The 122,933-nt window shown below is 54.0% G+C and overlaps 42 protein-coding genes across 42 annotated transcripts; 21 read left to right on the top strand and 21 right to left on the bottom strand.

The window, feature by feature from the left end:
- Positions 1 to 1,076: 1,076 nt before the first annotated feature.
- On the top strand, positions 1,077 to 3,497 carry PG997_006605 (uncharacterized protein; the record flags this gene model as incomplete). The annotated part of the gene is made up of 1 exon (XM_066810920.1): positions 1,077 to 3,497. The coding sequence occupies one exon, from the start codon at positions 1,077 to 1,079 to the stop codon at positions 3,495 to 3,497; it is 2,421 nt and encodes an 806-aa protein (XP_066669843.1).
- A 1,234-nt stretch (positions 3,498 to 4,731) lies between these two features.
- On the bottom strand, positions 4,732 to 6,658 carry PG997_006606 (uncharacterized protein; the record flags this gene model as incomplete). The annotated part of the gene is given in 2 exon segments (XM_066810921.1): positions 4,732 to 5,079; positions 5,090 to 6,658. The coding sequence occupies 2 exon segments, from the start codon at positions 6,656 to 6,658 to the stop codon at positions 4,732 to 4,734; spliced, it is 1,917 nt and encodes a 638-aa protein (XP_066669844.1).
- Positions 6,659 to 7,077: 419 nt separating this feature from the next.
- Positions 7,078 to 8,058, top strand: PG997_006607 (uncharacterized protein; the record flags this gene model as incomplete). Its single annotated transcript, XM_066810922.1, has 8 exons — positions 7,078 to 7,116; positions 7,185 to 7,225; positions 7,293 to 7,308; positions 7,368 to 7,433; positions 7,505 to 7,619; positions 7,707 to 7,772; positions 7,839 to 7,917; positions 7,989 to 8,058. The coding sequence occupies 8 exons, from the start codon at positions 7,078 to 7,080 to the stop codon at positions 8,056 to 8,058; spliced, it is 492 nt and encodes a 163-aa protein (XP_066669845.1).
- Positions 8,059 to 8,410: 352 nt separating this feature from the next.
- Positions 8,411 to 12,862, top strand: PG997_006608 (uncharacterized protein; the record flags this gene model as incomplete). Its single annotated transcript, XM_066810923.1, has 4 exons — positions 8,411 to 9,634; positions 9,742 to 9,971; positions 10,526 to 11,462; positions 11,528 to 12,862. 4 exons carry the CDS (start codon positions 8,411 to 8,413, stop codon positions 12,860 to 12,862), a joined length of 3,726 nt encoding a protein of 1,241 aa, XP_066669846.1.
- Positions 12,863 to 13,120: 258 nt separating this feature from the next.
- On the bottom strand, positions 13,121 to 14,236 carry PG997_006609 (uncharacterized protein; the record flags this gene model as incomplete). Its single annotated transcript, XM_066810924.1, has 1 exon — positions 13,121 to 14,236. The coding sequence occupies one exon, from the start codon at positions 14,234 to 14,236 to the stop codon at positions 13,121 to 13,123; it is 1,116 nt and encodes a 371-aa protein (XP_066669847.1).
- Positions 14,237 to 18,107: 3,871 nt separating this feature from the next.
- Positions 18,108 to 19,216, bottom strand: PG997_006610 (uncharacterized protein; the record flags this gene model as incomplete). The annotated part of the gene is made up of 2 exons (XM_066810925.1): positions 18,108 to 18,446; positions 18,488 to 19,216. 2 exons carry the CDS (start codon positions 19,214 to 19,216, stop codon positions 18,108 to 18,110), a joined length of 1,068 nt encoding a protein of 355 aa, XP_066669848.1.
- Positions 19,217 to 22,827: 3,611 nt separating this feature from the next.
- On the top strand, positions 22,828 to 23,871 carry PG997_006611 (mitochondrial 2-oxoglutarate/malate carrier protein; the record flags this gene model as incomplete). Its single annotated transcript, XM_066810926.1, has 3 exons — positions 22,828 to 22,926; positions 22,992 to 23,758; positions 23,823 to 23,871. 3 exons carry the CDS (start codon positions 22,828 to 22,830, stop codon positions 23,869 to 23,871), a joined length of 915 nt encoding a protein of 304 aa, XP_066669849.1.
- A 288-nt stretch (positions 23,872 to 24,159) lies between these two features.
- On the bottom strand, positions 24,160 to 25,378 carry PG997_006612 (uncharacterized protein; the record flags this gene model as incomplete). Its single annotated transcript, XM_066810927.1, has 2 exons — positions 24,160 to 25,168; positions 25,326 to 25,378. The coding sequence occupies 2 exons, from the start codon at positions 25,376 to 25,378 to the stop codon at positions 24,160 to 24,162; spliced, it is 1,062 nt and encodes a 353-aa protein (XP_066669850.1).
- A 312-nt stretch (positions 25,379 to 25,690) lies between these two features.
- On the top strand, positions 25,691 to 27,584 carry PG997_006613 (Cytochrome P450 94C1; the record flags this gene model as incomplete). The annotated part of the gene is made up of 3 exons (XM_066810928.1): positions 25,691 to 25,772; positions 26,075 to 26,547; positions 26,616 to 27,584. 3 exons carry the CDS (start codon positions 25,691 to 25,693, stop codon positions 27,582 to 27,584), a joined length of 1,524 nt encoding a protein of 507 aa, XP_066669851.1.
- Positions 27,585 to 27,855: 271 nt separating this feature from the next.
- On the bottom strand, positions 27,856 to 29,010 carry PG997_006614 (uncharacterized protein; the record flags this gene model as incomplete). Its single annotated transcript, XM_066810929.1, has 1 exon — positions 27,856 to 29,010. The coding sequence occupies one exon, from the start codon at positions 29,008 to 29,010 to the stop codon at positions 27,856 to 27,858; it is 1,155 nt and encodes a 384-aa protein (XP_066669852.1).
- Positions 29,011 to 29,738: 728 nt separating this feature from the next.
- On the bottom strand, positions 29,739 to 31,022 carry PG997_006615 (uncharacterized protein; the record flags this gene model as incomplete). Its single annotated transcript, XM_066810930.1, has 2 exons — positions 29,739 to 30,859; positions 30,914 to 31,022. 2 exons carry the CDS (start codon positions 31,020 to 31,022, stop codon positions 29,739 to 29,741), a joined length of 1,230 nt encoding a protein of 409 aa, XP_066669853.1.
- A 1,373-nt stretch (positions 31,023 to 32,395) lies between these two features.
- PG997_006616 (uncharacterized protein) lies at positions 32,396 to 33,951 on the top strand (the record flags this gene model as incomplete). Its single annotated transcript, XM_066810931.1, has 3 exons — positions 32,396 to 32,560; positions 32,617 to 32,659; positions 32,732 to 33,951. The coding sequence occupies 3 exons, from the start codon at positions 32,396 to 32,398 to the stop codon at positions 33,949 to 33,951; spliced, it is 1,428 nt and encodes a 475-aa protein (XP_066669854.1).
- A 529-nt stretch (positions 33,952 to 34,480) lies between these two features.
- Positions 34,481 to 35,400, top strand: PG997_006617 (uncharacterized protein; the record flags this gene model as incomplete). The annotated part of the gene is made up of 2 exons (XM_066810932.1): positions 34,481 to 34,614; positions 34,638 to 35,400. The coding sequence occupies 2 exons, from the start codon at positions 34,481 to 34,483 to the stop codon at positions 35,398 to 35,400; spliced, it is 897 nt and encodes a 298-aa protein (XP_066669855.1).
- Positions 35,401 to 36,596: 1,196 nt separating this feature from the next.
- Positions 36,597 to 37,995, bottom strand: PG997_006618 (serine threonine phosphatase 2A activator 1; the record flags this gene model as incomplete). Its single annotated transcript, XM_066810933.1, has 2 exons — positions 36,597 to 36,950; positions 37,000 to 37,995. Coding segments are annotated over 2 exons (1,350 nt in total), but the record flags the coding sequence as incomplete, so codon positions are not given.
- Positions 37,996 to 38,597: 602 nt separating this feature from the next.
- PG997_006619 (uncharacterized protein) lies at positions 38,598 to 39,299 on the top strand (the record flags this gene model as incomplete). Its single annotated transcript, XM_066810934.1, has 1 exon — positions 38,598 to 39,299. The coding sequence occupies one exon, from the start codon at positions 38,598 to 38,600 to the stop codon at positions 39,297 to 39,299; it is 702 nt and encodes a 233-aa protein (XP_066669857.1).
- A 29-nt stretch (positions 39,300 to 39,328) lies between these two features.
- PG997_006620 (uncharacterized protein) lies at positions 39,329 to 41,076 on the top strand (the record flags this gene model as incomplete). The annotated part of the gene is made up of 2 exons (XM_066810935.1): positions 39,329 to 39,856; positions 39,913 to 41,076. 2 exons carry the CDS (start codon positions 39,329 to 39,331, stop codon positions 41,074 to 41,076), a joined length of 1,692 nt encoding a protein of 563 aa, XP_066669858.1.
- A 1,995-nt stretch (positions 41,077 to 43,071) lies between these two features.
- Positions 43,072 to 46,753, top strand: PG997_006621 (uncharacterized protein; the record flags this gene model as incomplete). The annotated part of the gene is made up of 2 exons (XM_066810936.1): positions 43,072 to 46,536; positions 46,595 to 46,753. 2 exons carry the CDS (start codon positions 43,072 to 43,074, stop codon positions 46,751 to 46,753), a joined length of 3,624 nt encoding a protein of 1,207 aa, XP_066669859.1.
- Positions 46,754 to 47,620: 867 nt separating this feature from the next.
- On the bottom strand, positions 47,621 to 49,516 carry PG997_006622 (cytochrome P450; the record flags this gene model as incomplete). Its single annotated transcript, XM_066810937.1, has 4 exons — positions 47,621 to 47,770; positions 47,840 to 48,694; positions 48,749 to 49,135; positions 49,178 to 49,516. The coding sequence occupies 4 exons, from the start codon at positions 49,514 to 49,516 to the stop codon at positions 47,621 to 47,623; spliced, it is 1,731 nt and encodes a 576-aa protein (XP_066669860.1).
- Positions 49,517 to 51,428: 1,912 nt separating this feature from the next.
- Positions 51,429 to 53,198, bottom strand: PG997_006623 (D-isomer specific 2-hydroxyacid dehydrogenase; the record flags this gene model as incomplete). Its single annotated transcript, XM_066810938.1, has 3 exons — positions 51,429 to 51,542; positions 51,571 to 52,611; positions 52,647 to 53,198. 3 exons carry the CDS (start codon positions 53,196 to 53,198, stop codon positions 51,429 to 51,431), a joined length of 1,707 nt encoding a protein of 568 aa, XP_066669861.1.
- Positions 53,199 to 54,097: 899 nt separating this feature from the next.
- PG997_006624 (uncharacterized protein) lies at positions 54,098 to 54,481 on the bottom strand (the record flags this gene model as incomplete). The annotated part of the gene is made up of 1 exon (XM_066810939.1): positions 54,098 to 54,481. One exon carries the CDS (start codon positions 54,479 to 54,481, stop codon positions 54,098 to 54,100), a length of 384 nt encoding a protein of 127 aa, XP_066669862.1.
- A 427-nt stretch (positions 54,482 to 54,908) lies between these two features.
- Positions 54,909 to 56,279, bottom strand: PG997_006625 (uncharacterized protein; the record flags this gene model as incomplete). The annotated part of the gene is made up of 1 exon (XM_066810940.1): positions 54,909 to 56,279. The coding sequence occupies one exon, from the start codon at positions 56,277 to 56,279 to the stop codon at positions 54,909 to 54,911; it is 1,371 nt and encodes a 456-aa protein (XP_066669863.1).
- A 416-nt stretch (positions 56,280 to 56,695) lies between these two features.
- Positions 56,696 to 57,046, top strand: PG997_006626 (uncharacterized protein; the record flags this gene model as incomplete). The annotated part of the gene is made up of 1 exon (XM_066810941.1): positions 56,696 to 57,046. One exon carries the CDS (start codon positions 56,696 to 56,698, stop codon positions 57,044 to 57,046), a length of 351 nt encoding a protein of 116 aa, XP_066669864.1.
- Positions 57,047 to 57,955: 909 nt separating this feature from the next.
- On the bottom strand, positions 57,956 to 62,773 carry PG997_006627 (ATPase; the record flags this gene model as incomplete). The annotated part of the gene is made up of 5 exons (XM_066810942.1): positions 57,956 to 58,202; positions 58,322 to 58,431; positions 58,501 to 58,575; positions 58,632 to 62,603; positions 62,672 to 62,773. The coding sequence occupies 5 exons, from the start codon at positions 62,771 to 62,773 to the stop codon at positions 57,956 to 57,958; spliced, it is 4,506 nt and encodes a 1,501-aa protein (XP_066669865.1).
- A 3,488-nt stretch (positions 62,774 to 66,261) lies between these two features.
- Positions 66,262 to 67,568, top strand: PG997_006628 (uncharacterized protein; the record flags this gene model as incomplete). Its single annotated transcript, XM_066810943.1, has 2 exons — positions 66,262 to 67,086; positions 67,200 to 67,568. 2 exons carry the CDS (start codon positions 66,262 to 66,264, stop codon positions 67,566 to 67,568), a joined length of 1,194 nt encoding a protein of 397 aa, XP_066669866.1.
- Positions 67,569 to 67,844: 276 nt separating this feature from the next.
- PG997_006629 (glycosyltransferase family 90 protein) lies at positions 67,845 to 70,494 on the bottom strand (the record flags this gene model as incomplete). The annotated part of the gene is made up of 3 exons (XM_066810944.1): positions 67,845 to 69,623; positions 69,685 to 70,122; positions 70,183 to 70,494. 3 exons carry the CDS (start codon positions 70,492 to 70,494, stop codon positions 67,845 to 67,847), a joined length of 2,529 nt encoding a protein of 842 aa, XP_066669867.1.
- A 982-nt stretch (positions 70,495 to 71,476) lies between these two features.
- On the top strand, positions 71,477 to 72,517 carry PG997_006630 (uncharacterized protein; the record flags this gene model as incomplete). The annotated part of the gene is made up of 1 exon (XM_066810945.1): positions 71,477 to 72,517. The coding sequence occupies one exon, from the start codon at positions 71,477 to 71,479 to the stop codon at positions 72,515 to 72,517; it is 1,041 nt and encodes a 346-aa protein (XP_066669868.1).
- An 826-nt stretch (positions 72,518 to 73,343) lies between these two features.
- On the top strand, positions 73,344 to 73,541 carry PG997_006631 (uncharacterized protein; the record flags this gene model as incomplete). Its single annotated transcript, XM_066810946.1, has 1 exon — positions 73,344 to 73,541. The coding sequence occupies one exon, from the start codon at positions 73,344 to 73,346 to the stop codon at positions 73,539 to 73,541; it is 198 nt and encodes a 65-aa protein (XP_066669869.1).
- Positions 73,542 to 73,904: 363 nt separating this feature from the next.
- Positions 73,905 to 74,516, top strand: PG997_006632 (uncharacterized protein; the record flags this gene model as incomplete). The annotated part of the gene is made up of 1 exon (XM_066810947.1): positions 73,905 to 74,516. One exon carries the CDS (start codon positions 73,905 to 73,907, stop codon positions 74,514 to 74,516), a length of 612 nt encoding a protein of 203 aa, XP_066669870.1.
- A 1,724-nt stretch (positions 74,517 to 76,240) lies between these two features.
- On the bottom strand, positions 76,241 to 79,848 carry PG997_006633 (uncharacterized protein; the record flags this gene model as incomplete). The annotated part of the gene is made up of 3 exons (XM_066810948.1): positions 76,241 to 77,522; positions 77,615 to 79,541; positions 79,599 to 79,848. The coding sequence occupies 3 exons, from the start codon at positions 79,846 to 79,848 to the stop codon at positions 76,241 to 76,243; spliced, it is 3,459 nt and encodes a 1,152-aa protein (XP_066669871.1).
- A 3,350-nt stretch (positions 79,849 to 83,198) lies between these two features.
- PG997_006634 (uncharacterized protein) lies at positions 83,199 to 84,271 on the top strand (the record flags this gene model as incomplete). The annotated part of the gene is made up of 3 exons (XM_066810949.1): positions 83,199 to 83,421; positions 83,474 to 83,550; positions 83,609 to 84,271. The coding sequence occupies 3 exons, from the start codon at positions 83,199 to 83,201 to the stop codon at positions 84,269 to 84,271; spliced, it is 963 nt and encodes a 320-aa protein (XP_066669872.1).
- A 1,663-nt stretch (positions 84,272 to 85,934) lies between these two features.
- On the bottom strand, positions 85,935 to 86,219 carry PG997_006635 (uncharacterized protein; the record flags this gene model as incomplete). Its single annotated transcript, XM_066810950.1, has 1 exon — positions 85,935 to 86,219. The coding sequence occupies one exon, from the start codon at positions 86,217 to 86,219 to the stop codon at positions 85,935 to 85,937; it is 285 nt and encodes a 94-aa protein (XP_066669873.1).
- A 263-nt stretch (positions 86,220 to 86,482) lies between these two features.
- Positions 86,483 to 87,316, bottom strand: PG997_006636 (uncharacterized protein; the record flags this gene model as incomplete). The annotated part of the gene is made up of 2 exons (XM_066810951.1): positions 86,483 to 86,851; positions 86,909 to 87,316. 2 exons carry the CDS (start codon positions 87,314 to 87,316, stop codon positions 86,483 to 86,485), a joined length of 777 nt encoding a protein of 258 aa, XP_066669874.1.
- Positions 87,317 to 87,788: 472 nt separating this feature from the next.
- PG997_006637 (uncharacterized protein) lies at positions 87,789 to 88,725 on the bottom strand (the record flags this gene model as incomplete). The annotated part of the gene is made up of 2 exons (XM_066810952.1): positions 87,789 to 88,014; positions 88,055 to 88,725. 2 exons carry the CDS (start codon positions 88,723 to 88,725, stop codon positions 87,789 to 87,791), a joined length of 897 nt encoding a protein of 298 aa, XP_066669875.1.
- Positions 88,726 to 90,119: 1,394 nt separating this feature from the next.
- PG997_006638 (uncharacterized protein) lies at positions 90,120 to 90,614 on the top strand (the record flags this gene model as incomplete). The annotated part of the gene is made up of 1 exon (XM_066810953.1): positions 90,120 to 90,614. One exon carries the CDS (start codon positions 90,120 to 90,122, stop codon positions 90,612 to 90,614), a length of 495 nt encoding a protein of 164 aa, XP_066669876.1.
- Positions 90,615 to 92,300: 1,686 nt separating this feature from the next.
- On the bottom strand, positions 92,301 to 95,500 carry PG997_006639 (uncharacterized protein; the record flags this gene model as incomplete). The annotated part of the gene is made up of 6 exons (XM_066810954.1): positions 92,301 to 93,016; positions 93,069 to 93,327; positions 93,380 to 94,272; positions 94,320 to 94,799; positions 94,847 to 95,376; positions 95,424 to 95,500. The coding sequence occupies 6 exons, from the start codon at positions 95,498 to 95,500 to the stop codon at positions 92,301 to 92,303; spliced, it is 2,955 nt and encodes a 984-aa protein (XP_066669877.1).
- Positions 95,501 to 96,589: 1,089 nt separating this feature from the next.
- Positions 96,590 to 99,473, bottom strand: PG997_006640 (beta-glucosidase precursor; the record flags this gene model as incomplete). The annotated part of the gene is made up of 10 exons (XM_066810955.1): positions 96,590 to 97,988; positions 98,041 to 98,207; positions 98,262 to 98,391; positions 98,440 to 98,552; positions 98,603 to 98,691; positions 98,753 to 98,886; positions 98,948 to 99,032; positions 99,083 to 99,161; positions 99,216 to 99,298; positions 99,356 to 99,473. 10 exons carry the CDS (start codon positions 99,471 to 99,473, stop codon positions 96,590 to 96,592), a joined length of 2,397 nt encoding a protein of 798 aa, XP_066669878.1.
- A 2,559-nt stretch (positions 99,474 to 102,032) lies between these two features.
- PG997_006641 (uncharacterized protein) lies at positions 102,033 to 102,825 on the bottom strand (the record flags this gene model as incomplete). Its single annotated transcript, XM_066810956.1, has 2 exons — positions 102,033 to 102,277; positions 102,720 to 102,825. The coding sequence occupies 2 exons, from the start codon at positions 102,823 to 102,825 to the stop codon at positions 102,033 to 102,035; spliced, it is 351 nt and encodes a 116-aa protein (XP_066669879.1).
- A 1,840-nt stretch (positions 102,826 to 104,665) lies between these two features.
- Positions 104,666 to 106,447, top strand: PG997_006642 (uncharacterized protein; the record flags this gene model as incomplete). Its single annotated transcript, XM_066810957.1, has 4 exons — positions 104,666 to 104,869; positions 104,950 to 105,507; positions 105,557 to 105,691; positions 105,770 to 106,447. The coding sequence occupies 4 exons, from the start codon at positions 104,666 to 104,668 to the stop codon at positions 106,445 to 106,447; spliced, it is 1,575 nt and encodes a 524-aa protein (XP_066669880.1).
- Positions 106,448 to 106,877: 430 nt separating this feature from the next.
- PG997_006643 (uncharacterized protein) lies at positions 106,878 to 108,733 on the bottom strand (the record flags this gene model as incomplete). The annotated part of the gene is made up of 3 exons (XM_066810958.1): positions 106,878 to 108,160; positions 108,202 to 108,436; positions 108,503 to 108,733. 3 exons carry the CDS (start codon positions 108,731 to 108,733, stop codon positions 106,878 to 106,880), a joined length of 1,749 nt encoding a protein of 582 aa, XP_066669881.1.
- A 585-nt stretch (positions 108,734 to 109,318) lies between these two features.
- PG997_006644 (uncharacterized protein) lies at positions 109,319 to 109,981 on the top strand (the record flags this gene model as incomplete). Its single annotated transcript, XM_066810959.1, has 1 exon — positions 109,319 to 109,981. One exon carries the CDS (start codon positions 109,319 to 109,321, stop codon positions 109,979 to 109,981), a length of 663 nt encoding a protein of 220 aa, XP_066669882.1.
- A 912-nt stretch (positions 109,982 to 110,893) lies between these two features.
- Positions 110,894 to 113,049, top strand: PG997_006645 (uncharacterized protein; the record flags this gene model as incomplete). Its single annotated transcript, XM_066810960.1, has 2 exons — positions 110,894 to 112,674; positions 112,782 to 113,049. 2 exons carry the CDS (start codon positions 110,894 to 110,896, stop codon positions 113,047 to 113,049), a joined length of 2,049 nt encoding a protein of 682 aa, XP_066669883.1.
- A 657-nt stretch (positions 113,050 to 113,706) lies between these two features.
- PG997_006646 (uncharacterized protein) lies at positions 113,707 to 114,232 on the top strand (the record flags this gene model as incomplete). Its single annotated transcript, XM_066810961.1, has 2 exons — positions 113,707 to 113,811; positions 113,882 to 114,232. The coding sequence occupies 2 exons, from the start codon at positions 113,707 to 113,709 to the stop codon at positions 114,230 to 114,232; spliced, it is 456 nt and encodes a 151-aa protein (XP_066669884.1).
- Between the last annotated feature and the right edge of the window lie 8,701 nt (positions 114,233 to 122,933).

Raw genomic sequence — 122,933 nt, forward strand, 5'->3', positions numbered from 1 at the left:
TCTCTAACCCTCATTCTCCCAACCACACTCTCCTTCTGACGTTATCCTCTGCCCCTTACGGGCATCCACTTTGCCTCTGCTCAATCTGTCTTCCTACTTGCATCTTCCCAATACGCCCCTTTCGAGCATCGATGACACCAACCAGCACCAAAACAAATAAATGTACCTCCCCTAATACACGTCTTCACCATCTCCTCACATCTTTCCTAACACGCCCCTTTCGGACATCGTCAACATTACCCAGCACCAGAAAGAAAAAATAAAGAAAGAATAATAAAAAGTCAATAATAAAATAATAAAGAAAAGTATCTTGTTGTGCAACTAGATCAATAAATGCATACCCTCACATTTCTCCCCGATACACATCTTCACGAATGTCGCACATCTTCCCAATCCGCCCTTTTCAGTTATCGACGACATCAAACAATACCAAAAACGGTCTTCCCAACTCGCCCTTTTCCGTCATCAACGACATTAGACAGCACCAACAAAAGGCATCTCCCCTCACATACATCTTCACAACTCTCTCACCTCCTTCCGAACACATCCTCCTTCATACGCATATCTCAACCTTCAATTGTTCAACGCCTCATATTTTGACAATTTCGGTGCATGAACTAATATTTGGTAGGTCCAGTGCAAAGTACGCCCTTTTCGGTCATCGTCGACATCCACCAATACCAAAAATAAAGGTGCTTCCCCAATACACATATCTTTACTTGCCTTTCCACAATCCGCCCTTTTCGATCATCGACGACATTAGCTACCCCCTCCCCCCACAAAGGCATCTCCCCCCACACACATCTTCACAATTTTCTCACCTTCCGAATACATCTTCCTTCTGTCCCATGAAACCACTTTCAACTGTTCAACATCTCATATTTTGACACTTTCGGTGCATGAACTGATATTTGGTAGGTTCAGTGCCAAGTGCAACCGGCATTTATTCCAACAATTCAACAATCAACATCAGTAACGGAATAACTGCTACTTGCCGCACACATTCCGCACCGCAACCTAACAAAGCCAGAACGGAACACTGTCAACCAAGCTACCCTTTCCACCAACCTGGTACAATGCCTACCGCTTACGCCGGCAAGATGAGATCCAACGAGAGACCTCTTGCCCCGTGCCCCCGTGATCCGTCACCTTCATCATCCGGCGCTACCATGGCCGCCCAATCGGCAGACTGGCCTTTGGCCAGTGAGAACAGTGACGCCACGCTCGGCCCGGCCGCTTTAGAACGACCCAAGACTCGCCGGAGCTACACCTCTCAGGCCGGACACCGCACTCCGGTGCTCCTTGCCGGTCAGGCGCTCAACTCGCACCCAATCCCGGAATTCCCGTTTCACCGTCCCGTTTCTGCCCAGGGCCAAGTCCGTGGTGGACCCATAATTCCCGGAGCCCACGATTCGGCCACGGCTCCTTTCCCGGGCCGTTCCCCGGCTCCTTCCCGCTCCACGGCTCCTTCCCGGGCCGCTTCCCCGGCCGCTTCCCCGGCCCGCCCACCTACTCGATTCGGAATGAAGCGATCCTTCAATTCCATGGGAAGTATCAGCTCCGAGTCTGCCAGCAATGATGCCCCCATTGGCCCGCCTGTCCGCCGCGAGACCAGCACCAACCGCATCATGAACGGCTTGGCCACCGGGTTCTCGCGTGGAGCCCAGGTCTTCAGCAGCGCCGGATCATTCTTCCCATTCATGTCCGAGTCGCCCTCCAAGACCAGAATTAGCGCCCCGTACGATTTCCGTCATGTCGCTAGCGCCGAGCACGGTGGAGGACCTATGGGTGGTGTCGACCCTGGTCCCGACGCTGACCCTGAGGCCACCCTGAGCCAAACACACCGCGTGCTCCTCGATGTTCGTACCGATAGTCGTATCCACAACCGCACTTCTCTTCCTGTCGCGATGCCGAACGTTACATCGCCTATTGATGAGTCGCAATTCGACGCTGGTTGTGGCCATGACTCCAACCGCAACAGCTTCAATCCCTTCCCGTCTCAGACAGTCACTCCAGCAACTGTTCAAGTCCATCGACCTGACCAATCCCCCGTGGCTCAGCGCCAGCATACCTGCAAGATGCCAAGTCTCGCTATCTGTCACACCATCAAAGCTCTTATCACCTCCTTGGGCATCGCCCTTTCGGTCTCTATTTTGGCAGTTTGTATCACATCCTTCTCAACTGTGTCTGCCATCACAAGCATGGTACTCCATAGTGATGAGAACAAGGTTGTCTCGCATCAGGAAGCTGTATGGCTGACCTTATCCGTGGGGCTCTGCTTTACCTCCATGGTCGCTGTCGCTATCACCTATGCTCGACGTCGCACCTCTCGTGTTGCGACAAGTCACCGTAACAGCCAGCGAGAGGAAGAAATGATCGAACTGCAGAACATCATTAGACACAGAATTTCTACGCCCACACGCATCCGCAACAGCGACCCCGCCATTGAACTTGACGACATGACCCAGCGCCGCACTTCAGAGGCTGTTGCTGTTGGTCAGAACGAGAGAGCTCTCCGTCTCTCGGGTAGTATCACGACCCCTGAGCCAGTTCACATCCGCCAGAGCAGCAGAATCGTCGCCCAGGGCCTCAACAATCTCGCCGCGCCTCCCAACTCGATCCAAAGCAAGCGTGCTAGTGGCATTTTCGACGCCGAGTCGGTCCGGACCGCGCTCTGCGCACAAAGCGTAGTTGAGGCTAGACGTGTTGCTGCTGCTCCCATCCGAACCAACGGTACCCCCATCGGCGTCGCTCGTAGTGACTCCCTCCTCCGTTCTATTGCCCGTCGCCGAGGAGTTGATACCCGACGTGATCAACAGCAAGAGGCTGCCCCGTCCGAGGATAAGGACCGAGCTGAGGATCGCAACCGTTCCCATAGCGCGGAGTCGGGTAACACCGTGCGAACTTACGAGTCAACGAACACCGAGACCCCTATGATCACCGTCGGTCTCTCCCGCGAGATTAAGTCCTCCCACTCGCCCCAGCAGTCTGAGCATTCCAAGGATGTAGAGTCACTGGCTTCGTCGTCGGACAACCTGGTTTCTGCTAGAATCCCTCACTCGGTCGCTGTTCCTGACTTGTCGTCTGAGACCAAACTCCCTGCTATCCCCGCCGTCGACACCAACTCGACTCTGGCCTCGCTGATCAGCTCCTACGCCGACAATGGCGAGAGAGCTCCGACCTCCCAAGATGCTGCCGGTGCCTCCTACACCACGACCTACAGCGCCCCTCGCCCTCAAGAGGCTCTGGGTTCCCACCCAGTCCCGCGCGCAGGACGCAGCAATAATCCCTTCAGACGCCTGATGGAGCTTCCCCGACCGCCGCAACAGATCGTCACTGAGTCAGGCACCCCGGACTCACAGAAAAGCACGGAGCGCTTCCCTGCTTACGTCGACCCTGGCGTCACCCAGGACAATGACAACACTTACACCGACACGTCCGGCCGTCGCCGACGTATGACCACGATCAAAGAGCGTGGCGAGCCTATGCTCGCTTGAGTCATTTGATCGCTCTCGTCATTCTCACCTACTCCCGTTTCTTGTACTTCAAAGAAGGCTTTCGTATTCTACGAAACGTATAGCTTCCATCTGATTTCCTTGCATACGACGAAGAGATACCCGCCCTTGGCATTTCATCTGCTTTTTCGATTGTCTTCCTTTTTCCCTTCATTTCAGGCGTTGGTTGTCTTTTTCTTCAGTTTGTCATTGCCTGCGAAACATGCGCAACGGGCAGCGTCGGGTGGCAACGTCGAGCAACAACCCGCAACATTCAGTACGAGCTATACGAGATATGGTTCCTACTTTACACACGACGAGTTCAACGTTGATTTGGTCCATGAGATCTTTATCTTTGCCCCCATCCTTGCACGTCGTCCCCTATTGCCTGGCCACGAAACGCATACTGGCCTCTTTACATTCTGTTTCTTTTCGTCCGCATACGATGGATGTTTCAAAGGACGAAACGAACATTTCAGTGATCCTTCCTACCAAGAGAAGATAGCCTGAAACACCCTCAGCAGTGAAGCATAGTAACTGCACGAACTCTCGACTCTACGATTGCAGAGCAGCTCGAGGAGTTTTCACGAAGATGACGACGAAGAACGATTCACCTTGCAAACATGCTTTTGCGCAAAGACGAAGCTTATGACCGCGGCGAGACGAATCTTAATGACATTGTACTACTACAAGAAACACACGAGCACTTTCGATATCTTTCGTTAAGGGGAAAAAAGCCCGCCAACGAGAGCAAAATGAGCAACCAACATTTTTCGCTTCACAATCCTCCTCCCATCCACAACTTCTTTCCTTCTTTAGGATCCATCTTCCGCCTTCGGGGCGGATCTCCGTTCTCACCCTCTGACGCTCTCCCTCGTTCTCCCACAGGCTGCACGGTTGGGACCTCGAGTCCATTACTTCTGCCCGAGACGAGGAGTTGGGTTGACAACGGATCCGGATTTGGGAGGAATGGCAGTCAGTGGTTATTCATTTGCGATTGAGTTCTTTCTTGATTTCTTCACAAGGCACACGACACGGGTTGGGCAGAAAGGCGGAGTAATATGGTGATGGTACGGGGGTCCGCGAAGCTCTTCACGATACGATAACGTTAATACATGACGTTTGTGCCTCATCTCCATGTCTTATGTGAAATTCCCCGGCCAGAAATGTGATATGTAATACTACACGTGACTGTAGGAAATGCCCCTTTTAAGCTCCAGATAGTTCCATCATTACATTAGATAGCCCGAGCAGCGCGAGCCCGGTTCTCACGGTTTCGCCTCTCCTTGAGCGCCGTCTTCCTCCGCTTCTTCCATTTGCGGTTCAGATCTCCTCGGTTCTCCCAGAAGAACTTCTGGAAGTCGGTAGCCGGTGTGGCCTTCGACGGGCCAGCACTTGTCGCAGCCCCAGCCATGGCCATATCTCCATCCGCATCTTCTGCATTCTCTCCATCGGCCTCGCCTTCGTCCTCATCTTCCTCAGCGAGGTCATCCTCTTGGGTAGACCAGGGAAGATAGGAGCGACTTGGATGGGCAGTATCAGGCGTCGGCGCCGCGCTCCGAACATTCCTGAACTCGAAGTCTTGCTTGCTGTACGGGGGTCATGGGCATTTGAGCGGGCGGGCCAGCCTCGGCCTCGTCCTCAATATCATCATCGTTGTTGAAGAAGCTGAAAGGTTGAGCATCGGCTGCCGCGCCGTTCTCGGTTTCTCCCTGATTACGCTTGTACAAAGCCTCGAGTGGATGCACAGTCTTGCCTGATGCCGGTGTGGTAGGCGGCGGGATCTTGATCGTGAGGCTGGTCATTGAACTGGATGACTTCGGGCGGGATGAATCGAGTTTGGTCCCCGAAGCGGGACTGCTATCACCCTGGGTCTCAATTCGAAGGTTTTTGGCAGGTGTCCGAACCTTGGAAGGACTTGCTTCCGTGTCAGATTCCGAGTCGGAGTCGGAATCTGAAGAACCACTGCTGCTAGTCTCATCCTCCTGGTCCTGTACGGGTACTTCTGATTTGGCCTCCTGTTTTTTGGCTACCTTCTGTGGCTTTGTTGGTTCCTCGACCTCGGAGTCCGAGGAGCCTTCACTGCTGCTTGTGTCATCCTCGTCGGTGGCAGCGGCGGGCGTTGTGCGCTTCGATCCTTTGGTTTTCGTTGGCTTCGGGGCCTCTTCCGCATCAGACTCCGAAGATGAGCCACTGCTGCTCGTCTCGTCGTCTTCTTCCGGGGCAGGCGTTGGCGCAGGCGGGGTCTTCGACTTCTTTGATTTAGGCGATTTAGGCAACCGAGACTTTGGCTTGGGCAACTCGGGAACTTTTGTGACCTTCAACGGTTCGACCACATTGCCGGTGCCGTCAACCCAACCCTTGCCCCCTCGAATGTGAGGGGTTCCGACTTTTTCGTCTCGTCTACTGTAGATCGCAAGAATGAAGGGTACTTGGTCGATCGCTCGAACTCGTGGACGACAACCTCGCGATCGCTTTTTCTCTTCTTCCGCCTGTGTGAGCTCTCCTCCTCCTCCTCCTCGCCCTCGGTAGGCTTTTTTGGCGCTGGGAAGCTCGGGCAGCTTTTGCTTGAAAAGACATTCGGAGCCGTCGCTGTACTTGGACTTGACGGCGGTTCGCTTCTCCTTCTTGTCTTTCTTTTCTTTCTTGTCCTTGGCGCTCTTATTCCTGTCCTTGTCCTTCCTCTTCTCTTTGATCATCTCGCCCTCCGAGACTGTCCAACCTCGCTTGATCTTGCGATCGCTCAGTGCGACGCCATCCACCACCTCAGGCTCGCCTCGCTTCCGCTTCTTCTCTTTCTTCTCCTTCTTGTGGCTCTTCTTTGGCTTGGCGTCATCATCGGCGACGACGCCCGTGGGCGGCGGAATGGACTCCGGCCTGGCTTGTTCGACGCGCATCTTGTGGCCTCTCAGGGTGGCGCCGTTGTACTTTTTCTTCAGCTTCTCCGCTTCGGCTAGGGGCACCTCGACGAAGCCGTAGCACCTTTCGGGGAAAGCCTCGAGGGTGTGGTAGGAGATGTTGCGGGTAAGCGGTCGAACGGCCGACGATATGACAAGGCGCGTCAGTTCGGGGTCCAGAGGTGCGATATGCAGGCGCGTGTAGCCGTCCTTGTCGGCGACGAACGGGGCGGACTTGGAGGTGGATTTCTCAGTGCCTATCGCCATTGGAATGGCAGGGCCAAGTCAGAGTCAGACAGCAACCGAGCCAGAGTATACGCGATGCACGCCTATCGTCTTCGTCTTCTTTTCCTGGCGGCTAAAATTGTTTGAGAGAGCAGCTGGGTGGGTTCCATTTTTATTTTTCTGCAGCTTCCCAAGTCAGCCCCGCTGTTTGTCTCGGTGAGAGGGCGGGAGCGCACGGATCTTCACCGACGGTTAGCCATTGAGCAGACTGGACACTGGACACTGGACAGCTGGATTCCTTCCTTATCTGATCGCCGTCATGGAATAGGATTGTGACTGCCCCTTCTCCTCCATGTTTCTTATCCCAACGAGTATCAACTGGACATAGACTATCATCTGAAAGATTCAAGGTTTCTGGGTCTTGTTGCCTCTTATTTTAAAGTTTCTTCCTATTGCTCACCATGGCGCCCAAACTCCCTCCCCTGCCTTTTGTCCGCACCGTATGTTCGCGATCCACCACATAGTCGTGCTCTGACAGCCGTTGATTTCCATGTCTAATCCCCCATAGGTTCTCAAGAGCTTCATGTCGGAATCGGGCCTCGAGCCAAGGTAATTGACAACGCAGCACCGCCTCGCTCGGCACCCCTCCGTACCCAAAGCTGATCAATCACTGCAGACTGTTTGGGCCTCACGTAAGATCCATAGCTCGCTCAGTAGAATACGAGGTATGGTCGGCGCTAATGGACGGTAGCTCCGAATCACCAATGCGGTACCCGGCAAAGTCGACTTTGAACTGGATATCACCAAGGACCACACGGTAGGTGTGCAAGTGCTAGACCGATGCGAGATGCCGTCCCCTGCTTGCGTACTGACTTTCCATAACTCAAGAACCGATTAAAGATCATCCATGGCGGCACCATCGCCAGCATGGTAGATCTTGGTGGCTCACTTGCTGTCGCTTCAATGGGCCTGTTTGCCACGGGTGTCTCGACGGACCTCAATGGTCAGTCAGTCCCTACTTCTTCTGTTCTTTACATCTGGTCTATAGCAAATACTCCGTAACGGCCCCGGTCGCTAAAAATAGGCGCAGTCACCTACTTGAGTGGTGGAGGTAAAGTCGGCGATAAGATCCAGGCGACCGCTTCATGCGACAAAAGTACGACAACCCTTACCTAGCCCCAATTGATTGGAGATGTTCATGCTCATGCTCATATGGACGCAGTGGGAAAGACGCTCGCGTACACCTCCGTCATTTTCAAAAACGCCAAAGGAGAGCTTGCTGCGCGCGGCAGCCACACAAAGTATGTTCACCCTTAGTCATGTGCAGTTCTGGCCGGGCTTGCTTGTACTAAGACGCGGTGGCCGCTGCTAGGTACGTGACCCAGGCCTGGAAGAGTCAGACGGGCGAACCGTTTACTACACCGGACGGCAGCGAAGCTTGAGGGGAAAAAGCAAGGTGACATTGATTGATTGATTGATTGGCACCAGTCCTCAATAAAGCGGAAAAACAAGCAGCTGCACCTATCGACTGACCTTACGTCAACGTATTGTAAGATTACGGGTCCAGCGGCCGTAAATTAAAGATATCCGCTTGACAATTGAGCCTCCTTTGACGGGAGCCAAATAAGGGTCCGTCCAGCCTAGCAGAAAGCGCCCCTGAATCCCAAAGGTCCCGCCGAGCGTCACGTGACTCAACAAACATACATCACGGACACCTTTTCCTTTGTTGCCAAGTTGCAAGACCGGTTTCAGGAATCTCTTTCCCACGTCTTCGCACACCATCCCACTCCCATAATGGCACCTCGCACCACGGGATTCTGCGTCCCTGGGCCCGTTGTGCGGGATGTCTACCTCATCCAGCTTCTCGCCTCCTGGGCCATCCGCAGCTCCGAATTCAGTCTGGTGCTCTTCCTCGCCGGCACCTTCCCGGGCACCCTGCTGTATGTCTCCATCCACGGCATCGGCCGGTCGCTGGCGGCCGTCCTCCTCGGGCCCTGGGTCGGCGCCTTTGTCGATAGGCAGGACCGCCTCCGCGCCATGCACCGGGCCGTCTTCTGCCAGCGCGCCTCTGTCGTGCTGTCCTGCGCCCTGATGCTCATGGTCCGCCGCATGCAGCACTCCTTAACGGAGGCCCATGGCTTGACACTGCACGTCTGTCTGTGCCTGTTCTTCGCCCTGGCCTGTGTCGAGAAGGTCGCGGCCATGGCCAACTTCGTGGCTTGGGAAAGGGATTGGGTCGTCGTAGTGGCCGAAGCGCACGGGCTCCGGCGGCAGAATTTCAACGCCTCGCTCCGTCGGGTCGACCTCGGCTGCAAGCTGTTCGCGCCCTCGCTCGTCGGCTTCTTGGATACGTACTGGTCCCAGTTGGCCATGTGTGTGGTCCTGATCTGGAACGTGTGCTCCATCGCCGTCGAGTTCTGGGCCACGAGACGGGTATACAACAGGACGCCGCAGTTGGCCCACAAATCATCATCGTCTACGTCGTCGTCGTCGTCGTCGACATCGTCCACGACAGAGAAGCTGGAGGACGAGAAGGAACTGTTGGCTTTCTCGCAGTCTCTTTTGGCTGAACCGAGCGCATCTGCCCCCACGCCGGCGGCGCCCGTGCTTTTCTCGTTAGCACCGTGGCGAGAGTATGTCAGGTCGCCGGTCTTTCTCGCTTCCTTTTCAGGTTGTATTCTCTATTTCACTGTTCTTTACTTCGGCGGTCAGATTATCAGCTATCTCTTTAGCCTCGGCTTTACCTCGATGGAGGTCACGATGCTGCGAATGGCGTCGGTCCTGTCCGAGCTCGGTGGGACCTGGATGGCGCCGATTATGATGGACAAGGTCGGCCCGGCGCGAGCGGGTTTGTTCTTCCTCTTCTGGCAGGTGGTCTGCTTGGCTATCTTCGCCGGGCCTGTCATCACCCACGGCATCACCACGAAATTCGTTGGGCTGGCGCTCGCCCTCGGCATCACCTTCAAGCGGTTGGGGCTCTGGGGTACAGACCTCTCCATACAGTACATGGTACAAGCCGTATGTCCCCCCTTTCGCATTCCGACAATCCATCATCTTGGGGGACACCTCACAACTCTAGGTGACTTGTTTTGATATGCGCTTATTGGCTAACTGCAAGTTTCTAGACTACGCCGCCTCAATCGCGCGCCGTGCTCTCGACCACCGAGGTAGCCTGCCAGCAGCTCTTCGAACTGTTCGCCTGTGTTACTACCACCATATTCTCCCGTCCTGACCAGTTCCTTTACCCTGTATTGATCAGCTACTCGATGATCATAGTAGCCACCGCCTGCTATTCTCTTTTTGTGTGGAAGATGAAGTACAACCGACATCACGCGATGATACCCAACGACAACTCGTAAATGTTTCTCTCATATTTATTTGCAGTATAGACTATAGACTTTCCATGTTTCCACAAGCGCCCGATAATGCCAACTCCATGAAGAAAGGCCATTGTCTTCGTCCACCTAGTGCGCATGTAGCTCATCGTCAGAACACAATGGCTTGTGTGCATCCGAGCTCAAAGGATCCGAGGGCTATTGTGCAGAGCAGCATGCCCTTTTCCCCGAAAAGCCTCTTGTGGACTGTCTCTTTGTGTCGCCGTCGTATCCAAGCCCATCTAGGAACCGCTCATAGCTGGCTGTAAATCTATAAGAGTCCTCGGTCGGCTCATCCAGATCGAAAGTTACACATCTTGGCATCACAGTCGTCACAGCCAAGACCATCAACACTTTACTACTAGAAACAACTACCTGAAGAATAGGCCAATATTTCGCCACTTTCTATACAATGGCAAAACAAACCGGTATCCCTCCACCAGACCTAGTCCAACCTCCACCAGGCTTCGCGACAAACCAAACCGCTCTAGGCCACAGGGTATTCCAACCTTACCTATACCATAACTTTGCTCAGCCCGCTGGGGGAGATCCGTATGGTACTTTGGCCTTGGTCGAGGGGGATTTGGGCGTGGAGTTCCCAATACGGATTCGAGGTGCTCAGGGACAGCCAGTGGCATTATGTCGACGAAGAAGTCAGAGAGGTCAGGTCCCGGCCTGCCCGCGGCAGATGGATCGAGTGGAGCCCGGAAGGACGATACTGGGTCGAAGAAGGCACAGGCGCATTCCACCGAGGCGTGTCGGGCCCTGGGAACTTTGTGGATGTCAATGGCCAGCGGCTTCCCGTTGGCCATATCCGCGTCGACGAATATGGGCGTCGTATGTGTCTGAACCCGGATAAGAGCTGGTCGTTGGTTGGCGGGGCTGGCGGGTTTCTGCAAGTGCTGGACAACCCGGACGGCACCTTTACTATGGCCGACGGAACAGACCCCGATGCGCCCCTCCCCAACGCCCCTGAACAGCAACTGCCTGTCCGATTGGCGCCCATTGACTACACCGATCCTATCATGCTGTGGCAGGGGCTGCAGACGACCATGGGGCCGAACCCACCGCAGCCGGAGCACATCGAGGGCGGCGTCGCCAACCCGCTCGATCCCAACGGCGGCTACGGGGCCGCCATTCCCGGAGACCCGAGCTCGCTTCCCGGAGATCCGCGAATGACTAACCCAGCGTGGACACGGGTCGATAACTGGCTCGCGCAGGCGTTCCCGCTGAACCGCTACCCGGCCGCCGGAACCCTGGACCAGAGGCTGAGGCACCTCGAGGCCTTCATGGAGCGGCTGCCGCCGCCCGAGCTCAAGTTCGCGCACACGGAGGACGAGAAGAGCTTGTGGGTTTCCGCGCAGATCGACATCTTGGTTCCTTGCGCCTGGCTCTGGTCGGGTTCGCAGTCGGCACAAACCACCTGGGCGAATGGTAAACAGCCATACGGTATCGTCCCTGATGGGATGTTAGTGGAAAATTTGAGTTTGTCCCCCCGGAGGACCTCGCGAGAACCACGCTGCTGGGGATCATCCAGGAGCGTATGGGTGAAGTCGGATTGGCTCAGCTCCAAAATGGGGAGAGAAGACCATACTTTGCGTGGTCCTGGAACACTGCGTCGCAGGAGGACAAGGACGCCAACCCGAGCGTAGACCTCACCGACGACCAAGAGCGGTGGTACTGGAACGTGGAGCCGCAGGGCTACTATACGCCGACTGAGCCGCCATTCGAGATGAACCGAGACGTTGGGTTGTACAAATTCACCATCACCTCCCCGGCCTACTCGAAGACTCAGACGGATGACTGGTATGCGGAGCCGATTCTCATGTTCACCACGCTGCAGGACCGGCTTCAGTGGTGTCCCGCCTCGAAATACTTCAACACGCGCGTCGAGGTGGGACCGATGAAAGGCACGCACTTCTCCACGCAGCAGCTGCGCAACATGGCGAGCTTCTGGTACGCGTGCGAGCCGTACCTCTCCTCGCTCTTCGCCAACACCGCCACGGCCGAGCCGACCCACGGCCGCTGCCGCGTCGCCTGGGGCGAGCCCCCAGACCGGACCAACTGGCTCTGCCGCCTCGCCGAGAACGGGTCCAAGTTCCCGGCCTACCCCATGCTGGAGTCCCTGCGGTGCCCGGAGCCTACACAGTCAGAAGATGACCTAGCTAACAACGGGCCGGACGAGCCCGGCATCTACGACGAGGCGGAGGTCCGTCGCGTCGCCCGCGGCACGACCGTTGTGCACAACGGCGTCGCGCCCGCCAACACCTTCTTCAGCCGCCAACCGACAGACTGGGACGGCAACGTGACGGGCCAGAGCGCGAACCTGTGGCGCCTGCGGCGGCACGAAGTCATCGACCGGATCCAGCGCGCGGCGTCGTCGCCGGCCGTCGCGCTCATGATGTCGGTGGGCGCGCACCCGCGCGCGCCGACGCACGGGTACCTGGACCTGGCCAACTACGCCGCGCCCGTGCTGGGCGCGGACCCGCCGGGCCCCAAGCGCAGCGTGTGCCTGCGGATGGCGCCCGCGACGCTGCACTGCGGCGACATCAGCGCGTGGATGTTCATCGTGGCCGGCGTCTTCGCGCAGGCCGCGCACCGCGACTGGACGACGCTGTGCCAGCTGATGCCGCCCGCCTTCGAGCTCGTGCGCGAGGGTGGGCAGCAGAACCCCGACATCGAGGCCCCGCGCTTCCCGTTCGGCAGCCAGACCCGGTACTCGGCCAAGTTTGACGTCTTCGACCTGCTGCGCAAGCTCGGCAACGTCCCGTATCTGATCCGCTATATTGAGCTTGAGATGCTCAACAGATTTGACGGCGACGGCCACATTTTCAGTCATAGTGCCAGGCCGGCGGCGAATCCGAATCCTTAGGTCACGTAGGTAAGGTTTAGAAAACGCAGCAGGTAGGTGTCCCCCAAGCTGTCCAGGGTGTTTTTCACGTTATGATCAAGGTGAGATGGGTTTGAGGTAAGTGTAAACGTGATAAAACTGGTAGGCATCATCCATGGTTTTGTGAGAAAGATAGGTCTGTAAAAGCGATCTAGTATATAGATTTGAACACGAGACACGCTATTCGACGCTCAACGAAGCACCTAATAAGGACTGACTGTGAATCAAGTTTACCCCCTTTTAGGTCTTTTGTAGCAGCTCCACGTACTGGGGCACGATGGCCTCGACCATCTCCTCGAGCCCCTTGAGCTTGATCCCGAACGCCTCCTCCGTCTTGCGCGAGGCGAAACTGATCCGCGGCTTAGTCGGGAAGTCGCCCTGGTTGGGCAGCAGTCCGCTCTCGACGTGCGCCGGCCACTTGGCCGCGACCAAGCTCTTGGCGTCGTTCCACACGACGTCAACGCTGATGCAGAAGTTGGCGACGCCCCGGTCGGGCCCCGACGCCGGCGTCTTCACCTTGCCGGCCGGGTCGAGGGACTCGAGGCAGATCTCCGTCAAGTCGTCCACGTGCACGGCTCCGCCCACGCAGAGGGGTCCTTGGGGATCCGAGGTCCGGCCCACCAAGGGGGCCAGCAGCATAGAATTGCTGGTCCCCATCAGGTCCGCGGTCGTGTGCGCGAGCGGGTGGCGGCCCACGACGTAGGCCGGCGCCAAGTTGACCAGGTCGAAGCCGAGGGGGTCCCCTCGGCCTGCTTGCTGCTCATCCAGTCGAGGCTGCTGCGCAGCGCCGCCGTCTTGGCCGCGCAGTACGCGAGGAGCAGGTTGGGGAACGGGGGGCGAGATGTAGTCGTTGAGCGTGTCCTCGTTGGGATGGACCTCCTGGCCCTCGGCGGGCACCCAGGTCGGGCCCATGACTTCGGCGTTGGCAAAGGCGATCAGGGACGCGAGCACGACGACACGCTTCACGGTGGCGCCGCCCGCCGTCCGCACGCTCTCCAGCAAGTTCAGGGTGCACGCGATGGCCGGGTCAATCATCTCGGCCTGCTGGCGGTCCGCCGGGATCTCGGCGAAGGGCAGCGGCGACGCGCAGTGCAGGACGCAGTCGGTGCCGCGGACTGCCTCGTCCAGGACGCCGGGGAGGGTCAGGTCGGGCACGGTGAAGTATGTGCAGTGAGGCTTGCCCTCGACGGGCTCGTTCGAGAAGCCATGACTGGCAACGAAATCCTTGACGATTTCACCCTTGGACTGGCTCCGGACCACCACATGGGCCGAGTAGCCCTTCTTGAGGGCCTCGAGAAGGAAGATGGAGCCGAGGAAGCCCGTCGCTCCAGTGATGAAAACCGTTCCTTTAGACATTGTATCGAGCAAGTTGATTTAGAGAAATGCACTGCAGGTGACCTACCGACGGTCTGGTGCCCGGGTCCCCGTCCTCTCTATATAATAAATACTCGCGTATATCATAGTAATTTCTGGGGCTGAACAACCCCGCAAACGGGCCTAATTTCGGATAGTTCCTGGTTTTATGTGTTGTTCGTATACATGACGGATATCTGGCTCAGCGCAATTGGTGGGAAGAGTGTCTAGTCGCTGTGGATGGGTCCCGACGACATGGTTGAAAAAGGCAAATTCAGCTCGGGACATGGATGGACAAGAGCTGCTGTGCATATACAGTAAGCGTTTTATGGGCTGTCACGTGTGTGGCTCGCAACTGTGGCTCATGGCGTGGTTGATAGCTTCTTGGTTTGTGTCTCTCATGATTCCAAGAGCCTTGAAGCGCATGTGTCGATGCAAGCGGTCGTTCATTGGCTGGAAGGGTTGTGGTGGTTCAGTCTACCTCATAGGCTGCGGCGGTCAACAAGATATGCGAGTCCTACGAAACGAGCAAATCGGTGCGACCGAGTGATATCATAACCTGCGCAAATGAACGTGAAGCTGGATGGCAGACGTTGGGTCACTTGGAGAAAGGCAGACGAAGAGGCCTCAAGGCTCAAGGCCGGCATACGAAGAGCGCAGACAAGAGCAGAGTAAGCAAGTTAAGTACGCAGAATGGGTCTCAAGTTAGAAAATGTATTGGGTATCCCAAGGAGTGACTAGCATCAACCACCTGTCGTCTCTCTCCTGCGCAAAATAGTAACAAGATGTTGTTTTTTTGAACTTTCCGATAACCTTATCACATAGACCAGCCCCTAATCCCACTAGAAGTCATAGCGTCCCATCGTAACCGATAAAGCGTAAACCCATCGTGGTGTGACCGCCCAATGTGTTGAAAGATTGAATTCGAAGTGGTTTGATATGCAATGAAGCAATCATATTGTCGATGGCTTATTTGCCGCAGCCGGAGCAAGTGCAGTCAGCGCCGCAGTTGCCTATGAAGACGAGTTTTGTCAGTCCAAGTTCCTACGTTAGGTAGAATTGAACCCCCAAACCGGTGAAAGCCGGGAATAGGCGGGGTAATCGCCAGCCAGTAGCGGGGTATTGCTTTTTGCGTCAAGGGAGGAGGGACTTACAGCTGGAAGCGCCGGAGCATCCGCAGTCACCCTTCATTTTGATGGTTGGTTTGGTTGGTGGTAAAGGTCTTGAAAGACGTTGAAGATGGTCGGTATTGAGGATTGAGGATTGAGTCTTGAGTCTTGAGTATTGATGATCTTGTTGGTTTTGGAAAAAAGATCCGGGCAGAGTGAAGGGTTGGACAGGACCCTTATATAGGCGATAGGGACATACCTGGGACCCCATCTCAGCGCATTCCGGCGGACCACGCCACGCAGGGCTCCTCCTCTGATTGGCCGGCAACGCTGTACTGCTGCGCTCTTTTCGCGTGAAATGTGCACAATGCATGCACCATTTCTGCGTACAACCCAATCGAGGGGGTGGTCAACCGGTCTCAGGTCCCTTTGCTAGCACACACCTGGCCTCTCAAGCATCTCCGCTTTGACACTAACAGGCCTGCTGGATGGGTAATGGCTGTTTGAAAGGCCGCTGTATCCTCCCTAGTGCCGCACGCGGATCCCGAGCCATCCCCACCACCGCCTATGACCTGGCTTCCAGGTTACTTAGCCACCTGGACAAAGAGGAAAAGAGACGGTCAAGCGCATATCGTGGAGCTGCTTGCGATTATCCGTTTCACGCACAAACACCGCCGCCACATTCTTCGCTTGCGCTACCAATACTTCATCTATCGTCCATACAGTAAGGATGTTGCTGGGCGCGCCCTTTTTGCGTGAACCTCAGCCTCTCATCTGAACCCTGAGACCCTTTTCTTTGTCCCTACCGTCTCGGCTGTGACGCCATAGCCTTTCGTGACCTTGTTCGTGGATCAACGTTCAACGCGAAAGAACCTTGGAAGTTCCCTTGCAGACCCTACCCCAGGTTCTGAGAGCGCCCATTGCGCAATCATTTATTGCCATCAGTCACGCCGTGAGGTAATAAGACCAGGCAACTGGAACGAGGGGATGTCACTGCCGAGCCCACCATGAAGATGCCAGATCGGCTGTTCTACTACTACTATTCGCCCCTATCCCACATGAGCGAGCGATATCCCATACCAGGAACCCCCCCCTCACGCTACACGGAGTATGTCATCTGGTGGGTGAGACGCATGCACATCTTCTCCCTAGTTGCCATTGACGTATGCCCAAGAGTCTTGAGCCAAATAACTCCGAGCCTTATTGATCTTACTCATTCCATGCGATTTCTGAGAGCACGAAAGTGGTTTGTTGGCTTGGCCACAAGATATGTTTTCATACCTCGGTTCTTCTGCCTCCTTATGCAGCACTTGGCTTGGCCTACAGCAGATGGACATCTCATCTCTTATGAGGGGTCCTTTTCAGCATGTATTCTCGGCAGGCACGCTCAAAGGAGGCTTGTTGTCCGTCACCTGATATCCATCCTCATGCATGACATTTGCCCACTGCGATCAAAATCCAGGGCAACCCCCGATGCCGATTCTCCGCCATCTTGGGCACTGTGGATCTGAGATAGCCGAAAACGCCTTGTACCTCCGGTCTATCAAGAAGTCCAGAATCACAGTCGATGAGCAGACAGGGTCCTAATCATGTTATGGTCAGAGTATGTGCACAAATTGGAACCACCCATTGCAGTCTACATCGGCTAGAAGTTATCGAGATCTATCGAGATCATTCTCTACGAGCCCCTGTAAGTAAACCTCTAGTGCCGGGGTGGCCCTGTTAGGGGACCTACCGGCACAACATTCTGCCCCGTTTTGTCTTGCCCGGCAGCGGACAGGAGATTAGTTGTTGGACCCAGCCATTTCTAGATCCTTCCTCGCCAAGCCACATTGACATCTGGCAGGTGTTTCTCGATACGCGCATGTACTACTTCGTGCGTACTACCTACTACCATACCGACCCGCCGCACTCTCTAGGCCCTTCCGTCGAATCAGACACTTGTTCAAGCCCAGATCCTGATTAAAATCCATCTCAGATCTGTCTAATAAAAGATCTTCAGTGCGGATCCTGATCCTGTACGACAGACCAATGAGTGCAATTTGATGTTGGTAATAGTGGGAAAGGTGACTGGCATATATGGCTGACTTTGACTGATTGCCAGTGGCTAGGAACGTGGGCAGCATCATGGAATGATGACCACGTTACCGACGGCTTGGATCGTCTGCACCGGGCATCAGTCTATGGAGCCGCTCAAGCGCCAGCCCACCGACATCCATACAGATCTCCTACCATATCGGCCCCGTTCGACGCGCTACACTTGAAATCGTACATGGAGGTCCTGGTACTTGGCAAAGAAACTTCACTTCATTGGTTTAAAGAATGATAGGATCCCCGTCGCCTAATTCATACATACTCTCTACATAACTCGAATCTTGCGAACATCATCGTAGGCCAAGATTGATAGTAAATCGCATTTCAAATGGGGGACAGTAAAAGGCAACAACCCCCGAGACAGCCTGGTATCTCTTGTGGGACGCGAGGATCTTATAACAATAAGTTCAAGCAGAACCTACCTAGCAATATAATGCTCGTAGTGAGGTAGTCTCTTCGTTTCTTGGTTTTCTTGAGCCTATGTATATAATGTCACCGAGGTTACTTCGGCAACTTTGAGTCCTTGGGGGTAAAACCTCGCTAGGCAATACATCAGTAGATGATCAATCATGGTTCATCGGCGTTGATGTTAATTTACTTCATTACGATTATCTGGTGGATGTAGTTGGTTTCTAATCGGCTGGAAAAACGTGCGTTTCAACCAAACGTCGTCAGTCAGACTCTTCTTCTTCGGGTATCCAACTGAGATCTTCACGCCTTCCTTGTTTCCTTCCCGTCTTCGCCCTCTTGCTGTTGGTCTCATACGTGGGCGACTTTGACACGGATTCGTCAACGCCACTGCCATTCCCCAGAGCCTCGTCCTCTTTCCGTTCCAGATCGAACCTCCTCATCTCAATGAGCACGACAAACATCGACTCCACTCCGCAGCAAACATCCACGGCGAACGTCAGGCCGCCGAACGTGCAAGTCTGGTCTGGGCCGAAGTCGGCGGCCTGGAGTATATGCATCGGGGCGACCGGGGCCCCCGATTCGGCGGCAGTGACGGCGGCCTCGTCGGATCGTCCGCGTTATCTTTGCCGTCGCCGTTGACTTCGGGTCGGTGCTCGCAGTATCTACACTCGATCTTGATTAACCCCTGGAATGAACAGTGGTCCGCATCATCAGGAGCTGCTCCGTCCGCGCTCGCTGAATCCGGCGGGGATCCTCCCTTCTTCTTCACGGCGGCCGTCTTGCTGACGTGCGGCGACCACTTCCTCTTGCGGCTCAACTTCTTGCTGGCCCGTTTGATGAGAGCCTCGAGCTTGTCGTGGAACTCGGCCCACGAGATATCCAGGCAGAGCTCTTGCCGCCTCTCCATCCTTTCATACTCGTCATCGCTGAACTCCTGATACGTCCGTCGGCGTGAGGGAGAAGAGGGGCCATTGTCCCGTGTCTCAGTCCGGGCGGATGCAGAAGCAGACCCCTTTGCCCGTCGCCTGGGCTGGACACGCGTAGGCTGCTTCTGTGCTGCGCTCGATATAGCAGTGGCAGTAGGTAAGGTCTCGGTCTCCTTCTCTGAGACCTTGTTCTTCTTCTCCGTTCCTTTCTTCTTGTCGTATTCATCGATTGTTTCCATCTCCAGTGAATAGTACACCAGGCACTCTTGCAGGAAGTGGTTTTCGCAGTACGCCTGGCAAGGCGCCGGTGGCCAAACGCGCCTCTGCTTTAGATCCCATTCCGATGTTGGCGAGATGAGCAATCCGCTCTCGGCTATCGTCGCGAGTCCTCCGTACAAATCGGACGGTCTTCGGGTTTTACGCTTGTTGGTTTCTGACACCATGGATGGAGAAAGTACAACAACTACAAAGGGTTCTCGAAGGGAATACGATCCCATTCAAAGGATATGAGTGCACTGGAGCAAATGCTGCTGTGTACGTTTTTCACGTTTCCTATATGAACGTAAGTAAATCTCATGTGATAGCCCACCGCCTTTGCAATTGGTTCCTGTTCTTCATCATCGGTGAACAGCCGAGTGCTGCTCTTTGTGGTTATGGTTTGGAAAAGATTGGCCGCATTGTCGCAGTACAAAGAACGATGTCTTGGGCTTCCCGGAACTGCCACTCGTGGCTACAAGTCGAAATTAGAAGAGCATCAATGAATTAACAAGCACAATTGGTGTACTTTGATGTTTCAATGTAGTATATTCATTTTCATCCACCCAGGAGATCTTGCGGCTGGGTCTTTGGTGGATGAAAGCTTGAGCAAACCTCAGAGGGCGCTGCTGTACGGTTTCCATCGCCCGCCATTCTAGCGAGAACGGTTGACTGAATGACAAAGCTCGGATCGCGCACCTCCGTGGTGAAGGGTATCATGTTTGCGAGAAGGGTGCCTACGAAGTATCGTGAAATCCGACCATCGGTGTTGTATTAGTCACTATATCTGTCATCTTTTCATTTCTATGTCCGTCGGACAAGCCGATGTGAAAACATGTTGGGAATCGTAGCCAGTATGGAAGGGCCGAATGAAAAGGATACCTTAGCCCTCTCGCCGGATACCTACCTACGAGAACTGGATGACGACGCGTTGAGGTAAGATTGTGAGCCCCATGTATGCGAAACCGAAAACCTCATCGTCAGCAGCCGTAATTTGGAAGGTCCAGAACTTCCTCTGGTATGAATAGCAGTAGTCATCGTTTCGTCAAGACGTTTGGACTCCTTTGTGGACGTTGAAAGTCAGCTCCGTCCATCGGATATATGCATGGCACCAGAATCGGGCGATTGTGAGCTAGGTGGCCCAGCAACAAGTGGAAATCTGCTCAGTGCGGTGCTGCAATCAATAGATCTGGCCCTATGTCGGCCATATGAAGATATAATCGGAAACAGTGTGCTTCAACCCTCTCAACAAGCATGGGAAGGTCAAGTTTGAGATTAGGGGTATATGACTGTGTCGGAGCTTGGAGCCTTTTTAGGCGGAGCCATGATCTGATATCATCTCGCTTGGCCAGGCCCGACCTCATGGTCAGCATGCAGCTTGTATCGGGCGTTTCTCACGTTCCCTAACATGAAAAGTGACGATGACAGGTACGGCGCTGGATGTCCTGTCCTGTACGTGGCTGATATTGGCCCGAGCAGTCCGGTGGCCAGGAACACAAAGCCATGCGTGTTAGCGTCTCTCGGGGCTGACTTCGCATGTCCTCAGCATTTAGCCAGGCCCTGCAGACCGGACATGAGTCAAGCTGGCACGTTGATTGGCCTTGCATCATGCATAACATGCCACTGTCCCCCAGCTTTTCGGCCCATCTTAAGCAGACCCCTGCTGCGGATTGTCATCAACACATGAATAACCCATCGAAAAGGAGACAAACCTGACAACTCGGGCCACATGTATATACGGATACTTGCAAACACACATTCGGCTACTTGGACCAGTACCGCTTTGAATGTGAGCGTCGGTCGGGACTTCTAGGAGCATTCTCGAGAAATCTCTGCCAAGTTCTGCCCCGTTTCACCAATGAGGGTGCGCAAAGTCGGACGCAGATACAACGAGTTATCGAACCATGACGTTGCGCTCGTGGCATTCTGCTCTGTGGGCTACCCCGCATTGTCGGCCAAGTGGAGGGTCGGCGTTGATTGGATGGGAACAATGGCATGATGCAAGTCCGGCAGGCGAGCATCGGTACTCCAAATGTACCTCTGACTAACACGAGTATGTAACTGCCATGTTGAACCCAAATTGCGCATTGATCAGTCTGCTGAGCGGTCGCTGTGGCAGAGGATATGATGCCAAAGGACCGCGATCGTCAGAAGCAGACAAAAATGCAAGCACAGATAGCATGTGTCTGTCTGCCGTGAAGTCAAGCGACTCTGGTACGACAGCTGCTACGGCGCCTTCACAGCTTGCGCATGGTCGCATTGCTTCTTCCGGCGTGTCGGCGGCTCTCAGTGGAGCTATGTCGGTGCGATAGCCGGCGATATCAGTCCGATAAACCGCTGCTAAACCGGAGGCCTCAAGTTGAAGCTTCAGTTTCAGTGAAGATGGGTGGTTTCCATCATTTTGGAACAGCAAAGAGGAGTTTCGGGGGCGTTACCCTCAATGTCTCCACGAGCCGAGCCTGATTACCACGTATTAGCTTCATCAGTGTCGCCTGAGTAGGCGAAGGTTCAGTAGACTGAGTATCTCCAACCAGACAGGTATGTACTGTATCACTGCCAACCACAGATTACAGCTACACGGGAGGCTACTTTTGCCTACTTGAGTAGGCGGGCTAAAGGCAAGCGTGAAGGTGGGCAAAGGGCCAGCTCGAGAATGGCAGCTCCTTCCCTTTCCCTTCCTTCCCCGCATCATTTCTTGGAGCGCTAGGAACATTGAACGGTTGCTGTGACTGGTAGCACTTTGGCGACTGCCACAGCTCATCCTCTCGGCTCGACGTGTAACGCGTTTCACAGGAGCCCTCGGATGGAGATGGGGGTGATCATGGGGGCCAGACTCCAGCGAGTTCAGTGAGGAGAAGGCCCGGTTGGCTGGCAAATGGATGCTGGACTGGAGTATTGGAGGTTTGTGTGCATCTACTTACTGTACAAGCAGCCTGCCTCCTACTTAATGGATGGTGGTTGCCGATCGACACTGCCATGTTCTACGTTTTCGGTTTCCAACTCTAACGTTATTTCAAGTCATCTCTATTTGATCCTTTTTGCTCGAGTTTGTCCCCCCCGCGTGCAACTACTCCTCCGCGACTCATCGTCGACTGCTCAACTACTGCGGGCAGAATACACATTCGAACCGTCCTCAATTCTCGTATTAGTTTTTTGGCTTATCAGTTCAATCGCCTTTTGCCCCAGTAGGATTCCCGCGTATCTCGCAGGCGTTGGCCGTTCACTGCTTTGTTTTGGGACGGGCCGTCTTTGAGTTTCCATTTACACCTCAAGTAAGTTGGCCAGACTCGTGTTCTGATGGCATTGGGTTTCCGTTATCCTCAACACCCAACTGTTGGATCCACATCCATCACCTCTCCCATGAGTCCTAATGAGTCCTATCCCATCCCGCCAAGAAAGTCCCTGCCAGTCCCAGGATGACGTGAACTCAAGGCGCTTGTCATATCCACCCGCGAGCTCCGAATCTTGCCGTTCATTCAGCTCTGCGTGTGGCCCAACATACCGACCCTCCACCTCGGTTCATGGGCTCCAGTTCCGAGATTCAGATCTGGGCTGGCCAATGATACCATTGATACCAATGATACCATCATGCCGAAGGTTGTTGGGCCTCCACCATCGGAGCTGCGCGCCTGCAGGACAAGGGGGACTGTTTACCTCGCAGTCGAGATATTAAACCCACATACATGCTGCTCATGTACTAATAGGATATTTACCTTCTGTCTAGCTCTTGGCTTGCAACTTCATCCTTCCAGTTGCTCTCTATCACTCTCACCATCGCTTCCGTCCGCTCAGTGTCACTATGAGTAACACAATCAAGCAAGCCGCGGAGTCTGCGCGAAGCAAGATGAGCAAGCAGGGCGAGTCTGTTGCTGCGGCCGACTTCCTTCACACCCCGCTCGTGCGGGCGGCCTCCCCTTCGTCAATGGAGGGCTCTCTGGCATGGTCGCCACCTCTTGCATCCAGCCCGTCGACATGATCAAGGTCCGACTCCAGCTCGCGGGCGAGGGTGTCGCGACCGGCCCCAAGCCGACTCCCATCAGCGTCACGCGAGAGATCCTGGCACAGGGCAAGGTGCTCGATCTGTACACGGGCATCTCGGCCGGCCTCGTGCGCCAAGCCGTGTATACGACGGCCCGGCTGGGCTTTTTCGACACCTTCATGGTCAGACTGACACAGCGGGCCAAAGACAATGGCACTAGTATTGGCTTTGCTGAACGGGCCTCCGCTGGTATTGCCGCTGGTGGTCTCGCCGCCTTTATTGGAAACCCGGCCGATCTGGCGCTTATCCGGATGCAGTCTGACGGGCTTAAGCCCTTAGCCCAGCGCAAGAACTACAAGTCTGTCGTCGACGCCGTCACCTCGATTGTGCGCACCGAGGGCATCACGGCGCTCTGGGCCGGCGCAACCCCCACGGTGGTCCGAGCCATGTCGCTCAACCTGGGACAGTTGGCCTTCTTCTCCGAGGCCAAGGCTCAGCTGGCTGCGCGTACCACATGGAGCAAGAACTCACAGAGCCTGGCCGCCAGTGCCGTGGCCGGCTTTTTCGCTTCGTTCCTCAGCTTGCCGTTTGACTTCATCAAGACGCGGCTGCAGAAGCAACAGAAGGGACCGGACGGCAAACTCCCGTACAAGTCCATGTTCGATTGCGCCCAGAAGGTGGCGCGCCAGGAGGGTCTGCTGAGATTCTACCGTGGCTTTGGAACGTACTATGTGCGCATTGCGCCGCATGCGTAAGTGGCTGTCATATCTGCTGTTTTCAATCCTTGGAACGTAATTTGCTAATTTGACATGTAGGATGATAACGTTGATCGTTGCGGATTATCTTGGTTTCCTGACTAAGTAAGAGCCACCCTTACTTGGTATAGTTGACTTGTGTGTCTCATCTCTTTTGTCTTGTGGTTTTCCCGATCCGGTGTTGGGAGGATTTGAATTACCTTGTTGTAGGCGCTGGTGGTGTTTTGTCGATCATTACCATTCATTCATAACGAGTGACACCGAGGGCTTGAATTAGGGATACCAATCGTACATATTCGAACGAAGCTAGGTTTATAGGTTCAAGCTGACGTGGGAGTGTAACTCTTTTAACACAATAATACTTGGTTTGCCTAGTATACAGAGCTCACTGTCTGCTTTATTCGTCTCCCTTGTGCTTCTTAATACACATGGTCCAAGACAGATAACCTGTGGGCCACATGAAACACTCTCGTCCGCTCTTAATCTCCCAGTCTGTCGTGTCCGCGCCGCAGGTTCGTAGCAACACCTCGATCTCTTCGGGGGTTCGTGTACGTAGCGAAGAAATGAGACCATCAAACACGAGGACGAAGGGCACAATGGGAATGATGTAGACCCAGAACAGGCGCCACGGGGCCCACCAGTAGAGCACCGGGGCCACGAGCGGGATGAAGAGGCCGAACAGTGCGCACGTCACGATGCTCGAAAGGGACCGGTCCTGCATCTCGAAGATGCCGATGGCGTCGCTCGTCTCGACGGTGTTCTTGAGGATGGCGCGGGCGAGGGGGTCGTCGAAGTGGTGGAAGGCCAGATTGAAGAGCCGGAAGATGCGGCCGCCGGGCTGGTTCTTGTCGGGCTGGCGGTACCGGTCGATCAGCGCGGCGGGCGCGTTCGAGGCGTCGACGGACTCGGGCTCGTAGGTGAGGTTTTGGGACTTGTTGGCCGAGGCGGCCCAGGCTTTGGGGTGGGGGTGGAGGTCGGTCATGACGAAGTTGACGGGGGCGGTGGAGTTGTCGCTGTCCTTGTCACCGTTGGAGGACGGGGATTGCTTCCCCGACGAGGACGAGGTCGAGGCGACGTTGGCGTAGCTGTGCGAGGACTTGGGGTCGGAGTGCGAGTCGGGCGCGCCGCCGCCGCCGCCGCCGCTTTCGGTCTCCTTCTGCTGCTTCGCCAGCGAGGCGTTCAGGGCCTTCTCGATGACGGGCGTGGGCCCGCCGGCGCCGGCGCAGAAGTCGATGTAGGTGTAGCGCGAGACATTGCGACGGCCGAGGACCTGCTGCAGGGTGCGGGCGACGAGGGAGGCGGGGCTGCCTTGGGGCTGGATTATCGGCAGGCTCGTCGTCCAGGCGTGGTAGAGGCCTTCTTGGACGAGGGATCGGAGGTAGGAAGGGAACCTGTCGCGGAACAGACTGTTAGTCTTCGTAGTTTTCGTGGCTTGCTTTGATAGCAAGTTTGGGGAATCACAGGAGGCTTTTGCAAAGAGACTTGATTGGGTGGGTGTCTCTTCGATTGCTGACACCTTGCTGGGCTACACAGCACTCTGAGCTGGGTATATGGAATACGCACCATGGTTGGTCGTCGATCTCAAAGAGATGCATGCGCGGGATTAAGGGCGCCATGATTGCGGTCCAATCGAGACGTCGCTGGGGACTTCTCCGGTATGACAACTTCTGGAGGCTGTATCGATTATGTCCGGACTTCCTTAGACGATGTATTTAGATGTCAACTGAGGACGAGCAATGACGTCTCGGAGACGTCAGGCCAAGAATTCTCTCCTTAACAAGATGTAGTGACACCAAGAGACGGCTCTGAAACAGACCAGGGGAGCTCGGAGAGGGAAAGAGCTCTGATGCCGGCTACGTAATGTCGAAACTAGACCCCCGACATCCCTGTAAGGGTTCGTAGCTCAGTGGAGCGACTGGTCTGCCTGCATGATCTACGGCACGGCCCAGGCACAACTCTCGTCTAAATTCGACGACGTAGATGATTCCGTGATACTCGTGAGCATGCGCCGTTCTTTATATCCGATAGTCGCTTATACATGATAGCGTCAGCTGGTTTTTGTTTCTATACTGTGCTTCTACCTACGCCCGAGCGCGTATCACCGAAGAGTCTTCGTTTCAATCGTGACGTCGGGATCTTTCCGAGCCATGCTCGTATCCATCTGCACCCAAATTTGATTTCAGAGTGTCGCTGGCGGCAAAGGATATATCTGTGGCACCTAGGGTGCATATTGCTGTCAAATTCATTCGCCTGTGCCCGCTCGGAGATCCCCAAGGCTATCTTTGCCATACATCCATTATGGGTCTCCCTAGAGGGGCCTGGCCTGGTCCTGCTCGGGGTAATCGGCATCCTCCTCAGCTACCGGTTCCTCTTCCGAACCCCCGCGCTGCTGCGAGACGGTGTCCCCCTCCCGAAACCGCCTAACACGCTGCCCCTCGTGGGCAACGGCATCCTGTTCCTGCAAGCCCGCCAGAAGCTGTTCGCGTGGTTCGTCAGGTGCGAGCGCCAGTTCGGCCACGAGACGTTCCAGATCTCGGTGCCGAGCCTGCCGCCGGGCGTCGTCATCAACGACCCCCGCAACCTCGAGTACGTCTTCAAGCACGAGGGCGTCTTCGGCAAGGGCGACTTCTTCAAGCAGCGCTCCTGGGACCTCTTCGGCCGCGGCATCATCAACGTCGACGGCGAGCCCTGGCGCGCGCAGCGCCGGGCCGGGCTGGGCTTTCTCAACGCGGCGAACCTGCGCGTGCTCACCGACGTCGCGCTGCCGCGGTACCTGGGCGCGAGCGTGGCGGCGCTCAAGCGGCGCGGGGGCGAGGAGGGGGCGTGGTCGATTTGCAGTATGTGTTCCACGAGATCACGAGCCAGCTCATGGGTAAAATGGCGTACAATATGGAGATGCACGCCGATGACGATTTCACCAAGGCGTTTGATTATGCTTCGGGCGTGACGGCGGAGCGGTTCCAGAATCCGCTCTGGTTCGTGACCGAGCTGGTCACGGGGGCTCGGTTCCGCAGGTCGCTGGCCACTGTCAAGTCCTTCGGCGAGAAGATTGTGAGGAGTGCGATCGAGGATCGCCGCAGCGAGAAACACGCTGCGTCTGAGAGCAAACTGGACGAGGTATCCGGTACACTGATACAGTCCTTTCTGGACACGATTACCAACGAAGGGTTCGTAGCTGAGGCTGCTCTGAACTATCTCTCGGCTGGCAGGGACACAGTTGCCCAGGCGCTGACTTGGACCATGATGTTGCTGATGCACAATCGGTCCGCCACTGGGAAAGTGCGGAACGAGGTCCAGCAGCTGGTCCAGAGCCTGGACGGCTTGGATGAAGCAGGCGATGGAGTCGATCCTGCCTTATCGGTAAACTTCACGCCAGTCGCGCTGCCATACACCATGGCCGTCTTCTACGAGTCCCTCCGGCTCTACCCACCGATCCCGTTCGAGATCAAACAATGTGAGAAAGCCACGACACTGCCGGACGGCACCTTCCTGCCGTCCAAGTCTGTACTGGTGTTCTGCCCCTGGGCCATGAACAGGTCCCGCATCAGCTGGGGCGAGGATGCGGACGAGTTCCGGCCGGAGCGGTGGCTGGTCGACGGGAAGCTCGTGACCAAAAGCGCCTCGGAGTTTCCCGTCTTCAACGGCGGTGCGCGAACCTGTCTGGGGAAGAAGATGGCCGAGCTGATGGCCGCGCAGGTTATCGCGACCATGATTCTGACCTTTGACTTCATGCCCGCTTACTCTACGAAGCGTGTCAGCAAGAGCAGCCTCACGCTGCCCATGGAGGGAGGATTACCTTGCTACGTTAAGACTAGAACATAAATGACAGACTACCCAATCACAATGACACATTAAGATGGACAGCTGTGTGGTTTTGATTGTTGTCTCCTGTTCGTATTCGTGTTATACAACGTACGAACCCCCTGTACATGTTGCCAATTGAAGTAAACCCTAATAAAGAAAATCAAATCGCTGGTGTTTCCATGCCCTCTAGGCGGGAATCAATCAATAACATAAGCCCTCCAAGCAAACATTTCCATAAGGTCCGGCCCTATTTCCATCCTGTTCCTTTCCTTTCCATGCAATACATCAATTACCATGCCTGAATTCCGATAGTCGAAGTGTTCATCAGCAAACCCTCGTTGGTGAGCTGCATCAGAGCCTCCCAGACATCCTTCGTCCCGTGCGTCGCCCTGTTGCCAGCCGAAGTCTCGAATACGGTCGCGGGCGAGTCGGATATGTCGATCAGCACGTTCGAGGAGCTCTCACTACTGCTCGATACGGGACTGTTAGCACTACTAGCGGCGCCAGAAGATGCGGTAGAGGCGGCAGCAGCGGGAGGAGGGGTCACGAGTGCACGTCTTTGGTTGGGAGTCACCTTGGCCGCCGACGGCTTAGCACTGCCCAGGAGATGGGGCGGGACCTTGTCCTCCTTGGGTTTCACTGGTCCCGTAGCGGCGGCGACGTTCGAGGTGGCGACGGGTTTCTTGGTAGCGGGGGCGCCGCGCAGGTGAGGCGGGACCCAGGCGATCTGCTGCTTCGGCTTAACGGTCTTGTCGACCGACTCGGGCATCGCGGGCTTCTCAGGGGCGGTCGGCGTCTTCTTCTGAGGTCCGCGCAGATGAGGGGGCACCCAATCGCCTGGCTTGGACTCTGGATTGGCAACGGTCTTGGGTTTGACTGAGGTCGCCGATGTCTTCATGGTGCTACTGGTCTTGGGAGTCTTCTCCATGATGGAGGGCTTGTTCTTGGGAGCCGTGGTGGTCAGACGAGAGAGTGGCGAAATCTCGGGCACGCGCTCTGTAAACAGCTCGGCAGGCGAGTCAAAGTCGTTGCTCGGCTCGTACCAGAGCGCCTCTGGTCTGACCTCCTCGACCTCCTCGAAGAAGTTCCTGCTTCGACGTGAGGTTCTAGGTGCCGAGCGCTGCCAATCGCTGTCATGCTTGCTGTACTTGGGTTGGACAGTCTCCCACATGTTGGTAGGAGCAGGAGCAGGTTGGCGAGCGCGGGCTTCCAAGCGCTTACTGAAGTCGTCAGTGATGCGCTCCATGGCGAGCTTCACGTAGTTCCAGTCGGTGAAGCGGCACTTGAGGTCGTAGTCTGGGCCGCACTTCATGTCGCGCTGGATGTCTCGGAAGTACGCATTGGCGCACTTCTCGAGACTCTGAACGTGGCGCTTCATCTCAGCGAGGTTCTCGTGGCTGGCGCCGGGGGCCAAGGCGCCGTTGTTGTAAGCGTTGAAGAACATGATGAAGTTGTGGAAGAAGAGGATTGCGGACCAGCCGATTGTGTGTGTAGGTGTGTGAATGTGAGTATGTGCGTCAAGAGCTTTTGTAGATGAGATGAGATGGTGCGAGATAGGGTGAGATTAGATTTAACAGACCAGCTGTTGTGAAAGAGAAAGAGGTATGTTTGCAGGTTTGTAGGTAGGTAGCGTGGGAAGTTGAATGATGTGAAATGAAGAGATAAAGGTGAAAGCACGAGGGAAGAGAAGCAAATTTATGCATCAGGAAGCCACCAATGTTGGCCCACTTACTGGCTTACCCTGCATATTGTTCTGGAGTTCATTGAAGTCTATGATTGACTCGATATACTTGTTGTCATTGTTCTGCTTGTTACTGGTTTTGCTGCCACTTTCGCTTCAATTCCAAATTCCACCAGATTAGGGCAGGGCACAGCTAGCTGCCTCAGGATGCATTCCAATGCCTTGGAGTTTTAATGAGAATTCTATGATTGTTCTAATTGCAACAAGTCTCATTTGTGCAGAAACAAATGAAAATTCTCGCCGAGCTATTCATGATCAGATTTCAGCTGGCCTAGAGCAATCAAGAAAGGTTATGCCATCCTACCCCTGGACCATTACGACAGAAGGTGATTTTCAGAAATCCAGGAAGAGTAGGTTAACTTTGTTTAATTCAGGACGCTCTTGAAGTCGTTGGCTATTTGTGATTTCAATATACGCTATACCCGTATGGCTTACATGGGAGGAACGAAGAACGTGTCCTTGTCACCATCTTTGCAGGTTTTGAAATCCTCGCTCTTGAATGAATCAGTTTTGGAACGGAAGTACTTGGCCTCCTTGGCCAGTCCGATATCCTCGAGAACCTCTGCGCCCCCATACCCTGGCGGTGGATCAAGGAATTTCGCGATCTGCGCTCGGAAGACCGATGCGTCAGTGTTGCGGGCAAAGTCTACAATTCCAATGCAGACGTGGGCCCAGTGTAGTATGTGCTCAGGGTCGAGGCTGCCCGCCATGTGTCGGAACTCGAACGTGTTGATATTTCCTCCCGTCTTGCCTTGTGGCATAAAACGCCGGAAGCCCACAGAGCCACGTGGTTGAACAAGGTTGTTGGCGGTCTTCTTTATCAGCATGGACTTTGCAACCTCTGTAATTTCGTCACGTCCCCACATCTGCTTGAGTTGTATGTATCTGTTTCGGTATACGCCGTCGTTCATGGTGGACATAATCTCAGGTATGTGCCGTGACATTTGTTTTAGGCCATCGGGGTCAACTACGCCCATGATACCGGTGTGGTCGACTTCAGTCAGTTTTGAATACTCTGAAATGGGTCGACAGTGCAGATTTTTCAGTCGAGAGGGATGATGGAGGTCGAATAATTTGATGTCTGCGAACCAGAGGAACGTGATAATCTTCTTGATTGTCGTCAAGGTGAAGCCATCGTCGCCGCGGCCCACATGGACGTGGATGGACGTACTCTCGTTCAGGTGAACGCGATGGGACCTGATCGCGCGGCAGACCTCGGTGACCTTCCGGAAGCGGTCGGGGTCGATGGACGACAGAACCTCCGATGTGACCTCTTTGCCATCCCAGTGATAAGCGGGAAACCGCGATGCCGGACTACCAAGCTTCGTGCAGATCTGGACTGACGAGTCTCCGATCAACCGCCAATGGTCGTATTTCAGTACGTTGTCATGGGGAGCCACGTATTCGTCTCCGTCTTCTCCTTCTACTGCAAGGTCGGGGATCTCCTGGAGAGAGTTTAAGAGGAAACGGCTCAACTCGGCAATCCATTCGTAGTTGTTGGAGTCGCATTTCGAAACACGAAGTACTTGACGGGACTCAGCTGGATGGGGGTCTAGAATAACCAGGAGTCAGCAGGTCTCCTCATCTGCGTTCCGCCAATACTCACCGTCTTCGGAGATCTCGATGACCGGTGTGAGAAACTCAATTTCCACCCCAAAAGTGAGGTCACCTTGGTGGTCCTCTAGGGCCATGATAGGATCATCTAGGTGGGCCATAGTGATGGAAATCAGGCAACTTAAGTGGTAATATCGTGGTGGTAGCTGTTCGTTTGCGTGCAAGTGGTATTGGGTTAGCCGTGCAAGCTTCCAATGCCAGTAGGAAACCTGATACTTGCTGGAAAGGTATGCTGCTTCCCGCGATGTCTGCTGTTGATATGCTGCAAGAATAGGTCAGAGAGGCCTTCTTCTACTCATACTCGAAAAGGTCTGCAGAGGCTAATATGCAATGGCAAAACAATAATAAAAGCATGGATATTGTGAGGTGTGATAACCCATTTTAGATATCAACGGCCCTGTTGTCTTGAAGACCAACATTTAGGAAGCTGCAACTTCTGAGATTGCAAAACTGTTGTTCCTGCCTACCAAGACAAATACTAATATTTCGTACCGGACTGATTAGTCCACCATGGCTTTTGGAAAGCCTTGACAAACTGAATAATGGCCGCAATGGAAGCACCATGAACCGCATACACGTAGCCAATACTCGCAGCCTCTGTTTATTTGAGCCACAAACCATACATGTAGAACCTGCACAGTGGTTTGTCATGACCCCAATGGCAAGCAAATGACTTGCTGTGAACAACTACAACCTGTCGTTGTCGAATTACCTATGTGATTATGGCCTTCAGGGGAGGAAAGGACCCAATGAATCTCATACACAGTGATATTGAGCTCGTCACCTTTTTCTTTACGCATATACATTCCTTTCTAGTCCTTTCCAGTCAAGGTTGTTGCTGTACTGGGATTGGACGATGCTACATGATCCATCCCGTTGGGATGCACAGATCATTGCCACATTGGGTACGTGTACCTACTTGTCCAACAGCCGAGCTGGCTTCCTGCTCATCTTCTCTTAACTGCCCGTGGATATCGAGCTACTGGCTGCAATGCTACATACATCTCCTGCTTATCGGGCAAGCTTACCATTCCCTTTGGCAGTAGCCAACCACAAGACGTGACATATGCGGTCCTGCACACATTAGTCGGTGAACTAGTATATGTCAGCACTCAGCTCATGCTTATTTGATGCGTCTCATGTCTTCTCCTTTGCTGACCTTCCTGACTCCTCCATATTGTTGTCCTTTAATCCAGACCTATTGCTGTTGTGGGTTCACACCCCGGCAGTTGTGGACTCTGGTACATTGCCAAGCCCGCTCAGCTGCACCCCCGCCTTCTCGGACAGTTTGGGTTCCTCCCTCGAGGCAAGCCGGCGGCACAGCCTTTTGGAGTTTACCCCTTGCAGATCTGCCCATGGCATCCGACCTGTCAATGCTGGTACCATGTCTCAGCGGTTTCGCTACTGATCCTACTGCAACAACATTCTGAAAGCCTGTACACGTTCAACAAAATCGACGATTGATTTTCCCAACATGGCAGGCAGAGGGTCGCGTGGTCAATGGGCATCGCAGGCGGATTGGGACCGACATCGCCCATTGATTTCCCACCTATATATTGAAGAAGGGAAACCTCTGAAGGAAGTCATCGACATACTTGAAAGGGACCATGGCTTCAAGGCTACTGCGAAGATGTACAAGGTAAGCTGCAGCAGCCTTCTCACCAGAGTCGATGCTAATCGTCTTACAGTGAGTAGTCCTCGGTCGTATCGCCCTCGCACCACAAGTTACTGTCTCCAAGTATTTGCTTTAACCCGAATGTTTGCAGAGACCGGTTCAAACAATGGTCGTTGTATAAATATAACGCGTTAGGGTCATCCGAGTCAGCACATAATCGGTCATTGGCTCAAAGACGAGGCCGATCAACGAAGTTCGAAGAAAGGAAACAACCACCTCTCCTTAAAACGAACCACTCCTCAATCCCTGGGCTGTCAGCTCATGTGTACCCAGACGATGCTGTGGCTATCAAAGTCGAATCTGCACCTGACTTCCCAGCCTTTTCCAAGCGCTCGGGTCAAGCCTTCGGTAGTAATGCAGCCTATTCGCACACGAGACTGTATACCACGCCAGATGCAACCACGCTTACCGAGGCGTTCCTGCGGCTCTCGAACCAGTTCATGGTCGGCAACGCAGAACTGCAAGTAGGATACACATCGGAGCGAACTATACTTTGGTGGGGCCAGTTAGAGAGTGCGGCCCGGCTTCTGGACTCTCAGGATCATCGAGGGGGCCTGGGTATTCTGAGTGACTGCTTCGACAAACTAGGGCCCTTGCTGCAGAATCCAGAGCCAACCCTCATACCCGCCATATACCTGTGCTTCCTACGATTACCACCTGAACTCAAGAGACATTTCATAACCTACGTGGCCAAGCTATCCGGTATCAAGCTACCAAAAGGTCATCCTCTCGCGCTCATGTGGAACAAGTTTCGAGAGTCGGAAACAGGAGATATGGAGAGAAATGCGTACTACGCCATAAAAACACATTTCGATATCATGGAGGACTCGCCATATAAATCCAAAGCAGAGGGGATTCTCGTCGCAGGACGCACATACGACATGTTCGACTTCATCAAAGACAAGGATAAAACTCTGACCAGTGACACGGAAGAGATAATAGCCAGATCACGCAGCGCCATGCAGACCCTGGAGAGGCAAGGAAGCATGGAGGCAGCCGTAATTCTGAAAACGACCCTTGGATATCTATATTGGCGGCATAAGCGATATGACGAAGCGAGGGCCCTCGCAACCGAGGTCCTGCAGTGGCGGCAGACTCTTCCGCCTGAAGGACGTATGTTGTGGTTGACCTACCATCCACTGCGCCTACTGTACCTGATTGAGTGGGATACGGGGACGTGGGACGGCTATAAAAAGTACAGTCACGAATACCTCCAACTGTGCTACAAAGGAGAAGGGCCAGAACACCACCGCACAAAGACATCTCTGCTTGAGGTGCAGCGCTCCTACAGAGAGAAGGGCCTTGAAAAAGAGGCGGACGAGTTGCCAGAGATTCTTTTACGGGGATTGGAGTAGAAGCCAGGCTAATGAATAAGATCGAATACGCGGCCTTTTCTTTTGCCACACCGGCAGTTGAGAAACTCGGGTTGGGGGAATGTACCGGTGGGATCCCTCATTGTGTCAGCTTTGTTGACGAGATGGCTGGAGACGAAAATGCTGATGGTATCGGAAAACAGCCCGGGTCTGCTTAATTAAACCCCACGCGGCTAAACGTATATGCCATTATGTACGGGACTATAACAAGTCGCGAGAGAAATGCCGGGACCCCCGCATGCAACTGGATCATATAGAGGTGCAGCCGCCTAATATGCTAAAGTCGTGATGCTCCGGGATGTGACTCTATTGACGAGACTTATGCCGCGGTTATGCAAGCGCCGACTATCTAATCTAATGACGGGATACTACGTTCTATGTGTCCGGCGCCGTATCTAAAAACATATAGTGCGATGAAGATCCTCACTCAACCCGATGCTCTTGCTTGGATACACACTCCAGCCTTCAGACAGGAAAGGTATTCAAGTCCCGTCGTCACAAAGAAGCAAAAATGGTCCGCTCCATACTCCTGGCCAGTCTGGCCCTGATCAAGACCTCCGCCGCCGCCTGCGACCGCGCGTTCCTAGAGAAAGCCGCCGAACGCTATGTCAACGCGCAGATCAACGGCCGCGCCGAGGACATCTCGTCCTCATGGTGGACTCGGCAAGCTACACGGAGAACGACCTGAGCGTGGGCGTCGCCAAAGGCACCCTCACGCAGGCCATCGCCGTGGACACGCACCGCAGCATCTACGACACGGAGCAGTGCGCGACGTGGACGGAGCTGATCGCGGAGCACAACGCGGGTCACCCGTACGTCATCGGCACGCGCATCGTTTACAACGGCGAGCGCGAGCGCATCACGGCCGTCGAGTCCATCGTAACGGACGAGGGCGACTGGCTCTTCAACGCGACGGGCTACGCCTACTGGAACGCGCTCGAGACGTGGGACCCGATCCCGGAGGCGAAGCGGGACTCGCGCGCCGTCGTCAAGGCCGCGGGCGACGCCTACTTTGACCGCTTCGACCGCGTCAACGTGACGGTGCCCTTCGGCAACCCGTGCTCCCGCCTCGAGGGCGGCGACTCCACCGCGCGCCTCATGAATATGACCAACGGCGGCGACTCGTGCACGGCGGCGGGCATGCCGCAGGGCATCGTCGTCACGAACCGCCGGTACGTCGTCGACGAGGTCATGGGCGTCGTCAGTCTGTTCGTCGGCTTCCCCGGGCTCGACCGCTCCGTCGGCACGCAGCCGGCCCCCGACAGCCACACGTTCCGCGTCGAGGGCGGCAAGATCCGCTATGTCCACACCGTCTCCGCGTGCGTCAATAAGGGGTGCGGGCTTACGCCCGACACGCCGCCGCTGGTGCAGCCGCCGTCGAGGCGCCGGAGCATTCGGGCGCTGAGACCTTCGAGGCTGAATTTGAAGTGAGTGGGGATCTTGATGCCGGACTAAGCGGGAATAGGGGTGAGCAGTGCCGTGTGGGGAACAAGGAAGTAGGGAATTTGAATCATGGCGTATAACTCAGATGGGTGAAATCCAAAACTGCTGTTGCGTGGGACTAGTTGCTGTACATACATGGATGTGAGTTCCAAAATTTAGGAGGGTAAATGTTATTGGTATTAGGGATCAAGTAAATAAGGAGATAGGAAACAAACGGTTCCCCTTCCCTAGCAAGGAATGTTCATGGCAAGTTTGTCTACTCAGTGACTTGAGCTCCGCTGTGTAGTACTTATTCCGTGATGCTTGCCTTTGGAATTATTGATTTTTCGGGATTTCTCAAAGTGCAGTCCTGTTGGTATTGCGGTATAAGAAGAATAAAGGGCTGGGTGTGCGAATCCAGGGGCCATCAACACGAATAGTATGAATCGAGCCATCTTGCCTTTAAATATTTGTGACACCCTTTGAACAGATATGAGTAAGGTCTTGCTATTTTTTTGAAATTTGTCTTAGATGTATGGAATGTATGCTTGGAACTTATGCTCTGCTATTGATCTGGAGAGGATAAGGGTTGAAATGTGCACCCAGGGGTATTGTTATCAAAGAAGGGGTCTCATGTCACTACCAGGCCGTCACAAAGTTGAAGAGAAACATGCGAGACAGTTAATTGCATTGATGTAAGTGTTTACAGAAACAGTGTGTTATCTTCAACAAAATTATTTATCAAACATGGTTACTATTGTTCCGATCCCCGGACCATTACGGGCAAAGATGTCAAGCAGTATTTCTCAGGAGTACGGTTTTGACACACCTCCCTCACAGTATATCGCGGAAATAACATGATATTTTCATATACCACTGCGGCTGGGTTTTGCTGACGTGCTTTGTTATGTAACCTTGCTGGCAAAAGTGGCTAATTCGTAACCTGACTCATCGTTGAGGTCAGGTTATAGGGCCTGGTGGGTTGCAAGATAAATGTGTGCTCTGCACCGAGGCAACGATACGGCTGTATGAATACGTGAAAATCGGCAGTCTTGGAATGTGAATGCTTATCATTGCCACGCACACATCAGCCACACTTCATGTGAATTCGATTTCGATCACGAGAAATAGTTGATGCCAAAAGGTATATCGATTGAGCAGTGCCTGTATCCTCCATTCACTGATTCGTTAGGAAAACCCTAGAGCTACTTTGACCACGGTGCCCGTGTCGTTGGCAAGCCTGTCGGACCTGGTTGAGAGTCAGGTGGTCCGGGTCTGCTTGTAGGCCGTCCGGCAGGAGGTATTCTGGAATACGGTACTCCGGGCCCAGGGGGTGGCATGTAAGTGGCTTGCGCCCACGGTGCAGCCATGCCAACCGCACCACCTGGCGCTGGCATAGTCCCCGAGATGGGTACACGGGGTTGGTTGGCCATGTGAACAGACTGCTGGGGTGCGAGTGCTTCTGGGTCTTGCTCCCATGAGAACAGAGAGCCGAATGTGAAGTGCTGAACGACTGGGAACTTCGATAGTACCTCTGCGTTGAACATCTTGATCATCCCCTGGGTGGATATTAGTTACTGAAAGCCCGAGAACTGAGATGGATATTACCTTGTTGATCTTTCCCCACCCGTCTCTTACCCCAGATATGTCAAACAGCATGGGGCTGTGTTCCCAGAATGGCCCTGTTTTGACATCATTGATAAAACCGACGGCAGAGAAGTACATGTTCCTCTTCCGTTCCTGGTCGACTATCTCTGCCTTTACGATCTGACCGGGCTTCGGGGCACGTAGAACAGAGCCTTCTAAAGGCATTGGCTCCTCATCAGTGATGGGGCGGGTGAGCTGCGCCGAACCATAGATGTAGGGCTGGAATGAATGGTCATCGAGGCCCCAAACACCATGCGATCCAGCAGGCTCCAAAGTGTACGTCAAGATAAGGCGCCGAACCACTCTCAGGTAAGGCTCGAAGATGCCTAGCACGATGCTCCGCTCGATATCACCGTGTGCCTTTCCGTCACCGAAAGCCCCAAGCTTCCACAGACAGCCAATGAACGCCAGGAAACTCAGCTCGTGGCCGGTGCCATAGTCGAGTCTTTGAGCGCTACCGAATGAGCCAAGCAAGTATGACGTAAGTTCGTCCTCTGCAGACGTTGCAGATCCAGTTGCAGGAGCGAACTTGAGTACAGACTCGGGAACATGGTCTCGAAGTAGGGTGGGGATCCTCTCCTCCACTAACTGGTGCCATTTGCGACAACTGACATTGCCAAAACGCCTTGGGCCGGGATCCGGAGGAGCTTCGTCGATGATGGAATCCAGCTTGGCCAGCAATTCCTGGATCTTTCGTACAGATTCCACGGGCTGTGTTTCGTACTGTGAACCGATCTGGAAAGTTTCCGTCTTCTCCTTCCCACTCTCGTCCTTGACTTTCCTTGGACACATGGCTCGGTTCAGTTGCATCACGAAGATGCCAATATCGCGATATGCCTTGGTCGTGAGGAAGGTGTTGACATCTGGACCCTCATTTATACGCTTGGCGGGCTTGATGAAGGTATGTGGCGTCGCGGGGATCGAGCACTTCCAGAGCCGGGAACCTCCCAGGTGTGGCCTGGCTCGTGGCCATCGTCGTCATCCCGATATAAGGAGAGAAATACTGGGGTTTTCTGGTAGAGCCTCAGTTCAAGAATGGTAAGAAGATTAACCTTGGTACGATGTCGTCGTTTTGATGGTAGTGCCGGTGTATGATGGACGAACAGTACCCAAGCAGGACGCTTACCTGGTACAGATCTGGCAGTGCTGTTTCCAATGTTAGCTACCCCACGTCAAGTAAAGGCAATTGAAGTTAAGCTTGAGTGGGTCCGGCGATTGAACCCCACCACGAACAATGGCAAGAACAAGCACTTTGTCCAGGTAACTGCACGGACCCTCGCCGATTTATTTACATCAATACTTCCAACTTTCACAATCGCTGCACCTCATGCGTCTCGGCGATCCAGTGTTCTGGCCAGGGCAATGCGAATAATTTCGCTGCGCGCGTCCTGTCGCAATCGTTTGCTATATTCCAGACGCTTTTCATGGTTTGAATAAGGGGCTTGCAATTGCGTATACCTCCTGGAAACTATTGGACTATACCTGGTATTCGCCGACTTACACCGGTTGCCGCGCCGATGAGATGTCACCCTCCAGCACAAGGCGCAGTGCGCGACTGCATGGCCCCGTACCGAACTCTCGACCCAAAACTAGCACGCACAGCCGCGCCGACCCCCTACGATATTGCGAGTTCTGGTGACGACGAAGACGACGAGAATGACGACAATGAATCCATCCCCGCAAACATTTCGCCGCATAAGGTCGTCGCAGGCGCCAATGGGCCTAGCCTAAGGCCGTCGCGCCCCTTCAAAAGACACCTCGAAGATGCTACCATCGACCATAACCCGAGCGCTAAGAGGCCTAGAAACAATGTCATTGCGTCAAGTCCTCTGCGACGTCGTTCACAACCTGAGGTTCGGAAAGACACAGGTCTTGCCTCACCAGCACCCTCGCGAGCGATCACTGCCCCGAACAATAGGGCCTCACTACGTGTCCGCGGGGACTCCCCGTCCGATAACGAAGTCGACCTCGCGCTCTTCGAATTGGTGAATAGCAAGATGCTCAAGCGAAAGCCAGTCGAAGCGCCCCCGTCACCGAGCCAGCAACTGCTGCAAGAAGCTAGACAAGAAGAGCCGGAGCAGGAAGAACCTGAACCTGAGTACCCTGAGCAGGAAGACTTTGATATGGAAGACCCCAGCAGGAGAACCCCGAACAACATGAACCTGAACTGGACGATTCCGAGCAAGAAGAATTGGCTTCAGGTTCTGCGCCAATCAATGCCGAATATGCGGAAGACAACGCCTACTCAAACATCGGCATAGATGGGGATAAAGATCTTTCAGCTGAAGCAATGCCTTGGATGGGTTCAGGTGACATTGAAGGACCTGACCAGAGTGGAAGCAAAGAAGATGCGCTCGAACCGGACGACGAGCATAGCATGCAACAGAACGAGCCAGAAAACGACAGTCACTATTACGATTCTCTGGGTGAGGGCGACTCGAGCACGCACCAGGATGACAATGACGCTATTGCCATGTCAGACATCCAGCATGGCCATTATGATCCTTACGAAGTCCCAGACTCACCTGATCGTGGAGATCATGGCGGAAGTGTGCCCAATGCTGAACAGTCGCGCCGAGTCGCCGAGATATTGGGAGCTCAGCTAGCTGGCGACGTCAGCAGAGCCAAAAGCCAAGGAAGTGGACAAGACGATACTGAGGACATGGATATCGACTCTGATGTGGACTTTGAAGTTGAGTCTAATCTCGACATTGAGTATGGTGACATGTCTCCCCGGGAGTGTTTGGCGCAAGACGTCGAAAGGTTCTGCTCCAGAGCAGGTGACTTCAATGACTCGCTTCTTTTCGAACCCCCGAAAGTCCTTCATCTACAACTATATTCCTCACGTCAAAAAACCTCGAAACCCTTCGTAAGATCATCAACAGGAAGGGTTGGGTGGGACGAGCAAAAGATGCAGATGGCAGATTTCTCGATTGGGAAACCAAGCTGCACAATGATTGGGAACGCAGACTACGAGGGGGTTCCGAGTCGGTCACCGCTGTAGGAAAGGTCCTTTTCCATTTTACAGAAAAGATGGAGCGCCTGATCCGGTCGGCCTTGATAGTTCCATCCCAAGAAAAGCAAAACCGGGTGTACAGAGAACATGCAGATTTCCTGAAATACTGCTTCTCCATGCTTCATAATTGCATTATCTTCATTCAGGACCAAAGACTTTCATTCTCAAAAATGCAAAGCTCGCTAAGCAAATGCAAGGAGAAGCGGGAGGAGATGACAGAAGAAATAGCCAGCCTTCATATTCCCACGATTTTCCGGCTTCTTACGAGAATATGGGGTCCCTGCGGCAAGAATGAGCGGCGCAGCTCATTTGATAGCTTTTCCATTCAACTCCTAGCAAGAGTGGCTGGATGGATTGAGCAGCTGTATAGGCCTTTCATCAGGGAGCTACGAGCAATGGAAGACTCTGCACCATGGAAGAATATAAGGGAAGAATTCGAAACCCCCATGAAGCAACTTCGTGAACAGTTGGCCGAAGCCCCTGAATTACTGGAACAAGAGGAAGAGTCACAAGCACTCCAGAAGGCCGATCGACAAAAAGAACTACGAAGACAGGAAGAGCTGGAGTCACAGAGGCAGCAGGAAGGGGACGAAAAGGTCGAGGCCAGGCGACGCCGGAATCAGGAGGTTGCACAGTTCATTCGACAAGAACAGGGGAGGAAGTTCGAGGGAAGGCGAAGTCGGAACGAAGACGTACCCAGCCATCAAGAACAACAGCGTCGCGAGAGAGCTGTCTCGCAGCAAGTGCAGTCTTCACCCGCAGCTATTGGTGTTGAAGAGACTGTGTGGCGGGGTGAGGAAGAGCAAGTCTTGTGTGAAAAGCTTATAACAAGCTTCTCCACTCCGAACCCAAGACTGCCGAGCCTGCACAACACGGCTACTGTGATCGGGCATACTCGAGAGGAAACGGTGGACAAGGCACGAGAGCTGCTGCATGCCATTGTGAGCCGCGGAAGCAAGGGTTCGCTGAGCGAAGAAGAGGTCCATAATAGGGTGCAAGCGATTATGCGCCAATGGGAATGATTTGGTCGGTGGAAGCCCACAGCAGCAATACGTTTGGCTTTGGCGTTGGCTAGGTGATGACGTTTTATGAAGCATTGAAGATACCCCTTGATGTTGCTGCGAAGCGTGTTTCCGTTTGGCTAGATAGGCTAGGAAATGCAGCTTGCTTTACTCATATAATGCATCTTGTGTCAATTTGACTTTCCGCGTGATATAGGATGTCGTAAAAGCCGACCGTGTCTTGTGTCACGATAGCTGCTTGTTCTGCATCTCGGACCCTCGGCCGTTGTAAACAAAGGTCGGGTTCTTGGGTAAGGGGGTCGTGCGTGCCAGTCCCCTGAACTGCCATCAATCCCCACTACTAGAGGTCGTGTTCTCGGTTTGGCCGTTCGTACTCCCAGAGAGCCTCCATTATTTAGAGCTTCGTGCATGGCTGAGGATTGTACATTTGAGCTGTTTACAGAAAATCCAATGAATCGAATTGCGTATGTGTCTACATGAATAATTAAAAAAGTATTTGAAGAAAACAAGTGCAGATTAAGTCGCGACACTCGCGCATAATACGCGCTGAAAGAAGCAGCGCCAGATATCAGCTGTCACTTGAAGTTTGATTGCTTCCCGTCACCTTAAAAAAGCACCCCACCTACCTAGAATCAATACCCTCAAGCTACCTACCTCCTAAGCTACCCCCTAAGCCACCTCAAATACAAGGCTGCATGTACTTGTCGCAGCACAGCAGGCACAGGATGGTCCTTGTACATGAAGCTATATGCTGGCACGGCAGATGGCATTGATTCTTTGGCTCAGTCTGACACAGCCGGATGCCAATTGAAACCGGCGTGCATGAATAGCATGTTATGTAAGCATGGGCTGACTTTGCTTGTGACCTGCGAGCAGTGAAGAATAGCATCACGCTCCCAACATCGAAGGCCAGCTTGGGTCAATTGTGATACATCTGCTAGCGCTGGCCTGGATATAGAGCAGGAAATTAAAACTGGCACTGGAGCACGCCACGTCGGCTGCCCAGATCTGCCCAGTACTGTCTACTCCTAACGTCAACCCATCCATCCCACGGTTTCCCGCCACTCGCGATTGCCCCCGAGCCCAGTTCTGCACAGTAGGCACCCCTGTCGGTTTTTTAATTGGAATGGCCCCCTTGGTCAGGCCTAGCTCCAACAGGGACTTGACCCGAGCCGACCTGACCTGACCAGACCACTGAGCCCACTGAGCCACTGAGCCACCGACCCCGAACCTCCTGCGCTATCGAACCCAGACCCTGCCGTCCTGCTCAAGCTAGTTCTTGAAACAAATTACTATTCGTACGTCTTTTCTGTCCTTGCGATCTACCTGGACTGCTGCTTGTACAATCCGATTTCTCCTTTCGGCCACCGTTGCAAGTTCAATAAGTCAACTCCAGGAAGGATATAGCAAGGAAGGACCCCGACTGCCTGGTTTTTTCCGTCCCTTTCTCCCTCTCTTCTTTTCCCGGTTTCCGTGACGTACGTTTGCCGTTCCCTCGTTTTCCAAACGCAACCGTCTCTTTGTTTCCGTCGCGATTCCGTCGCGCCGTCACCGCGCAGAAGAGAAGGGATCTTGACAGGTCAGTAAATAATGGATAACCACCGCCACCAGCACCTTCCTCCAGCCAACCACCAATTGCGCGCCCGCCCGCCCCCCCTTGTGATTGACTCTGCCGCTGCCAATCATACCCTGCTTGCTTGACTGGCCCGGCAGCTATACATGAGGGGGAAGCGACCTGCAACTGGCCAGCAGCTTCTAGTTCCTGGGCGTCTTTTCTCAGTGCCCCCGACCTCCAGCTTTTCCCCATTCCCTCGCATACGAACGAACCTCTAATATATAGTTCTTCGCGGTGGACAATAGACTCTACCCGCTTCAACAAACAAGCTAACGCAGGGGACTGGATTTAGAGATTACTAGCTGCAAACACCACCTACCCCCTTCCGAAACTCTCTGTACGGATTACGACCATCGCACCCGGCTCAATATTCTGTAAACATGTCGGAGTCCGAAGGCTTCGAGGTTGTCCAGCATGACGAGTCTGTCCTCTCAGGGGAGGAGACGACTGGCACCACTGGTACGGGCGCAGATACTGGCGCCGAGTCTGCCGCAGAGACGGTGGCACCGGCATCAAAACCCGCAGTGAAGAAAACAGCCAATGGCGCCAAACCTGAAGGATCGACTGCCACGAAGCGCCCTGCTGGATCGGCCACCTCCACCATTCGCCGGCCCGCTGCATCTGGTACCACTGCCGCGTCGCGAACATCAACCACGGCCGCGAAAACAGGATCCGGCATGGCCAAGCCTCCTACCCGACCGCCGGCCGGGTCCGCTGTGAAGAAGCCTGCGGGAACCTTGTCTAGCCACAGGTCACAGCCGTCCGTGTCGGAGGACGAGAGAAGAAAATCAACTCTGACCTCCGCTGCTGCCCGCCGCACATCGACGGTCCCCAGTGCGACGGCGTCATCGCCCTCAAAGCCTGCTAGGCCTCCTACTGCTCAGTCGACCACATCTACGCGACGACCCGCTGCGTCTGCTACCAGCGCTGCTTCTCCGCGACCCAGCACTGTTAGCAGGGCTTCAATGTCCTCTACTAGCGCCCCATCGACTCGACCAGCGGCATCTGCTACTCGAACTACCTCCAGCACGGGCACCGTTGCGGATGCGAAAAAGCGTCTATCGACAGCTGGCATCACGGGCACTACCACAGCTGCCAGACACGTCGCAAGACCATCTACTGCATCGTCGTCAACTGTCGCCGCGGAGTCTGCTAAAGCTGTGGAGGATCTGAAATCGCAGCTGACAGAGAAAGAAACCGAGATTGAGGCTCTGAAGACTCAGGTCTCCTCGTCCCACGAAAAGATCAGCGAGCTTGAGGACAAGATCAAGACAACCGCAAGCGAAGGCACCCAAAACACCGGAGATGCTGCTGACAAGGATATTGACGAGCTGTTCGAATCTTTGGAGGGCGAAAATGCGAAGGAGAAGGAAGCCCTGAAGAGCGAGGTCGCTGAGGCTTTGGAAAAGCTCAAGATTGCCGAGACCGAGCTCGAGGCTCATAAGTCGCAGCTGAATGGCATGGCTGCCCCGCAAGAAGGCAATGATAGCAAGGTTGCGGAGCTTCAGGCCCAGCTCGAGGCCATTACGGCCGAGAAAGCAGCCATTGCGAAGGAGAACGAGGGCGCTTTATCCAAGGTTTCCGAGGAACACGCCTCTAAGCTCCAAGAGCTTCAGAAGTCGCTCGAAGAACAGCACCAGGCCGCTGTTGAAGCTCTCAAAGCTGATCATGCTTCGGAGCTCGATGGCAGCAAGGCGGCTGCGGCCGACCACGAAAAGGCGCTCGAGGATCTCAAGGCTGCCAACGAGGCTCTCCAATCAAAGGTTGACGAACTTGCATCGTCGACCGAGAGTGCAGGGGCAGAAACAACTTCCAAGATCTCAGCGCTGGAGGCAGAACTCGCTGAGCTCAAGGCTACCTCCGAGCAAGATAAGGCTGCTTTGGCTGCTGCGCAAGCCGAGTCAGAAGAGTTGAAGACCAAGCTTGCCGAGGCTACGGAGTTGATGGAATCAACCAAGGCCGAGCTGGCCGCCGTTCAGGCCGAATTCACCACGCTCAAGGAAGACCTTACCAAGGCCCAGGAAGCCGCCAAATCCAGTGGTGACGTAACCGAGGAACTCGAGAAGCTTAAGCAGGAACATAGCACCGCGATCACACATCATGAGGCTCAGCTCAAATCCATCTCGGAGGATTACGAAAACGAGATTGAAAGTCTGAAAGGCGAAGCCCATTTCAAGCGAAAGTTCCAAGATCTCGAGGTCAAGCACGACGAATTGGCCAAGGAACATGCAGGCCTTACCGGCACTCATTCAGCTCTCGAATCCAAGCTCCATGAACTAACCGGTTCTCATGCAGACCTGGAGTCTAAGCACAAAGAGCTGACCGGTACTCACTTGAACTTCGTCTCCAAATATGACGAGCTGAATGGCGCCCACGCCGATAAAGCTAAAGCCCAGGCCGAGGCGCTCGAGGCAGCCAAGACCGAGCATGCTGCCGCTGTGGCTGCCCTGCAGAGCAGCCAGGAGGAGCATCAAAAGGCCTTGGATGCCCTTCAAGCCAGCCACGCTATGGAGCTGGAGGCAGCCAAGAGTGGTACAACCGCGGATAAGGAGACTCAGCTTGCTGAGTTGGAGGAGCTGAAGGCTAGCCATGCCAAGGCCATCGAGATTTCCAAGGCTGAGAGTGAAGCCAAACTGGCCGAGGAACTCGAGAAGCTGAACGCGGCCCATGCTGCCGCCTTGGATTCGAACAAGCAGGATTTCGAGTCTCGCATTGCCGAGCTGCAAGCGAGTCATGCCGCCGAGCTCTCTGCTAAGGAGGCCGATGGCAGCGCTTCTTCCGAGGAGTTGGCTTCCCTGAAGGAGGCCCTCGAGAAGGCCCAAGCTGAGATCGAAGCAGCCAAGACGAGCCATGCTGAAGCATTGGAGGTCTTCAAGAAACAAAGCGACGAAGCCCATTCTGCCGAGGTTGAGAAGCTGATTGGTATGCAGTCAGACGCGCTTGATGCTGCCAAGAAGGAGGCATCCGGCTCACACTCCGACGAAATCGCCGCCCTCGAAGCCAAGCACATCCAGGCCATCGAGGACCTGACGAGGGAGCACGAAGGCAAGCTTGCTGCAGCGGCAGCGGATCTGTTGAAGCACCAGTCATCTGCATCCGAGCACGAAGCGGCGATCGCAGCTGCCCAGGAAGCTCTGTCCAAGGCGCAGAGCCAGGTCGAAAGTCTGGCGGCTGAGCTTTCATCGGCCAAGGAGGCATCTGCCGGGGAGCTGGCGAAGGCCAAGGAGGAACTTGCCGGGGAGCTGGCGAAGGCCAAGGATGAGGCGGACGATTATAGAGGCCAGCTCGCTGAGGCAAAGATGATGAGATTCGAGCTTGAGGCGGAACTCGATGCCGTCAAGAACCAGAGGCCAGACACCTCGGTGGCCGACACCCTCAAGGCTGAACTGCAGGCGATGAAACAGAGACACGATGAGGAGCTCGCAAAGCTCCAGGCTGCGTCCCAGCAATCAACTGGTGAGACCCAAAAACTCAGCCAAGAACTCGAGGCCAAGCACAAGGAGTTGGCGCTGCTCACTGAGCAGCACCAGGCCACCAAGCAAGACCTTGCTGTCGCCCAAGAGGAGTTTGAAACGCACAAGAACGAGACTGACGCAAAGATTAAGAAACACGAAGTTGACTACAAAGATATTTATGAGAGCATGACCGCCATGGTAGAAGAGGAACAGAAGAAGCTGGCAGCTGCTGTGAAGGAGGCCGACGAGATGAACGCGAAATTTGTGGCGCTGGAGGAGGAGCAGAAGAAGCTGGCAGGGGCCATCAAGGAGGCGAACGACATCAAGACGAGATTTGCGGAGATGGAGGCACATTTGAAGGTCAAGGACGCTGAGATCGCCGAGGCCAAGGTTAGTTGACCTTCTGTGCGAGCTATGTATGCGTGGTTAACTTGAAGGTATGTTTTAGGCAGCATCGGCGGCTAAGCCGAAGGGCGGTCTTGCCCAGAGCAGATTTGCCAACTCGGAGGACGGCACTGCCTCTGACCCATCATCTCCCGCGGGCGAAGGTGAGGAGCCCGAAAATTTCTCAACAGCCATGGCTTCGGTGCGCAGGACCCCCTTGTAACCCCCTTGACACCTACCTGTAACACCTGCTCACTCCCACCCGCCAGTCCCGCCCAACCCAGTCGCAGTGTGCTCCTTCGTAACTGTAGCAACTAATATGTGCATTTTACCTGTAGCTGGCGCAGTGTAACGTGACGCTCAAGCAGATGCAAGAGATCGACGACGACATGCGGGAAAGAAACCAGCGGTATGTTGACGCGACTTCCCTTTCAAACTATCCAGATGAGGAGTGTTTACTAACGCGCGCTTGTTGTCTCTTTGCAGCATGCTGAGGTCCATCACCGAAGCGACGCAGGCAATGGCCCACGACTCCTAGACGGAGCTCGGTGTGGTACTATGGCATCTTTTCTCTGCACTGCGGCAACGACTGTTCGGCTACCTGTGGTCTTGGTAGCGCTGCGGCCGATCTCACCCACCTCGCCCGTCATTATACATATTAATTCAACCAATGCCTTCTTTTCTCTTTTTCACGACCTCCCTTTTCTCTCTTTTAATGAACGATGTACAGAGTATGACTACATGTTGTTGGCTCCAGGTGGGGGGCGACGGAATCGACGAAATCTCGGTTAGATCATTCAATGAAGCATTGCCCCTTTCTTGTATTCTACTCGTTATTACATATATATACCCCGTTGCTCACTCAGATCAACATTGCTTTCATGCCTCTGATATCCACTGCTGATGACAGCCCCATGACTGTCCTATATCCACGATTTTAACTCGTGTTGGAGAAACTTGGCATGAACTAATATACCGCTCATGAAATCCCGCGTACACAGCATTGCCCATCGGTACTCGTTCAACATGTGTGGACACCTTGCAGTCTATCGTAAATGCCTTAGAACAATTCTCATAGAACACATCTCATCTAGGCGTGTGCTGGCACCGCCACTTTCTCAGCATCATAGCCCTCTGACCGTACCATCTCTCTGGGCTCGAACATAGCCTGGAAGTTCTGCTGCTTGACGAACCAAGCGTTGACAAGTTTCCACTCCTCATTGGGGTCCTTGAACCGGATCTAAAAGTCACACATGCGTTAGCGAGAAACACCGGCAGAAGGATAGACAGTGTGAAGGGGAAACTTTACCTCAAACCGCCGCAACAGACTCGGGACCACCTTGTAGATCTCCAGCAGACTGATGTTCTTGCCGATACAAGTCCGGCTACCCATGCCGAACTGGAACATCATACCGTTCATCTCGCGAATCTTCTTCTCCTGCTCATCGCGCTCGGCAGAGCCCGGCGCCGCCGTCTTCTCATCCACGAGCCAGCGCTCGGGACGGTAGGCCTCGACGTCCTCGCCCCAGATCTCGGGCCGCCGGTGGATGATCCACGCCGAGCATCCGACAATGGTGCCACCTTTGACGAAGTGTCCCGCAATCTCGGCGCCTTGAGGGGGCACAATACGCTCGAGCGGCAGACCGGCAGCCGGGTGCATGCGGAACGCCTCCTTGATGCAGGCGTCGAGGTAGGGCAGCTTCTGCGACTCGCCCCATGTGACGAGTCCCGTCTCGTAGTCCGAGAACTCGCCGCGGCGTGCAAATTCATCGAGCTCCTTCCGCAGCGAATCCAGCGCCGCTGGGTTGCGAAGCAGGTAGTAGAAGACGCTGCCGAGGGAGATGGCCGTCGTCTCCGAGCCCGCAAACGCCATGGACACGGCCATGGTCTGGACCAGGGTGTCGCTCATGAATTCGGGCCGCGCCTCGCGTGCGGCCAGGAACTTGGAGAGCAGGTCGGGCGACTTCGTGTCGACCTTGGCGTCCGCCACGGGGAGGAGAGGGCCCTTTGGATCGTTGAGGTAGCCGGGGCCTAGGCGTTCAGCCATGCGGGTGCGGGCGAACTTCGCAACGGGGAATGTCGAGTCGATGAAACCCCACTGTGATAGCTTCAAGTAGATCGGATTCTTCAGAAAAAAACGATCGAGGAATGGGATTTGTCCGATCTTGTAGCTCATTAGACACGTCTTATCGTACGATGTAAGGAAATAGGTACTCACAGGAGCAACATAGAGGAACAGTTTGCTAAGATAGCTGACTATGCCATCAATGTCCTCGTTCTTCTCTATGAAGCCATGCCGCTTGCTGTAAGTAATCTCGCCGATCACATCAAAAGCATAAAATTGCAGCCACTTGGTGAAGTCGCATCCGTCTATGTTGTTCGCGAAGAGTCGTTCTGTCTGATCCAAGAAGAGCTTCGTGGTATTATCGACGAAAGGCTCGTACTGGACCAGCGCCGACATGCTGAATGCTGCGTTGACACATCGCCGGAACTGCGAATGAAAATCATTGTCTGTTGTGCTGAAGAGGGACGCTAGGCTGTGTCCCTTGACTACGGATTGTTGAACCACATAGAAATCAGACTGAAGTATGCGAATTAGTATAAGCTACCTGGCGTTGTAGAGGTGGTAGGTAAATGATGGGTTTACCTTGACAAATCCCTTGTTGAGACCATATATGGTCTTAAGGGCCTTGGGATCGGCGAACGAAAGTGAGTTGGGGCCTAGCCGAACTACATCGCCGTATTTGGCGTGCAGTTGCTGATGGGTAACTTCTGGTCGTTGACCATAGACATCCCAGAACCTCCACCAGTCTGTGAGCGAAGCCAGGAAAGGCCCTGGATACTGATTCAAGCCGCGGTTGAGCCTGTTTTTGACGAGCCACCCTAGTGTCACCGCGATGATGATCGGGAGCCAGTACTGAGTGATGACGGTCAGAAGAATCGACCTGCTGGCACCGCCATGAAAGGACTCGCCGTTTCGTTCCATGTTGTGTACCTCTTATCTCGGTCCAATTTTCACGGGGATGAGTGCCGCTGGGTGGATGAAGGCCCTCGGGTCTCGGCGGTCTACAGTGGGTTGTTGAAACCCCTTAAGATAAGCCGTCACGTGTAAGGAAGTACGACGAAGTGAGCAACCCGGAATAAGGAAGTAAATGAAAAGAAGTAGAGAATCAAGAAGGGTAGGGACGGATGTTCAGATATAAAGACACTTGGTCGAGACTGGCCATGTACTAGGTGGCCGCGGCAAGGTGCGGATGTAGTCTGGATACTGTATATGGGTTATCGGAAGGCCACTTCTTAGTGGCCGCTTGCCAGGTATGTGGTCCAACCGAGCCGATGGGATATCCTCATTTCGTTCCGCCTGAAGACGCCCGGCGGTCGTGACTCGGGCCAGCAATGCATGTCAAAGACCAGGGCACTGAGAGTCTGCGAGTGAAGTACATTGATAGAGACCATCTCGGCATGAAGTCGCCTTCGAACATGCCGGTCGCCATAGACGTAGCTTTCCATGCGTTTGCGTATAATACATTCAATTCATAGCCCGCCCAGCAGGGCTGTTTCGACGATGGCTTCCAAGCCCGGGGTCTGGGCCACCATGGTAGACTGGGATGCGCGGCTCTCCAACGTCATTGGCGTGGATGTGGGGGTGGGGTCACTCGCATGACCGCGGCCAGCGGTAGGTGGAGGAGCATGGGAATAACGGGCTCGCCGCTTAGTCGTGCCTGACTGAGACTGGGACTGGACAGCGGCCAGATAGCGTTGAAGTGATGCTGCTGCTGACACCAACCGCGACGGAGTTGGATTGGAGGTTTCGGCAGATGTGTGATCCAATAGGTTGAGTGGAGGTGCGGCGAACTAGCAGCGGTTTCCCCAGAATTGGGAAATAGTGCAGGCCTTGGTAAGATGGGGACGGTAATTCGCGGCGGGCAGGCGGGCGCGCGGTGATGACCGTCTGCCTGAGCTGATTGGTGGAAGAGGCAGGTTGGGGATATTAATTCACCCTTAGCTGCCGGGCAGGCTTCCAATCTCCAGCTGGGCCGGGGTTTGAAGGGGCTTCGATGAAGCGCGATCATCTTGCATTTGCGCATCCCTTTGTTACCGGATCTTCGCTGCTTGGTGATCTCTTGTAACCGATGACCGAAACGAGAGCAAAAGTATATCTGTCTGTGTCTGGGCCCGCGGCTCGAAACACAGATCCACCCTCGGCTCTCAGGCTCGGAAAATGTCTCCTTGCTATCGCCTACCTTGGGGGGGGAATTCGCTCGAGCAATTGCCGCATGTCGGATGCGCACCTGCGCACCTTGCTCAAATGCACCGCGAGTCCTGCATAAAGCGCTCCGCTAGACTGCTGCTGCCAACACTCGGCAGTTGTCAAGCAGACCAAGGTCGACCTGGGAGAGACTGCAACTGTCTCCAACTGCCACTTGTCCTTGTTGTTTTTGGCCTTGGTCGCACCAATCTGCTTGCCGCTGGCGGCGTTGTTCCCAAATGCAGGCCTTCCCTTCCAATGCTGTTTCCATGTTGTGCAATCGAAAAGAAACGTCGCAGTTGCAGACCAGGCAAAAGTTGGCCCGGATGCACCTTCCATCTTCTCCGACCACAGCGACAGCCCCTCCTAGAAAGTTGCACGACATGCTAATGTCGTATTGGTAAGGGGGTGTTTGATTCCTGGGATTGGAACATGACCTGTATTTCCCGGTTACATCTAGACGACATCGTATTTATAGTTCAAGTGGGACACCTTTGATTCACATCCTTCTCAGCGTCTTATGTAAACCAATTTGTTCCGGAAACAACTGCGTGTATCTACTTGTGCTTCCCACCAAGGTCTAATCCATGCGGCATTGTTGAGAATGCGTAGTGCGGCCTATAGGAGTTGCGTACCTAGGTACTTTCATCTACAATTGGACCAGACTGACGTCCAAGATGCCCTCGGCAGTCTTCAGGTCCTCCACGACCTCCTTTCCAACAACACCGTTGACCCCTAGGATCATAAGCGCTTCGTCGCCCCCCTTTTCCGTTCGGGGCAGCGGGCTCTACCCCAGCCACGGCCGAGTCAACTCGGGTCAGATTGCCCATAACTGCTTCTCCATCCGACTCCAAGCTCGCGACTGTCATAAATCGGATGTTGATTCCGTGTTTCCCAAGCGCCGTACCCACGCCCCCGATCTTTCCAGGCTCGTCGTAGTTGTGCAGGATAAGCAGTGTGCCTTCGGGCGTGAAGCTAGCGGTAAACTTGTCCAGCTTCGAGATGTAGACTGTGTTGCCCGACACATATCCCTCAATGACCTGCTCGCTCCGCTTGTCCTTATCGACAGAGCGCAAGGTCACGAGTGAGGCGAACGTCTGGCTATCGCTCGTCTCGTGCGTGTGCATCTCGTTGATGACGAGCCCCTTTTCCTTCGCAATGAGGTTCGCGTTGACAATGTTCACATCCCGACCCCCAGAATCGGATATGGTCGAGACCAGCCCCTTGACGAGAGCTGCGAACAGGGGCCGCGTATTGGTAATGGACGCCAGATCACCCTGGTACACAAGCTCGAACTTGCGGCCGCCGAGCATTTTGCCTTTGGCGCCGACGTAGTGTTGTGTATACAGACCTCCCATCTTCTCAATCAATTTGACGAAGGGTTGAAGTTTCCTGTACTCTTCTGGCAAGATCAGCGGTGCATTGACGGCGCTTGTTGGAAGGCCGCCTTTCAAGATGAGAAGCACCTGGCCGCATACGTCGAGACTGACATTTTCCTGGGCTTCGACAGTGCTCGCACCTAAATGAGGCGTGGCAACGACTTTGGGGTGCTTCGCCAGCTGCGCAGCCACACTGCCCTCCTCGGGCGGCTCCTTCGTGAAGACATCAAGCCCGGCCCCGGCGATCCAACCTTCGTCCAATGCCTTGAGCAAGGCAGCCTCATTGTAAACGCCGCCACGTGCAACATTCAAGACACGGGCAGTCTTCTTCATCTTCTTGAGCTCGTTCTCGCCCAACAGATCCAGGGTGCTGGCGAGCAGCGGAGTGTGGATGGTCAAGAAATCCACCATGGGGAGCACTTCGTCCAGCGTCGGCACCAGCTCGACGTTGGCCTGCCGCGCCAGGTCGGCGCTCGCGTAGGGTCGACGGCCACGACCTTCATCCCGAGCCCGACGCACATGCGGGCGACCTTCATGCCGACCTTGCCGAGCCCGATGATGCCGAGCGTCTTGTGGCCGACCTCGACGCCGACGAGCTTGCCGCGCTCCCACTTGCCCTCCTTGAACGTCCTGTCCGCACGCCCGATGTTGCGCGCCGTCGCGAGCAGGAGGGCCACCGTGTGCTCCGCGGCCGCCACGATGTTGCCCGAGGGCGAGTTGACGACGATGATGCCCTGCGCCGTCGCCGCGTCCACGTCGATGTTGTCCACCCCGACGCCGGCCCGGGCCACGACGCGGAGCTTGGTGCCGGCGGCGAGGATCTTGGCCGTCACCTTGGTCTCGGATCGGACGATCAGACCGTGGTACGAGGAGATGGAGTCCAGCAGCTCGTCGGCGGAAAGCCCGGGCCGCAGGTCGACCTCGAAGTCCGAGGTGAGCATGGACAGGCCATCCGGTGACACTTTTTCCGGTACCAGGATCCGTGGCTTGCCAGGATTGCCGGTCGAGCCTCGCTCAACATGAACAGCAGTTGGCGCCATAGTAGCAATTGTTGGTTGACTTCGATGATAGGTGTTTATCGAATATTCACCCAAAGGGATACAGATAGACGAGGTTGTTGTTTGTTTGAGGTGTATGCCGTATAAGTTGGAGATTGATGAATTGGAGTTTGTATTTCCAAAACATGACGTGAGTAGCCCGAACTCTGAGGTCGAGTCAACTTCCAAAGCTGCTGTTACTCAAGTGAGGGGGTCTCAGGATCGCCCTTTCCCCTTTCATTTCGCGAACGGGAGTCCTACATGTTGCTCCATGTAGGCGCACGTCACTTCTTTCTAACTGGGCATAGATAATGAGGTCGAGACGGTCAGACTCCTGACCAAGCCGCTCAGATGCAAGACGTCCTCAAGCGACATGCTCGCATACAGTTTCCTGGTCCAAGCGGGGAAGCCGGAACACTTTACAGGCCATTAGGAGGTCACAGGCCTTCCTCCAGAAGCGCCCCTTATTGAAGATAGCAGTCGAAGGAGCCCTTTAGGGGCAGCAGCAGAGCAGAGTAGTCCAATAGCAGCTGCATGGATGCAGCAATTAGCCACTGTGATTGGGAGTAGAGCTGCATCTACCCCGCAAACGTATTCGCGAAAGGGAGCGAGCGATAGCCACGCTTGGCAGAGCGACGAGCAATACCCTGGAGCACGCGACCAAATAGCAGTATATAGCAGCCAAGGAGATAAGTAAGTAGTGTCTGATGCATCTTGAGGAGCGCGAGCCAGGGTAATATAAGTATATGTCTAGTATGAGGCTAATAATATACAGCGGAGATGTGCAATCCTGTCCTCTCTTGGACGTGACTCTAAATCTATATGCTACATGGCGATGTGACAGTTACATCAACAGTACTGTTGAGATAAATCGAGCAGTTCGTTTCGTCCACTGCTTCATTTTACTTGACGTTGGCAAATTTGGCGAGGAAGGGATCCTCCTCCACCACCTCCTTGGGCCGATCCTTCATCATCCGCTCCGCCTTCTTCTGCTTCTTCGCCTCAGCCTTGGCCTTCTTGCCCTTAAGCTGCCGCTGCGCCGTATCGATCTGCTCAAACGACTCGGCGAACGAGCGGCTATCCAGCCGCTCTTCCGCCACGTTCGGCCGATCGTCCGCATCCTCGTCACCGCCACGAGAAAAGGCACCGTCGTGCGAATGCGACGGCCGCGCCCGCCCCATGGCCTCCTCCTCGGCCGCGCGCCGCTCCTTCTCGGCCTGGATCAGCTTGCGCCGCTCCTCTCTCTCGACGCGGTCGTCGGCGATCTCGAGAGCGCGCTTCTTCATCGCCTTGCCCTTCTCGCGCACCTTCTTCTTATGCTCCGGGGTGAACTTCTTGCGAGTCACGAGGGGTTGAAGATGGCGTTGCGCTTTTTCGAAGGCGCACTGCTACCGGCATTCGCCGGCTTCTTTTCTTTACTGGGATCGTGCTTCGAGGACTTGAGGCGCGTCTTGACGTTCGGCAGGCTCCGAGCTCGTAGTTCGATGATATATTGCTGGGCCAGGCTATGAAGCCTCTTAGACTCTTCATCCTGGACCGGGTCATAGCGCGCCGCGAGTTCGGCTTCCACAGTCTGATGTCGGACATCTTTAACTTCTTTCGGTTCTCGCGGCGGCCGGTTGAGAGCTGCAGTTGTGTGAAGACCTCGTGACTGTGTACGCCGGTTTGGCGAGGGAGCTGCCCGCCTAGAGGGTCTGGATATTGAGGGAGGAGTCATCCGCCTGGGGGTCTCGAGAACGAGGACGCATTTGCTCGCGTAGGTGGCCTAGAGTCTGAGGCTGGAGGTGCGCGAATGTTATCCTGGGCTTCTTTCTGCGTCCGTGCTGCTTGCTCCAATGACGTCCACCCCGAATCCCCTTGAGGCTCAGGATCTCGTGGTTTGGAGGGGACGCTTTGGGCGACTTGCGACAGGTACTTCTCGCGAGCGGCACGTTCCAGATCAGTCCAGGTCGAGCTGTCGTCCAGGTCGGATTTCGGTGTTGTTGTAGCCTCGGTAACACCAGGGGTTGGTGGTGACCTTGTCGTAGGCGTCTGTCGGATCTCCAGCTCGTCGAACGACACAACCTTCCCACTCCAGCTCTTAGGGTATTCGGGCTCTGGGCGCGCCTTCTCTTCTATTAGCCCGGCAAGGCGTGCAACTGCGAGCCGCGCAATGTCGACACTAGCAATGCCTACTTCCTTCTTTGTTGCACCCACGGCCGTCACGAAGAAATCCCTGTCCCACTGCCAATCGCTCTCGGGGTCCGTTGCGGCCGTATCGCGCATGAAGGTCCAGAGGGTCTGGCAAGTCTTCTTCAGCACCTCCTCATGCTTGGCCTTGTCGGCCTTGGTGAGGACGATCATAGTCTTGAGCCCGGCCTCGCTCAGCATCTCGAGCGCCATCAGGTCGCCCTCCTTGGGCCCGACCTCGCCGTCGATCAGGACGACGGCGCCCTTGATCGACTGGCGCTTGTTGAGGTAGAGCGTGATGTTCTTGCCCCACTCCTTGAGCGACTTGTGGCCGTAGCCGGGCATGTCGACGATGAAGAGGCTGTGCTTGGGCATGTCCTCGGTCCGCTTGACGTCGGTGTCGGCGGCGAGCAGCTGGACCGGCGGGAGCGGCGGGCCGAACCCGTAGGCGTTCATAGCCCGGGTCTTGCCCGCCTTGGCGCTCGTGTGCGCCAGCTCGTTGCCCCGCCGGTTCGCGAGGGCGTTGACGAAGGTCGACTTGCCGACATTGGAGCGGCCCAGGATGCAGATCTCGGGGACCTGGGTGTTCTTCTTGAGTGAGTAGAAGTCCGAGGTGCCGTGGTAGAAGGTGGCGGGGTTCCGAGTGAAGAGGGCGTTCAAGTCGGCGTGCAGGGTCTTGTCGGGGGTGGGGGACTCGAGAAGCTGTTCGACGGGGACTTCGATCAAGGGCAGGTTAGGCGTCGGCGGTATGACGAAGGCGCCAACTGCTAGAGGTCGTCGGCTGGCATACGAGCGCCATATGATCTCGAAGCCTCTAATCGTAGGCCATAGTGCAGTCGAATTGGGCGATGTGAGCAGCAAGGGCCGCAGAGCAGGTGGCATGGCCAAGAGTGCCCTCAGTTGGCGAGGCGCCATGCTGGAATCGCATGCGATGTAATGTACAAGTCGGGATTAAACCAGGCGGGCCACTATACTGGCATAATGGGCAATAATACAATATGTACAAGAGTAGTCAATGCCGGACAGCATTGCTCTCGAAATTCGACATGTATCGCATCCACAAGGATCCAATGCGACAATACAATCAATGACTCTGCGACGGTGCTGCAAGACGCTCCAACTAAATTATTAGCAGGCTGTGGCTGGCCTAACTGCCCGCCCAACCGCCGGAGCTTCTATCTTATCGCATCTAATCGTCGGGCCTGTGGCGCGACCTTGAAGCTCCAACTTTTGTGTGTCGCAATCCCGCTTCAACCCGCCCATTCTTCCCGGCCACCAAAGACTCAGTCCCCGAAGCCAGCAATACAAATCGCAAACACCCAATTGCAATCATGTCGTCGTCGCAAGCCACCATGCGCTCTCTCTACCGCAACCTCCTGCGCGAGCTGCCCCCGCGCCCAGACCAGCCCCGCTCCCTTCTGCACCACCGTCTCCGTGAGTCCTTCTCCAGCCAAGCCTCCGCCGCCTCTCAGCAACAAAATCCCAACATCGCCGCCGAGCAGACCGACCAGTTCGTGCAGTACCTGAAGGCGCAGCGCCAGTACGTCACGCTCATCGAGCGCTACAACCCGGGCATGGGCATGGACGAGGAGGAGCGCACGCGGCTTACGGCGAGGAGGGTCGGCATGGATCTGCCGGTCGAATACTCGGCCGAGGATGACGTCGATGGCGAGAAGAAATAAAAGGCACAAGAGATCAAAACAGTTAAACAGGAAAATAAGAAGCCGGAAGTTATATCCCGAAGCCAATTGGTCCTTGCGCCTGGTTATATACTCGAGTCGAAAATGGACCACCAGCAGCATCACCACCCACCGTCCATACCACGAGTTTGGCAAATAATGGGCCAAATCGAACGTTTCCCGGCATACTGTGCTTCAACTGGGGTAACCCAATGATATGATACACACCACGCAGAAGATAGCATTCAAGTGCGCATGGAAGACTACGAGGGGCAATGAAGAGAATTGGTATAAGGAGCATCACCAACACAGGGGACCCAGTATCCGAGCATCTGGGGAAACACCACTTTACGAGTCTATTCGATCGGTTAGCATGAGCAAGACCGACCGATTTCATGTACTATATCATGTATACTGGACTTTTATAGAAGGGCGTTGCTACTAGTCGTTCCAGTTTGGACGTTTGGAGCGTGTACTTGGTCGCAAGATGCTCTTTCTGACCAACACAAACGTATCGGCATCGACCGAAGACAAACTAGAACTAAGTTACAGGGGATGGTATGGGTTACAAATAAATGGAGGCCATCAATCTTTATAGCACTCTGATGCTTAACTTCTCGAGTCTTTGTATGAGCATGTATTAAGGGCATTATGGTACTGGCTCGTACGAAACCTCTATATCTCCAGATCCTTCTATCTCTGGGAGACCCTTTTGCCATAAGACCCCTAATGTTCCCTCTATGATGGGTGAATGATTGTCCAAATCTTTCTCCGGTATCTCCCCGAATCTCCCCGAAATCTTAGAACCATGGTATTTGCACGCCTAACTTAACGCTGGCTAACAACGCTCATAAATTCCACCAAACAATGTCATTCGCTCGGTAGGACAATGCCTGCGTGTACACCGATAGCTTACGCTTCACTCTTATTCTCGCCCCTATTCTTCTTGGATCTCGTGAAAGGCTTCTTGACAAGCCTCACAAGCTTGCCCAACCCGCCAAAGACGTATCCAAACCCGAAGCTCCAGCCGCGGACACGGACCGTGTAGATGAAGAAATAGACGAGGAACCAGTTGGAGATGCAGAAGGCCAAGAATATGCCAAAGTCGCGCCATTTCTGTCCGGCATCAAGGTTCAGCGTCGCCAAGTACTGGTTGCCGCTCGTGTAGGGGCAGTACATGCACCCCGTATTCGCATCCGGGTTCAGCAGTTTGCCCCCGCGGCCTCAGCGAATGCGCCCGCGTATGACTGGCAGGTCTGCCCAGGAGGGGAGTCGAACTGCGCCGTCTCCTTCGGGTCGCACTCGACTGGGCTGCCGTCCAGAGTCGCGGCCAGCATGCCGCCAATCCAATAGGTCGACGGGTTGACCCAGTACATCCAATATCGCCACTAATGGGTTTGATGTTAGTTGTTGAACAGCCACGGAGAGTGCGCACAAGTGAAAACAGATTTACTTACGAAGACAGGGAGCTGCGAGTAGGGTCGCACAACACCGTTGAACAGACCAAACATGACGAAGAAGAAGGGTAAGACCTGAAGTTTATGATTAGTCTTCTGCAGCCATATTATCGGAAACCAAAACCACTTACGTTGGAAATGACAGTGAAGCTAGGCGCGAAAGCGCAAATCCACTGTCCCCAGCTATTCATGAACAAGAAAAAGAGGATTGTCATGAGGAAGGAGTATCCAGAGACGGAGCTCTCGGTAGGCAGACCAGTGGCCCAATACCAGAGGACCCAGTAAAGGAACCCCGAGAAGATGGCGGAGGGGATCTCGGCAACAACGTTGGCGGTGCAGAAGGCGAACCAGCCGTAGATGCGCGAGGGGTACTCGCGCGCCTGCCAGAGGGCCATGTTGCCAAAGAACTTGGGCACGACAGCGTTGACCACGGTCGCCGGGATGGTGATGATAAGGAAACACGTAAACATGCGGTTCTGCATGTCCTGGATCGAGTAGCCCAGCTGCCAGAAGGTGAAGCCGTTGAAGATACCCATGATGACGGACGTGAAGAACTTGCCGTATAGGTACGACGGGTCACGCCAGTACTGCCGGAACATGCGCTTCGTCAGCTCCGTCGTCTGCAGCCACACGGGCGCCGCGAACTCGAGCTCCTGCTCTTTCGACGGCTTGTCGGGCTGCGAGGCGCGGCTGCGGACCAGCTTCAGGCCGTCGATCTCCTCGATGACGGCTTCCGCCTGCGCGCTGTTCCGCCACTCCTCGTTCCAGTTTACCTTGGTGCCATCGGGCTTCTTGTGGGGCCTCGCGGCCGTCTCTAAGATGAACTCGGCAATGTTCTTGTTGGGTGGGCATGTTGCGCCTCGATCGGCAAAGTACTTCATGATATCGTTGCCGTTCTCGCCGATGGGTCCAAAGTAGAAGGTGTTACCGCCCGGGTTGAGAGCAAGCACCATGTCGAATTGTTGCAGAAGAACCGAGGAGGGCTGATGGATAGTACAGACGATGGCTTGACCGGCCTTGCTGAGCTTTCTCAGGAACCGTACGATCGAATACGCGGACTGCGAATCAAGTCCGGATGTAGGCTCGTCCAGAAAAAGGAGAAGCGACGGTTTGGCTGCCAGTTCCACGCCGATAGTCAGTCTCTTCCGCTGCTCAACTCCAAGGCTCGAGATGATGGCGTCCTGAAGATCATTGAGCTCAAGCAAGTCGACAATCTTGTCGACATAAGCGATCTTCTCTGCTCGCGGCACGGACGCTTCTCGTCGGAGCAAAGCCGAGAACTCAATTGCCTCTCTAATGGTTTGGGTGCCGTCATGGAGGTCACCTTGGAGACAGAACCCAGTGTTCCGCTGGAAGTCGGGCCCCAATGGGCGACCATCCACGAACATCTCTCCCGCCACAACACCCATCTTCTGACGCTGTGCCAGGGTGTTGAGTAAGGTGGTCTTGCCCGCACCGCTGGCTCCCATTAGTGCCACCATGATGCCAGGCTTAGCGTAACCATTGACGTTGTTCAACAGCTTGCGCTCGCCTCCCATGTAGGGCACGGTGTATTCCACATCTCGCCATGTGAAGATCGAATCGCTTTTAGTGATTTTCTCCATATCTTCGTTCTCCTCATCGACCGTTTGAGGAGAGCTACCGTTCTCAGTCGAGGAAGTTCCACTGGGAGTGCCGCTTTCCGCTCGCTTTTCTTCATCGTCGGGGGCGCTGAGCCTCTGGGCCTGCTTCTTCGATCTGCGGCTTTTCTTGAAGATCAAAGCGCCTCCGCCGCTATCAGAGAAGTCAAACAGCTCCGTGGCTACGACTGTAACGAGAATGTAAAGAACAGTGAAAGCAATGACTACGCCGAAGTTTCGCCATAGGTTTGCCCTGGTGTAGCCAAACGAAGCTCCGATGTAGTCACTCCCGGCGACCGATCGGGAATTCACGTTGGCTCCAGTCGTTGCACATCCTTGGTACTCTGGCTGGATGCCTGGACCCTGAGGAACTAGCTGGCTTGGAGCACACTCAATGGTTTTGCCCGAGAACTCATTTGATATGACGGACTCGAAGCTGTAAGAGATAGGGTTTATCCAATACAGCCAGCCAAACCAAATATACTCGCCCAAAAGCTGGGTTTTCGGAATGACGTATCCGGTGTAGATCACTAGCAGATTGAGCGCAATACCAGAGAATCGTACGGCGGTGTCGATCTCTGGACTCAAACTAGCGAAAGCTCGGTACAGAGCCGTGATCATGAGGGTGTTGGTGAACACGAACAGCATATAGATCCAGAACTTGCCAGCCTCAACATCCAGATTGGTCATGAAGTACATGATAAGGCCAAAGATGCACACCTGGACGGCGATAACGGGTATGTCTTGGATGACTCTGGCAATGGAAACAGCAGATGGCCGGTAGAAGGCGTATTCTTGATGACGTGCAGCAACAGCTCTGCCAGACACCGCCTTCATCAGTTCGGACAGTTGAAGCCAGCCCAAGAACAGGATAGAAAAGAATATGGCGCCGCCACGAGTGAAGTTGCCTTCTGTGTTTTCCGGCTGGTTGTAGAACAGCGAGCCGACAATAAGACCGTTTGACACGATGATGAATATCTTGGTGTACAAGCTGGTCCTATCACCGAAAAGCAGCCAAAACTCGCGTTTGGTACAGGCGATGACTTGCCGAGGGAACGAGACCGTGTATGGAGACTTCTTGGACACCATCTTGGACTTGCTTTCCTGCACAGCCCCTTCGAACTTCTTGGTATCATCATAGTTGGTTCGTTCGAGATGGCTCTCGTAGTCAGCGACATCAGCCAGCAATCTCTTGTAGTGCGGGGAGTTGCGGAAGGCGCTCTCCAATTCCTCGGGTGATTTGGGGGCCTTGCCTTCAAATCCTGGTCGGAATTTCCGCTCGATTGGGTCGGTAACAGCCGTCAAGAAGTCTGCCGTGGTCTGACGCTCTGGACATTCGTATCCCAAGTCGATGAAGTACTGTTTGGCTTCCTTTGCGGGACCTGAGAAGATTTCCCGGCCCTGGTCGATGACCAATACCTTATCCATCAGCTCGTAGATACCCTCACCGGCCTGGTAGAGAGTTACCAGTGTCGTTCGGTTGCTGATATCCGTCATTATTCGCAGTGAACGCGCATAGTCGAGTGCGGTAGATGCGTCCAAGCCTCTGGTTGAGTTGTCCCACGTGGCGACTGTCGACTTGGAGGCCAGGGTTTCCGCAATCGAAACCCGTTTCCGCTCACCACCAGACACACCTCTGGTATACTCGTCACCTACGGCAGTGTATTTGGTGTGGCTGATGCCGAACATTCTCATCAGTGCAGTAGCAATGATAGAGACCTCTTCGCGCGAGTCCTTCTTGGTTTTGTTCATCAAAGCGAAGGTAAGGGTCTGCCACACGCTGAGAGGGGCGAAGTGCAAGTCATCCTCGGGGTTGTAGTTGACTTCGCCTCGGTACGTCTTGTGCTGCTTTTCTGCTGAGATACCTCCGTACGAAACGTCACCTTCCACTGAAGCATATGATTTCCGGTTGTTGCTGATGGCTTTGAGAAAGGTACTGCACCCGGCCCCTGGCCTGCCGAGGACAAGCATCATCTCCCCGTCTCTTACACAACCGGTGAAGTCGTTGATCAGCGTTCGCGTGGTCGTCTTGCCAAATTTTAGTGACGGGATGAATCGTGTGATGACGTGGTACAGGTCCGGACCAAAAGTTCCAATGACAGCGTCGGGAACGGTGCGGACGAATGTCGTCGCGCTCCCAACTCCCTTCACGGTGAGGTTCTTGTAGAGAACGCCGACCTTCTTCGCAGATCCATCATCTGTGCGTTTCTCGAAATGACCCTCGCGCATAAAATCACTGAGCTCGAAGTCGGCATCGGCATCGCCTTCACCGGCCTCGACGTCGGCCTCGTCTGTTGTGTGACTTGTTGTTGTTGATTGCCTCGTCTGGGTCCTCGACAAGGCTTTATCCCCGTGGCTTCGCAGTTTCCCTGCCTTGCTGGTTTGAGTCTCCTGTGTCTTGGTCCTTTGTAGATGGTCGAGGTTGCTTCTGAGGGCCTCGAACTCCTGTCTTGCCTCTTGCTCGTTGAAACCTCCGACGTCTCGCTCCCCCAAGTACCAGCGGCCGCAGGGTTCCCATCTCCGGTCTCATTCTCTTTACTATCATCACCAACTGGTTGAGCATTGGCCGGCGCATCGCCGCGATGCAACTGTTGGGACTGCATGCCCGACTCGGTGCGGCGCAAGGCATTCTGGTCCATAGGACGGCCCCACATATTGGGCAGGCGAGGTTGAATGCGGCCAAGCTGCAGGTAAGAATGAGGGTACCGACAGTGGGCGTATTAGTTTAGGTAGGGCATATAAGGCAGACGAATAAGTGCTGCAGAAGTTGGACCCCAATGGGACGGACTAGGTGTTAGGGTGCTGGGAGAGCCGGTCCTTATTATCCAAACAGTGGAAAAAGACATTACTGAAGAATGATGTTTCACCGACCCGGCAGTGACGCCAAATGCATAGGCAGAGAGCATGGTGACCGTCCATGCGACTAGTCACGGACTTTGGAAATAAGCAATGGTGTATTGGATTTCTAATCGAGCCCCTTCACGTCTTCTGTCGTGTCGTAGACTCAGGGCCATGATCTGATGCAGTAAATGCGCTGCCGATCCGTGTGGAGCACTGCTGGAAGTTTGGGTTCTTTGAGTGGTCCCCCCATCGTCATGGACTCCAGTGCTGGGGCACCTAAAGACGCCTAAAAAGGCACCTATGGCACACTGTCTTTCATCCGCTATCTCCGCTAGCCGGGGAGCCAAAGTCGGTCAATCGGACGGTCGGATTGGGCAGTGGGAGCCAAAGCATCGTATTAATAATTCAAAAATAATAGAGCCACGATGGGGCTCTACATCGTTGAGATGAGTTGGCATCTTTCTGATGCCAAGGATCCGTGGTAGGGAGGTAGGACCGTAGGAACAAAAGTAGTCCCTTAGGTAGGGGAAGGTCAATCTCGACTCGGGGTAGATCAGATGGCATCCATGTGCCCAGCCGGCTGGGAGCTGCACTGCAAGAAGTACCCGGACATAAGCATCTCATCCCAGCCTGCATTTGCGGCACCTTTGGGTGGAGACAAGGCGCACAGTACTTCCTGACATCAACTCTCCTTCCAACTTTTACCGACGTACTTTCTTTCGTTCCTCTCTGGGCAGTTCATATGTACCGACACCTAATCTAATGAATGTGGACTCGAGAAGTACGCTTTTACGACGTAGCGAGACATTTGAATTTGCGCAAGCATTGTATGCGGGTGGCTGACGGAAGGCATCTTCTGATTGGTGTCATCTCGCGACTTATCTAGAACCAGTCAGATGTCGCGAGCAACAAGAAAAGGAACAATAAGAAAACTTAAGAAAACGGCCCAAACCAATAATACTAGGCAGGCAGGTAGGCTAGTGACTCACGCCGAGCGGTTGCTACGCTGGCCATTGATGTGTGAGCTTATCTTACGTGCACGCACATACATGAAGTACACCTCTGAGGCATCTGCCGGCTCAATGGTAATTCGTATTCATCAGCCCAGACGGCAGCCCGCGCAAACCTTTTCCGCGGCATCTCAGACAGACACGCAACAAAACAGCTTCTCATCAACACAAAGGAGCGGCCCTTCCGGATACTGAGTCCGCACCGCGTGGCCAGGAGAAGCATGTCTTAGACACGCAAGTGCTTAAAGCTACCAAGAGTCAAGAGAGCGGCTTTTCTGGAACCGGCATGATTCGAGCAACTCCATGTTCGGGACTTTGCATGTACCCAACGCAGCTAGTGGGATCCAGGAGCCCGTCAGTGTGCGATATTCCAAAGCTAACGCTCCTATCCTGTCCATCCAACCACGACCTCATTAATTCCCGTAAGGTATCGACTCAAGTCAATCATTCACACGTTCTTACCATGGACATCAATTTGGACCGTAAATCTGCAGTTCATATCACACCGGTCTTCCATTTCTCCCAACAGCTTCTGCCAAGCATTGAGCCCAGGCTAGAACAACAGGGAAGAACTCAGTTGAAAAGGTAGGCGAAAAAAGAAACCATAAAGCAGAGAGGACGACAAGCGATGCTATAAGTCCATCAAAAAGGTCAAGAAAAGAAAAAGAAAAGACCAACTCCAACGGTAATATATTACACTGCATGCCAGGAAGCGCACCTACCCGAATATTCTCCGCGAGCACCCGTCGAATGCTATAGAGCCATTGAGGCAAGCCCACGTAGCAGCGAGCAATTGGTCTTTGGGTCAGAAATACGACAGGAAGTCCTAATTATGACGATGTATCATCAGACCTATTGCAGATGTGTTCAGCGAAATAGAAGGAGCAGATGCTGCAAAAGGAGTCCGGGGGATGCTGCCCGCGCAATACACAATACGGACAAGATCAACAACGACCTTCATGGACCGAACTGGGGTTTCCCGGCATACGGGCGCTAACATACATCGTCAACAAGCATTTTCGATCAAACATCCACTACCAGCGTGTTATTTCCGAGATATTGGAGTGTCCGGCGGAAGATCTGTCGCAGCAACATGAGTTGAGTTATAGGATAGTGAGAGAATTTGGGCAGATATACGTCTTGTCTCCTCTTAAGCCGTGCGAGATTTTTTCCATGATAGTCTTGCAGGAGACAGTTGAGTGAGAGACAGCATGGCTTGTCTTGGTCGGGATGTCTGTTGATAGATATTATCCAGGGGCTCGCAAAGTATTCACTGTCTACCCCCTGCTGACAACTCAAGTGGCACCTCATGTCAACGAAGCCCCGAGTTTACGCCTGTGTCAGCCATGTGAGGCCGAAGCAGCCGGATTGGTTACACGGCATCCTGAATATTGTGGCGAGTATGGGGTAGGAAAAGGGGGCAGAAACAATTAGACCAGAGTATGAACTCGTCCTTGGGGTTTTCATTGGAGATATGTTTCTACGATGCTGGAATTGATGAGTCAGACTTCGTTCAGACTGCTGGAACGGTGCTAGATAATCTGGATTACCTTTAGGAGATTATTATATGTTGTTCAAGTGGTCATGATGCCACTCATGCTGTATGACTACCGGATGTTATGGAGAAAGGGGTGCTTTTTACGCAGAGATTGAATGCAGCGGCGATGTGACTGTATGTTTTGAGCATAGACTGGATAAGCTCTGTTATAGACTTTCATGAACTGTGCTCTTTGATATCAATAGAAACAATGTGCTCACGCATAATAGAATCACGATACTCGACCATTCTAGACTCAACTTCTGTATACCAGCTTATTGATCGAGCAACTTCGCCTAAGAACCCTGAATAATAACCAGCATTAATCCATTTTGCATCGCGGAGAGCGTTTAGCTGTTTGTGACTCTGGATCAAGTATGGAGAAACCATAAATTTGACCCCCTGGAAACCGGGGCAGCCTCAAACTTACTTAAGGCAAGTAGGCAGATATCAACCACAGAGGGCAACGGAGATACATATAGCAACGGACATTGAAAACAAGCAAAGCAGCAATTCAGAGTCTTTCTCCGTTTCCTATCGGATTAGATATATAATCTCATTGAATTCCTGCCTGTTTTCACATTCTCTTCTCATCATCAGTCATCTACTCACTAAGTACTTTTCGAGCCTTCAGACAACAACAAGCCTTCAGCAACCAAACCAAACTCGACCAAACCACAACTTCATCACTACACAACCCAACATCAACCCAAACCAAACCTCACTTCATTATCTCACCAACCAAAACTCAACAATGGCTCTCCAACAGACCCTCACCAAGCCCTTCGTGGTCGAGCCCCTGAAAGGCCACACCCACACCGTCATTTTCCTGCACCGCCTCCCCGCCGGCACCGCGCCCACCGCCCTGCGCACCAAGGTGCTCTCCGCCAAGCGCACCCAAGACGGCCAGACCCTGCGCCTGCAGTTCCCCACGGTCCGCTGGGTCTTCCCCCACGCCAAGCTGCACCTCGACGACGCCGAGGGCGAGGGCGGCCACCCCATCATGGACGGCCCCAACGCCAAGCACTGGGCCAACCTCACGCCCGAGGACTGCGCCGCCGCCGGGCTCGAGCTCGGCCCCTCGGCCCCCTACGTCGCCCAGCTCGTCCTGCAGGAGGCCCAGAAGGCCGGCGGCCTCGACCGCGTCGTCCTCTGCGGCCAGGGCGAGACCGCGCTCGCGGCCCACGACACCCTGGACCGCCTCCGCAAGACCATGGGCGCGTACGCGCCGGAGAGTGCCATGCACGCCTTCGTCGAGGAACAGATGCGCCTCCACGCCGAGGACGAGGACAAGGACAAGGACGAGGACGAGCCGGAGTCCCAGCCCCAGCCCTGGAAGCTCGCGGGCTGCGTCGGCATGCACCCCGATAACGACCAAGCGCCGCGGGACCAGCGCGACTACGGCCTCATCTGCAGCCTCGGCGGTAGCAACCCGTACTCCGCTAAGAACAGCAACAGCTTCAGCAACGACCTCATCCGCAACACGCCGCACGAGTTCATCCGCGGCGGCTACACGGAGACCTCGGCCCTGTGGGGCGGCCAGCGCATCGACGACTTCGCCGCCTTCCTGGCGTCCCGCGTCGGCGTCGCCCGGGGCAAGCCCCCCTCCTCCTCCCCCACCCCCGCTTCTCCCCATCGCCCCCCTCGAAGCCGGTAGTCTCGGGCCCCATCGAGGGCCACAGCGACGACAAGGCCGGCGCCGCCAAGCAGAAGGCGCTCGAAGACAGAAAGCGTGTGCAGCAGAAGCACGCCGAGGAGTACCGGCTCAACAAGCAGCGCGAGGCGGAGCACCGGCAGAAGATCTTGCGCCAGATCGAGGACCAGGAGGCCGAGCGCCGCCTACGCGAGGAGCGCGAGCGTGAGAGGCGCTTCCACGCCGAGCAGGCGGAGCTGGAGAGGAAGGCATTCGCCCGCAAACAACCACCAACCTATGCTGCCGTGGTCTCCAAAGCTGGCCGCAATAACAAGCCGGTCAATTCAAGGGTCTATGTTAACCCACACCGTATTGGCATCGATAATGATGTCCATGATCCATCCGAGGATCCTGACGAAAGCGATTAGGAGGATAAAGGTTTCTGGGCAGTTCTCTCTTAGATTTCACAGAAGCTACCGGAGTTCGTGAGACCTGTTCGGCATCGATCTGTTTTGTTTGTAATAATAATTTTAATGAGTTCAGAATGGTATTTTGGATCGGTTGGGATGAATTTGGTGTTTGCGAGAAGGCGAAATCAGTATAAAGAGGAATACTTTATAATGAAGCTAATGAAAATTTGCATAAAAGCTACTTTGTCCTGCTAGTCTAGGTATCAAGACACTAATCCAAGTATTCCCAGGGTCCTACGGCATGTCTTTCACTGTAGCTTTGCGCTCCGGATCCTGCAGCCTGGCCAGCTCGAGCAGCAGCCGATACATATAGATCGTGAAGTCGACCTCCCGAAACGCCTTCTGGAACCATTCGCGGCCGTTGTCGGCAATCTCGCGAGCCCGTTGCTGCCCTGTCTCAGTGGAGGTGAGGTAGAGGACGAGCTCGGGCAACTCGCCGAGCCCCTGGCTGACCGGGATGTAGTGCACCCAGGGAACAAGGCGCTCGTCGTGCCACTCACGTAGCAGCGTCTGCTTGAGCGGCGCCGATTGTGACGCCAGAAGCCGGTAGAAGCGTCCGCTGATGCCGTTGCCGTCGAGGTCGAACGCGAGCCGCGAGCGCAGCGGCGCATCCCGGTCAGCCCAGGGCCGCACATCGAAACGACGCCGCTGGTCGCGGCATTGCCGCCATGTGCACGAGAAGATCTGCGTGAAAGCCACATCGAAAAGGCGGCGGTCCAGAAAGTCCGACGCCACGGGCCGTACCACGCCCGTTTCGCTTGCGCGGAGATAAATGTTCTCACGGTCCCTTAGGTTCTGCGCTACCATGACAAACCTTTGGCGGTGGAACTGGCTCCACGTGTCGTCCTCCCTAACATAGCCGCCCGTGGTCGAGCCTGCCCAGTACAAATTATTCTGTTTATCCTCCCAATCGATGTCGCCAGCACTGTCGTACCGGAACTCGTCGTCTGTGTAGGCAGGGCTTGGGAACAGAATGTCGCCCATGGTCGAGAGCGAGCCAGTTGACATCACAGGAACCAAGCCCTCAATCAGGCGAAACGACGTTGGACTCATTAAGAGGCCGTGCATGGAACTGTACTCGGGGTGTTTGCAAATGTCCTTGGCTGCGTCGATATCGTGGACAAAGGGGAGTCCATAGGTTCGAACTCCCCGGCTGACCGGGTGTTTCCCATAATCTCGATCGTGTTTGCAATGTTTCGTGAGTGCATCCCACGTACTCGATTGGGACAAGTAAGTCAAGTCAATCCTATCAGGACTCTGACCACTAGTTGATGGGACAAGGACGGCTGGTTCGTCGAAATGATTCACCAAGAACCTCACGTCAGGAAGCTTGCCCGAAAGGCCGCCGAGAAGCTTGTTAAACGTCGCCACCATGTGTCGGTCATGGGTGCGAAATGGATGGCTACAGCCAAATTCCGCGCTGGCACCAGACACGCTGCAAAGCCAGAGCTCGCTGTTCGCCATGTCGAATGCTCCCGTCATCTTCTCGGACACTTCGGCACCATCAGTACCCCAGAACGGAGCGATCGAGTCGTATATATTGTCGAAGTCATCGATGATGGGCGAATTGTTCGACGCAGCAAACTCGTACCATGATTGGAATCCAGGAGGAGGCTCCATCTTGTAGCGACGTCGATACTCGTCGCATGCCGCTGTGTAGTTTTGCGATTGTCGCTGTAAGAGCCCACGGAAGGCCTCGTTTCCATTGGCCATGAGAGCCTCAACTGGGTGTTCATGATAATAATCAAAGCTTTGCTGTGCCAGCAATCGTGTTGTCCGGGCAGTATATGCATCCACTATAAGCTGAATGATAGGGAAAAGCATAAGAAGCCAGAGAAAAGACTTGGCTTTCACATGACGCGGAAGCATGTAAAGGACCTGACCCAGGGCAAGAACAGAGGCGACGATCTGCACGAGAGCCTGGAGTTCTGAAGATTGGGCCCATGCGGTGCGGCTTGCCAGGATACCGAACGTCTCGATCGCCGGGGCGATGCACCATGTCGTGGATTGCGCCTGTCACAGCATGTCAGCCTCATTGCCATTATCTAAAATGCAGCGCAGTGACTATACTCACTGCCTGGGCCACGAAATACCAGAATACAGCCTTAGCGAGACCGCCCAACACGACACTTCTCAATGCGACGGTGGGGAAGCCGAGTAGGAGCACCTCGAGTGAAATCAGAGCTTTCAAGATGAAAGCCGTCCTCAAAGAAAGGCTTGTGGTGAACTTTGCGAGGTTCCCATTCCGCAACGAGGAGCCGTTCGCTCTTCGCAGGAGAATGGTATAGGCAAAGTAGAGGGCAGCCAGAGGGATAGCATGGAGGGCTATCCTCTTCAGATCCCATCGCAGCAAGCTTAGGATGGCGATTGCAGAGACGGCAACTGCACCATAGACTCTCGATTGAAGTGTGCCTGTGTCATGGCCATGGCCTTTCGTGCTGCCAAGGGTAGGTGAGTGGGCTGCGACAGCATAGTGTCCTTGCAGCGTCAGAAGTAACGGGGTCAATAGCGGCTGCAGGGTATCATGCAATTAGAGTTTGATATGTCTCCAGCCGGGTGGAAGATGACCAACCTGCAGCTCGCCCTCGCCATTCTCCGATTTACAGACAGCTGCGAGACTTATGCAGAAAGCCAGTACCCACAGCAAGCCCGAGGACGGACGCGCAGCAGAGGGTCTACCGTCCAATACCGGTTTGGAGAGCCGTCCTGTGCCGGATTGCGGCCATGGAACTCGGGATAAGAGCGGAAGAAGGATCCAGCACAGCAACTCGGAGTGGACTTCAGTCTCCTTGGTTGCAACGTGGTGGGAGATCAGGCTGCCCAATACGGCGGCTGCAGCTGCACGTAGCACCTGGGTTGGCCCTTTGGTCGGTGGTCCCAGCATCGTTCGCTTGGGGCTACACCTGGCTGGGAAAGAAGTACATGAAGAAGGTAGAGTGAGGGAATGCGTATCGTCATGAGGTAAGCCTGGAAAGGCATTGTGCAACTCCCCTTTCCCTCATTTCTGGAATGCCAGCCAAATTTGGTCTGGGCATCATCCCCACCGCGTTAGTGTTGGGTCCCAGGCAGCCAAAATTGATGCTGAACGGGCTCCCCGTTCCTTCTTGTGCTACTGTACAGTAACATTAGGAACGGGCTAAGCCATGGTGGAGCGCGGCACAGGGCCTGACAGGCTCCGAACTGCGAGCTGACAGCGCGCGCCAGGCACAAGACTTGAGGAGTTGGGAAGGTTTTGCTGTGTGGAGTGCCTCCGTTTATTTCTCGGCATTACATGCTAATGACCACAGACATGCCGACTCCTTGTACGGAAAGCCTTGGCGAATCGAACCGATCTCTGATCATGTGCGGAAGCACTCAACCCGGGCAGCTCGAGCCCGAACCACTACGAAGCTGTTAGCTGGAGCCCGTTCAATGGGTTTCTATCTTGGGCTTTCAAATGTTCGAGGCCGATGTCAGCGGGTCGATCCCGTCCGGATTTGTGGGTTCGCCATGAAACATCCAGCCACATGTAGGTAGGTACCAGGTACTGCTTACTTACCTACTGCCAAAGCATACATGGAGATTGCGGTATCTGCAATATGATAGAATCTAACTGTGCATCTCATGCAACTGCGAATAACTATTCGCTGTGTGAACTCTACGAATTGTGCGATGCTTTGGGTGAACGGCAACGCATGCAGCCGTTAGGGGGGCCGGTACGCTAAAACATCGCCAGTTAGTGGCCTTGACCGGGTCGTTGGTGACTCAGAGTCCCTAAGTTAGCAGTCACTCGCTGAGAAACACGGCGCAACCTTAATACCATATTGCGACGACTTCAAATCGTTTACCTGCCTATGTAGTCAGACAGCAGCATCATTCAGCTAGTCATGGGCGACCCCAACGTCCTCGTAACCGGCTCGGCAGGGCATCTAGGCTGCGCCCTGATGCTTTCGCTTCCATCGCTTGGTTACACGCCGATTGGCATTGATATCCTCGCTTCCGAGACCACGACCCACGTAGGGTCTATCGCTGATCGTGCCTTTGTCGCATCCCTCTTCAGCCGGTACCCCTCCATCCAGCACGTCCTGCATGTAGCCACGCTCCACAAACCGCACGTTGAGTCGCACAGCAAATCCGAGTTCGTGGACGTCAATATCACCGGCACGCTGAACCTCCTCGAGGAAGCAGCCGCCGCCGCTAAGAATGACAACAAGGCGATCGAGTCCTTTGTCTTCACGTCGACCACGTCGGCCTTCGGCCGCGCGCTGAGCCCGCGGCCCGGAGAGCCGGCCGCCTGGATCACCGAGGACGTGGTGCCGATCCTGAAGAACATCTACGGTGTGACCAAGGTAGCGGCCGAGGACATGTGCCGCCTCGTGCAGGCGCAGACGGGTCTGCCCGTGGTGGTGCTGCGCACGAGTCGCTTCTTTCCCGAGGCGGACGACGACGCTGACCGGCGCGCCCTCGTAGGGGGTGGCGGCGATGGCGATGGCGATGAGAACCTCAAAGTGCTGGAGCTGGCATACCGGCGCGTTGACATCGCCGATGTCGTGTCGGCATGCGTGTGCGCCATGCGTAAGGCTCGGGAACTCCACTGGGGAAAGTACGTCATCAGCGCACCGCCTCCATTTGGTAAGGAGCCCGAGATCCTGAAACGGCTGGATAGCAACGCCGAAGAGGTATACGTCGAGTGCGTACCAGGTATCAAGGAAACCTTTGAGAAGAAAGGGTGGCGGTTCTTGCCGAGGCTCGATCGGGTTTATGACTCGTCCAAGGCCATACAGGAACTGGGATGGCAGCCACAGTATACCATCCATAATGCAGTGAACAAGATCAGGACAGGCGAAGAATGGAGAAGCGATCTAACTTTCAAGGTTGGGAAGAAGGGGTATCACGAAGTCTCCACTGGTGTGTATACTGTTAGATGAACTGCTGCTCGAATACTGCCATTTTACCTGCCGCCATCGTGTCCATCAAGAGCATATTCTTCATGCCAATGCCAACTAGCCACCGGCAGCCACTGCCTCTACCGCAGCGGATTGACCAACGTTACTCACACCAGAAGAGAGGGCGCCGAATCAGCCAAGTCGGTGATGACGAGAAGGCGAGGGGCTGAACTGCAGTGAACACTGGAGTGGCACATCAGCTGGATTATCGCTTTCTGTGTGTTTTCGGGTATGTATTCGGGATGTCACACACATACTTAGTGACTCCTGACCAATTGCCTTAAGACAGGGGTTCGTCAATTGGGCCAAGCATTTGGGGTGGGTGTGCTTAGCATGCAATCGGCACTTTGACCTAGAGTCCTCCGAGCTTGCGAGATCGTAGCGATGCAGTTGGCTTTTCCATCACTCAAACGACATGGCTTACTGTATAAACTGGAAGATACGTCAAGAAATGTGATAGTAATACAGCTTCCCGTTCTTGTATCGATGGCGACTGGCTGTTTTAGTGGTGGAATTGGTCTGGTGACTCGCCCGTAGTGTCGGGTCAAGCGAAGTAGGAAATAGATTTCGCCAAGTATTTTCATTGCAGGAGGCCTGAAACATTGCTAGGAGGCCCCCTTGCAGACACGAGCGATGTCATATCTGACCTGCTGACATCGAGTCATGATCTTGGCATCGCAAATGAGTGCCCTTTTTGACAGGCTGCAGTGCTACCCATCGCAATCAATTGCTTGCGCTTCTGCGATTCAAACCACCAACGCCAAGGCCAGAGTCCGGAGTAGTAGCCCAGGGCAGGCTGGCAGGTGCCATGGTCCCTGGCGACAAGGGTCTTGGAAAGAGAGCTAAGATCAGCCACAGGAGGACCACGCTACACCGTCTTCAGCAACGCGCCCCGTATCTCTACTGGAGCTTGCTCGTATCGGTGCTAGCAGGTCATGCTTTCCGCAGGGAGCCCATGCGGTTCCTGGGAGGGGACACCCTGACACTGGAGCCCCTGAACGGGTAAACGAAGATGTAACACTAGCTCCCCCAAGAAACCATCACATCGCATCCCAATTCGACGAGTTCGAATCCGACCAACCAGGGCCATGCATCCTAGGATCCCATCATGCTCTGCCATGGTCACCCTTTACTGCGCATTGCGCACTCGTGTTCGTTAAATAGTAGGCTGAGTAGAAGCATGTTTTAGTCTTGTTCCATCTATTCTCCGTCCATTTATCTATCGTCACTCCTTATTTGCCATAAATCAAAATTCCATCATCTATTACTATTTCCATACATCTACAGTTCGTGGATTCGTGCGCCTTATTCAAGCTAATACCCATCTTTTTTGATACCCACCACCACCACCACCACCACATCCATCAACATGCAGTTCAAGACCATCGTCCTCTCCGCCTTCGTGGCCCTCGCCGCCGCCGAGAGCATCCAGGAGCTCGTCGCCCAGATCCCCGCCTGCACCAAGAAGTGCCTGGACGACGCCTCCAAGCAGATCGGCTGCGACGCCAGCGACAACAAGTGCCAGTGCGGAAAGCTGGATGACCTGACCGCGAAGGCCACTCCTTGCATCATCGCTTGCACCGATGATGACATGAGCAGTATGTTCTACCCGTTGTTTTACACTCTCCCTTGCCGCGCATGCCGCAGTTCGGGGATACGATCGCCTTCAATGGCCAATTCTTCAGCGACATTCTTACTGACTGCCTCCTTCTACCTAGAAACCATTGAGCTCTCCGGCAAGATCTGCGCCAAGGTCGGCGGCGCGCAAGTCGGCTCTGCCGTCAGCTCCATCGCCTCGGGCGCTTCCACCGCAATCGGCGGCGCTCTGTCGACCGCTAGCGCCAAGGCCACCTCGGTCTACGGCGACATCACCGCCACCGCGTCCCACGCCGCCTCGACTTCGACCCCTACTCCTGCCGCTGCCGGCCGCAACATGGTCGGTGCCGGTCTGGCTGCCGCCGTCGTGGCCATGGCTCTGTAGAGGAACAGGAACACAAGAGGAGACGAGGAGAAGAACATATATACTTTATATACCAGAAACGGGGAGTTGGTAAGGAACATCTCTAAATGTAAGAAAGAGCTGGCTTGTATGTTACATGATACCATGAAGGACCCCCCCAGCGTGGGAAATTTCCCACACTGTCGCGCGAGGGTATTTTACACGAATAGCGACACACTGTATTTCAATTGAATAGGTCTCATGCTTGACCATTGCAAAAGCCATAATACTACAGGCATACCCTCTTGTCCAATGCGATGCGATGCAATTGTTGTTTCCCCTATTTCGATAACGATGTCGGAATTGACCTCAGGATATATGGTACGTAACTTGAAACTCACCCCGATTCCTGCGAATGCCGCGCGGCATCGACATCCATCAAAAGTACCCATCTAGTTGATGCGATTCGCATGGTTGGATCTCGGTTGAGTGCGATGTATGGAGACTATGGGTCAGAAATCGGACCGGCTGGTAGTTTAGTGCACTTGGTTGGCTGTGGTCTCGAGAAACTCGGGATGTCATTTAAGCATAAACGACTGCGTGTTTCATGACTCCCGAAGCATTGCCAGAGAAAGAGAAATATATTCGAGTCTTTCGGAGTTTCTTGAAGCCATATTTACGCACTTTGACCACATCTCGTAGGATCACCTAGTCCGACTGCCTTCAATCAATTTCGGGTGGTAAGGATGACCGACCCCTACTGGGCGGATCACAACATCACAACCCAACAACAGTTCGAGCCAGTCCGTCGTATCCCACACGCAGAATAACTTCGGAAAGCACAGGAAGCAGACGAAAGAACCCGATAAGCAGATTACCTGAGGCATGCCCCGTTATCCTATTTGACGACGACGCATTCCATTGTCGTACTCCGGTTACGTTACCACGGTCCCATCCTCTCGACTAGCTGTTTACTTACACGAATGGTACGCCGCCAACAGCCCTCGAGAGTTACAGCGCAGGATATCCCTGCTGATAGCTGGTCTCCAGCAACGGATCGATTCATATATAACACCACGTGCGTGCAAGTAGGTAGTAACAAAATAAGTAGTTCAGGGGTGTACCGAGACCCAGCTGCAATGGACACATAAGATGAGGAAACTTTAATTTAAGGCCCGGTGCCGATGGTAAACGTCCCATGTGGTCGAGGGCTCGGGGCCATCCACACAACGGCGTCCCGTGGTGGTCGGGACACAAAGGATAAGACGATACGTTTGGTTACTGGCTTCCAGTACATCATGGTTATCCATGTCTCCATGCTTCGCTGCCTCGATTTGTTACGGCATGCAAGGCACCCGATTCGATCAGTCGGAGGACGGACCTGAGCGAAACCATTTCCAGTTCCCACAGCCCAATCGCGCACATTGGACCGACATTGCAAGACTGATAGCAGATTGAGGAGCTATCCAAGATATACATTTGACGAGATAGTGCACACGACCTTCCATCCCATGATCCTGAGATCCCCAACAGCGCCTACAATCTAACAGCAACAATAGTAAAATGGTTTCTACACCCGTATCCAGACATTCATTCGTTCGTACTTCAAGCAAGACAGTTCAAGTCAGTCTTCGACAACAGGGGTATCACATGTAGTGAGCCGGTCAAGTCAGTCTTCTCTTGGAGTCGACGACCGGCAGAAAACAAAAACAGGAAACTGCAAATCGACATGCCCCTCTCTCATCTCTACTCGGCATCGCAATTACTTAACACCCGCCAACACCGCCGTCTTCGAGGCTCTCGTCCCAGCCGCCAGTACTCAACAGCCATTCGCCGACCCTCTCCTTGACACCGGTCATGGCGTCACCGAGCGCACCCTCCCACTGATCGTGGACGACACGCACCTTCTCCTTGAGATCATCGGTCTCTTGCTCCTGCTCCTGGCGGCGCTCGTCGTCCACGACATGCTGTTCGCGGCCCTCGGCCTCCTTGACCTTGGACCGGGCTATCAGGATGGCCTCCTTCACCTCGTGCAACAGGCACAGGAGGTTGGTCTGACTCTCTATGAACTGGTACGTGCTCTTCTCGGCATGGAGCAGGAGACTGAATAGGTACTGCAGCGGGTGCTGGTGATAGCTGGGCGTCTCGTCGTACTCGGTTGGTGGGATGTGGACGTGGAAGCGCTCGTCGACGACGGGCGGGATCTTTTCCAGCAGACTATTGAGCGGCGTCGCAATGTCCCAAAAGGCATTGAGCTGCATGTCGACGCCGCGCTCGACGTTTTCGGATACTACGTCTCGGAACTCGCAGGTTCGCTGCAAAACCTCGTTTGCGAACGCTAAGCGCCGCGTCGCCGCGTCCTTGGCGAAGAAGTTGATAGCAGTAGCCGCTTTTTCTTCGTTACCCGCTTGCTGATACGGCGTCACAATTATGTCGCGATATCGGTCATTGCGATCACTCAACAGGTCATATACGTCCCTGTGTAATGACTCGCGTGCCTCAAAGATCCATTTCAAAAGTGTCAGCTTCTCCAGAAACTCAGGCTGCTCGTCGCCTTCTTCTTGAGGAAGGTTTGGGTCTGAGGCGTGCGTATCAACGAAAAGCCGAGACCGTAGCTCATTGAACAGGGAGGTGGCCTTCGCAATGCGTGTCGTGAGCATCTCGTTGAGGGGTCTGACTACCTCTGACTGGAAACGTTCAAATTCTTGCTTGTCCAGGTCTTTCACCTGCACTTGCTCCGTCTCACTCGAGTCAGCTTCAATAGCAGCGGCTTCACCGTATGACATATTGCCACTGTTGATTTCTTGCTGCAAGTTTACACGTAGGGCCTGCCGTCGTTGGTTGGCTGCTTCAGCAGCCTCCTCTCGGATCTTCTGACTGTCCTGCTTGAAGTGCTCTTTAGTCTCCTGAAGCTGTGTCATATCGCTCAAAGAGCGTACGATAGTACGGATGGAAGTCAGTTCAGGGTGGTTATTGTTAACGGCGGGATGGTGACGTGGGTAAGGTGGCGGTAACGTCACAAGGCGAGAGACATCCAAATGGGACGGGCTTGGCGTGTTCGGCGTAGATGCCGGTAGGGACAGTAAGGACCTCCTATATGGTTGCGGGGTTTGGGATTGTTCTGCCTCGTGCCAACCGACTTTCTCCGGGGGTATTCGCTGGATGGCTCGTAAACGCTGGAGCTAGCAGGACCGGCCCCGTCATTTGGCCCATCGCGCCATTGAAGTGCTTCGCGAGCTTCCTTTGGCACACCCATGTACTTGGATTCTCGCTTGGATCTTTCGAGCCGCTGCGATGGATCGCCAGTGGAGTCGGCCTCCCACCAGCGGCTTGCCGTCCGTCCGCGAGAGCTGGACTCATCAGCAGCCTCACTGATGCTCATGCTAAGAATGGGCGATAACGAGGGCATGAAGTTCGAATTTGATTGCCAATTAGTGTTGCTAGAAGGGCCGCTGATTGGAGAAACGGGGATACTGGCTGAGGCGGGAGCAGAGTGCGATTGTTGCTGCACGGCTTCCTGCCCAAAGACAGAATTCATGGAATTGCGGTGTGACCTGGACTCTGACATTTGAGGTGCCCATTCGCTCGTCAGGGATGTGTTGGAGTCCCTCCTGGTCCGCATAGGACGGAAAAGATCTCGTGTCAAGTCGAAAATCTCGGAGCCCATCGCCCCAATGGCAGAGTTGTATCTTTCTCGGCGGATCCTGGACTCATTGACGAAGAACTCAGCAAACAGCTTCACTCGGTCAGCATCTGAAGCTGCGGTTGCCTCTTGTCGGGCAAAGGCTTGGAAGCGCTCAATCGACGCAGTACAGAACTGGTCAGCCGTTTGACTGACAACGGCATGCTTGGTCACGGGTGTTGAGGAAAGCATGCCCGCCAAACTCCCTGTTGAATTTAGCAAATCTGGTCGAATGCTAGAGCTTGAGGCGGAGCGGCTTTGGGGAGGCGGTGTTGGCAAGGCTTTGGGTGCCATTGGATGAGTATGAGGTGTTATGGGATACATCTTGTGTGGTAAAGGGGAGAAGGGCGGCGTGGGAGTCTCCGGAGGTAATCCTGATGAACGGCGCGGCGTCGAGTGGTGAGAATCGATCCGGTGTTCACCAATCCGACTACCTGTGCCTGGTGTATCTTGGCCTGTTCGCCCACCACTGTGTGGAACTTTGTGCCCGGAGAGCCGAGCAGGATGAGTACCATGTGGAACAACGATATCAGATAGTGGCTGGATGCTGCCACCGGAGTCGATGGGACCAGGTCTCGTGCGGCTCTCAGCTCGTCTTTCACGCAGAGTCTTCTCAAGCCTTACTGCACCGTTTCTCGAGAGTTGACCACCCGCAGAACTGGAAGCCGAAGCGGATTCGAGAGGCTGTGGAGACGAAGCACTAGCAGCACCCGACGTATCGATGTTCAAGACAGGCTGAGGCTGTTTGCCTTTCGGCTGGCGGTCAGGTTCAATCCAATCTGCTGGCGTAGGCGGCACAGGGCCGAGTGCTGTGATACCCTCCGGGACCGGTCGCCTTGTGGGTGGCGATGCAATAGGCTCGGTTGTCCGATTCAAGCTTTGAGACCTGGAAGTTGATGGAGGTGGCCCCGGTGGAGGGGGCGGCAGCGGCAAACCTGGCTCCCATCTTGATTGCGATGTGGATCGTGATCGAGCAGACGTTGGCGTTTCGACTGCGCTTGCCGATGCAGCTCGCCGCGCGCTCGGTGGAATCGCGGAAGAATCTGTGTCAGATCGTTCAAGTCTGCGTGGTATATTTAAAGTGAGGGGCTGTGGCCTAGGAATAGGCGCATGTTGATGAGTATCTGGTGGGGTCTGGGCTTCAGAAGTTTCCCGACGTCTCCCAAACGATGGAAGACCAAAACGCCTCTCCCGCGACGCACCTCGGCCACCGGAGTTGGGTGGTGGTGGGAAGTTTTGACTGTTCGGCGGTTCCGGTGACGGCCTATGCAAATTGGTGGCAGGTACCCGCGGGGCCGATATATTTGCTGGTGTGGACTCAAATGCCGCGCTTACGGGCCTCTGACTACGCGGTGGAGAATAGGGAGGAGGTGGGAGTGGCGATGCTGGCGGCACATCAGTATCCAGCAAGCGTTTAAACGAACATGATCCGATCGACTTACATTGAGGCGGCTCAGGTGGAGTATATTGATGTGTCCGCTCGGGGCCAACAGCGGGAGAGGGCGCCCATTCTTGAGGATTGTATGGCTGTACGGAACTTAAAGAAGTGTGGGTTGATGAGTAGGCATACGGCGAAGACACCGAGACGGCGGAATGGGGCGTGTGCTGGCCATACGTCCCGCCAAGCGAAGTCGTCAGTAGGGGATTAAGCGTCTGACGAAGCCTTGATGTCGAATCGCGACTAGCACTCATATTTAGTCGTTAAACAGGAGTCACTAGGCGTGGTCGTTTCAAGAAAGAGACGACAGTCGTCAACGAAGCCGCGCGGGGATCAATCCGGAGCGTCGCGAAAGAGTTCCGGAACTACCAACCGCCGCCGATGTGTCCCGACGAGAGGTTATCTCTTCCTGTATAATGCAGACGTGGAGGGATCTGCTTTAGATGGCGACATGCATTGCCCGTCAATTGCTGATAATAAACAGTTGTGATACGGCCAGTGATGGGAAGTCGTCGCGGTCGAGATGCGACACTGTAACACTTGTGCAGGAGGGACAAAAAGAGAGAATTGGATGCAGGACGGAGGTTAAATTGGATAGGCGGGAAGAGAGCAAACGATCTAGTCTCCTGATACCCTGGTCTCGGGCTGCATGAAGGTTCCCCTTCACGTACATGCCGCCAAGAACGAGCACGCACATGCGGGAGCAACACCGAAGACGGCAGTAAATGGGTACGGATTGAGCGAGTGCCCCTCTTGACCACAGCTCTGCGATGTTGGTCACAAATATGGGACTGTTGAAGACTAGGACTTTAGCTTAGCCGACAAAGGAAGCAAAATACGACGGTACTCATGCACGTCTAATCATGCGTGAGTGGCATCGGGATGAAGGTGTGAGGAGGTGAGGTACGTACAACGAACGAATGTTGTCGATGCGATGGGCAGTCTCGCCGTCCTGCATGTAAAGTGCCGGGCTATGGGCAGACGGGCTCTCAATTTGCACTGCAGGCGACGCCGACGCCAACTGCCCTAGCTGGACCAGAAGCTGGACCGCCTTTTGCCAGGCACCTGCGAGTCAGTCCATTGTTGGCAAGTAGGCCACCGAACCAGCCCGTTTGGCCTTCTAGCCCTGTCTTCGTTACACAAGAGCTGGAGCGCGATCAGCGATCAAATGGAGGGGGCGGGAGAAGGGACCGGGGGCCAAGAGAGAGGATGGGCTGTTGGTCGGCATCTTGTCGACGATATTGGTCAGAACACACGGTGGGGACGCTCTAAATTTGGATCACTTTGTCTTTCGCAGTTAGACTCCTCTCGCCAGGCTCTCACAGTTCTCGCCAGACTCGCCTCCCATTGGTTTGCTGGCTGCCGGCGCTTACAGACTCCATTGCCCCTGTACAGCTGGGAAAAGCAATTGGCTGCTGTAATTTACCCCAGCGAACCCACCCCAAGCACTAAAGAGAGGGGAGGGTGTCAATCAGGGAGGGTTGCAAGTGGAACTTCGAGAACGCAGTCCTTTTTCGCCATGCTATGCGAAGCAACCCCAACCAGCAACCAACATTGAGTGCTGACTACACGCTTAAGCAATGGTAATATAGCCATCCTACTGTATGATTAAGGTGTCGCGCCTTGATTGTATATATTCGCGCGGCGGCGGGTATGCAAGCCCAATGCAGTCATGGCCGCAAGCTAGGCTTGGAGTTCCATTACCATAGGAGTCGTGGGGGCCTCACATATATCGACAGACATGCCGGTGAGCTCATGCTAGCATATTTTGGTAGCATGCTTCATATAGTCCCGCATTCCCTCTCTTTTAATAACCACGGAGCTGTAGCTAACCACGGATCTCGAGTTTTCCGAGATTTTCGGGCTGCTGACTCCCCAGGGATATAGCTCCGCGCCATGAAGCCCTCATCATCGCCTTGCTTGCTTGATCTACGTTAAGCGGCGGCCATATTCGTCAGCCCTTTCTACCAGTGTACCAAATATAGAGGACTACGGGCGGCACTTGACAGTCTTGACTGATGACTGGTCAAGATTTCTCCCCGCAACCCACACCCGCTGGCCAGGAAGAGCAACGTGGGCGTTGACCCAGCGTTCGGCGGAGGTATATATTTAGCACGGAAAACCAGTACTCCGTCTCAGATAAGATTGATAAGTTACTCCGCTTGAATACTTCAACGCTCAGCAAAAGCAGCTCAGAGAGATAGGCGACTCATCCCAAATATGACATTTCGTCGTTCCAAGCGGATTTGGACTTGGGCGAGCAAGGATTTGATCATTAACCCAGAGTCCTGGAGACAAGCCTCTGTATCCATCTGGAGCAACGATGTGCAGTGCTATATATAGCAGGATATAGAGCACCATCGGCTGCCAGGCAAGATTGGTTGGACTATCTGTTTTCATCCACCTGTTACAACCCAGGGAGGGACGCAAACCTTGCGTCGAACGGAGAGTGCTCCGTTGCTGTGTCCGTGCCTTGCAAGCTGGGGTGCCAAAAGCGAAATGATCAGTCAAAGCTGCTGAGCTGCAACTGTAATTTCAAGATTGAACGTCGCAATGGATCAGAATAGAAACACATCCTGGGGCCAGAGGTGTATCATGAGCTACATGTACATCGACATGTCTTGCATTTATCTTTGGTGATTCGGCGATCAGCAGCAGTGAGCACTGACAATGCGAATACCTATCTCTGATAAACTTTGACGGGTCTGGGTTATCGGGCAATCAGCAATCAGGGTCGGTCATCAGTCGGTCCGAGTTGCCGTCTTCAGAATATAAAACGGGGCGATCAAATTTTCACCCAGCAAATATTTCTTCCATTATGAAATACCCAGTTCGAGCTGGATATCAGCCTGCTGATGAGAACTTCCAATCGTACAAGTCATCGTACATCTGGCCTAGCCTGGCTGACTGCTGAAGCTGCTGCTATGCCTTTCCTCGGTGGTGTTCTTGGCAGATAGCAAGGCTGGCCGGCTGCAAGCAAGCAGCTGAATGCGGTTAGGCACACCTCGTTAGTGGGGGCTGGAGTGGTTTGGCCAATCCCGTGCTGAGGCCCGCTTAGATCAATGGACAGAGAGGGGCCACAGCTCGCGCTGCCTTGATGCGGCATGCTGGATTTTCTAGATCTTTCCCTCAACTTTCCTCTCTGCCCTTCCATCTTCTTCTTCTCTTCCTCTCCTCGTGGCCTCGTGCCCCCTCAGCCGCCTTCTCCAAGCTACAAAGTCAACTGTCCCTCCTACATCTCGAGAACATACAGTAGATCACGAAAGGTTGCTGAGAAACCATCACTGCTTTGGACCAAACTGATCTGATCCCACCCTCAGCAGCTCCTTGTTCGGTAAGTCGCTCTGCAATGCAATCCCTCTGCGTATCATCCCGATATGCAGAGTTTTCCTTACATGATGAGAACCCAGCTGGCACCAGTCATAGGGTGACTTGTACTCCCTCCATTGATGACCACAATGCTTTGGTCTACGACCTCTCTCTGATATCCTTCAACCCAAACCAATTATGTTGTTGCATTGAATTGGCCGAACTCCAGCTGACGCTTCGCGCTTCACATAGGTCACTACCTCTCCATACGGTCCCTTTCCATCCGATTTCCATCATGGCTCTTCACAACCCCAACAACTGGCACTGGGTCGATAAGGATGTTATTGAGTGGGCAAGAGACTGGTTCAACAAGAACGTGGTAGATATTGCGGCTGAGCAAGGGGATGTCAATGTCAAGATCAGCAAGGTTGTCAGCGCTGATGGCGACGTCAACGTCAGTCAGCGAAAGGGAAAGGTCATTACCTACTATGACGTCAAGCTGGTATTAGAGTTCTCTGGTATGTTCGATAGCTGTCATTTGGTTGCCAAGTCGAGACTGACCAGGTCAAGGCAACGCTCCTGGCGTAGAGGACGTTTCGGGATCGTTCACCATCCCGGAAGTCACCCATGATGATGAGAATATTGTGGTAAGTGCATGCCTTGTAGTAGTAGTCGTAAATTGGCCTGTGGCTTATCTGTCTCCAGATCGAGGACCTCACCATCCACTCGGAGTCGGCTGAAAAGCAACCCGTCCGGGAGCTTATCAGATCCCAGCTCAAGCCTAAATTGGTCGAGGAGCTTAAGAAGCTCACGCCTGCTCTGATCGCTGAGCATGGTAAGGATATCCAGCATCAGCCTGGCTCCAACCCTTCCAGTGGATTCTCCACTCCCAAGCATGTCCCAACCAGTGCTAAGGCAGCCAACGCCGGCGCCGCCGCCGCTGCTGCCCAAGAGACCAAGGGTGGTGTGGTGAACACTACTACGCTTGTTGAGTCCGAGGAATTCAAGACCACGGCCGACCAGCTGTATCAGACCTTCACCGATCCCCAGCGACTTGCCGCCTTTACTCGTGCGCCTCCCAAGAAATTCGAAGGTGCCCAGAAGGGTGGCAAGTTCGAGTTGTTCGATGGCAATGTCTCGGGAGAGTTTGTCGAGCTCACGCCCACCAAGATTGTCCAGACGTGGCGCCTGAACCAGTGGCCTGCTGGACACTTCTCCCAGCAGACCCTCGAGTTCGATCAGAACGATGCTGACGGCGTTACCAACATGCGCGTCACCTGGACTGGGGTTCCTGTTGGTCAGGAGGATGTGACTAAGCGCAACTGGGGCGAGTACTATGTCCGCAGCATCAAGCAAACCTTTGGGTAAGTCATCTCGAGTATGATGCAGACAGGCTTTTCTAACTATGTCGCAGTTTCGGAACCGTCTTGTAATATGACGTTGCTTCCAACAATGGCGTTTTGGGTGTAATTGGGCATAGGGCAGAAGATGCTTGCCTTCACAGGCATAGTATCCTCCAAATCTAGACAGCTCACATTAGATCACGAGTCCCGTAGATGAGACGTTTTGATATAGGTTTTCGGACATGGATTGTTTAAGAGATCACGCGACACGATATCACGTTAAATAATTACAAAAACAAACAGTCACTAACTAGCCATACCATTCTCTCACTCCACAGTGGCGCATGGTCTATGTATCGAACCCTTTGTTTCACCCCAATGGTTCCTTTGCGGTCTCCGTTCTCGTAGCCCGACTTCGTTAGGGTACACTGCTGGCTGCTACCGCTGGTGCTGCTCTTGTCGCCGCCGCAGTCCCGGGTCTGTCCGTTGTACCTGAATGTCACGGCGTCCTGGTCGCCCTTGCCGGTCTGCAGGTCGAACGTGCATGTCAGTTTGGATTTGACCGAGAGCCAGCCCTTGTCGTCGACCACGGTCTTCTTGGAGTGCCCGATCTAGGCGCTGGCTCCGTCGAAGAGCTGTACCCCGAAGGCGAACTTAATCCCATCGCCATACTGATTTCCCTGATATTTGATAACATGAGCAGTGCTTGGTCAAGTTGGCTTTTCTTTTCTTTCGTTATTTTCCTTGCTCTCAGCAATAAAAGAGCCTGCATGTATTTGGGGAAAAGGGTTCGCGCGAGTGGGAGAACGAGAGAAAGCGAAGGGCAGCAACAACGACGTACACTAGTTGGTACTGAAGGAGTTCTGACCGGCGCCGAGGTTCATGAGATTGATGCCAAAGGCACTGACGCTGGCCCGCTTGAGCTGCGGGGGGCCGCAGCCTCAGGACTTCCTTTACATGCTGGTGCCCTCGTCGCGCCTGGTACAGGCCTTGCCCTTGTTCTTGTCGGATTTCTTCTGGGCGTCGGGGATATCCTGGACTTTCGTCGCTCCCAGATGTTCAGGGCGACGAATTGGAAGACGGAGTAATAGAGTCTTGTTGGGTATGATTCGTTAGTATCGGGAGGTCGTTGCTCGTTGCATAAGGAAATGAGTGGTGGTGTATGTATACTTGCCTGTCCTGCTTATTCCCGTGCTTGCCCCCGACCTGCGTGAAGTTGATACACAAGCAGACGGTTTTGATCACTCGATATATTAAGCAAACTCGACTGTCCGTTGCTTGTTTCAAGGTTCTCCTCTCGGCCTAGATATAATCTATATGAGATGCCAATCATTAAAGTCCATGGAAGTGGATAATGCCAGAGTGATTGCCGGCACTATACCCCTGATCTACGATAATGTCAATGCTTGATGACCAAGTGACCTAGTGACCTGATGTTTGCGTGACCTGCTACACAACCCAGATATCATTTTTCATGGGTCATTGTTCGTACTCAAAGACTTGATCGTATTCTACAGACTCTTATTCTTATGAAACTTGAATACCGTCTTAGAGTTTTCGTGTACTACTTGAGTGCGCTTTCTAACTACGTTCTTTAATAGACACCCAACTAATAAAGATCTATTTTATCGCCCGTCCAACACCCTAAGCCCGCGTATTCCAGAGCTACTGTGACCATTTGGTCTCTACTAGTACAGATGCGTATTAGGATTCGGATAAGCAGCCGGCCAGCTCGCGGGCGGGTAGTGCTGCCCGGCCGGGTTAAGCCCGGTCACCGAGTACCCGCCCCATCCGCTGCTGCTGCCAGGCTGCACGACCCAGGGCGAGGCCACGCCATTGGAGAGGGTCGGCTGGTATGTGTTGAAGGGCGGGTTGGCCGGCAGGAAGCTCTGCGGGTAGAAGGTCGAGGCGGCGGGGTTGAACTGGAAGGGCTGCGGAGGGGGGTTGGGCCAGTTGGGGTTGTAGTAGGACATGTTGGTTATTTGATGCTTTGTTTGCTCTAGCTATTGCGAATAACTTAACCCGATGCTATGGTGTGTGCTATCTTTGATCCGATATCTTGGTGTGAAGTGATGGAGTGTCTTGTGTTAAGGGTGACGTCTACTTATAGGGGCTTCCTTGGGTCTGTGTTACCAAGCCAGTCAACGGCTTGTCAGGATGAGTTTCTGGACCGGCTATGACTGGAGGTCAATCAGAAGAGATGTAACATATCAGCTAACATTTGACCATGGCATCATTACTTCCTGAGACTAGCGCCACCCAGCATCTTTAAAGCCCTCTTCTTATCCTCCTCCGTGAAGACTAACCAATCTGCAAGCTTCTCCTTCGGGAAGCCCTTCTGCTCCCACAGGTCAAGCTCCGGCATCCCAATCTTGTGCCAGGGAATGCCCAAGTCCTTCGAGATCTTGTCTTTGACGCAGCTAGTGAAGACAAAAGGCATATGCTTTTGCTTTTCCATCGCTTCGTCCCCTTCTTCGAAGAACATATCCAGCATGCGACTGTCAAACTCCTGTGCTGCCGAAACCCGCTTCTCCATGCCCTTGACCATGCGCCTCTTGTTGTACGCCTGGGGCTTCATCCACTTGTCAACCTTGTCGTAATCGAGCTCGAAGCCAGCCGGGTCGTAGGTGGGGGAGCCTTACCGTCCCTTGCGGTGGCACACATACAAATGGTGGGATGTATGTGTCGGGTCGCGGAATCCCTCTTCCCTGTATAGCGCGTTTTTCTGAAAACTGTCGAGGCGTCCCTTCGGCTTGGGCGGAGGAGGGGGCTTGAACCTCGCGCGTTCAGACTCTGTCAAATCACGTCCCTCATATCTCGGCCGCTTCACCCGGCCGGGTGTGGGCCACGGATCCCGCAGTTGGCTCCGGTCATAGTCAAACTCGAGATCCGGGGTCGTGGGCCGCTGCTGCTGAGCAGACTCATCAGCAGCACTTGCGCCTGCTGTTGAGCTTTCAGCGTGAGATACAGACACGACCTCGGCTGGAGAAGTCTTAGTCTTCTTGGGAGATGGTTCATCGTCGGATGATATGACATTGATGTCACTTTTACGCTTTGGAGCGTGAGGCATCGTGGCTAGGGACAGTTGCGAAGGAGAACTCGGTTCCGACTTGAATCTGAAACAGAGCTGCAGTGTCTGTGAACGTAGTCGGAAAGAAACTGAGCAGACGGATAAATTGAAGTTTGGGCTTCTTTTTTATCCAATTGAAGAGGGGTCGTCGACCTAGTCATCCCAACTTCAATTCATATGACGTCTGTTCAGAAGTCTGTTTAGATTGTGACACGGCTGGCCATTTTTGGGCGTCAAAGCTTCCGACGCGAAAGCACGTGATGATACGCTGGAACAACTGACCCATGTCCTTGTCCTGATGCCCCAGATCGACATTACACCTGATGCACACTGATAGATATCCATTTCCTTGCTCATCAACTGGAGTATCCACGCGCCATGGGAGGTGTTGATACGGTACGTATCGGCGATCGCAAAACAAGGGGCGAACTGACTACATGTAAAGGACTAAAGACGGGGCCATCTTTGCGCCCTAGACCCTCTTTTTGGCCATGACCAGAACTCCAGCAATGCCGACCTTGAGCGACTCCTTACCCTTCTCGACACCAGCCTCGTGGAGAATCTTCTCGATGTCTCGTCGCAACATCTTGACCACGTCCCTCTCCGCCCCCACCAAGTCCGGATGAGCCTCGCGCCACCTTTGGACGGGGCTGACCGTAGCCATGACCTTTTCCAACGTATCCATGTTGGCCGGGGGGCTGGATGAGGAAGTCGCTCTCCCAGGCCTCGGGATCCCACTCCTTGCGGAAGAAATCCGCCTGATCGAACTCGGGGAGGGGCGGGTCCATGTTCCAGGGGTACGTGAAGCTCCTGTACAGGTCCGAGGCCGCGAAGTTGCCCGGCTGGTAGTAAGGGCGGAAGTAGTGCTCCTCGTAGTGGTGCAGGACGGCGGTGACGGCCTTGTAGTTGGGCATGGATGGGTGCGCGTAGTCGGCGTTGGAGCCCCAGAAGGCGACGGTGCCGCCGGGCCGGAGCACGGCGGCGGCGCGGGGCCAGAAGCGCGCCAGGTCGAACCAGTGGGCGGCCGTCGAGGCGACGATGAGGTCCACGCTGCCGTCGGGGATGGCGCCGGGCGACAGCTGCGACCCGATCTCCTCGGCCGACGACACGTCGAAGCGGATGGGCTCGCCCGTGGCCGTGGTGCCGCCCAGCGACCGCGCGGCGCCGATCATGCCCTCGGACGGGTCGAGGCCGAATGCATGCTGGAACTTGGAGGCGAGCTCGCGGACCGAGTTGCCGGGCCCACAACCTAGATCGACGATGGTATCGAATTGGCCGCCGGTAGAGGTGTGGTGGTCGATGACGAGCTTGTAGAGGTTCTCATGATAAGTCGGGCGGAAGTTTGCATAGTGCTTCCCCTCCTCGGTGCTGTACTTGCGGAAGATTACCTCTCGCGGCTCGGCTGCCATCTTGAAATGAAAGGTGAAGTAGTGAAACTTGAGATGATAAGTCAGGCTGTTCCCGCTTCCAGCATGGATTAAATACGGGTTGTGTAAGCCGGTGGAATTGTCGAGGTGAATTGCACAGCCGATCCTGGGTTTACTAAGCTTGCGTCAGCTGCTGCCTATCGCGGCCCTAGTGCCGACGTAGTACAGGCAGCAATACAAAACCCCGTCGGTGAAACTCGGGTCCGACGGAGATTCCGGGGATGCCAGCCGCAACGACACAGCCTTTCGTGACGTGACGATAGAGGCATAACAGTTTAACAGTACACAAGTTCATACCTTTCATGCTCCTTCATTCAAGCATGTAATATTTCTACAAGCAAGTGTTGGTAGACCTCGGTTACTGGATGTTCTACTAAGGCTAAATATAAGTGAGTATACAAAACAGATCAGCTGGATCGTGGGCCTCATAGGGGATGAAGAGAATGTCAAAAGAAGAAAAAAAACCAAAAAAAAAAAAAAAAAGAAAAGAAAAACAAGGATCTTGATCTTATAGCACCAGACAGTTGGCATCCCACACACGTAAGCTGCAAATACCACCCTAAGGATGAATATTAACTGAGCGTAGTACGCCAGACACTACAGAAACTAACATTGGCATGGACGAGACCAACTCATCTGGGGTGGGAATCGAACCCACGACTGGCCAGTGTGTGTGAAGAGATGCGCTCACTACCACTGAGCCATCAATTGTTACTGGAAAACGATGCTATAAGGTCACATGTACCCAGGCAGGCATGTTTTCTAGCAAATGCAGCGGTCAAGGTAGGTGTTGGCTGTTGATTGTTCTTACATTCAATGTTATCTAGACAGGAAGGGTTACCTTTATGTCACCCTCCAGTCACCCCCTATTACGCTTTTCGTAGGTGGTTACTTATCAAGGTGTAGTCTCCTACCAGGGATCAGTGGTCTATACAAAACGACTCTTTCGTTCCTGTTAAGTGGTGGCGGCTTAGTATCAAATCAAGGTGAAGGCAGGAAACCTAGGTGTTGCTCACTTTCCAGTCACTTTCCTATTATCTTATGGGATCCCTATTGTTCCCTATTGTCTTAACTAGTCTGCAGCTCCATAAGCTAAGTAAATCCAGTAGTACCTGTGCTTGCATTCAATGCTCCGAGGAATTGGCATTCAATGCTTCAAGGAATTCAGTCTATGAAAATCTACTGACTCCCTCCCATCCAAACACTCAAACCTGAACGTCAAAACCACTTTTCAGGTAGTCAAGGAAAAAGAAATCGACCATTTCCTTTCTCACTTAGTCTTATTCTGATCACCATAGCACACAACCGCACCTCACACCAACGCCCTTCTCTCTTCATCCATCAAGGTCCAACCATCATCGTCATTGAACGACAATATGTCTACCAATACCATCCAGCTTCAGGATGTCCTACCTCGCGCTGGCCTCGTCATCGACAACCACAAGCCGTTCACTTGCCGCCCCCAGCGCGACAAGCTTATCGTCGCCAAGCTCCGACAAGCCCGCGTCATCGGCCGCGCTTTCCTCAAGCGCAACGAGTACCGCGGAACTCTCAACGCTGCCCTCGAGGCCATGTTCATCGCCGCTGCCCAGGACAATGTGCGCGCCAAGTTGACCAAGGCCGCCAACGATGATGATGATGATGATGACGACGATGACGAGGGAGGATACCTTGACTTCGTCGACGAAGTCAAGAAGCACGTCGAGTGGGCCCAGCAGTTGAGCAGTTCCGTCTTTCTCGACTTCTTCACCGCTCTCCTCGGCGCCCGCGTCGCCTGGAACGCCAACCCTCGCCAGCCCCTCGACCCGAACAATCACTCGACTACCGCCAAGGTCGCCCAGGCTCTGCTGGATCTCGAGCCAGGCCTCTAGGGAGACGGCCCAGCTGGATCTGCAGTTCTTCCATATGGCCGGAGGCTTCAATGAGAGTGAGGACGAGGACCCGGCCGATGACGATGGTGCCGCCGACGACGGCGACGACGACATGCTCGTCGAGCTGGAGAATACTCTGGCCGGCGAGGAGATGGAGGAGGAGGTGGCTACCGGTGTCAACAAAATGCAGGTTGACTAGATTCGTCACGGATGGCAGTGCTTGGGACTAATCTAGAGGAGGATTATCGCCATGGAGAGTCCCCGATTCACATCCACCCTCACTACCTGCCCCCGCCCCCTAAGCCGAAGAAGAAACCAGTTAATACCATAAAAAGATTGCGGAGGATTATTGCGAATTCTCTAGCAGTTGGCCGGCGAGCTAGGTTAATACACCCAAACTGAATTTCTCTTCTACTATGTTTGCGTCTTGATTTTGATTTTCTTGTGATAGTCCTGTACAATTTCAACAGCTAATTAATTAATATTATCTAACAACACGCCTAAAGCTGCGAGAGTGTTTTCAAGGCCGCCGGGCTAACTTGTGACGTCGTCAGTCGATATACGGGCAGATCTTTGTCCGCGCAGGGCGTCATTTTCTCCATCAGAAACCGGGCTTTCGCAATAGCTTCGTATGCAAGCGAGTAAGCCTTAGATATTATCCAGGCAGCGCTCCCACGAAGACGATAGGGTACCGGGCTAAGCGATGACACTGTCCTGCTGCTTCTCACGGTGGGTTAGCTCCCCAGAAGCCTCACAGGCTTAATAAGTATTACCTGTAAGGTGAGTCGGACAACTATGGCCCGGCGTAGTAGCATCGGTAGCCCTGGAGGGATGCCTGCTCACCACCACTGACATGAGCCTATCCTCGTACAAGTACTCTGGTCATGACACGAAATCGTCCGAGCTGCTGTTGCTGGAAGGAGAAACAAAAGGATAAGTGAGGGGGGGAAAAAAGGAACTCACAGCACAGCAGGCCGTCTCAATCCCACACACTTAAGCCGCCGGCTCCATTCCATGAAAGGTATGGGCTAAACTGGTGCTATGCACCGGACATTACAGAACAAATTCGGCATGGACGAAATCAACAAGCCCGCTGAGCTGCCGTGGGAGTTGAACCCACGACTGGTCAGTGGAAATGAAGCAATGCCGAATTGCAATCACTACCATTGAGCCATGTTACTTGACAACTGCGGTCATAAGGGTATGTATGGATAGGCAGTGAGCCTCGTACGCTTGATTGGATGGAAAGGCAGTCACTCCCTATTGGCTTATCTCGTTACTTGGGTAGGATACTGATCTTTTTAAGTACTTTAAAAAAACAAAGACCTTATGGAATCATTATCCCAAAACGCTGTATCTCTCCCTATGGGAACAAGGCCCTACCACGTCACGAGCATAACTGGATGTGAAAGCAGAAGGGACTATCGTCCACAAGCCGCAAGAGGCAAACACTTTCTCTAAGATTCTCCAGCAGATAGTCAAGGAATGGCATTAAACCTCGCAACCGCGTCACTTTCTGCACTGCTCGTATAGTGATTCAATAACATTATAACGCATTTCTAGTGTAGCAGGTAGGTACTCCTCGCTTGCCTGACAATAAACATACACAAAGGCTTTGACTCGCCCCGAGAGGCGGCCAGCGCCTAGACAAACCCATTACGAAGCCATCCCATCATCTGTATATCATCATATCCGCAACCGATGCCCCACGACCAGCCCAATGAATGCAATGACGCGATACAGCAGCCCAATACAGAAAATAACCAACACATTCAACCAAAGCCGGTTGAGCCCAAAGCCCGTCGCCTGAGAAGCGAGATCGACCTGGTACAGATACGCGAACGGCGCGACCATCTGGCCAAAGTAGAGCTCTGCGAACCAGGTGCCCGGGCTCGCGCGCCAGAGCCCCACGACGCCCCAGTCACGCACCTGGGCCAGACTGGGCGCGGCCCCGCTCAGGATGCCCACGACCAGACTCAGGATGGTGGCAAATAAAGGCGCGTCCTCGCGCCGCGCCACCATGGACACGACCGCGGCCAGGCCGTAGATGGCCCAGATGTAGGCCAGGTTGGTGATGAAGGCGGTGCCCCAGGACAAGCCGCCCGGGTGGGCCAGGACGATCAGGAACGTGGTCAGGTGCAAGCAAGACAGGGCCATGCGCGGGATGACGGCGGCGATCTTGGCGAGGTAGTAGGCGAGGCGCGAGTGGCCCGCCTCGGCCTCGCGGCGGTACAGCAGCATCTCTTCGGAGAAGACGCGGACAGCGGGCGAGGCAGCCGAGAGGCCGATGGCGATGGCCGTCAGCAGGGAGAACTCGGGCGCGGCTTGGAAGTCGGCCGCTATAGAGAGGACATCGTAGGGCGCTTTGTAGAAACCTGTAGTAGCACGCTTAATGTTAGCAACTACATGACTCTTCCACAGCCAAATACACAAATAACAGCTATTTTATCTCACCTTTGAACATGACTCCTTTCTTCCCGTTTACTGCCAATCCGATCAGGAAACCTGCTAGCGAGGACAATCCCATCTCGAAGAAAAAGGCGGTCTTGGTGCGGTACTGCTGGAGCATAGCGCGGCGGAAGCAGAGTATCATCTGCTTGATGTAAGGGGCGCCGCGCTTCTTGAGAGCCTGGTGAATGGCCGTATTATCCGACGTAGCGAGGGAGAGGACGGAGCCGTGCTTGTCGCGCGGGTGTTTACCCTCGGCGCTGTTCTTGTTGGCCGAAGCGCTGGCCCAATGCGCGATGAGGCTCTCCTTGGGAGACATCGCCGCTCTTCTTATAGTCGCGGCCGTTGCCCGTGATGATGTCCGTGACGACGTCGCCCGCGTTGCAATGGTCGGGGAAGTGGAAGCCTAGGTTTTCAAAGTAGCGTTGGACCCCCTTCTCAGGACCCTCGTACAGGAGCTGGCCGTTGCCCAGCAGGATCAGACTGTCAAGCATCTCGAAGATCTCCATGCGTGGCTGATGGATGATCACGATGATTGACAGGCCCAGGCGCGCGATGGCTTGGAGCGTCCTCATCATGGATACGGCGGACGTAGCATCGAGGCCGCTCGTGGGTTCGTCGAGGAAGATGGACATAGGCGCCGCAGCCAGCTCCATGCCAATACTGACGCGCTTGCGCTGACCACCGGAAATCACAGGCTTGCCCACGCTTCCAACCAGGGAGTCGCGCACGTGCGAAAGCTCGAGGCACTCAATGACGGAGTTGACGTGGCTTTCGATCTCGGCAGGCATCCAGGTGCGTGGCAGCCGGATCTGGGCCGAGTGGAGGATGTTCTCGTAGACGGTCAGCTCGGGCAGCACGATGTCGTCCTGGGGTACGTAGCCGATGAGCTTCTTGTAGCGCTTGATCCTGCCCGGGCTGTTGTTTACCATGACGGCACCGCCCGTGTTAGTGATCTTGCCCATGAGGAGACGCACAAATGTCGACTTTCCCGCACCCGATCCGCCCATGACTGCCGTGAGCGTGCCGCGCTCGATGGAGCCCGTGACGCCCTGCAGGATGGGCTTTTGCGCCTTTCGAGGGTGGAACTGCAAGCCTGAGTATGCGAAAGACAGACCGAGTCTGGACGCGTCTGTGGCTTTCCTCATGGAGTCGACGAAGCCTCGCAGCTGAACCGGTAGCTCGTCTTGCATCTCCTCGATGGGCCTTCCTGTAGCTCTGCCATATGCATAACATCCTGGAAACCGCCCCATGTACCGTCTCGGGGGTAGTATGTGGCATCCATGGGTAGAGATTCCTGGTCGCGCTCTTCCGACAACGCCTGATAACGTGTCATGGCCCGTTTGATGCCACCACCTAGCGTCCTTGACGTTTTCAAGAGACTTGGTCCAGCGCTGGATTTCCACTTGCGGCCCCTTGCGCGAAGAGTCAACAGAACAAGGCCAATGATGAGCAGACCATCTATTATAACGAGTATCCCCAGTGGGATGAGGAAAACTTCGAAACTTGCTCCCTCCGGGCACCTGCTTCCGACGCTGCACGGCGTAGGGGCAGCAGCGCCTGGCTGGCAGTAATTTCGCTCCGGACACCGTATCATCTCCTTTCCGCCTTTTGGACAATAGTAGCCCGCGGGACAGACGACGGGCTCGAAAGGCCCCATGCCGACTGTGATGCCATCAAGTGCACAGGCGTCACCCGCTAGTCTCGACTGCTGACAGACGGTGAGAGGGGGCAAAACTGCGGCAACGAGTTCACTGTGTTGTTTCTGCACAGGAAACCCTCACTGCACCCGTCCTTCTGCCATGACTCCACCGTCTGGATCTGCATGGGAACAGCGCCTTTCCGCCAACAAGGAGCCGCATCGACCATGGGCTTTTTGTCCTTCTGCTGCTCGGCGGCCCGGTAGAAGGCGGTTGAGAATGTGGTCTGGTTCTGGCCTGTGCACGCTTCGTCGTATACGCCCAAGGTGCCGTCATGTGGGAAAAAGGACTTGTTGTTTCCATCCCATCTCAAGGGCTTGGCCGTGTTGGGCCCATTAGATGCGTCGTCGATTCTGGCCCCCACTTTCGCACCATCGTGTAGAGGCGCGAACCATTTCCCCGTCGTCACGTTGTAGACCCCCTGGGTCTGGTTTCCGATGCATTGCCAAGCTACTCCTGTTGGGCGTGTTGGATCCGCCGGCCTCAAGGCACACAGACACGCCTCTGTATCGAGAAAGGCAGGCCCCTTTGGTGGGAACTGAGGGAAGTAGGGATCCTGGGGGAGGTCACCCGCGCTCACCCAGCTGAGTGCCGACATCACTAGGGCAGAGTAGCTGTGAAAAAGGTCGAGAGGGATCCGGGACTTTTCAGGATGTGCTACTGCGTGCCGAGTCTGATGGGTAGACTTTGGTCGACCGAGGGCGAATCATGAACTGAAGTATTGGTGTCGGGACTCATGGTGGAAATTGTTGGCGGGACATTCTTGCCGATCAGGGTCTTTAACCAAAGCCCCCGACCTGGCGGTGACAATAATCTCCAGTCTAGAGAACCATGGCTAGGCAGCTAGCAGAGCGCAGCCATTTGGTAGCCAAGTTACGAAGCCGTCCATCTTGCCCGTTTCATCTAGCGTAGTCAGGCGATGTCAGATTTTAGTATTGCGGCACAGATCTGAACTGCTCCGCCTTGCACACGTAGCCACTTCAGCTCCGTAAAAAACAAGGCTTAGATGGGGAGAAGGCTGGACGGGTTGGGGAGCGGATCGAGCGTGGTAGGACGCTTACCGGACCGTGTATGTGGTCAGAGTGAGATTACTATGGAGATGGGAATGGGTGATGGCAAAAGGAAAAGATCCTCCCCACCCGCCAATCCACCCTTGTAGCCAGAAGCTTAGCCATCGCACCTTAAGTAGATTGGGAATTGCTAAAAATACCACGATTAGCCTATGTCTAAGTAGATTAGTGGCATGCTAACTAGGGGCTTTGCCTGACACCTCCAGTCCAGGCTGGATATACTTTACGCAGCAATTGACCAATGCATTGCCCTTGATGCACTCGTTTCTTCTTCCAGTCAGCCGGAAAATAAGCATTTATCGTCCCGTCGAGCTTGGGTGCGTGAAACTTGCATGCTGAAGGCACGATTACGTCGTTGGGGTTGGATGTTTGGATGTCCACTTGCCAGGCCCCTGCCTGCTTACTACAGATGATGATCGGGTGTCCAGGCTTCCATTCCTCCATAATAGGCACTAGCAGCCCTGGAGGTTAGCAGATTTCTGCTACCCACTTTGAGTTTTTCCTTTGTTCTCTTCTCGAGAAACGAATGCCTCCCCTCAACCTGATACTGGAGCCATGCGTTGGACATGCTAGAAACCCGGTTGGTTTGGCCAGCTTGTATCTACCTGTTCGCAAGGAGATAAAGGCAGAGGATGTGGCTCAAACCGCGAAAGTAGACAACATGGTCTATTATTTGTGCATACATTATTGATTATTGTCTTCTCGTATATAGCCACTGTTCATCAAACTCCACCCCTCAGTACCGTCTGACCGTATTTTAGATGATCAGAGCTGACGTGAGCGGGAGGTTCCTGCTGCTGCTACCAACATAGACTTTGTACTCGCCGGTCTGGAGCTTCCACTTCTGCGCCGCAACATCCCAGATACTCAAGTCACGTCTCGTGAGCTCGAACTTTACCGTCGCGGTCTCGCCCTTCTTGATGAGTGGCTTCTCGAATCCGCGTAACTGTCGGATCGGATTGCCCTCCCCGGGGATACCAATGTACAATTGCGCCACCTCCTTGCCATCCATACCACCGGTATTCGACACCCTAGCGCTGGCTGTCGCCACAACGTCCCATAGATCGGTCTGGCCACCCTCGGCAATGGCACCTACTGGATAGGCTTGGGATGGGGCATCGGTCTTGGCAACGGTCAGGTCGGCATACTCAAAAGTCGTGTAGCTCAAACCGAACCCAAATTCGTAGCGTGGAGTAATGTTGCGTGCGTCGAAATGACGGTAATCAATGAACACCCCCTCTTCAAAGTCAGCTTGCGGGAACTTCTTGTACTGCTCAGGTGGTGTGAACTGGCTTGGGTCAAGTAGTGCGCCGTAGTCGGATTCGTCGCGTGCAACCGTGTACGGAAGGCGGCCAGATGGGTTGGTCTTGCCGTATAGAAGCGAAACCAATGCCTTGCCGCTGTCCTGCCCGGGAAGATGGGCGTAAATTATGGCTGTTACGTTCGGGTGATCGACGAATGTGTCGACCATGCGGATGCCAGCATTGTGGAAAACCACAATAGTGTTGGCGCATTGGTCCGCAACATTCACGATGAGCTTGTCGGTGAACTCGTCTCGAAGGTTCGGTCGGTCGTGGCCTTCTGTGGCCCAGGCGTTCCCAACAACGATGCAGGCATCCGAGGTAGGGTTCACACCCGGATTCTCCGACTCAAAGTTCCAAAACAGTGCCGTGCCGTCCTCGTATGCCTGGGCGACGAGTGCATCGTGGGGTGAACTGACAAGACTTTGCGCCGTCGCCCCTGAACCACCACCCGAGACGATAGTCCCGTTGACGGCAATGCCTGCGTACGTCACGCTTAGGTCACCAAAGAAGCCGATGCCAAGTTGAGTAACGTTTGCAGACTCGGCACCCATTGCCCACGGAGCAAAGGTCTCCCCAGCCGCCGCGACGTCCGGGTTGTTGCGACTGGGTGACTTGGCCGAGTACCCATATAGCGAGATGAGCTTCATCTTGGATGAATCCAGAGGAAGTGCTCCATTCGTATTCTTGACCAAAACATGACCTTCGGCTGCCCCATCGAAGAGCGTGGGCCTTGCGCTGGAGTTTCGAGCATCGACAACACGATGCGGCTTGACGAGATCTTTGGGCATTCCTATGCCAGGTTCAGGAAATTCAGGTTTATCCTGTCCCATCTGATACCAAGAGGCAACAATCCTGACACGCATTAGCTTCATATGCATATTGCAGTAAGTGGAAATCCCCTTACCTGGTCACCATGTTATCGAGCTGGGCTTCAGGGACGGAGCCATTGTTCACAGCTTGAGTAAGGTTGCCAGCCCAGAAATCACTACCGCTCGGCATCGCTACATCGAGTCCACCAAGAGCCGAGGACACACCGGAGTGTTGAGCACCCCAGTCAGACACCACCCAGCCCTGAGAGAAAGTGGTTAACATACGCTTAGTCAGATATTCGCGAGCAAGTCTTACTTGAAAGCCAAGTTCTCCTTTCAAGAGACCATTCTGAGCCTTGCTATTTTGGCACGCGTAAGAGTTGTTGAGCCGATGCTCAGCGCACATGATGTTCCCGGTGCCGGCTCTGACGGCGTCCGCAAAAGGCCTTCACTCCGTGTTAGGACGGAACAACAAACAAAGGAAGCTGACTTACCAGAGATACAGCTCGTGTATCGTCTTATCATCGATGTTCGAGCTGACAGCTTCTACATGCTCTCCAGATCGAGTTGCAAGACGATGTGTCTCTTGTTCTTGGGCAATAAAATGCTTGGTTATGTCAGCTACACGGTTGATCAAAGCAACAAGGTAAATCTTACTTTGGTACTTGTAATGACACCCATTCCTTGAACACCAGTCACAGTCTCGTAGACCAGACTGCCATCAAGGTAAGGATCAGCCGAGAAGCCTGCATGGTATCAGCGATTAGCACAATTGACACGCTCGGCATCTTAGAAGGCTAAACTCACTTTCCCAGTTTCTGCCACCACGAGCGGTACGTCCCATCGGACCGATGCAGGGCCCGAGTAGGACATTTACTCCTTTGGTCCTGGCCTCACCTCCCATGAACCGCGCTCTTTGATGCGTGAGCTCCTTGTTCCAACTAAAAGTTGAAGTTAGCTGCAATTTCACAACCGAGGACCTCGTACAGTAGAAAGGCTTACCTTGCACCAGCGTGCATACCGGAAGGCCACGAGTGGACATAGTCTGTTGCTCTAATGCCGTTACCGGCGTCCGCTAGACATAACCCTGAACCGCTTGTTAGAGGAAACACCATCGTTATTTCTTGATGAACGAACCTGGGAAACCAAGCCGTGTTACACTCGGGATAAAACCTGAGCATCCGTTGTCAACCGTAGCGCCACCGGTCAGATTCACCTGAGAATGGCTGTGAGTATAGGCCTAGAGCTAATCGGGGAGAAGGGTCAATACCTTCTCTTCCAGAGTCATCTGAGCGACCAATTCTTTGGCTCGTGATACAGCATCTGCCCAAGCTCCGGTTGGAGCCATTTGCGCTATTAAGTTGTGATCAGTCACCTTCCATCAATGGTGCATTACCAGCGAAGACCTACGGGTTGGATAAACCGGCTCAGACTGTCCGTAGAAGAAGGCATCTTCAGCGATGGGGCTATTTTGGGCAGCAGCGACTGCTGACAAGCAGACTAAGCCAGGAACGAGGGAATACAACATGGTTGCAAGTACTGGGGAGCCCGGTGTGCTCTTTCGGTTTTGTTGACCCGTAAGGAACATCAAATCATCCAGACGCCCCGGGGCGGGCAAGTCACGTATTTATCAACCTACCACGAACCCACCCTGTCACTCTATTCCTCCGTCATAACGAGGAGTGCTGGTATGGCACAGGGGGTTCTGTCGTCGTGTCTGGCGACCACTCTGGCGGAGGACGTCAGAAGCGGCCTAGTATGTCGGGCCACTACCGCTATAGGCTACGGCAACTAGGCGATGGGGCGGCATGCCGGGCGGCGGCTGTGAGATGATTCGATGGTTGGGCCGTTGGTGAGCAATGTTGTCGGGAGAAAGGCGGTAAAGGGGGCCGGGGAATCGTCAGCCTAATCGGGCCGGCCTCGAGCAATCGACCACGAGACTGCCAAATTCTCCATTATGTCGGGGATGTCGGGGTAAAACAGGCATGCAACTGTTGGGGTGGGGTGGAAGTCAGATGGAAAAGCTGGTCTGCGGGGCGGTGTTGGCATTTCCCCATGGTGTTGACCCTTGCTAGCACCGGGCGTTGAAGTAATGACCGAGGCACCGGGTCTCTCTGTCATCACTGACAGAGAAAAAACTCTGGGGCACAGCAACGTACGATGTAGAGTGGAAGACATGAGAGTTGGGTGATAGTCGAATGCTCAATTGCAGAACAAAGGCGAAAAAAAGCCCGATGAAATCCATCCCATCCCAAGCGGCCCTAGAGAGCAGCTCGAACAGATGCGATGAACTGTTACACGCATCAGAAAACTTTGCCAAATTGCGCGCACTGACAGGGGCAGAGGTCGAGGTTGGACGGCAGTTACCGGTGACACAGCACTGGGACAAAGAAGTTGGGGGAAAGATGGGGAAAGTTGGGGCATCCCATTTCGGGCGTGTGGGGAAATGCAAGGAGCCTGCACCTCGGCAAAAACAGAATCGCGAAATGCAACACTCATCATCCGTCAATCAGCGTCCTACCTACCTCAAATGATCCATTGACAGCATCATGTGTTGCGCATTTCATCTCGGATCCGAGGTTGCTCACCACAGTTAGTATGTACATCCATGTAGGTAAGTAGTACAACATATGCCAGAAACGTCCGAACCAAGTACCGCTGGTGAGCGCAACTGAACGCTGGCCAATCCAGTGCATCCACTGCATGTTCCAATGTTTAGTCCAAGTGAATATACGCAAAGTCTTGTTCAGTTTGGATTAATCTAAAGTGCAGCCCCAGTAGAGTAGACTTCTCGTATAATCGGTGGTGATGAGATGGCTGGCTGTCGATGGAATAGCTGGTAGGTCTATGCATGCTTGCGTTTTCCTTGTCAACTACAACGATTCCGATTCCGATCACGTGCAAGCTCAACACCATGAAACATCGTAACCACCAAACACACGACACCATTGGAGAACAAGACACAGAATTGGTACCAAAAAGACTGTGATTTTCTGAGAGACTAAGAGATCTAAAGACTACATGTAGCTAAGTTATTGAATTTTACGTGCCATGCACGTCACATACGCCACCACCCGCCACACTCGGCCTCTCACCCACCGAGTGCAATCAAGAGCGATTGCGCTCATCCGGGTCAGTGCTAGTAGCTGTGGTAATCATAAGAATTCATGAAACAACTCCCTAAAATAAACAAGACATATAGGACAAGATTAGCGGGATTAACCTTTTTTTTCTTGTTCTTTTGCTTTTCGACTTATACCGGCGCAGGCCGGTAGAAGCAAGTGACTCAAAACCGAGCAAAGTCAACATATACTAGACACAAGCAACTATTGGTGGAGATCGCCTGTACTCCGATCGTAGGCGACAACAACAACCAACAGAGTAATAACCCGGAAGAGGATGTCAGCATTGGTGATCTTATCGACGACGCACTCAACCTGGGGCGGCAAGCTGCCAGTGGCGAGTTTGTTGGCCAGCGGCGACGTGAAGCTGCTGGCGTTAGAAGCTATGTTTCTCGAGGATCATTCGCGGGCCTCGCTTTTTGGGCCTCTTTTATTTTTGATATTTTTGGTAGTTTCGGCTACTTGTCTGTGCTGGTGACTGTGATGACGCGCTACAGCGAACTATGGCCTGGAGCCTCTTGGGGGACCCTTGGCGACAAACTAGGTTCGTCGCGAGGGAAAGGTTGGCGTGAAAGTGTCGCCAACAGACCGTTGCCCAATTAAAGAGGGCGCAGCACCGTTAGCATGAGGAGAGAAATAATGGGAGCCACCCAAGCTTACCTTAAAGTCCCCTTCGGTCCCGTCCACGTGGACAACCTCGATATCTTCTGTTTAAAATATATTCATATATGAAGCCGGATCTGAACATTGATAGTCCAGGAGGAAGATATATTGAAATCTTTCTACAATACTTTTGAGAGTCAGTTGCTTATACAATGGGCAGATAGGGGGCAGCAGGAAAGTGACTGCATTCGCCAAAGTTGCCTATTATATAGCGTAACCCCAATAGCATCGAATGCAGCCGGGTCTGGGGTGGAGGCGGCGGCAGGCACAAGAGAGGCCGAGTCCTTTTCCTCGTCGGTCGACTAGGAGCCGCGGCGGTGGGAAAACCACACGCCGAGCTTTGTCTTCGTCACATCCCAACCCAGGACGATTGACACCAAGTCAGCCGCAACTGTGGGCGCGCCAACAATGCAACCAATGATGGCTGTGGCAAGCTCACTAGCCGTGCGCTTGAAGCTGGGTGATTCCATAGTCGGGGCAATAACGGCGTCTTGAAAGCCCGTGGTGACGGATTTGTCGCCAGATTGGTTGAGGTTTGTAATGGGATCTGAATGCCAATGGCGAGGGTACTTATTTGTACCATGTTAGATGGAAGAGGAGCGAGTGACAATGCGTGAATACCTACGGCGATTTCTCACAAGCCCCGCCATGCAGGTAATGGAACAGTATGCAAGAGAGCATATTCGCTGGCGGTGACGATGCTAATTGCAAGTCATGCATTGGGGGCGGCGCAGGTGTTAGTAGGTGCAGAGGCTCTCCGCGACCTGGACGCAGCTATTGGCGGCCCTATCGTAACAACGAGCAGCGAAGGCGAGGCCGTCCAAGGTCAAGGGTGGAAATGTGTTTTCCTCGGCCAGGCGTGTACATACCCTCACTGCCGCTCGATATATTGAGTCTCTCATGGAGTGAAACTCACCTGTCACCTGCCAGTGGTTGCTGTACTCCCTTTTCGCCATAAACTATTCTGTCATTGCCTCAAAGGCGCTTACCGTCATATTGATGACAAGTTTCAGACACTCCGGGGGTCGGCTTCATAATAATGCTGAATAACTTGTCAATCTCGTTGTCGTCTGTTTGTCTGCGCTCCTTGACCATGGCATTTGAGTGGTCCCGATGATTTTCAGATACCCGGCAGGCGTCAAAACAGTACAGTTGACGAATTCTAGAAGAAACGCAATCGACATCAGTTACTCGTTTAAGTTCCTGGAGCTCGTCATCCACTTGACGCGACCCCATCTAATGACTTTTTTTCTTTTTCTTTTTTTTTCTTTTTTTTTGCTTTTCTACTCATACCAGCGCAGGCCAGCAGAAGCAAGTGGCTCAAAACCGAACAAACTCAACACATGTCGACTCAAAAAGAAGGTGTGATCCCAAATACTCATGTGGCCGTTATATGGCTTAGGTAAAGGAGTAAAACTAAGCACAGTGCATTCCTTTTCGACCAGGAGCATATCATACGGTTTTTTATGCTGAGTTATTCAGTGGAATAATTACTCTGTTTATACTTGTAGTCCGGTTATATCGAAGGGTTGACTATATATGTACAGTACATGGTTTATTTGTATGACTAAGAGTAATGCTACAGACGGTCGGCCATTGCCATGACTTCAATTTTAGCAGGAATGAGGCTAAGTGGTGCGGCTACGCCATAACAGACAACGGCAAAACAGACGGTGCACCGGGATCCCCTGGGCGGGAAGTCTGCAGCTTTGATGAATGATGTATGTACGTGCCAATAAAACTGATGTCGTGAGCTTGCGCTGGGTGGCCATCAAGTGAGACTTTGGCTGTCCTTGTTCGATGCATCTGCTCATTCGTGACGCTCCCACCACTGCCGGTCCCAATTGAATGCAGGAGCCATATCACATCGTAGCCAATTGATTCCCGGAATTCCCGGAGTTTTAAGAGCGATAACGACATCTGACTTAAGCACAACTCGAGTTTCTAAGGTTACGCGCTGGAACTCGTGTCTGCGGCACCATCGGACGTAGGGGCACGCAGGTTCGTGGGGGGTGGGAGGGGGTGCACGGAGCTCGCTCCTCGCTCTGCAGCCTGCAAGCCCTGTGAGACTATTGTTACCGTAAATAGATCCACCTCCTTCCTGGCAGTGGCGGGATGGCACGATGATCTGTTAACGGCAAATTCCGTCCGATAGCTTTTTCACATGCACACTCGTTTAAATCGACCGATTAATCAAGATTCCCTCTTGTCGGATTCGCATCGTTCCTTAGAGACTGTTATTACGTTTGTGATGGATTGAGAGGATCATGCGGTGAGCTCAGCTTCATTCCATGGCCAAATGCTTGAAAAAGCAAAGTAAAATATGTGATTCGAAGTTCGCTTAAGTAGGTCCCACAACATCCAATCTTGATCCGGACCCTCATCAGGATGAACTGTACTGCTACCCCCTACTACCTACAGTATGTACTTGGCCGAGCCGAGCAAACCTTGATTCCATGTCGAAACGGGCCTCGCATTCTCTAGTGGGATTTGGCGTGCAGAAGGCCTGGAAAAAGGACAGTCTTGGGCGCGGGACAGCGATAGGGCATTCCTCAGTCGGCATGTCTAGCTTGGTCGGGCTGGGGCCAGTGTTGTCCTGTCGTACAAAATGCCGTCGGCACGCGCCAATTGCCGTGCCCGTGTTAAGTCTGGAGAGCGCGCCCTAAAACAAAAGAGGGACGGAGTGTAGTTCTCTCTGATCTTTATCCGACCCTTTCTTTCGAGATTTGATCCTTCTTCTTCTTTTTGGACTTCGTAATTCGAGACATTGAAATCTGACGGGTTCGACATCGAAGTAAGCTGGGTCGACAAAACGTCGAGCTGAACCTGTAGCGCCCATTTTTGCGGGAACACCCACGGCTGAAACTTTACGACCCCCTAACACAAGAAGTGCGTCCTTGGATCAGCCCTACGCCAGTCTAATCGAAGAGTCGACATGGCTAGCAGCAGCGGAGGCGGCAACTTTGAGTTTATCGTCACGGACCAGAACAATCGTGGCATCGATGACAAGGCACGAGACAAGATTCGGAAGAAGGCCATGAAGGCCACGGCCGCGGCTCGCAAGGGCTCCGCCAGCTGGGGCAAGCAAAATCTTCGCCAAGTGCCAATATTCGTGGAACCCCCACGACGGCATCTGCTAGTGCTGCTTCAGCTACAGCTACCCCGCAGCAGAAGCAGCAGCAGCAGCAGCAGCAGCGGCCACATAATGCGCATGTCAAGTCGGAGTCGGACGACGACGGACTAGTCGAATTGCCGACATCAGCAGAGGCAGCATCGTCGTTTTCATCTTCGTCCACGTCGTCGCGCCTCTCCTCCAAAGATGGCAACTCCAATGCCCTATTGCGACGGCCTCGCCAAAACAGGCCACCCAGGGCAATGCCGCCGATGGGGCTCGAGACGGTGACGGCCAAGACGGGATTGAACATCCTCGACCTCTCGGCTTTGACAATGGTCCAAGTGGGTCAGACTGCTTCGGCCATTCTTGAAATGCAATCCAACGAGCTGAGCGGTCTCGTGAGTCGCCGCCGCAGATCCTACCTCTCATTTGTGCCCATCAAGTACGGCCACAGCCCCTACCTAGACGACGCGGTGCGGTGCCTAGCCATGCGCGCCCGGCGCGTCCTGGTACCGTCAGCGAGGCCGCCCGAAGCGCAAGAGATGCTACAGTACGGGCGAGCTCTGCAGAGCCTACAAGATGCCGTGAATGGCCCGAATTGGCATAATGCAGATGTGCTGTGCACCGTCGAACTTCTCTGCCTGTACGAGGTTAGTGGAGCCGTATTGTACCCTGTCTCTGAGCTCTTCATTGCTGACCTCCCGAGCCTAGTTGTTGGAGGCGCAACGTTCTCATGCCTGGGAGCGGCACATTGCCGGCGCTGCCCGCCTCATTCAGATGCGAGGGCCTATGCGCTTCCTGTCGGCATACGATATGTCGCTGCTGTTCAGTTTGATGGGTCCATTGGTAAGTGCCCTGTCCCCTGTCCCCTGTCCTGAATTGGCGTCCAAGGTTCGTACTTCGATATGCTTATGTCTAATATAGGTATTCGAGAGCTGTCGCTTAAACCAAGCATGCTTCCTGGACGAAGAGCCATGGCAACGCTTGCTTCAGTACGTGGTCAGCCCCGATGAGATATTGTCGGCTCGAAGCCACATCGCCATCTTCTCATGGTGCATCTTTATCAAGTTCCCACGACTTCTCCGTGATGTCACCAACTTGATATACGGCGATACCCAAAACGATCAAACCGTGCTTTATGAACGTGTCCTGGCGTTCAGGGCTGAGTTACATAAATGGCGCAAGGAGTTTGACACGATCGTCGCTGCGACCGGCAATATACGAAACGTGACCATGTTCGATACGGACGTGAGGACCGAGCTGCTCGGTGCCAACCTGGAGCTGTTGTCGTCCGCGAACCGCCTGCTGACCTGCCTATCTGGGGAGAATCTTGAGGACTATGAGCGCGAGGCCGTGAACTGCGCTCGCGAACAACGACAGCTCTCTGTCGACACCATGCGGGTCAATCCATGGGCAGGTTTTTATCTCCGACAGATCACCAATTTCGGAGACGCCACACTTGGCACCACGAAGCTTTGGCTGAACAACCCCAATCGACCGGGTTCGCTCGTGGACAGAGGCAAATTCCGAATATGGCGCGATTTGTTGTTCCAGAACGCGCGGCGTGTGCTGACGCCCGATTCTGGCGGCAAGCTAGTTTGATTGCGTTCCAGTCGTGGTTAGCTGTCAGGGTCGAGTCGTCGGGGCTTTAGGTCTGCCTCAACACACAAGAAGCGAGCATAATGAAACGCGAATTTGATCCCGTACCAACCACGCAAAACTTCCATGACGAGGGACTGTCTCTGGTAACCGCAACCGATGCCTCCAGGCATATTTCTTTGAATTACTAACATGGAGAAACGATGCTACCTCCCAGGCGTGGAAGTTGTAGCCTTATTTGAAGTTTACATGAATCAGCTGGGCACGCCCTCTGTCGAGGCCAACTTCATGTGTGCGATCAAGTCAAGTCGAATTCTAATCAAGGACCACCTCACTTCCTCAGAGACATCATCGCCATCATCTCTTGTCTTCAAAAGCACCCAACGATGTTTTACCTACATACATGTAGTGAAGAAGGCGTATGGTGTTACTCTCATTCTCCCAACCCTTCAACTCTAGACATAACCTTGGCTTTCCTCTGGTCGGTCAAATTCTCAACACCAGTCCTCGTCTCGGTGTGCTCTTTGCTCATGTATCTCTGCTTTATGAATACGGAGGCGAGTAGGCCAACTACTGCAATGCACGTGTACACGATGAACATGTTGCGAACGCTCCAGGCGAAGGCGTCGATGACTGTCTGGCGCTGCACCGGGTCTGTCAGGGACTGGGGCAGATTGACGTGCGCAGTTGCTTCATACCCTGACAGAGCCTGGAGCTGGGCCTCGTCGAGCCCGCTGGCGGCGAGGCGCAACCGCCAGGACGCCATACTATTCTGGAACACGACGCCGCCGACTACCGTCGAGAGGCACATGCCTAGGTTTCGGAGGAAACCCATGGTTGCTGTGGCTGTTGCTGTGTCGGCTTGAGTTACGCTGCTCTGGAGAGCCATCAGGGGCGTCTGGAACAGGGAAGACATGCCCAGACCATGGACTATCTGGAATCCGATGATGGCGGCCGTGCTTGTGTCGGCATCGTAGGCGATATACAGGCCCGTTCCTAGAGTCAACAAGGCTGTCCCGGCCCAGATGAGCTCCCTGTAGCGACCGAACTTGAACATGTAGGCACTACTTAGAATGTCTACAACCACACAAGTGATGATCAGGGGCAGGATCAAGAACCCGCTTTGAAACGGCGTGCTTTGTTTGACTGCTTGGAAGTAGAGGGGCAAGTAGTATTCGGTGCCGAAAGATGAGATGCTGTGGGTGAAGGCAACTACGACGGTGGCGACATTGGACACGTCGCGGAACATGACCAGGTGGATGAGAGGGAATTTCGCCATGCTCTTCTCGACGTAGAGGAAGATAGGAACCATGCATGCCCCGATAACCACCATGCAGATGATGATAGGACTGCCCCAGGGATACACGATACCACCCAGGTCGAGCCCCAAAAGCAACAGCAGTGTCGCCGCCAGCATGGAGACGATGCCGAACCAGTCGACGGCGTGTAGCCCCTCGGCCAGCGGGGTGCGCGGGTTATGCACGTCGAGGAACGCCGCCATGACGAGGAAGGTGACGCCGCAGACGGGCAGGCTCAACCAAAAGCACCAGCGCCAGGTCGCGTACTGCGACAGGGCGCCGCCGACGACGGGGCCCGTGGTGCCGGCCACGACCCAGACGAGCCCCAGGGCGCTGAGCGCGAGGGAGCGGCGCCGGACGCTAAGCAGGTCCGAGAGGGTGATGGTGACGAGCTGCATGAGGCCCCCGCGGCGGCGCCCTGCAGGGCGCGACCGGTCAGCAGGGTGGCCATGTCGGCGCTCGCGGCGATGAAGGTGGTGGCGGCCGCGAAGAGGGCGAGCGCCACCAGCATGGCGGGCTTGCGGCCCCAGATGTCGCTGCCGCGCGCCCAGATGGGCCCGCTGGCGGCGTTGGCGAGGAGGTAGGCGCCGCCGATCCAGGTGTAGCCAGCGGCGCCGCCGGGAAGGTCGGCGGTGATGGAGGGGATGGTGGTGGAGACGATGGTTTGGTTCAGGGCGGCGACGAAGAGGTCGAGCTGGGAGCAGAAGAGGCGTTAGCTGGGGGTAAACGGGGAGAGAGGTCGGATCTCGAAAGCACTCACGCAAAGGGCGACAAAGGTGGTGTAAATGCGGAACGGAGATCGCTTGGGCTGGTCATCATCTGGGACACCTCTGGGCTCGATGTTACCGTCAGTATCAGGATGAGCGTCTTCCATGGTTCCATAGTTTGCCGTTGTCGGCTGCGCTGAAGCTGTTTCACTCATATTCTTCGTTGGCGTCCTGTGGTTCTTGAAATTTTGAACTGAGTCCGAGGAATCAAAAAGCTCAGCCATCGTTGAAGAGCGCAGCAGATTCAGTATATATACTGATAGTTTCTGATCATCTCTTGAAGTGCATCTGGTAAGGCTCGGCTTACACCTGAACGCCCTGATTTTGACAAGCGGGCTCTGATTGGCTATTAGGACTCACCAGGGGCAGCTCGGCTTACCCAAGAAACGGTCTAACCCCTTTTGACCTCGGCTTCAGCTCTTCGCTCACCCAAAGGGGACTAGCCCCTCGGCTTGACTTGAACGATTGGCTGTCACTCAATCTTCCGTCCCAAGTTCGATACCGAGACTAGTCTGAATAGAAACCTCCAAGATCTTGGGATCCATCACCTTAGCTAAGCATCCAACGTTCCCTCTTTGATGAAGCCGCTAGTCTGTGGGAAAAGCTTGAGTCTACCACCCTTATAGAAATTTGGACAGACTCCACTTATCGCCGTTGGACGACCATTTCGCAGGTGTCAAGAACCCGCCACGCACGCAAGGAGAGATGGCCGCCATTGGTACCGCGGCAGCGGGCAGCCCTCCGAGAACTGGCCCGAAGAGGTGCAGTATCTCACCGATCTGATCTACTCCCCCGCCGTGACGCCAGACATGCGCAACGCCCTGGGCCGGCCCTCCACCACCGCCGAGTCTCTAGACAAGATCCCCAGCGCCCTCATCTCCGGTCCGAACAACGGGGCCCGCGTCTGCATCCGCACCATCACGAGTCCGGCGCACCACCCCGCGCTCGGCCAACGCGGCCTCTTCGCCGCGGCCGATATGGGCCCCTCGGCTTTCCTCTGCCTGTACGTCGGACGCGTGCACACGGACACGCGGGAAGACACGGATACGCGCAGCCACTACGACCTGAGCTTCCACCAGCTCGACAAGGAGGATTTCGGCGGTGGAAGTGGAGGGGGCGGCCTCAGCATCGACGCGACGCACTGCGGCAACGAGTCCCGCATGGCCAACGACTTCCACGGCATCGCGGACAAGGCCAACGCCGAGTTCCGCGACTGCCTGGTGCAGGTACGGTCCGACCGGCGGCGGGAAGGGTGGAAGTGGGAGCGCAGGGTGGGCATCTTCGTCTGTCCGGCTGGTCTGGCGGCGGCGGCCGGGGCGCGGCGGAAAGGTGGTGCTGCTGACGGCGGCGGCGGCGGCGGCGGCGGCGGCGTGGGACTGAAGGCTGGGGAGGAGATCCTGGTCAACTATGGCAGGGAGTATTGGGATAGCCGGAATCTGACTGTGCACAAGACGAAGGCGAGCGGGACTTGATGTATCTATCACCACCAGGATTACCCTCACGACTGATTATTTAATGCGTGCGTGAGAAGACAGGTGCCTACGCTGTCGTTCTACCAGGGATATCCAGTAGAGCAGTCATAAAGCGGGAAGGAAACGCCGAGTTGGTTCTACCAAACGTAGGCCATGGTGCCTTCGATGCATGGCTCACAAAAGGGGCAAATACCTTATTTAACCAAATTTGCAAACGAGGAGAAAAATACAAGACCAATACGGCCTGCCTAATCTGTGCCTGATACACACGTACGTTGTAGTCTCGACATGCCATACGCTCAAGTGCGCATAGACATGGGCGTACCAACCTGTGAGGCCATCAAGTTAATTGCCAACAAGTTGCATGCGACCAGAGCTCTAGGTTCGAGTACCCTGTGGAACAAGTAGGCGTGCATGACAGCGAGGGGGTTAGATGGATGGCTGTTACCCTTGTGTACTTAGTATGTACACTGGACTGAGTACATAGCCTCACCTAGCCAAGCTCTGTAAGCAAGTGCCGGAAGTCAGCCCCGATGCTTCAACGGTTGGGCGGGAAGCGGGCGGTGTCATCAGGCTGAAACCTGTACACTCTCATAACTCGCCTGCTTACCCGACCGAGATCCTCGTGCGGGGCGGGGTTTGCATTGATGTTGCATCACAGACAAAACTCGACAAACACAAAAGGCTGCCAATAATAAAGACTGATTTACTAATAATAAAAGATAAGAGGTCAGATACCGAGGGGCAAAGTGAGACGGCAAGAAGTGAGGGGTTATGTAAACCCGAATCAATAGTGAATCTATGGCATCTATCTTCTTTCCTCGTGGTGAATCAAATATAAGTTCACATATTATTAAGTCAACATATTAGTATCACGCTTGTTGGAAACGAGATAGACCATCCTCCAATACAATGGACCAAGGTGGTGACCAGCCGAGCACCACCGATACGGTCTCGGCCGTTGGCACCTGGCTTGCCGCGGGGCTTGCAGTCATAGCCCTCATTGGCATCGTAGGGCCTCTTCTCGTCTGGCGGGCGCGCAAGTCGGAGCGAAACCAAGCCATCAATGCTTTGGACCAAGGCGGAGCCGAGTCCTTTGGTTATGTGGGCGGAGGGCTATGGGCCGGTCGTCAAGTTCATCTGCTCCGCCAGGTTTCCGGTCCCCTTTTGCAGAATGAGCCATTTCTTGGCCGCAAAATGAACTTCAACTATGAGGCTACAAGTTCACCTTCCCCAGCAAAGCCATCACCACCATCGCCACAATCATTGGGGCCGTTACCTAGATTCTGGCCATGGAGAAAGAAGGCAGAACCAGGCTGCAGGCCCCAGCCATCGGGCGAATCAGCTGATTGGGTCCAGTTTGGAAGTTTGGTTGAGGCCTACGGATTTCCGATGAGCAAGGGTGACAGTCTAATAATCGAAGACGGCCGAGCTTGGTTGCCTGTTCACACCTCGTGGCTGTTGTTAATGGGACTTATTGGCCGATTTGGGCCCTGGCAGGACAAGGGCAGGCAGCCTGTTATTATCGCACGCGGCACCGCCAGCAATCAGGCACGGGTGAAACCACCCAACTGGAAAGGCACTCGAGATCCTGATCGACAAAGAGTTCGTCCGTGGGAGATCTCACAGGCCCCGTGGGAAGATACTCGCGATCATCGAGCGATGGATGACATAACCTACAAGTCTATATATGGCTTGAATGGCACATTGTTTACATCGTCTCAGAACCAACGGGACACTGAACACCAAAGTCGTGTATTCTTTTCGCGGCATCGTGCTGATCGAACGGGCCAATTGTCCCAAGACAAGTACGGAATTGATATGTTATTCTGGATGGCTGTGGGTTGCCTTCCTGCAAACTCAGGGGTAGTCATATGCCTCGCTGATGTTCAGGATGTACCGGTCCTCCGGACTCAACGCAATCAACACGTTGAAATAATAGGTCCTAGTTCGACAATGCCGCCGCTGGGACTTTATACAAGGCCACTACAAACACGTCAAGGCTATGCACAATTCGAGACCTGGGACGATGAAGATTCCTCTGCAGAGTCGAGTGAGGCCGCGACAATCTACAAGGAGCATCATCTAAAGCGTAAACATGCACGATACGTCGCTCAGCGGCCTGGCGACCCTCCACCTGCGACGCCGATTGCTGCCTACCACCCACGTGCGTTCCAGCTTGTACCGTGGGATGAGAGGAGCTCAGAGTTAGCCAGGTTTGCCGCCGTGATCCAAGCTGACACAGCCAAACTGCAAGTCCTTTCATTCCGAGAAACTGCGTTGACCGAAGAGTCACTACGAGCTATCCGGGAAGCCACACACGGCTACGAAATGGACAGAGGTAGCGACTGGTTGCACCTCGGGGATGCGCGATACATCAACCGCAGCGACGGCCAACTCATAGCTCACGCATTACTTTCTATGGATCTCAGCCCCCATGGCTACCTCATGTCCCTCGAGTGGTCGTATTGCCGCTCCATTTTCTGCCGTCCCGCACAGGTGCTGCCTCAACTCCTTTTCCTGGCCTTATCTAACGTTGATGCACTCGGGTTATCCGACGAGCTCAAGGAGCGCCTGGAAATAGCCATGTCTAGGTTCTACGATCTCTGCCGGCCTGCCAGCCGGACAAGAATGTATTTTGACGCCTTGTACCAGCTCGATGCGGCGCTCCAGGAGGCCACCCAGGAGATGGGGTGCGCGAGGCAAGTGGCCATCCAGGCGCTAGGCTGTGTCATACTGACGAGCCTGAGCTCGGCTCCATCATTTTGCAGGCGGTCAGTCTGTTGATGGAGGGATTCAGCGGCTCCATTATAGTCGACTTAGGCGCGGGCTTCATTGAGGTGCCTACCGTCCTGAATTTCATCGCCAAGTTTCCCATTGAAGTCGGCGTCCTCTTCGCCGATGTGGATGTTATAGATAGATCTGGCAGTGTTCGGCTACCCCTTGGCTGTGTGGCACTTGTTTTCCTGAGGGCGGCTCTAAGAAGTGCTATGTTGCACAGCGCACTGGATTCGGAACCCTTGTTCAAGGCTGTGACCAAGTTAGATCGGAGTGTCCTGATGGGCTAAGAGGGCGAAATCAGAATCAACCCATTGATGGCGAAAACACACCTTCTCGTCTATTCATATATATGATAGTGCATGCAGGATAGGTACCCTTCAACCTATATTGGACTCAGGTCAAGGCCCCCCATGCTGGCGGCCACGACATGAGGTATGTAAACGCAGTCCAAGATATCACTGCCATGCCTCAAGTTAAACGTCGACGCCGATATGACTTACCATGTTATTTTATGTGGCCGTATCCATTTCTCGTTCGATTCGATGCCAAGTTACCTCTCTAGCAGAGACGAGAAGTCTACAATGAGCAAGTATCTCCAGATCAAGGTTTTCGCGGGAATGAGGTTGTATTGAGCTTTTTGTGACTTTTGTTTTCGTTCTTTTGCTTTTCGACTCTTACCAGCGCAGGAGAGCAAAAGTATTGAGCTTGCTAGAGCTGCATGTAGTTGGGTGTCGCAATCCTTTTCATTGTGCGTGTCTAGGTATTTCTGTAGAATTACTCGAGCGCCTAATCTAATGTCAAGGGTTTCCAATCGTGTCTAGCCACTTTCGGGGAACTCCCTCCGACGTGACTGTGACGAAACACAGCCCTTCAACCACAAACCCATTCCCACCTGCATTGCGTCCCCGATTCCCGTACGCTTAAGTTGCGCGCAATCCTCCACTATGAAGTTCCTCTGCCTCCACGGCATGGGCGGCGCGCTCGCGGCCTCCTTCCTCCTGCACCACCGGGAGACGCACCCGCACGACCCAGAGCTCTTCCAGCTGGCCGTCTTCATGGGCGCCACCCTCCCCTGCGACCCGCAGTCGCCGATCCGCGCCAACCCATACATCACTTCAGTCAGCCCCCCAGAACGGCGCCGTCGCGGCCCGCGACTTGACGAGCGAAGATGTGATCGAACCGTTGCGCATCAATGGTTTCATCGCCCCTCCCGTGCCCGGCGACGTCATCCTTCGACTCTATCACCCGGAGCGAGAGGCGACAAGAATCGAAATGCCGACGGTGCATATTATGGGATCCCAGGACCCCTTCTATCCCCAAAGCCTCGTGCTCGCGCAGCTGTGCTCTGGGCATGTAGAAGTGGTGGAACATCAGCAAGGTCATATCCTTCCACGTATTAATGCTAGCTTTATCCAGCAGGCGGTTGCGTCCATCGAGCAGTGTATACAGAGAGCGTCGTTAAAATGCTAGGGGCTATGTATCTACTGTTAACAGCCTCTTCGCACCACAAAAGTTCTGTATATACCCGTTACCTTTGTATCAAGTTGCTGCATAATAAAAGAATAATATGGAAATATAGGGGTGCCAGACAAATTGTGTTTAGCATTGGTACCATTCGAGACCCAGGTAGTTGAGTCCTATGTCTGTAGCACTACCAGGCTGAGCCCCTTTATTCATACAATGCTTTGTGCCAGGATGAGACTGATCAATGAACTCAGCCTGGGCGCGAAAGACTTTGTATGCCCTTTATCACATCATTCCGTGTATACTTTATTATTTTGGCACATGCCAAGTGTTAGTAGGACTATCCATAGATATATTAGCATGGCAGTTAACGATGGACTGTCACCGAACCATTTACAACAGAAACCCATCATTGGACCCATCATGTCAGAAAACCCTCCAGACCAACTCCCTGTCCAGACAACGTCCGGTGCCCCCTCGGACGGCACCGAAGGGCTATTATGCAGCCTATGTGGCCAGGTTGGCGTCAAAAGATCAGGCTCTTACTGCAACAACTGCAAACGCGCGTACAATCGCCGATTATATGAGGACAGGGTTGCGATGAAAGTGTGCACCAGATGCTGCGGGAGACTTTGTGTTGAAGGCAGATTTCGCTGCCATAAATGCAGCAAGAAAGACCGCGTGTGGTACAGGCGCGTCGCCGGTACCAAGGCCAGCGAGTCCTCTTCAATATGTCTATCGGTTCTGAATGGCAACAACGATGATGCGTCCTGTAAGGCTTGCGCCGAGGAGACTGAAAAGGGTCGAAGGAAGAGTGGACGAGTTCTTAGAAAGCTGAAGAAGGGCATATGTATGGCTTGTCACAAACCTTGGGCTCATGAGGGAGGCTATAGGACCTGCCAGGGTTGCCGAGTGGCAAAGCCACACCAGAGCTCCCCTATTCCTGTTCCACAACTTCGAGACTGCCTGCCACGACAAACATGATGGCGAGAAGTAACTATAAAACCTATGTCCCCACGGAGAGTTTAGGTGGCAGAGTACCTGGCCTCCAAGGATACACGACCGCGCTCGGTTTCTTTTGATCGATAGTCTATTGAACTGAATCCAGCCTTAATTGTAAATTCGTCATGTGCACATCCGAGTGAGCCTGAGATGGCTGCTGTATGGTGGTAAATCAACATAGTCAGACGCTTGTTTGGAACATCTTGCCGCCCCTTAAACCATTGCAATACTACGGACGCAGATATGATTCAATTCCATTGCCAAGAACTATCTTTAGAAATATTGCTGCACGTGCACATTCAAGTGTGGAAAGTCCAGTTCAATCGAGTGTTTGGGTGGCATATCCTCAGTGGTTCATCGTGCTGATAGAGACAGGGGATACATGACCAATGTATTTTGACGGTTATTTCCTCTTTACGAATCTTTTGTTTCTGCTCATGTGCCCGGTATGAACCAATAAGAAAGGGAGAGAGAAAAGATCCGACGAGTGTTCGGTGATCCTTTTCGTCCTTGTATTAACGTAGGACGAATTTGCACATTGGAAAGCTGTGACTGAAAATCCCTATTTGTAAATACTCTAGTTGGTCCAGGGCCAACTCAGGATCTGCATAGTCTCAGGGTCTTCGGGGTTTTCAGTCGATCCATATCTTCTTACCTAGGGCAGCCAGAGCCGTTTTTGACAGTTGAACTTGACAGTTTCAAAATAGAAAATTCCAAGACTACTTGAGAAGGACTCAGATGGTCTCGACATCGCGGAAGAATGAGCATGGAGTAGCATATGGGTCAATATTTAGATAATAGAGTGTGGGGTGGTGCTGTTGGGAGATGAGGACCTGTAGCACCTACCCGGTCTAAGATGTAGTTGACTCCTGGATGAACAACATAGATAACGTCCAAGTGCTTTTACGAAGACCTTTGAAAATTAGGATTTGGTGTCGGAAATGAGGCAATAGAGAGCACAGGTGGAAGGGAAAAGGCCACAATGTGCGCCAAGTTCCCCTTGCGTCCTATACTGTCCTCACAAGGTACTATAGTTGATCCGTGCTTTCAATTTATAGTTTCTATAATGTTGCTGCGCCGGGGTTCTCGTCTGATCTCCCAAGAGCCGCAAATGCCAATTGTCCCCGATCTTCAGGGCGCACCGGTTTCTAGCTCCAGGTACAGGCCCGGGCCAACCATTGCCAATTGGGAGCGACCCCATTGCCGATGTACCCAGTGGAATACAAACAGGCATTACAGGAGAAGTCGATGATTCGTGTTGTTCCGCCAAGTCTGCATGTAGTAAGTAAGCACACTGTACCTTTTGGCAGATACGAACCGGTAATCTATGGACACATAGTGCACCCCTAAAACAGCAACCGACCCATGATGATTGCTAGATCGACCCCATCCAAACATTGGAGGCCCCAGTCGCTACATACGTGGACATGCATAGATCTCTCGAAGGGGGTGAGTGGGTATCTGCCTGTGTGGTTTATTGTTGGTTCGGTAGTAGTGAGACAGACCGGGCTAAAAGACTGAACCAAACTTGGGCGCACTTTGGGTCCAGCCAAACACGAAGAGGGCCTACGACGAAACGAACCACTGGACTGTGTGAGCCCTAGATTTTCACCCAGGCAATATCCGCGTTTGGCCAGTGTTACGCGGCACAGATCGGCATCCACATTGCAGCAGCCATGGCCGCCTGTTCGTTCGCCTCAGGGGAGAAGAGACGAAGGGGGACGGTGCTTAAAGGGGGGGCGCAGGAGATACCCAATATGCCGAGTCATATAACTTTGGAGGAAAAAGGGGGTAGGCGGGAGGGCGTTGCGATATCAGTCAGTAGCGAACCGAGATCCGATTGTCATTGGGGACGAGATGGGAAGCCAGGAAGGAAGAACGGATGGTAAGGGCTGCAGTAGTGTCCTGCTTCATAGCGACGTGTATGCTGCTTACTACCACCGCGTAGAGCTGCCAACAGGAAAGACTGGCGAATTTCTGTAGATAGAAATTAGGCTCTTCCCCGCACGCTTCTACTGACTGTCCATCCTAATCCAACTATTGTTCACGGCCATTAGCATTTCGTGTTTGCCTGGGGGGCCGACTGAGCCTCATGCCGTGGATCGGCCACAACGACAACGATTGAACGAAACAGCACACGAAGAAGGTATTGCTACGCCGAGACAGCATCGCACAGTACGATCGACCGCACTCCCTTCACCGCAAGGCGATCCGAGACCGACGAAAAGAGACGCGTCTCTTTCCGCGAGCATGCCGCTGCCGACCAAAGCTTATGGGAGTTGATCGACCGAGATTCAAGGCGTACGCAACGAAGAATATGCAATGAGCCGCTCCCGCAAGGATGACACGTCTCCATCAGTGCCCATACCGTTGCTGCCAATCGACCGACGGAGTGCCGCCAGCCACCCCGAGACCGCCCCCTCCGACGATCGATCTACCGCCGAGCCGAGCGGGCTCCACGTCCTTGCATCCCATAAAGGCAGTTAAGGGGGAGGGAAGAATAAAAGATGGATGCTCACGAACCCAGATGGGAAGAAGGTGGAGGGCCATGTGTCCGGGCAAGACAGAAGGAAACATTGCAACCCTATAGCTGAGATCTATTTGACTGCCTCGTGGTCCAAAACAGGAATAGTGCTTTGTCGACGCCATATCGATAATCACACGATTGATCCTCTACAATGGGCTGTCTTCAGTTCACCGCAGGATCGTAGGTAAATATACGCGGTCGCAGGGGAAAGGGGACGACAGCCAAGACCTAATCCACCATCTTTCTCCCTCGGGGGCTGGCAGATTTACTTAACTTTACAGACCAGCAGAGAACAAACACCATTCCGCGGGGGTCTCCAGACATGAACATCTAGATAGACTACTCGGATCTCGGTTAGATGATGTATTCATTGCCGCTCAATTCTTTCCTCTTATCAGAGCGAGGCAGCATGATTTCCAGGTGTCAGGCCATGGATCCCGATTACTCCCGGCAAGGAGGCGGGACGGCAGTTGAATGTGCATGTGGGGAGGCAGATGGCTCTATTCGAGCTTTTCGGCTGCAAGCAGCCGTGGATATTGTCAAAGATCCAATCACTTCGTCCGCATGTAATCATGATCATCACCTGTATACAAGCTTGGTCTGGGGTAAGGTCTGTGACTGCTTAAATACCCATAATCGCATGGTCATCGCATCTGAAGGTTACCAACACTCTCAAGTATGTGAGACGTTGTTATACCTGTCCCGCTTCGAGAACTTCAACGCTCCCGAGATGGCAGCACAAGAACTGGCGGTCAATGCCGCAATGCAAGCTCATTTAATCAAGTTCTCGAGTATCAGTGCAGGGCAGATCGCCACTCGGTTGGCGGCACATCACAACACTATTTAGACAACACACTACGTAGAATCATATGATTGGCAGCTCTCGCTTGACAAGGCATATGGGCAATGAGAAACCCCAAGTTGGAAATGCTCTTAAGACACCATTGGGCCTAACTGGGCGGTTATCATAAAGCACATCTGGTGTTGTAGCGGAACACTGGCCTCGACGCGACGACAGGGAGCCGAAACAACGCACACCGCGCAATGTCGGGTATTAACCCGGAGCACAATTGATAGACGACAAGTTGCAGTCGCAGCGCCACCTATAGCAGGCGCCATATCCTTCATACTCATCAAGGATGCCAGCGTGGTCTAGCGAGGGGACAGGATGACGATATGGCTGGAATGCCGAGGTCGCAATTTCTTGTTTGGAAGTTGCGGATGCTGCCAGGTCACCAGTCAGGGTAGCGACATAGGTTACGATAATTGGGCTTGTAAGAATGGTCTTTGCGATGGTGCGACGAATAATGCCCATAACATATGGCCGTTATAGCCCCTGATCAAAATGACGGGTTGTTTGGTTCGCGGTGCAGGAGCCGGCTCCCCGCCAACTTTTCCCTTGAGTGCATCTTACCCATGAGTCTGGAGCTGGATGCTTCATCCGGCACGGGCCAAATTAAACAAGTGAATGCCTGTGTTTGAAAACCCAACTCTTTTCAAGCTACAGACAATGCGCGGTTCGTGCACAGCAGGGAGTGGTGTCGTTCCGCGTATCACGCTCTGCCACAGAGCCAAATGGAGCTGGTAGTCGGGGAGGGCAGCCAAACCTCCGAGCCGGGTTTCGTAATGGATGTTGAATGTCACGGCAGGCTACGGTCCGAATCAAGGTAAGTGTCTCCGGCATAAAAAAAAAGCAACAGCGGTTTGGTTTCGCGACAATCATACGCGTTAGTGCCGGAGCTTGGCCGCGACACAGCCAGATAACGGTCAGCATGATCTTCATCCAGCCTTCATGCCCACTCCAACAGCGATTGACAAGCAAACAAAGTTCGGGAGGGGGCCTGGCAAGCAAACGGGAAAGGAAAGAAAGCGGCTTGGGCGGCTGGTTCCAATTCCGTCCTTGACCAGGGACGAGTAGGTAGGGGAGAGAGACGAACCGGAACCCTGAGCCTATCAGCGGATGCATTTAGGCATCGGAGCGGGTGACTTGCATATGACCAACAACAAGGAGCACACAGCACGACTGACAGCTTCTTCCGCTTTGACCATAATAAGGCTGATATACTCCCACCATCAGAGCGCCATCTTGCCTTCATGCACCACTGCTTACCACCATTAATGCGGCGCTGACAAGGTGCGGGTGTTGGAAGACGCATTGTGACCGATAGCACTAGCTGGCCATCGCTATTGCCATTTAATACAGCCAAGGCAATGCCGCTTTGCCAATTGTGAAAGAACTGTACCATGACAGTTGGTGCATATCATATATGCTTCCGGGGCACTGAGCAATAAACAGGCAGGACGAGGTAAGGGACATAGGCTGTCGTGGACAGTTACAGATGCAAGCGACATGAGGTTGACGTGGGTCGAAGAATATCAAATAGGGAAAACACGAATGGGTAAGAACCTTTAGCGAGCATTGCGTCAATGCCGGACACTTGGTACGATCATTCGACCTTCTCTTCACTTGAGCTAATGATACCAGAAGTCTGCCAGAGAATGGTGAAATAGGACAGGCAGACCTAATGCGTCGTCGTGAAAGTCCGAACTTTCGCATGCGGGAATGTATGATTGCACGATGGAAAGCAAGAGAAATCATGTAAATCGCATGAAGCCGGGGGCGCGAGCCGATTCGGTCTATGTCACCGCCCTTCTCGGGGAATAAACATGCTGTGTAATGTGCCAGACGGGAACCTGCAGCTGTGAAAGAGGATGCAGCGCGGGGTGTCAAACCGGATCTAAAAACCTCTGGTAATGACTTTTTCGTGCCAGCCAATTGAGCCACCGTCCGTAAGCTGAAAAATGCGAATTTCAGGCTCCTAAGAAATGCTTATTAGGCAGAGTAAGCGCACGAGTGTGCATTTCAATTCGAGGAGCCCAGGCGACGTCGGGCTTGGGCGAGTCATGACAAAGCCGTATGTATGGGCCTGGACCGCAGGGCACAAAGACGGAAGAGGATCGAGAATGGTTGATGGTCTGGGGACCAGCCAGTCACGGATGGGAACATGGCTGTAGATCGAGGCCAGAAGACAATAGACATTCTGCTAACATGCATGCTGCAGACTTGATGTGCCGGTCCACGTCGGGCCGCTAGACTAGGGACGAGGGACGATGAGGGTCGCTCTATGGGCCTAATGAAACAGGCGGCGGAGATGATGGAAAGCGGGAGAATGCCGTTCCCGCCGATTTTGGCGTGCCAATCGAATCGGTGAGGGTGTGAGGGAGCTTCGATCGGGTGGTATCAGGAATCAAGATCGATTTGATGAAGGAGAAGGGGACGTCGCATTTGACGTGGATTGGACGTATCGAAAGCCGTTGTCGACGGTCCCATTGCAAGCATCTTGGCATGGCTGACGCGGTTGTCGTTTTCGTCTTGTCTTTGCGCACTTTGTGAAACCGCTAGCGCCGACATTGGACGGTCGGGAGCACCACTTGACAATTAAGTAACGTAACCGTCGTAACGGCTGCAGGCTGAGCGGTCAGTGGCTGCAACCCCCCGCTGCCCACTGGCTCCAGGGCCCCTCCAGGGCTGTTAGTGGCTGCTGTCAGCGACGATTAGCGAGTCGGGCCAGCATGAGCATGAGCTTGAGGTCCCTCCCGTCAGGCCAGGTCAGCTGGAGAAAGAAGACTGTGCTACTCCATATACGATTAATTATGATGGAGTGTTCAAAGTCTGGTGATGATGGTAATGCTACCGCAAAGTATTATTCTTATTATTACCACATAGGTTAACACATCATACTTTTTCTTTATCAGGCGAGATAAACCCCAGTCAAGGCCGTAGGGCACCTGCTGAGCGACGCCTGGGGCATAGCGGCGGCAGGGGCAATTCTCGCCAGAACTGACCCTTGAATCCAACGTATGTGATATCTCTCGGGGGATTGTTAGCCATAAGCTTTGCACTCACTCATGACGTCCCAGCACAGCAGCATGATGCATACATAAGTACGCATGCGCATATGCATCCCAGTGCTTGAGCTGTCGCCGAAGAGGCTGACGTGAAGCTCTGCATCATGTGTACTTTAACTTCTCCTCACACGTGGGGTTACCGTCTCAATTCGCCCGCAGCTTCACGATAGAAACAGGAAAAAACGAACAAGATCGGCCCTGCACATTTCCAAAAACGGGTTGCTTGAAGCTGTGGAGAAGGCCTAATTTGGGCAGGCGTGCAAGGAGCTTGGAGGGTTTCCTGCCTTGTACCCAGTCGAGGGGGTTGGCGATCATCCCATCTCATTCAGCGCCAGGATCCGAAAGGGTGTGGTGTTGAAGAGGCAGACCAGAGCGCATACCCATGCCGCATCTTTTTCTGCCCTTGTCTTTTTTTACCCCCTTCTCTTTTCGTTCCGAGCAGCCCTGGCGACCGCTCGGGACTTGTATCCCGCATATGCAGCAAGTCCCTGAACCAGGTGCAAATCTGCCCAGTTTAACTGCGCTTGTCCTAGTCGTGCCTGTCATTGCGCCCATTCGTCCAGATTCCGGACGTTGAGTATGGATTCCTGTCACCTGTAGTGCTCAGTGTGCATGTGCATGCATTCAGCAAAAGGTTTATGGAGATATCCATCGTATCTAAGAGAAGAGCTTTGATGATTCAGATCTGGGCTCGATTTATTACATCTCGGAGAGCCAGGTGGAATGAAGCTTGACTGATCAGGTTTTGATACGCATCTTTTCCACATCCATTTCTCACTGCCGCTATCAGCCAGACAGCACACACAACTGCCGACTTGCCTGTTAAATGATGGTCACGCGCTAGACGGCCACTGTGGCGCCGCTTCATCTCAACGCCCGTTGCCTCTTACTTAATGGGGTTAGAGAAGACGCATCCAGACCAGGTTTTTCGTTTGCCGGTGGCCAGATGTAAAATGAAGAGATGGCCGGCAACTGTTGAAGAAGAAGCATGATTCAAGTGACTCAGATGTCCCTAGCGATAACCGTTACGACCCAATGGGCCAGGCTGCCAGGCATCGGTGTAAGACATTGATTGACGTTGGAGCAAAGGGAGTCGCGTGTGATGGGATGCCCATGCCCATGCCGCTCTGCTTGATGGAACTATCGCACAAACGGAGGACACTGTCTGTGTGGGAGAGGCCGCGATCAAACCAATCAATGCATCATCAATGCTACATGTCAATTAGGGATGATCCAAGATCCGGTTGCAGTGTCGAAATTAAAAGTAGA

The sequence above is a fragment of the Apiospora hydei genome (assembly GCF_038363865.1).
Source record: "Apiospora hydei strain CBS 114990 chromosome Unknown utg000005l_segment0_segment0, whole genome shotgun sequence".
Taxonomy (NCBI): Eukaryota; Fungi; Ascomycota; class Sordariomycetes; order Amphisphaeriales; family Apiosporaceae; genus Apiospora; species Apiospora hydei.